General features: G+C 39.2%; 3 protein-coding genes and 1 long non-coding RNA gene across 14 annotated transcripts in view; 1 reads left to right on the top strand and 3 right to left on the bottom strand.

Moving 5' to 3' along the window:
- CDADC1 (cytidine and dCMP deaminase domain containing 1) overlaps positions 1-14131 on the bottom strand; it is a 15224-nt gene extending 1093 nt beyond the window's left edge. The window contains exons 1-9 of the mRNA XM_015630113.2: positions 14017-14131; positions 10550-10644; positions 9037-9214; positions 7605-8183; positions 5605-5654; positions 4414-4583; positions 3176-3365; positions 2470-2530; positions 1-1214 (exon numbers count right to left, since the gene is read on the bottom strand). The exon at positions 1-1214 is cut by the window's left edge and continues 1093 nt beyond it. Coding sequence (XP_015485599.1) covers positions 1141-1214; positions 2470-2530; positions 3176-3365; positions 4414-4583; positions 5605-5654; positions 7605-8183; positions 9037-9214; positions 10550-10644; positions 14017-14089 — 1470 coding nt within the window. The 5' untranslated portion in view covers positions 14090-14131 and the 3' untranslated portion in view covers positions 1-1140. The remainder of the gene's footprint in view (positions 1215-2469; positions 2531-3175; positions 3366-4413; positions 4584-5604; positions 5655-7604; positions 8184-9036; positions 9215-10549; positions 10645-14016) is intronic.
- Positions 14132-25784: 11653 nt separating this feature from the next.
- On the bottom strand, positions 25785-29004 carry MLNR (motilin receptor). 5 transcript variants are annotated; one of them, XM_033514855.1, is made up of 3 exons: positions 28207-29004; positions 27881-27990; positions 26203-26290 (listed from the first exon to the last, which is right to left on the bottom strand). In XM_033514855.1, the coding sequence occupies exons 1-2, from the start codon at positions 28979-28981 to the stop codon at positions 27884-27886; spliced, it is 882 nt and encodes a 293-aa protein (XP_033370746.1). In that variant the 5' UTR covers positions 28982-29004; the 3' UTR covers positions 26203-26290; positions 27881-27883. The 5 variants fall into 5 exon arrangements, with proteins under 5 accessions (XP_033370729.1, XP_015481237.1, XP_033370746.1 ...); XM_015625766.3 differs by having other exon boundaries at positions 26252-26363; XM_015625759.3 differs by lacking the exon at positions 26203-26290 and adding an exon at positions 26304-26415.
- Positions 29005-29156: 152 nt separating this feature from the next.
- FNDC3A (fibronectin type III domain containing 3A) lies at positions 29157-142437 on the bottom strand. 7 transcript variants are annotated; one of them, XM_019006633.2, is made up of 27 exons: positions 123857-123960; positions 109833-109917; positions 103714-103789; positions 98897-98991; positions 78458-78534; positions 73727-73964; positions 70966-71238; positions 68865-68923; positions 63092-63249; positions 61862-61921; positions 57830-57968; positions 57325-57378; positions 56585-56709; positions 53192-53366; positions 52494-52580; positions 47290-47428; positions 45616-45684; positions 44165-44283; positions 41999-42104; positions 41732-41907; positions 40552-40665; positions 38785-38934; positions 38417-38700; positions 36338-36547; positions 34828-34994; positions 34134-34261; positions 29157-31678 (listed from the first exon to the last, which is right to left on the bottom strand). In XM_019006633.2, the coding sequence occupies exons 5-27, from the start codon at positions 78515-78517 to the stop codon at positions 31364-31366; spliced, it is 3405 nt and encodes a 1134-aa protein (XP_018862178.1). In that variant the 5' UTR covers positions 78518-78534; positions 98897-98991; positions 103714-103789; positions 109833-109917; positions 123857-123960; the 3' UTR covers positions 29157-31363. The 7 variants fall into 7 exon arrangements, with proteins under 7 accessions (XP_018862178.1, XP_018862172.1, XP_033370703.1 ...); XM_033514812.1 differs by lacking the exons at positions 98897-98991; positions 109833-109917 and adding exons at positions 130959-131068; positions 142243-142302 and having other exon boundaries at positions 31358-31678; positions 123857-123985; XM_015625685.3 differs by lacking the exons at positions 98897-98991; positions 109833-109917 and adding an exon at positions 142397-142437 and having other exon boundaries at positions 31358-31678; positions 123857-123985.
- On the top strand, positions 72199-73558 carry LOC117244497. The gene is made up of 2 exons (XR_004497710.1): positions 72199-72297; positions 73370-73558. It is a non-coding gene; the product is annotated as an uncharacterized LOC117244497 (long non-coding RNA).
- Positions 142438-144179: the final 1742 nt, after the last annotated feature.

Raw genomic sequence — 144179 nt, 5'->3', positions numbered from 1 at the left:
TCCTACCAGCAAGAGCAGAAAAAGATTTAAGGTATTTGCACTGGAGAGCTCAGCAGTGGAGCTAACAGAAAATCTTGGGACATCTGCTAAAACAAACAGAGGTCAGATCCCAAGCAGGAATCCAAAGATTCTGCGTACAGCTCTTTGTTCTGGTTATATGTTACTTGCCCCCTCAAAACTAGCAACAACACTAGACTGCAGTTTCAGGAGCTGTTTCAACGTTACCCTTGTAGTGTAGTCATCTAAGAGATGGGCACCTGAAAAGATTTGGGCTATTCCACTGGCACAGATCATCCTGTCTAAGAAACAACAGGACACTGGTGATTTATTAGCTTCTGTAGTCCTAGAAGCCTGCCAGTGAAGACTAACAAAACCTCAACAGTATCAGTCTTCACAGGTATGTAGGTGCCAGTGAGATGCATACAGCCAAATGCTTTATGCCTGCCTCCAGAAGCTGAGAAAAAACAAAACTAATGTTTGTCTTTATAAATTCAGATGGACTGCATGTGAGGAAGCACACAGAGCAGCAAGACAAGCACCACAAAGCTAAAGGAGCTCTGCTGCTATGACAGGAACTGTGTATGAGAGACAAGATTGGTCTCCAAATCATTTAGCTAGCAATGATTGCTATCCCAATGGTTTTGTGTCCATTATACTGAGAAGTAGACTGACAAGCAAAAGCCACTTTCAAGAACAGAGATAGTTGCTGGTGGTTATTTACCTACCATTTCCTAGAAAATTCTCTTGACGATTGTATTTGAAGAACTATGGCTTATTTCTGCCATTTGCTAGCCCAGAACTTATAAATCCATTCCCTCAATCCATACCCCAAGTAAATAAGACACCATTTTATCATTACTCTGATCTACCACCAATGAACTTTCAGTATATTTTTTTTAATGTGTTAAAAATGATCGGCCACCCAGTTACTTTCACAGAAAATACAAGCAGCATTTTTTTGCCAGGAGCTTCTAAATTAAAAAGACCTTTAGGTAACGCTGTAAAACATTAAAGACATCATAAATAAACTTATTCTAAAATTCACTTTCCAAACAATAAATAAACCTCTCCCTTATTTGAAAGTGCAAACAGGCTGTATTATAAAAAGTATGAAGCAAGACTGCAGATGTGCTTAATTACTCAGTAATGACCAAGACACAGTTTCTTGCTTTGGTGCTGCTGGTCATCCAGCGACTTTGTTCTCTGGACCCCATCTAAAGAGAAAAACATGCATGGAGCATTAATACAACAGCAAGCATAGCCTAATACTCAACATGGACAGACACACTGGAATAACACTGGGGGTGGGGAACAGGGTGGTGATTGTCTTCTTCCCCTTACAGAGGGACATGCAATAATCATAGCTAAGAGGAATACACTAAGGAAAGGAAGGAACTTAAACAGTTCAGTATTGAAAATGCAGGCACACCACATTAAAAAAAAACTGTTAGAGAAATGAGTCCTGTTAAAAGTTGTCAAACAAAGTACTCCAGGATTAATCTTTCTCCAGCTGGGTCTGAAAACCATTAAGAGAGGGAGGGACAAACAAGCCCTAACATTTTGCAGTGATCACTAATGCTATAAACACTACTCTGAGCCCTTCCCTCTCCACCTTCCCCCAGCCCATAAGGAAGTAGCTAACAAAAAGACTTCTCCACTAATCTATCTCAGAACATGTTAGGAATTTGCTTGGAGTGGCTATTTGTGTGCCACAAAAACTACCTTCAGTCTTTTTTATGCTCCTAGCATGGTACTCAATGAATCTTTACACTGCATCTTCATGCCTGAAGCACAAAAATTATTTAGCTGCCATTTTCCAGGCTGTTTTTCCCTCTGGATAAGTGACATTTTAAGGACAGGTAGCTGACAGGAGATGCCTCTGGTGGAACTCTAGCACAAAAAAGGTTTCAGAGTAAGACCTACCTAAACTCTATTTTGAAAAGGTGACAGTTCCCTTGCCACGGGTGTGTGTGTGTACAAGGATTTTGTGACCTTTACATTATACACGTGCATATATATACACAAATACAAAAACACTGAAATGTTCTGCAGAACATATATAGATGACTTGAAGGAGTCCAGGCCAATTTCTCTGGAAAAATAATGGTACTCCTTATAGAACACAATCTAAAAAGCCTTTCTAGAACAAAATTGAAAACATGATCAAGTAGTCTGAAATGATCTATGTTCCAAACAGCATGCTGCTGACCTTCATTATAGCATTGCTAGATTTTGTAATGTGTGTCAATGCCAATCATTTTGTTACAAGATAGTTCACCTATTACAGTTAGTCTATTACAGTTAGCTCATCTACTCAAAAACCTCAGAAAACTTTTCACAGCAAAATTTAACTCACTGAAATCAAGACTAATTAAGACTAAACATACCCAGAGGGAATCAGGTAGGTTTAAAATGTGATCTTACTTATTGATTTCAGTCATAAAATGAATTAATGAAAAAAATACTTACTTTCCCTGGCTGTAGGGTCATGGAATTCAAGTGCATTAGTGTGCAATGGACTTACTTGCCACTGGTAAAAGAAGAAAATGTTTTTTTCAGAAGACAGAATAAGGAGCAAAGTGAGACAGGAAATGTACCCTACAGGCTTTCACTGAGAGGCATGACTAGGGGTGAGGTGGGGAATGAGGAACTCCCGCTTGAACACACTTGCTTTGAGGACAAATAACCATTATAAGCATGCAGACATTAACTCCCTTGAGAACGGGGAATGAAGCTGCTCCCACAGACAGTGCTGCTGTTTGTCAAGGGGAATGCCCTGACTGCAGGTGCACTTGGCCACATTCATAATCTACTGAACCTTTTTCTGGAGCTGCTGGAAGGGCCAACAAAATCACACAGTGACCTCTGAAATCAGCTGCCATGCTGTGACAGGGGAGGCTTGGAGAGAACTTTACCATGTGAAGAGACCTCCCCCAACAACAGTAAGTCACAGGGAAATCCTCCATGTAGACAGAGAAAACAGAGAGGCTTGGCCCCACCCTCTGGCACATGGCACAGAACTGCTCCCCAGAACTGTGACAGAGCAACCTCTCAATTCCACCCACCTGACTAAACAGCACAGTGCTCCTCTATGCTGGCTGTAGATGACTGCTTACCCTACTCTGCCGTCAATGCTGTCCCCAGTTTTTAGAATACAGTACATTTAGACACTTACTGTAAATTTGCTTACACCCTCCAGTTCACCAAACTTCATATAGGATATGTCTGCTTTCTTTTTTCCAGCATCAACATCTCCTGCATAGATCTGCTTGATACCAGCTCCCTTAATTAAAGGGACACATTCATCACACGGACATTTTGTTACAAATATCATGCTTCTTTCATCTGGCTTTATTTCTCGACACCTACAAGCAGTCAGAAAACAGAATTTCCGAATTTGTATCTTGTTTGTTTTGAATTGTGACAAATTTAATACCTCAAAAAGCAAGCAAAGAAGTATTATTTATTTTCAGAAGCAACTTATTCCTAATCAAGTGCACAAGCACACAATGGAACCTGGTTTGGTTTCACTATCTGTGAACAACACCCATCCCATGTTGCTACACCTATTATTGTTGGAAGCTTCATCAACTGCCACACTTCCTCATTTTGGGTTATAGCATGGTCCAGCAAGAAGCAGAGCCAGTAGCTTGTATCTGAAGGATAACTGAAGGAGCCAATATCCTTTAAAACCCCAGTTCATATAAGAAATCTGAGGAAAACCCAGGAGCTGACTGTGTCCATACACATCCAGCTTCTACATCACAAGCATAAAAAAGTGATTGCAGCCCACAGTTCATGACAGTGACATCATACATTGTCCTAGTTTGGGCTGGAATACAGTTAATTTCTTCTCAGCAGCTGGTGCAGTGCTGCCTTTTGGATTTAGTATGAGAATAATGTTGAAAACAGACTGATGTTTTTAGTTGTTGCTAAGTAATGCTTACTCTGAGTCAAGTGCTTTGATTCATATTCTAGCACTGAGGAGCTGCACAAGAAGTAGGAACTTCAGACCCAAACAATTTTCCATGCTAGAGAGTGTCACTCCCAGTATGTTAACTGGGGGAGTTACCTAGAAGGGACATTGATCAGAGTTCAGGGATGGGGTATGGCATTGGATCAGTGGCTGGTGAACAATTGTATTGTGCATTACTTGTTTTTGCCTTGGGTTTTATCTTTATTATTATCTACTATTATTAATAAATTTTAATTGGTTTCAGTTATTAAACTGTTCTTGTCTCAACCTACAAGTTTTACTTTCGATTCTTCTCCCCATTCCGCTGGGGCAGGGCGATGAGTGAGAGGCTGCCTGGTGTGTACCTTCCCCACTGGGCTTAAACCATAAGATGCATTTGTCATGGAATTGTTTCCAAACCATCTCATTCTTCTCCGTGGTAAAAATCGGCCCATTACCTGAATGTCAGGGCATTCTGCTCCGCATGGATAATGTATCTGAACTTTCTGATCTCCCGATCTTTTTGCTTATCATCCATGTGTGGAAAATCAGCATATTCAGATCCAACAGGAAAGGCATTGTAACCACAGCCTACAAAATACATTGCTCCTGTTCCATCACAGCCTCTCTGCAACAGTAAACAAGGCATCAAATTTGGAGGCATTTTAACTGAGTTCTAAGTCAAAATGCTGTGCAGTGTATACTCTTGTATGATCACACATCTCAGCTCTTGCCAACTGCTCCATGTCTGTATGAAGCTTTTCCACTGAGCCCTGTAGGAGCTGCACAGGTAAAGTGCAACACCTCAGTTACCTACACCTACAGGCTTTTGAGGCTTTCTTTTTGGCAATAATGACAGCAGGGACAAGAAGTCTGAAGGATTTAGACCTTAACAATGTACATGATTAAATACAGCTGGAGTTGATCCCTGATGTGCCAGAGATGATGTTTTGCCTGTCTTAACAGACCCAGTTACCAGAGGCTGATAAGAGGCAATTGGTGACTGAAATAAGAAAAAGAAACAAAACAGCAATGAGCAGCTGATGACTGAATTAAGACTATGTTGCAGCTGAGTGAAGAATGAGGCGTCCTGGGATTGATAACATGCATAAGCAGAGAGACACAAAGAACAAAAACTTTCTGTTTGGATGGGTAAAAGTGCTGTAATAATATTCATAGGAAAATACCATTTGATCCAAAAAGGAATGTGCTAAAGCCCATTACATACAGCATTTCAACTGCAACAAATATCCTCAGGACACTGTCAGGCTATAACTGCACTGAGACCTCTCCTAAAAAGAGCTGCAAAGAGAGGCCATGCAGGGCACATGCTGCCTGATCAGCAGCTGTGGCAAAACCTTCTAGCCAGGATACCTGGAATAACTGACAATGACTGGGGAAGCAGACACACTGAAAATCCAGGCAGAGACACTGTCGTAGTTACTAAAATCATTTATACTTCCCCTTCATCTTAAAGCATAACAATGAACCAGTTACTCAACTTAGTTTAACCAGTTACTTAACTTAGTTACTAAAGCTCTGTGTGTGTGTATGAAAAACAGAAGTGTATAAACCTTAAGGACACTAATAAGCTCAAAGCCAGTGTATGAATTGTGAGTGCAAGAAAAAGTAACTTTTTCAATACTTACTGATTTTTCCTCTGCCCAAATAATAGCTCCAACTCCCGTTTTATGATCCTCTAAAATACATAACATTTTAGGAGTAAATAACAAATAAAGCACTTCTGAGTTACCTATACATTAACATATGACATCCTAGAGTAAGGAATAACATTTATTGTTACTTTGTGAATGGGAGGAACGATATCCAGAAAGATTAAAAGCTTGGGAATCATATGAGTCCACTGTAAAAGCTGGGTGTGCTCTTACTGGAAGGCAATCATTCTAAGATTTTGCTGTGTACATTCGTTCACAAATGAACTGAAGTAACCAACACATAGATAAGAATACGTGTGCCAAGAATATGTGTGGACAGGTTCACTAATGTGAGACAGCAAACTGATAGAAACCTTGTTGTTTACTACTTAATTTTATGACTTAATTTCTGCCATTCTTTATGGTTCTGTGGTCTGAAGTCCTATCAAAATTAGTTCTATTTTATACCAAATTCAGAGACAAAATATTAACAGTTGGATTTTAGGGGTGTATTCTATCACCACCATAGAAAAACTGGCATAGAGCTTTCATTATGTGACTTGGATGATTTTTATGGCACTTGAAAATCTTCCTCAGTAGCTACAGACAAGAATCTTGACCAGCTAAAACAGAGCACATCGAGGAGAAAAACATTTCAGGCTTCCATTGATCACAGAACACACTGTTTCCATGAATAATTTCCAACCTCCTTAGTAGTATCACTACCATATGCAATCACTCATAGAGGGTCTTTCCTGCCAAAGATGTATTTTATCAAAGCTTTCTTCATTTATATTCTGCATATGTATTAGTCATTGATGAAGAGAGTATGATAATGACTGATTAAACCAGCATAGAAAATAGCCTGTATTCTTGCTCCCTTTTTTATATCCACCTACATATTATATCCACCTACATAATAGTGTAAATACGTGTGTGAGCTGCTATTTATTTTAATTTCATTACAGTGCAATAAAAGTTGTCTCAAAACCCAGACCTGAGACTAAGCTGGATACTACAGATAAACCTGAACTCTGCTGCCCCAAGCTTTGTCATTCCATCTTGTTCTGTATAATGGCAGCTGTACAAAGAAATTGTAACTGGTTCCATGAAACTTCTGAATTACATCTAAAAAATGTGATCTCCTCTCCAATCTTTTGAAGACAAAATTTACTAAGGGTACCTGACTTAATCTCTTGGGTTTGGATGGGTGTGTTGGGGGATTAGTTTTGGTTTAAGCTTTATATATGTATTATTTGTTTGTTTACAATGGTTTAAAAAAAGAAATTATCATATCTAGAGTACAAAAACACCTCTATGGAGTACCATCAAGTTTTAAGTTTTCATATTCTGTTCTCTGGAAGAACTTACCACTTTCCTGCACTGGTACCCAGAAAGAATAAAGCAGATAACAGAAATCATCTCTATCAAGGGAGAGTCAACAACTATCTCTCTAACTCAGAAGCCTGAACATAAACTTCAGCATCTGGGCAAAGAAAACCCCCATCAGACATATAAGCACTTCTACTAATAACATTAGGACTAGGAGACTTAATAAAACTCTACTTAATGTCCTACTGAAGGATATTATTTCACTGCTTTTTTCTGAGGTGTATATAACCTGCCAGAAATACTGACATTAATTTGATAACAGAAGCATCTTGTGAGACCTCAGTAAAAAGAGCCTCAGAGCAGCTTGAAGAATTTAAATGTCATTCAGTTCATTTTCAGTTGGGTGTTGGACACATTGGCAGGGCAGGGTTTGCCAGCACTGTATGTGAAATACCTGCACTGATTTCCTCATGGAAAGCTTTCACACACAATACTGTGTGCCCATGTGGAGTCTTTATTATTATGGCTGCACTAGTTTCACACATGTAGGAATGGATTTGAGAATTCTTTGCTCAAGGAAGTATTTGGAAGAAAAAGACTGAAATCAGGAACTTGCTCTAGTGATGAGACCCCATTGTTGCTGCACTCTGGTAATGACTCACCTGTCCGATACGCAAGTAGCCTGGCTTGTATCATACAGTGCCTTGCCACGTCCTGGGGCAAACACTGATCGTCTGCTTCGTTTGTTCGTTGGGATCCGCTCTTGTAAAATCCAAAGCATCCAAAGACAGGGACACTGGCAGCCACTGACGCCAAGACCAAGACAAGGTCTTTCATATTCTGCCTAAGGTTGCTGAAGTATGGATTTTCACAGAGGTTCTCCAATCCTATAGTCATCAATATTTGCTTGTGCATTTCCTCATTTGAAATTAGAAATAAACTTTCATACTCTTTTATTCTCTCTTGCCTACATGCAGTATAAAAGTCAGTGTTACAGTCAGGCTGTGATTTTGCTATTTTCTGAATAAAATCAAATTTGGTGGAAGTTTCTTCAATAAACTGCACCATGTAGCACACCAAAGGCTGAAGCAATACACACACACGAGCACGACTGTTTGACTTCAGTCTTTCCACTGCTTTGGCATCCAGCTTTGCATCCTCAGTGCTCATTGGATTGGATACCTCGTTCTGCAAGCTGATTTCAGGATCTGCAGGCCAGTAAGAAATCCTGTTCACCCCAGCTAGAAGAGAAGATAATGCAGCAGAAGGAACCATGCAAGTGCAGTGGAACACAAAGCTCATATGCAATATACTATTGCCTAACCCTGGTTTTAGTTCTTTAGGGCCCCAAGTCCTGCCTAACAGGTGTCTAGACAAGAAAAATGCTGGCAGATATGAGTATCAAGGGTTATTTAACTTGATAATCAGACTACAATTAATATTTGAGTTACAATAAAATTAAACAATAAAAATTTGAATTACTCAATTTCTCAGATCTTTGTGACTGCCTAATTTTGCATCTTAAATCCAGCAGATAAATTAGTAACACACAAAAAGAAGTTAACACTGATATACGTTACTGCTGAGAACAAAAAAGAGTATTTGCAGAAGGGCTGTACCAGCAGATCCATTTCAGGAAGTGAATGATCTGGTTTGTCTTCATCTCTCAAGGGAAAAGGAAACCCTTAAGTACTCCCTGTGATTTCTGCATAAAAACCCACTGTTCCCTGGTGTCAGTGTCAAGCAATAGGAAAGCAAGGAAAAATCCATCCATCTAGGCCTAGTCATCAGGCTCAGGGCTGCTCTGACAGAGTGCAAAAGGACCAGCAGAACCTCAGCAGTGCATCTGGGCTGAGAGACAAGCACCACCAGTAATAATGGTTGCACATTACAGAGAAACAGGGTCTTGGCAGCAAACCCCAGTCTCTTGACCATCAGCTCCAGAAAATGTACATTCACCCTTAGGGAAAACATCAATGCAGGCTACACAAATCAGGGATTGGCATTCACAACTGGGACAGTCCAAAGAGAAAAAACAGGCTTTCTGATTTCAATCACAGGTATAACATCTACTCTACTGCAGTTATTGCTTACCATTTACAATCATTTTTAAACAAGTTGAACATGGTTTTCTTGAAAAATAGAGATCACAGTTTTTAAGTCTTGATCCATGTTTAATGAGTGCAATCTGGCCAGCATGCAAGTCTGTACTGGAGCAATGAAGACCAACAATCTTCATATTTTTCACCACAACTAGACCACTCTTCTTCGCCTACAGAAAAAGACATTATTATTATTTCACTTTTTTTCAACATTGAGTCCATAAAGATGTTACAGCTCTTCCTTGGAGAACAGTAACCAACCAGCAGCAGAGCACAGAGCTCTTCAGTACAAAAGAATCATTAAACAACCTGCACTTCCCTAAGCATTTTTGTTGTTGTTTAGTTTTCACATGTGCCTGTTAATATCAGGGTGCTGTGTCTCTGTCATACTCCAAAGAGGGGCTTTTAAAAAATTCCTGACTTTTTCTGGTCATTGCTTTGCCTGTAAGAAAATCCAGAAGCAGCATAGAAAATTCTATTATAGCTGAAACCCGCTCAGAATCAGCCAGCATCTGAAAATAACTCATGCATTTAATTTCTGTCTTAAGCTTGACCATTCTGGGAGCCAATAGCTTCTCTAGTTTTAATTCTGTCTCTTCATTTATGTAATAAATCCTGGTTCCAAAGAATCTTCCATGGAAGAAGTCTGCATACCACAGATGAGAGCTACTACATCTGGATGTATTGTGAGAAAACTGGATACAAGCTAGTTTGATGAAGCTGGTGAAATCCAGCTGCTACTGAACACTGTTGCCTTAGGTCTGTAAATTATTCATCTGCTTTGTGGTTACAGGAATGAGACTTTACTAAAGCCCTACATACAAGCCAAGTATTGTGCCATTTCTAAGTGAATTACTAGATTTCAAACTGCTTTTGAAGGCTGTAGGTGTTGCTCATCTATCCCTCTTTTGGATCTAGCCTGGGACACACCCAGCTCTGAAAATGAGGCCTAATTATCACTCAGATTATTTTCCTATCTTTTCTTGCCCTGGCTGATCTCTGTGCTATGTATCTTAGCACATGGATATACTCTGCACAATGCAGTCATCATTTAAAGAACCCAGTATCAACTCTGATCACCAAAGGAAACATCCTGTTCCAGGTCAGTCTGAAAATGCACCTTGACTTTGAAGAGTAACTGGCTACTGTTTAGAAGACCCACTCTAAAGGACAGTTTCTTTTCCTTGTCACTGAAATAGTTACCTACAAATTTTTGATCAGCAAACATTTCAAGTACTTGTGTACACTTAAAATGTATAAAAGAACTCATCTACAGTCATGAACATTGTAACTCTAAAAAAGGCTCTTTACACCAACAACCACCTTGACTTTACACACAGGGTATACACCACCTCTCCTCTGTTGTGCATTTGAAAAAAGTTTATTGCATTTGGTTGGTTTTGTTTTTTTCATCTGGACTATGTGTCATCTAAAAAGCATCTGGGTTAAATTCGCTGAAGGATCTCTTCAGAAAGACCAATTAAAAATAAGCACAGACATTTTACCTGGGATTTTTTCTGCTGCTCAGCTGAGGGAAAGAGTTCCATCCAGAGACTTAATAAAGTAAAAAGATTGACCTTAGAAAGTCTTGGCATTTGACCTGTTTTGAAGAAAAGAAAGAGAAGTATTAAAGAATATTTATAAAGAAACTCCATATTGCTGAACTTTATTTTTCAAGTCTTCTACACCACAGCTGCTACAGAAGCTGGTTCATCAATGCCTTCTGCTCTTTCAAAAGATACATCCACACTATCCTTTTCAGGGACTGCCAACTCATGATGCTCACATCTAGACGCAGAGATCAGATCTGTGCAACAAGAGGAACTGGTGAAACTTTCACTGAAATTCAGAGGTGTAGAGCAGAAATCACAGACAGAACATAGATCCCACACAACTTAATGTGCTTAAATGATTCACAGATGCTTGCAGAAATCGGAGACAGTTTCTAATTCAGCTTCAGGATCACCACAGAAGAGGGCAAAAATATCCAGGCACACACATCATGATCTTACACAGATGCCCACAGCAAGAGTGGATGAGCCAGTGTGAAACCTTCCAGTTACATCAGTTTTGGAGCTGTTGCTTCTGGATTCTTACAGTCTGCTCAGATTTTGACTAGGCTTTTATAAAAAACTTAGACCTTTTGCTCTGGCTGTCACTTCTGACAAAATATCCAAGTGCAAAAATCCCTTCTTGGAGCACCACCTTGTGCTGTGTTTCTACTCAAAATCTGGAAGTTGTCCTGTAAGGACCAGCACTGGGAATTACTGAGTGTCTCACAAAGGAAAAAGGAGGAAGTACTGTGCTGCTCGGTAAAGCTTGCACTGTTCCAGATGTAAAGCTATCTTGCCTCACACTTGGCAAGAAGTTAATTAAGTCTTTGAAATATTTCCAGTCCCCATTTCAGGGGTGCTTATAGAGAGCTGTAATGAACACATATTCCTCTGCAGGTCTCACAGGTGCTGTCTGACAATAGTATTATTTCTGTTTTCATCTTTTCCCGCAAATGCTACAGTTTTTGCAAAGGAGGAAATGGCAGTGGCAAGAATGGGACAGAATAGAGAAGAACATTCTTTAAGTGGTTCCAACAGCTTGGAAGAGATATAATCAGATACTAAGATTACCTGGCTGAGGGAGAGGGTTAGTTTAATGGCATGTCTGTGAACCCAAACAACTAGGATAACAACATATGCAATCCATGATTGAAACACCATTTTCAGATGGTATTTTAGCAGTTTTTTTCACACATAAGTGTGGTTTGGGAAAACAAACTGTCAGCAGCACTATCCAATGCCACATTGTCCACTGTTCCTTAGGCTGCCTAGTTCTGCCACCCCACATGACACAAGCACTGCAAGGGGCACCTGATTAGCACAGCCAAATACATGTGCTAAAAATGTACATGGCAAGCAGCACACGCCAAGATTTGTTGTCACTTGTACTAAAAGCAAACTGTAAAAGTAAGTCTACAAGCCACATCTAAAGAAGCAGAACCTGTTTTGCTAAATGGACATTTGAGTTCATTCTCATTACAGCCCCTGTTTACTCCTGTCAGAGCACATACATGTACAGTTTCCAGGTGGCAAGTTAAAACAAACAGCGCAATTTATATCATTGCACACACACACCTTTGTGTCTTCTAAAATGGACTACAATTTGGCACACAGAGTAGACTTTAAACTGCATGCACCACAAAAAAGTTTTAATTACTCATTGTTTTCTCACACCTAACCCAAATCTGACCTGTCAAACACAGAGAAACAAACTGAAGAACATCCTGATGTGAATTTATAATGAGAAGCAGAAAAATACTATGAAGAAGACCTTTAGTTACAGTTATCATATCTGTGCGTTTGCATCTTCACTCAGCTAGTTAAACACTCCCTTAAGTTCAACAGGGTGAAGAGAAGGCTGATAAAAGTTGACTGGAAAAAGGCAGAAGACGTCTTACAGAATTAAAAGCAACTACAGAAGACTGGGGAAGTAAAGAAATCAGGCTCTCTGCTACTGAGAGCAAAGCCACATATAAAAGGAGTGCTCCTTCCAGGTGCATCAGGCCCACTTTCACACAGAGGTATGATTTTATTCCTTCTGGTTATGGATCTTGCTTCAATGAGGTGAGGCATGCTCCAGAGAAAGTGTGTTGTTAAGGCTGGTGCCAAAAGCCCTGCTGCACCTGGAAGCAAACAGGAGCAGGGCACAGCCTACCCGGACATGGCTCAGGTCCAGGATTATGTCCTGGCTATAACACAGGAGTTCCTAGGCCAGAGTCCGAAAGGCTTCTAACAAGTGTTTGACACCAAGGAGGAAGCTACCAGTGACATCACTCTGCTGCCTTGGAAAAGGAAACTAAAGCTCATTTCCAGGCTTAACCGATTTTGCTTGCTTGGAAGCAGGATTTCCATAAAACCAGGATGAAACAAAACTCATATATCCACCCAGGAGACCTGGCTGCCCTGCCCCGGTGCTCAGTCTGAGAACCATATATACATCACATCTGTATGCACACACCACTCCCCTGGGACTGCAGCAGTGGGATCTGTGGATTCTGTCAGCATCTGTTTCTCCTGGGTACCCACACCTCTGTGAGAAAGTTGCTCCCTACCAAACCCATACCATGGGCCTGCTGTGGGGTTAGTAGGAACGCCCCTCAGAAGGCGAGTGTTTTCCTGCACATTGCACTGTATACACATGAAATACAACTGGTATAGAGCTGGAGAAAGAAATCTTTCTGTAACGGGGTGGAAGAGGGGAGCAAAATACAAGCTTATGTTATCAAAAGGCCCTCATGGAGAAGGGCACTGTCAAGCAGGGCCGAGGGAAGACAGAGGCAATATATGTATTTATTTTACTATTTTTTAATTTGATGTATAGATATATGCTTAAAGATACTACACAAAGAAGTACATATATACTTTTTGTATATATACACATACTGCATATATAGCATATCTGTACACACACGGACTATATAGAGTATAAAGTGTGCATATATATATACACACAAAGTATCTATATACTTATATACTAGAGCTATGTTACATATATTTTTATATTTATATATGAAAGTATAGGTACACGTAAGTACATACATGCTTTATATATACACACACTTACATATACGCGTATATATATATATACATATGTAGATATACGCATGTATATGTACATGTACACTTTATTGCACTGTGTGTGAGGGGCAGGAGCACTCTGAAGCATCACCGGTGGCGGGGGAAGGCGCGGGCTCTCCGAACAGCCCCGGGAAGAGGAGGAAACAATCCCCTGAGGAGAGCACAAACCGGGCAGCCCCTGGAAGGACTCGGTGGGGGAGGCGAGACCCGAGAGGGGCAGCTCAGCGCACACTCGCCTCACACCGGCCCGGCCCGGCCCGGCCCACCGTCAGCGCCGCGGTTCCCTTACGGCGGGGCAGGCCCCGGCCCGCCTCCCCTCCCACCCCCGCAGCCCGGCTCACCGGTCATGCTGTCGGTCTGCGTGCTCGCTGCTTTCACCCGCGGCCCCGCCGCCGCCTCCTCCGCGCCGTGCATGAGTGCCGGTGCCGGGAGCCGCCGGTGCCCGGAGCCGCCGGTGCCCGGAGCCGCCGGTGCCCGGAGCCGCCGGTGCCCGGAGCCGCCGGTGCCCGGAGCCGCCGGTGCCCGGAGCCTCCGCCGCCAGCCCCGCACCGCCCCCAGGGCGGCCCCGCCACCATGGCCGCCCCCGGGGCGGGGTCGGTCGCACGGCAACGGCCGCTGACGGGCGGGCCTCTCGGCCAATGGGCAGCGAGAAAGGCGCGGGGGGCGGGGCGTTGGCTCCCGGCGGGATCCGCGCTCCGTAGCGGGAAGTTAACGGGAACACGGGGTCACGAGCGGAGCTGCGCTGGAAGCGGCCCACAAGGATTAACCTGCCAGCTCCTGGCTCTGCACAGGACCACCCCTAAGAGTCACACCATGCGCCTGAGAGCATTGTCCAAACGTTTCGTGAACTCTGTCAGGTTCCAGTGCCCAGACACCCTCTGGGTGAAGAACCTTTCCTTGATAACCAACCTAAACCTCCCCTGACACAGCCTCAGGCCATTCCCTTGGCTCCTGTCACTGGCCATGAGAGTGAAGAAATCAGTGCCTGCCCCTCCCCTTCCCTCATGAGGAAGCTGTAGCTGCAATGGGGTCACCCCTCAGTCTCCTCCAGGCTGAACCGAGGGACCTCGGCCGCTCCTCACACGGCGTCCCTTCAAGGCCCCTCACCACATTCATAACTCTCTTTTGGGCACTCTCTAATAGAATCACAGAAGACTATCAAAATATTCTGACTCAGAATATTCTGGACAGGATCACCAACTCCAACTCTTGCTTGAATGGGATCCCAGAAAGGTGTTTTCCGCAATAGGTGGCTCAGTGGCAAATGGTGCAGGTGAAGCAGAGTCCGGAGCCTCAGGTAATGTGCTTTATGTTCTGGTGTAAGGAGGGATTTGGGGGTTGTGCTCTGAAAGATTATTCAGCTTTCACCAGAGGTGACTAGAGGGAACAGCCTTCATTAACAAGCTCTGCTGGGCATCATGGTCTGTATAAACCAAGGCATCTGCTTGTGACCTCTGGGCTTTTTGACCAGAGCCTCTGGGGTGGAGTGTTTAATGTCCCTGCCACTTTTTCTAAATATCAGGGGATGTAAAAGCTTCTCTGTGGATACATTTTTGGAGGAATATCCGTAAACTGCTATCATGTATAAAACCCGAAATAATTATTCAGAGTCAGTGACAAAAAAATCCAGTCATGATAAGTTTCAAAAGCCCTAGACTATATAGACTAAAAATATTAAGGACTGGAAAGACTAAAAATTAGTAAAAGAAATCCTGAGGATGTGATCTAAAGCAATACAGAATTTTTTGAGACTCAAGTCAATTGAAGCCTAAAAACTGGATAAGAGCATGAATTAGGTTGTAAATAGTTTCTTGCTAATGATCCTTTTGTTTCCTGTATGGCCTAAAATTAATTTATTTGCTGTGCATGCATTGCATGACTCTCTCAGATGAATTTTTATTCTGTTTGGAAAAAATCCCTTTTAGGCATTCTCCTTATGAAAGACTACAAAAATTGTTTGTACATTTTCACTTACCAGTCTCTTGAATGTGACCAGACCATTGCTGAATTCTGTGTTAAAATAAACTGCATCAGGAAAAAGGGTGACGCCTTTCAGTATGTTTTTCCCCCAGTATCCCAAAACCACATCAAGACTTGCAAGAAGTCTCTCTGCTCTGTTATATCTTGAAGTGTTTTTTTCCCTGCCTCTCTGTGTTACAGAAACTTCTCTCACAAGCAGCTTGCTGATTCAGACACGGTATTTGACTTGTGTGCTTTAGGGTTTCCTTTCAGAGCTGGGCATGGAGATGGGATGTTTGAGGATCAGTAAGCCTGAAGTAAGTGGAAATGAAATTTACAGCAACATTCATCTGTAACTTGCAGTCACCACTTTGTGCTGGAGTTGTCTTCATAAGAGGGGAGGCAGCATGATGGATGGATGGATGGATGGATGGATGGATGGATAGATAGATAGATAGATAGATAGATAGATAGATAGATAGATAGATAGATAATGTCTCATCCTAAAATGGCTTTTAATCTAATTATGATCTTGAATTTGAAAGTTCCCACTGACTGGACTGGGACTACAGGATTTGCTGCTTCTGTTTGCCTTCCATGAAAAGCTGCAAGTAAAAGCTAGAGGGCAGCTGACAACAGCATCTCTGTGGAGCATAAAGAGGGTACTCATTCACTCCAGGACCAAGATAAATCATGTAATTCCCTAAAATTTGTTGAAAGGAAAATGGCACCAACCCTACTGCAGAAATCATCCCTGCCCAGGGACTAAGTGGGTTTCTTTTGGCAAGATCACAGTGGAGAAGAGGATGGTAGTAATGAGGAAAAGTGGGTATTAGTCTTGCTGTTCTTTCATATACAATTCAGGGCAATTCAACCTTTCCAGTTAACCAGCATGTTGCCCTCTGAGCTTCAATTTTTATAATTTACAGATTGGCAAGAATTTCTGGATGGGCCTTTTCTCCTTGAAAGAGACCTGCTGAAAAAAACCCGCTTCTCTCCCCAGCTGCAGTTTGTTCCTGCATCTGTGTCTTACAAAACCAATTCATTCAAATGATTGATTGCTTAGCACCCCTGTCCCCTCACCCCTTTTTTCTTTACTTAGCAGACTGTTTGCTTGGATGTCCCATTTGAGGTGTCCTAGAAGGCTCTCATTGCTGATATGTCGTGTTTTGATCTGACTGATGGGAGGAAGCAAAAGCTCTCTCTGCCGCAGTGTCCTCTGTTGTCATACCCCTTGTGTTCTCATACCTCTGGTATGTTTGCATTTGTGCAGGTACCTTCTGATACACAGCTGGGTGATCATCTGGGCTCATGACCTTCAGGATTTTATCCTTTGCAATAATTTAATAGCCATTTGGTATAGCAACAGTGCTCACTAATTTACTGAGATGTTCTGTGGGCTTTTATGGTGCTCCTTGTAATGCTGTTAGAACGTTTTTACCCCTCATCTTCATGGTATCAGTGGGCTGAAAATCTCATTCCCCATCACCATCTCTTTTGGGGTTGATTTGCTGAGAAAACATATTCCTGCATTGCACTTACATACTTTGCAGTATTTTTCTGTATCTGAGAACTGCGGGTTTTAGATCCTGGATCTAGGTTTCCTGCAGTACCATCAATTCTTTTAAGGTAGATGACTTCACACCTACCTCAAAATTCTAGATGGAGTATAATGATAAACAGAGAAGCTGTTGATCTGTTTCAAGACTAGGAAGAAGAACTTACAGTGCTTATTCTTGGGGGTTTGGATCTTTATTAATCTCTAGGAGTTCTACTTTGACTGTTGATTTGCTTTCTGGATTTAAAAACAAATCTTCTCCTCTTAGAAAGTTTTATCTGTGAGCTGTTAAGCATCTGTAACAGCTTGGCCCATAAGTTCATGTAGGAAATAGCTGATATTTGTTATTACCATGCAAATACAACAAGGTGCTCTTTTTATCTCTTAACACCCCTTGTATAAACGACCTTGGAACAGATGTGCTTGCTTTGTAAAGCAGCATGCTGAAGTACACGCAGTGGAAAGGGAGATAGTTGGAGTGTGAGGTGGCAGGAGTGTGATTTGTGATGGCTGCAATGCTGAGCAGGGAAACCTGCCCTGAGCAGGAGCCCCTTCAAGAGCCTCCGTCTTTATCACTCTGCCTTTTTCACTTCTTTGAAGAACAGCAAGATTAAGAGTCATGTAAAAGTCAGTTTGACAACAGTGGAGGCAGCATCTGTCAACTCTATGTCATGGAGGCAGGAAAAATGAGTAGGCCCCAGTCCCTCCTTTGTGAGGTGGAGTTCAGTGTCCTGCCATGTTGATGGTGCATGGCACCACTGATACTTTCTTTATGAGCAGCTTTTTCCTCCCTGGTCACTGACAGCAGTCAGTGATGCCTCTTTCTTCCCTCCTCCAAGCAGGGCCAGGTTCGTGCAGACAGTGATTGCTTCTGCAGGTACCTACAGATAGGTGGATCACTCTCCTGCTTTTACCTTGTTAAACAACAGCCACTAAGGCACAGTGGAGGTGTTTTGCAGGCTGGTGAGTGAATATTCTTTGGCTGCACCAGGATTCCTCCCAAACAGCACCAAGCACTGTCAGGATCCTTCCTAGCTCAGCGACCACTTTGAGTTTGCTCTGCTGGCTTCAACATGAGTGTGAGGTCCTGGTCACTCCACACCACCCTGCACTGTGGGTCTGTGACCCAAACTCATTCCAGCTTCCCTGAGCACAGGTGTGGGATTTTGCTCCCTGTCATTTGTGCAATAAAGCTTGGTTTTAAAGGTTCTGTTGTGTAAATATCCCAAAGACTGGCCAGCACAAAACCAGCACCCTGTCTGCTCTTCCAGTCTGCAAGCCCACAGAGGCATTTTCTTCTAAGGTTGTCTTTTTTGACGACCTTCTGTTGTAACGCAGTGATGTGTGCTGTCAAATGGTCTATCTCGAATATTTCTCCCTTTATGTAACAAAAATTACCTGTCAATTTTTTCTTGCTGGCATGTCTTTCATTTGACAGCCTTGTCCCATGTTTTGGTGACAAGGAGGCAAGAAGTCAGGTTTTTTTTCTGTATTTAGAAATAAATGCAGTATTCCTAGAACCCAAACTAAAATGTAATACATTTGACATTTCCACATAGAGACATATTACTCCTCACACACACTGCACTTCACAGAGCAAGAGGTGTCTGAGAAGAAGGAAACCAATTGAAAGTGAGGACTCTGGCTATTACAAGTTCCTGATGGATGAGCTGTTGTTTCTCACCAACAGCTGCAAAATGGACTCTGAAGACCAAACCAGTTAGTGAAGGGAAAATATGCAAGGAGAGAAGAATTTATGGGGAAGAAATGGATCTGGGTGGATCTCATCTGTGTGGTAGGGGGTTTCTGCTCCATGGGACCAACTTCTGCTTCTCTTCCATGTTTCCCTTTGCTCTTCCCAGGCTTGTCTCAGCCAGGGCTATTTAAAGCCATGTCCATCCTTCCCTTCTTCTTTCCCATCCCCAGGCTCTTCAGGAGGGATCTCCCTTCACAACAGATAGCATGGAAAGGAGCAAAAATTTCTTTGCTCTGAGTCTGTCCCTTCTGCATCTTTGTGGTAACTTCCCAGAGGCTGGAAAATTTGCCTTCCACTCTGTGGGAGCAGCTTCCCTTGTCTCAGCTGCCTTAGTTCACAGGCTTGCTCTAGAGGAACAGAATGCTGTGGGCAAGTGGATGAGATGGTTCCCTGGCACAGATGCGACTTGTCCAGGTCAGTCCAGCAGACTTTGCTGAAGTCTCTTGAAGTCTGGAAAGAGGTAGTGCCTACAAGCCTCAAATAAAGCCCAGGTCTGGGAATGCTGCCTGATTTGGCAGAATTGAAACTCTGGAATAAGACTATGTTCCCTATGCTGTACTCAGCTGCTGTAGGAGGGGGAATCAGCCTCTCTCCGCATTCGTCTTCTTCTGTGGATGTGGACAGCTTGTGTTTCCACAGGCTTAAAACAAAACTTGTCTTTGGGGTGTATTTCTGCAGCACAGACAAAAAGCAGACCTATATTCAAATTAGGGAACTGATTTCCTTGTTAAGATGGGGAAAATTTGTTGCACAGGAGCCACACATTTGTTGGGCATATGCTTCCCTTTATAATCAGTTTAGCTGCAAGCTGGGCAGTGCTGGTATCCTTGATTTATAGCAGATGCCAGGTAATTTTTGTTGCTTTCAAGGTTTCCTGACATTGCTTTGCAACCTCTGGAGAGCTTCAGAGTGCAGAAACATTAAGCAGAGTTACATAGAGTATTCTGAGTTGAAAGGCACCCACAAGGATCATCGAGCCTAACTCTTCAGTGAATGGCCCAAATAGGGATTGAAGCCACTTGCAGAGTCCTGCTGTGCTTGGATAACCCTGATACAACAACAGTCCTACGGAACTGTCACAGGCTCTGTGAGGTGACACCACAGCTGAGTTTCTCCAAGCACTGACACAGAACTGACTTGCTTTTGCTGTGGTGAAATGCTGCTCCTTGTCACATGGGGTGATGTTAAATTAGTTCCGGAGGGACAAAAAGGTTACTTTTATCCTTTTGCTGCCTTTTCTCTCTTATTCTGGCCAGGATAGCTGTCACCTCTGATACTGCACCAACCTCCACAGGGATTTGAGTGCCTCATGTTGTAGCAATACAGTGGTGGTGGTTTATCCATTCCAGGTAAATACAGCCTCCCATCTGGCTTGCATTCCTGTCACTTCATACTGGTCTTAGTGATCTCCAGATGATGCATCCCAGGCTGGTTCACTGTGCTGAATTTGGGCTCTTTGCTAAGGCCAGTGGTATTTGATGGAGTCTCAGGTTTAGGACACCTGACTGCAGCCCACACTAAAGGTTGACCTTGTGGATAGATCCCTGGTTGCATGCAGGGGTCATGCTGGGGTTGAGGGAAAACACTCTGAGTTTCCTCTCCTGCCCTGCCTTTTTGCCTGTAGGCCCTAGGACAGTGTCCATGAGGGGCTGTGGGGAGTAATGGAACTTGTGCAAGGGCTTTACATGGCCTTCATATCTTGGGAAAAAATTGACCCAGCCCATCTTAAGGGTTAATATTTTTTTAAAATCAGCTCACACAGAGGTGCTGTTAAAACTTCAAACAACTTTAACATGAGCTCATACAGGCTCATGGCTGATGGGGACAGGCTGTGGTTGAAGTGTCTGGCTCCCCACCAATCCCTGGAAGCCTGGTTGGGCCCCTTGGCAGAGGTATTTGTCACAGACAGCTTCTGAAAGAGAAATAAATGAATCCCTCTGGTGAGTTCTGGCTGGGAGAAGGGAAAAGGAGGGAAAGCAGACAGCATTATCTGTGCTCCACAGTGGGGGAAGAAAGGCGAAGTCCAAAAGTGGAGATAGAAAGAGCAGGGACTCACCTTGGAAAAGGGGCGGCATGCAAATGGGGTGATCTGAGGGGAAGATGAGGCAAGTGAGAGGCAGGACAGAGTTGTCAGCCCCACTGCTCTCTGTCCTCTCTCAGGGCACATGCCACCCCTATCCTGGGTATGTATCCTTGGAGTTCTGCTGTTCCAGTGGGCCTGGAAGCCTGGAAGCCCCCAGCCACTGGGAAGGAGACTGAGATGATGTGTAGGGCAGCTTTGATCCTGCCTATGGGGGACTGAGGACATGGGCTCATGGACACATGCAGCCCCTGCAGAAACAAAGCAGCACTGCTGCTTAGAGCTGCTGCAGGAAGAGATTCCAACCTCATCTCTGTTAGGTACTTCCCAACCTAGACAGTCATTTTCTGGCTTTCTTAAACACTCTGGAAACCTTAGGCTTTGGTGGCATGCTTGGAGATTCATGTGGCCCATGGAAGCACTGGATGATATCAGTCTTAACATTTTGGGTCACCAGAGGGTTCTCACAGTAGGGACACTGAGCAGAAGACAGCATTGCTTTTGCTTCCCAGTGTTTTGAGGCTCAGATTGAGGTTCCATCAGTGACATCTGGACAGGCACCAGAGATCCTTGGTCCCTTGATATTCAGCCAGATGTTGCAAGCCCTGGCCTGCTTTGTCATGAGAAGCACCAATCATGCCTCAGCAGTAAACAACAATGCAACAACTGGACTTGAGCCTGTGGAAAATGCTGTGCTTTGCCTGATGGGAAAATCTTTTAACATCAACTGGTACCAGGTGCACAAGTGGTTAAATTTTGTGTCTGCCCCCAACTCCTCAAATGCAAACCTTTTCATCACTTGCAGTATTTTCCCCCAGTTTTCTTCTGAGTTCCAGGAAATCCCCACCAAAACTCAAGTGCAGCATCGCTGGTGACCAGGAGCATATGGTAACAGTAAACCAGTTTGTAAATAGTTCCCTAAAGCAGTGAAATATACTTGTGGATACTAATTTTATCATAGAATTGGCCTATTTTCGTAATGTTAAGCCTGCTTCTAAATCAAATAGGAAGTGCATCGCTAGGGATGCTGGGGCTTGTTCCTATCAGACTGGATTGATCCAAGGCCAAGACCATGTTTGTTGGTTTAGCTATTTCAGACCACATTGGGCCACTTTATACCTATTTGGTTTTCTTCTTACTTTGTATAATCCCTTTGTTTGATTGCTGAGATGGCCTTAGGCTTTTTTTTTCCTGTGGGAGTGATGCAGCACAGTGACAAATGGAATTTTAAGGGGATGACTGCAGGGAGAAAATGTGTCCCTGCACCTTTCTGTTTGCCAAATCAGCTGCACATGGCCCTTGGAGACAGCATCACTTCAGTAAGTACAAGAGCAGCTTTGAACTTAAGAGTCTTTGTTCACCTGGGTGCACCAAACCTCTCTAAAACAACTTCCCCTTCCCCTTCCCCTTCCTTTTTCTTATTTTCTTATTTTGTCTCTCTCTCTCTTTCTTTCATTCTCTTTATCTTCCTTCCTTCCTTCCTGGTGGCCACACCCAATGCCACCTCAGCGCTAGGGGCCAAGTTGTGCCTTTCAACTATGGTCCATGGGAAGAATTTCTTCCCTCTCTGTTAAGAAAAAACCTGTTCACATGTTTAAAATTGAATGGTTTTAGGTTCCTTTCAAGCTTCAGGTGGCTAACTTTGGGTTCAGCTCTTCCTCAGTACAACCACAACCCTAGCAAGTCTCAGGGTTCTGTCAAATGACTGATTTTCTTTCCTTGTGATTTTCAACATAACTTACATGCGTGCTTTAAAAAAGAGACTATCTCACCATACTTCCCTTTTATCATCTGGTCTCTCTGCTTTTCTTTTACACCCCTGCCCCATTTTCTCTCTCTTTTTAGTCCATTTTCTCTTGTATATTATAGCTTTCATGGTATGGAAACTACTCCTGAAATACTTAGAGACAGCCTGCCTGCACATGTACTCAGTGTTCCTGGGAAGTGCTGTTTTATTTACAACATCCCTGCTTACACAATCCAGTACTGAATGCCAGAGACAGCAGTGCCAGGCCTTGTTAATTCTGAGTAAACACCCTAGACTTCATCCATAGCCAGCTGGGGTGGTGATGGAGTGCCGAGACCCCACACCTCTCAGCTGCTATAGTGAATTCAGCTTTACTTTAAAAAGGCTGAGTGAAATTCAGCTCTCAGCAATGTGGAAGAAAGAGAGATGGAGCTTCATATCTGATCTCTTTGGAGGCTTTAATTCAGCTCTCTGCCCCAAGAAATCCCCGTAGGAATGCTTACAGAAATCTGACCTTGTATCTCCTGCAGGTCAGGGTGTGTCAAAGGGAACAACCAATAAGAAACAAAGAATTAACATGAACTGAAAAGGATGTTGGACAGGTGGCTTTTTGCTTCATCACGCCTGCGAAGGTGTCCAGATAAGGTTTCTCCCCTAAGCAAAGTGGCAAACTCTATCCTAAATAGTTTCTTCCCTCCAAGGAAGGATGGGTGTATTTTTGGCTGGCTCACTGTCCCCCACAACTATCTATTTCCCAAGCCTTTGTTCTGGTGGGGAGATAGCATTAACAAGGCACTGCAAGCTCACAGCTGGGTTTTGCTGCCTGTATTATTCTACTAAGCATGCAAGGAGGATACCTTTTAACAGGGGTACAAATGACTTTCCCAGAAAACCGTACCATTTCCATGGAGTCTGCCAGTGGGAGCAGAAGCCTGCTGCTGCAGTACCTGAGGCTGGGCAGGAGCAGCCCAAGCCTGGAGCTCCCTGCAGAAACACAGTGACTGCATGAGCAGCTTGGGAGCAGCAGGCTGGAGTCCCAGCTGAGAGGAACCTGCTTTGGACATCCAGCACACAGAGCAGAGCAGTGTCAGGGCTGTCTGTGGCAGGGAGTGCACCCTAGAAAAGGGGGTTCAGGACAGCATCCCACTAGGGCATTTCCCTCCTTCCTCCACTCATCTTGTGCTTCTGGTACCTATGCAATTGCTTTTGGGAAAATTTCTGATGAGCAAGTACTTCACTCCCAGTGCAATTTAGCAGCAACTGATAAAGGAAAAGCCATTATCAGGAGACCACAGGCATGCAGAAGCAGCTCCAAGGCCACGTATCAATATGATAAAGCTTTTTTCCCCTCCTTGGTCTACATACATTTACAAAGATTACTGTTCATAATAACTTGTCTGAACCCCCCAAAACTAACAGCTGTTCCTTTATGATAACTGAACATCTTAATGACACCCCCCAGCAAAAGCAACCTTACCCAAGCCTTGCAGACAACTGCTTTTACCAGTATGAAGCTGACAGAAAAAGGAAATTTTATGTGTATGCAGTGAGATAGATTTTTTTTTTGTCTTAAGATTTTTTTAGATTTTATTCAGTGACTCAGAGTTACAGATTCTTTAATGGAGAACTGGTCATATTTTTAAAACTCAGAGAAGACTTGGATTCAACTCTGCTGCCCTGAGATCTCTGAGCTGTTGAATTGATCTGGACAGGCTGCATTGAGGGGCTGAGGACAGTTGTATGAGGCTCAATAAGGCCAAGTGCAGGGTCCTGCACTTTGGCCACAACAACCCCAGGCAGCGCTACAGGCTTGGGGCAGAGTGGCTGAAGATGGCCCAGCAGAAAAGCACCTGGGGGTTCTGGCTGACAGCAGCTGAACATGAGCCAGCTGTGCCCAAGTGGCCAAAAAGGCCAATGGCATCCTGGCCTGTGTCAGCACTAGTGTGGCCAGCAGGAGCAGGGCAGGGATTGTCCTCCTGTCCTCAGCACTGGTGAGGCCACACCTCAAATCCTGTCTTCAGTTCTGGGCCCCTCACTAAAGAAGGACACTGAGGTGCAGGAGTGTGTCCAGAGAAGAGCAACAGAACTGGGGAAGGCCCTGGAGCACAACTCAGGAGCAGCTGAGGGAGATGGGGGTGTTTAGCCTATATAAAAGGAGGCTCAGAGGGGACAGTATCACTCTCTACAACTGTCTGAAAGGAGGAGAAGTTAACAGAGAGCCAAGGGTAAGCATGGACATTCCATCAGCGATGCTCCTGTAAGCACAGTCCCACATCATTGATTTCGGTCCAGATTTACACCACTAGAGCCAATAAAGTAAAAAGTAAAATACACAGAGGCAATGATCCTCTAGAGATAACACTGCTGCAGCTTCTTCTAGCTTTTCCTCACAACTAGCGTCCTTCCTAAATTGTCCAGTTGAAGTTTCCAGTTAAAATCTTTTGGAGCAAAATTAGTGAGTTTGTTTTTGACTTGCAGTGCAGCATCATGCAGCATCAGGTCCTGGGCATAGTCCAGCACATTCAGTGACGGGTCTCGTTTGTGGCAAGGTGGGTTAACTTGGTGTGTTATTTGCACATGCAATACACAATGTGACGCGGTGGACCACTACCATTTACCAAACACTGCTCACCTATCCTAAGGAAGTGATCTGGGTTATATCAAGTTTTACAACAGGGGACTGGTTGCTAACATATAAATAAAAGACCTCATTTGATCCTGTGGGTCAGGCCACAAGGGTTAAGGCCAGAGACTGCTGTGTGCAGCAGATGCTTTCCTAAGGGAAATTAGTGAAACTGCCCAGGAAAGTCCCCTTCATGATTACAAGATCAGGTACTAAAGAGCCTCTTTTTCCAGGGCTGTTCAGGTTGGCGGGTGTTTTTTTTGCGTCCATCTCCTTGTGAGACTGTGTTTTGTAAAATCTTGTTTACAAGAAAACCATTTTAAAATGGTGAAGGCTGTCTGGAAGTTTTACCCATTACAGCTCCCAAGAAGTGCTCCTTTGCAGACTTTGGTGTTACAATTTTTAGGAAACACTAGAAATGGCACAGAACACGTGCAATGAACAATATGTAATAAAGTAAACCCATGGTTTTACTGGCAATGTACTCCAGCTTTTCCTACTGACTTACCATCTTTCACAAATTGCACATCATTCTCCCCACTTCATGGTGCCTGCCTGCTCTGTTACCGAAAATACAGTATTCCAAAATACAGATAATTATGAAATACCACACGCCCTAACAAATGTCCATCCTTTTGCGACTCTCCCGTGAGAAGGACGTTCCCTTCCTTAGGCAAGGGTGCCTGAAGAGCAGGATGCAGTCTCAGAAGCTGGTGGTGTACTCGTTCCGTGTGCTGGCGCTGGTCTCTGTGTAGCCCCCAGCGTCTTTTGTTACAGTGAAAGCCCTTTCTGCAGCTCGGCGTGGCACCAGCAGCTTGCAGGCTGCTGCCCTGTACTTCTTCGAAATGAGGTTGTAGAGGACAGGGTTGATGGATGCGCTCAGGTAGAAAAGCTGCAGGGCGAATATATTAAAGTACTGGGAGAACAGCATCGTCCTCATGTCCCGGGTGTTTATAAATATGATCCTGCCAATGTGGAAAGGCAACCAGCAAATTACAAAGGCCAGAACCACCACAGCTATAAGACAAAATAACACATGTGGCAGTTAAGGAGTGAGTTAACTTTTCAACCGTCCAGTAAACTAAATTTTATGTGATTGATTTTGCAGGTTCTTCTAACTGATACAAATGATATATAGAAATAATGGCATTAAGTTGTTGGAAAACAATTAAAAAATGGGAATAGCATCAAGGCTGACTGCTAGTCTTTGAAGTAAAAGGTAACTGGTAAGATTTTAAGCTAAACTGAGATGAGATTTGCTGAGAAAAATGTAAACTACAACAGTGGCATTACATCTGTATAGTAACATCAGGCACTACAGAAATCCCCCTGGCTATGTTTGTAATGCCACAGATGAGACAGGAAAACAAAAGTCAGAATGAGGAGTTTTTGTGGAAGCTCCACAGCAGCTCCATTTGCTGCAGAGTTGTTTAACTTGTCTGCATCACCGAAAAAGACCCGGGCTGCACCTCAATCACCCAAGCTCCCACAGAATTCACTCTATTGTGACGGGGTGATATCTAATATAAAGACTTTACAGTGTAGTTGGGCGACTGATTTTTTTCCCACTAAAGCTTTCTCATGCATCCCCAGACCATTACTGCTGGAGACACGTATTTGCCTAAACAGATCTCTAGCCCGTGTCACTTCAGCTGTTCTCCTGGTCCTGTTGTGAATTTTAGCACAATGAGAACAAATACAAACCCTCTTGCAATGGCAACACAGCAGGGGCAGATGAGGAACAATTACTTAAGTGTAGTACTGTATCCATACTTTTAATTGTTTTTGTTTATAAATATATGTAAGTAAAAAAACCAAGCATTTGTAGAGCTCCTCCGTGCTTCTCAGAGCTTAAATAAAAAGGATGCAGCCTAAAAGAAAGTTTGCATCTGAAATCTGCCACCTGGTGCTGCTGGATCATAAGATTAGGGGGCACTGGTCCCATTCAGGGGGTTCTGAGATTGTGGATATGAGTGCTTCTGTCAGAAAACCTTGTGCCTACTTCAGTGTAAGTAACTTCCTCAAGTAAGTCGGCAAAATTCTCTCAGGCTTATTAGTTTCTTTCCTTTGGGCTACGCTATTTCCATCCAGCTGATTACACTCTCGGTAAAAGAAGTCTCCCATGTGACATGTAGAAACTACACTAAAGGTAGGCAAAAGTAGTAATTGGGGCATTTTATGTTCCTTAGTCAATAGTTGGATTTATTTTTTTCTTTCCCTTTATATTGGTCACTACTTATAAACATTAAAGCCCCAAGGCAGACTAAGATCTCTAACTTTCCAGAGTCTGATGCTGGGTTACTGAATGTATGACTAAGAAAATGAACTAAAATTTATCAGCATCCTACATCTGTAGGAAGTGTTTTGGTGTTATGGGATTTGTCTCCAACAGCTCGAAGGGGTAAGTTGCCATTTCTCAGCCTCTGTGGGCAACCAGTGAATTTACTCCTTGGAGAGCTACAAAAGACCACTAAGAACTTACTTTTCAGAAGTAGAAATTTTCTTTGAAGAGGTGTTGCTGCCCGCTGGAAGAGACTGCTGATGTTACCACAGTTTTTCTGAATTTGCAGGCTATCTTGTACTTGATTCTGCCTGGTAAAATTCAGAAAACGGGTATTTCTGGGGAAGGCAGTCGTGCTGCTGTCCCTGCCGTGACAATTCACTGGTGGGCTCGGCACCGTGGCTGGGATGTTCCCCTGTGCTATTCCCTGTCCTGTAGGGGAGCCGCGGGCGCTTCAGCCCCGCCAAGACCCCCAGCCCCGGTCCTTGCCCCGGCCGTAGCCCGAGCGGGATGGTGGCGGGACTCACCCAAGATCCGGATTGTCTGGCGGTGCCCCTTCTCCCGGAGGAGCGAGCTGGGGCCCCGCAGGCGGGAGTTGCTCCGCCACAGCTCGCGGCCGATGAAGCCGTAGAGGACGCTGAGGCAGGTGACGGGCAGGACGAAGTAGCAGGTGGTGACCCAGAACATGGTGGCCAGCAGGCCGGACTGCAGCGCCTGCGGGGTGGGCTTGCACTCGCGGCTGAAGTCGGTGTGGTTGTCGGGCTGCTCCACGCCGACCAGGAAGAAGAAGGGGCTGGCGGAGAGCAAGGCAAATGCCCAAAGGACGCCGATGGTGGCTTTCACCCGGCGCTTGGTGACGACCACCTTGGCCTTGAGGGGGAAGCAGATGGCGAGGTAGCGCTCCACGGTGAGGGCGGTGATGTGGAGGATGGTGCAGTAGGTGCAGCCCTCGCTGAGGTAGTGCGAGAGGCGGCACAGCAGCTGCCCGAAGATCCAGGGTCGGGAGCGCCAGAGGCGGTAGAGGTCGAAGGGTAGCCCCACGAGGATGAGCAGGTCCGAGACGGCCATGCTGCCCAGGTAGAGGTTGGTGGTGGTCTTCATGTCGCGGTAGCTGCGGATGACCAGCACCGTGAGGACATTGCCCGCCACGCCGACCACGAAGAGCCCCAGGCAGACGGCCGTGACGGGAACGAGCACCCACACGGGCAGCGCCGGGCACAGCCGCTCGTCGCAGGGCGGCCACGGCCACGGCCACTCGGGCTCTCCCTCGCTGCCGTTCCCAGGGCCGCCGCCGCGCCGCATCCCGCCGGGGGCCGCGCCTTGCCCGGGGCAGCGCCGCTCCCGGCTCCGGGCCGGCCCCGCCCCGCCCCGCCCGCGCAGGTAGCGCGCCCCGCCCCGCGGCCCGGCCCGCAGGGAAGGAGGGAGGGGAGGGGAGGGGGGCGGCGGCGGTGCGCGCACAGGAGTGACCACCAGCAGCGAAAAAGAAGGTACTTTTTTATTGTCCACAGACTCTTAAAGGTACTTTGCTACATCGTTTTATGTATTTTCTATCAGACTATACAGGTTCGTCTTCATGGAGCCCGACGTTGTACAACCGTAAAGTGATATGTTTGGTAGTGTATCTATAGCGTTTTAAAAACTTTAGAGTTTCTCTTTTTCTTTATTTATTTTTGGAATGTACAGTATATGAGGTAAAATTAAGATTACATTAAAAACTGTCTTCAATGCAGTAATATGCACTGAGGCTCAAATGGCAAATACACTATTAAATGACTATCAAAAATAGGAGCTCATTTGAATTTTACTATGAAAAACGTAAGTCACTGCAGGCTACCTGCAGTAACAAATCTTACCGTTTTAGACATTCAAGCGTAAGAAATCTCTGGGCTGTGACACGCAACCTCATTTGCACTGCCAAACATGGCACTTTTAAGAAGGTTCTAGAAAACATCAGTTATCGCGGTATCCTGCGGGAAGGTATCAGCCTATACGTACAAATGACAAATTCAAAATAAAATGTAAACATACAGTACATTTTAAAGACAGATCGTTCTCGCCATGTGGAGGCCAAGTTCTTCGCCATTTCTTCTTTTTTTTTCTTTAAAAAAAACAAAACTCAGCAACATTATTCTACAGCACAGATCATTGGACGTATAAACAATTACAATACATGCCCGTTCTAATATAAGAGAAATTCTTCAGAGATCTTCAAAGCACAAGACAGAGGTTCCTTTTTTTTATTATTATTAAGACTGACAGAAGTGTTTAATACTATTAAAAATGCTAAACTGAACACAACTAGAAGTCATTAATGATCCACTATCTTGTAACTCAAATAAATTAAAAGTAGCTAATTACAAAGTGTGTAACAAATAACATAAGTGTGATGAGACAAGGATTTTTTTTTTAAAGATAGTTTCACTACAAGCTTTGTGTCACTGGCAATCATTGACATCTAGCAAGATGTTCAATGGGATACTTGTTAAAATTCAGTCTGGTCATTCAAGAACTCACAAATGCAAGCTCACAAAACATTGATGAGTTATGCAATTGCAAAGTGCTCTAATGCAACATTAACTACATGCAATCAACAATTTGGTACAGTATCCAAAGAGACATTACATTAAACATTAGGATCTCAAGAAAAAAGCAGCTTTAAGTTTTCTGGTGCAAATTACTACACTTCGTCTTCCGATTTGGTGCCCCAAATAAGGAAAGAACAGAAAGAAGGAAGAAAAAAAAGAGAAAAAAAGAAAGAAAGAAAGAAAACAAACAAAAAAGGCAGTGCTTATTTCTGGTGGATATGGCAAGTGAATGTTGGGCAAACAGCAAAAATTCAATAATGAATTTTACCTCAAAATTCTATTGACTAGCCAAAATCAGAGGGCACAGACATCTATATAAACTGCATCCAATCAAAGGTCAACTTTGGAAATGTGTTTTTCAATTTAAATAACAAATCTAAGAAAGTCTCTCACACTCTCCTTTCTATATTCAGAAGAAGTAAAAGAGGCATTTTTGTAAGTAAACATCAAATCCTGGGGGTAAGATAAACCACTTGTGCCATCTCCTTGTAGTCTTTCAAAAACATCTACTTGCAGTGAAGAACTCCACATTTATCAGATAAGAAGCTTCCTTCATACATACTCTTCCATCCAGTTTATTATTTGCTGCCTGAGAAAAGCCCCTTCTGTTTTTCAGCATAAATCCTGCTTCCCAAATAATTAAGACAAATGAGGAGGTAGAAATACAGCGCTAAATTGCTTTCACAGCATCAGATTAATATTGTGTACAGCACAAGGTTGTTAGTGTAAGTTTTAAATGCGATCTACACATTCTTCCCTGTTATGTTAGCAACCCTTAGAAGTGTGGGCCAGGAAATCATCTTTACACTTGCGTTTACTGGTCAAACCCTTTCTGTTAAACACTGTGTGCCTGCCCCATACCGAGTTTGTACTGCATGAAGGCATATAAAGAAAAGATTATATTTCTGTGGCTTGCATTTTAATAACATGTGTCAGCCTATACCTACGAGTAAGCATTTTAAAGTGGCTGAGAAAGTTTGCATCAGTCCCAATGCCGGTGCTAAATGCCTGGTTTTGTAAAAGCAAGAGAACAGAATTACTTTTAGATTATGAGAAAGTAAAATGTAATGGGCAGCATTATAAAATAGATCTCTTTTCTTCACTTTATGACAAAGTACTGAATGATAACAGCAATCAGAATGGAAAAGATAGCAAAAAGTGCAAGGATGACAGCAGCACACACTTGGTCGCTCTGTGACCATTGTGTCCTTGTGGTTTGCACAGTGTCCTTGTTGGTGCTTGCCGGTGGTTCAGTCCTCTGAGAGATGAATAGCGCTGGGGCGCTGTAGGGGCCCACCAGGTCCTGGTGACCCGTGGCCTCTTGGCACTGGCGAATGGCACATGCGCGGAATCGGTATTCACAGTTCAGCTGGAGGCCTGTGTATCGGAATGACCAGTCCGGGCCCTTGTAAATCTAGCAATGATGGGGGGAAAAAGGGATAGATATGTAAAAATGTACTATATATCACACATGTATCTTAGTATGGGTTTGTTTATGGTGAAGGTAACTAAAAAGGATGACAACTCACCAATGTTTTCACCCACGCAAAGAAAAATGGACAAAAAGCTCAAATATGTAATTAAATACCAGATAAAGTCTCCAGTTCTTTTGGTGAAACACAAGAACTTGTGTGGAATGATGAGTACACACCAAATAAACTCTGTCACAAGCCCCAGCGTTCAGGTGTTTAATGACCACTCACAATGGGATGCAATACATAGTATCATACAATGGGATTTTAGGCAGATAACTCTGTGTCAAGCCAATTCATTAAGTCTAATCCAATCCAATGTACTTGGTTTTAGTTATCTGTATTTAAAAATATTATGATTTATCCCAATAAACACTGTATCAGGAAAGGCACAGAGTCCTCTTTGTGATTCTTAATTTCATCATATTCCCAAGACAGAGATGACTTATGAGGGTACCCTCCAGAGATCTCTCAGTTGGCTAGTTAACATGAATTCACAATGCTTCAGCACGTAGTGCCTAATTCAGGAAAATCTAAATTCCAGTTTCTCAAATTAATTAAATTTGCAGCTTTGTAAAGGTTGTGTGAAAGCCAACAAAACCTCACAAAGGTGCAGTTACAGGCACTTCAATAGGCATGGAGGTATTAGGTGGGTAGCACAGCACAATTTGATTTCTCTCTTTAAGCTCCTTTGCCCTCCCACCTCCAAATACCTGGATTTGCTTTATTTTAACTGGTAGCACAATACAGAAATATCACATCATCAGGAGCTTTCCCGAAAGTCACCATACTGTTAGACCATATCCTGAAAAGGCAAACTAGAAATGTTTCCCTTCTGATTCTGCTGTTTGAAGAGCTCTTGGTGTGCCTGAGGCTACACTTAGAATTCTCTGACAAGCTGAGCATTACCTTGAGACTTTTCTCTCTGAGGCAGGGCAGACCATCGGAAGTGCAGCTTCCTCAAAATTCTGCTAATTTGGATCATACATTTGGGAGTGAAAAAACAAGCCACTGACACACACCCTACTCCAGCTATGCCAGCTTTATGGCAGGGGTTACCATCCTCAGCTGCTTGTCCCCAGTGCCTTGCCAGAAGTTGCCTTCCCCTCCAGTATGTTTCCTGGGGTATTTATATAGTTGCTTCCTAACCCCTTTAAGATCTTTGACTGGTGTATACAGCTCAAACAGCACAATATTATCTTATTTTGTCTGTAGATGGAGGGAGCAATTTGGATGACGGATCAGAAAGAAGGAAAAGAGTGAAGTTCTGGCAGCAAAATAGCAGAAACAGCTTAGAGCAGACATGCAGGCTTATTTTTTATGCATGTTGAATAAAACTGCCACCATCACGTCAAAGTGTCTTAAAGGCTATTTTCATACTGTTTACTTCTTGATTGTTCCAGTTTTAATTTTTGCAAATTAGTCTTTTCATTTTATTCTGCTTTACTATGCTAGACTGCTCTGCAGAAGCAAAAGTAACCACACACCTCAATCTTTTGTTGTTACCATACTCAAAGAGCAAACTTTATTTTCTTGCCCAGGTCATTTGGCAATACACACTGATAATCAAAGCATTATTTGACTCTGTGTCTAAAAGCAACACAGACTACATCTGACATACCCAATGTTGCATTTACAATGTTGAAATTACAAAAAAGAATATTCACCTGGCAAGACATCTCAGTTTATGGTTCATCTTTTACTGAAAAATTTAACAAATGGCCATAACATTGTTACACTAAAAGTTATGAAAATATTAAGGCCTGTAATCTACCAAAACACAGGCAAAACTTATTTAATACTGAACTGTAATAAAATTATAATATACTAGAATTAACTCTTTCTTTCCTGGAAGGAAAGTTCCTTGGCTTAACAACATGAAACAGTTTTCAAGCCTAATTTCCTGTCAAATTTCAGGCAGTTTATAAACTGTGAAGCCAAAAAAAATCCAAACTGGGAAGCAAAATTAGCACTGAATGCAGGATAAATTGTACCTTGGCATTTTGAACTGCTTCTTTGCTCTTAGTGCAAAGAGAACCCTTTGCGACTTTTCTCCCCAGTCTTAATTCTGTACCATTAGGTAAAAGGTTTCTTTTTGTCAGTGGTTCCATTAGTGGATGACTTCCTCACCACTTGATGTGTCAAGCTGTATTTAGTGAACATTAGTGTAAACCACAGAGGCTGTAATTTAGTGCAGACTCTCCTTCTGAGATAAAGGAGATGGGTTTAGGAGATAATAATAATACTTCTATTATTTAGTAACAAAAAGTTAACATGATGACTTAAACCATACTGGAACACAATAAGCTTTACTAAATCCAATGTCAACTAATTTTACTAAACTAGTTATCACAAACAATAATCAAAGAAAACTGCAATAACTTAAAAACATCATACCTGTTTGAATTCTGAGTCTTTTCCCACCATGACCTGAAGACAGTAGATAACTGGATCACCCTTCATGGGCTGCAGAACCTCCCAGGTGATTTCACAAGTGTGATCGTTTATTCTCTCTATCCTTGGTGCTGAAGGAAGGAACCATAAAAGTGACAGCTAGCTCTGCTTTCCCCATCACATACTGTCATATTCTAATGACCTTTAAAATTCTATATTCTACCTCCTGTTTTGTCTCAGAGAAACAAAAGATTCAAATTCGAATTTATTCTTCCTCCAGTGTTTTCTGGAGCAACAACTAAAAATTCATATAGGCCTCTTTTCCTAGTTTATGTATCATCCAAGAGAAAGCAAATAAAACTTTGTGACTGTAAGTGTGCATTATATACCAAAAATCCCCCAAACAATGCTTAATATTATTCTAAACATGATAGAAAGCATTTTCACCTTAACCTGCCACTCTCCTGGTAAGCAGGGGATTCTAAGTACAAACTTGTTATGTCAAAGAATGCATAAACCCCAAGTCTTTCATTTTTGGACTGAATATTTTAGGTAATTACATGAAAAGTGTGTTCTCCCACTATCCCTACCCTGCACTTGAAAAGGGCTTAGTATTCTCAATATCCCAAATACAACATAATACCAAAACCAACCTGCGATTCTTCCACCCCTCAAACGAAAAAAGAAGCACCCTTACCTTTCAAGGCAGCTGGAACAGATTTGGGAGTAGTGAAAATATATTCTTGAGAAAGGGGACCTTCGCCAGCTTCATTACATGCCTGAATACAAAATTTGTATGATGTTGACTCACTGAGTCTTTGAACTTTGTATGTATGACATGGTCCTCTGTATAAGGATACAAACCTGAAAATGGAATGAGTAGCTTGTTTTGAACACAGAAAAGGACTTCTGGAACAGTTAAAGTATTGTCTTGAAATCTGTTCCCATAATTTCCCAGAATCTAATGAAAAGCCCAGAAACACTTATTTCAGAATTAAACAGTGTTCTGGCTGCTATAAAACAGTAAGCTCCTTTTCCAGGGGCAAGTTTTTATTTCTCATGTCTTCGAAGTAAAAATCTCTTGCACAAAGAACACTACAAATTCTCTTACCAAATGTTCCTCAGCATTTTAAGAAACTATTTTGCATTTGGAACAATGGGAAAAGACAGCAGCTGTGTCTCTCAATGACCTGCATTTTTTTTTCCCTTGGGCATCTACTCCTCCAACATCTTTAGCTTTTCAAAATTAGGTAACTAGATTTTAGCTTTTTGCCCCTTTGCAACTCTCCCTTACTACACCTAGACAAAGTGCCATTTGCTCTTGTACATCATTGTTGCAGATGGGCTCATGCAGACCTGCACAGGAGGGAAGAGTCACACTTGTAGCACACACCAGATCTGTTTCTGAGAGTTTTGTACACTTGCCACTCTCCTTCATGTGACAATTCTTGCACAAACTGATCATGACAGTTCTTCTTTGATGTTCAGCTTTGGTGTCTCCAGGACACAGCACAAATTTCTCTGTTCCGGCAGGGGTTCTCATCTACTTTGTTTTTTTCTTGTCTTTTTAGAACAGATGGTACCGGCACATGACCTAATCTTTGGTACTAGCAATAAATTTCTTTCCAGTTAAAGAGTGTAATTTATTTTCCTCCTTACAGCACAGCACATAGTAGATCTCTTATCTTTTTGTCAAGGTAAAGCTACTCATCAGATATGGAGCACTCTAGCAGTACTGCTCAGCTTACCATTTAGGCAAGGGCTCTTGCTGTACTGCCTCAGCTGACATTCTATTTAACATGAGGCAAGGGATCCCTCAAAATAATAATTTGTATTAATTTCCACTAAAATAACTGCATATAAGGCAACAGAGAGTAAAGAATTCATCTCTTCTGATATTAAGTTCATAAAATTCACCACAGATTGAACTTGCTACTTCGACAAAATATTTAACCAAAAGTGAGAGAGAAAAGTGTGCTGGTACTGAACACTGCATTAAATTCTTCATGTTGAACTGCAAATAAAAAACAATGAAGTTTTTTATCTTGTACTTCTCAGCACAGAAAACTAGAGCCCTTCTCGCCTTGCCAGATGAGACAACCTCCTACATCTGCTGTAAATTCACCAAGAATTTTGCCCTTTGCTGCCATCTCCCAAGCATCCAATCACAGCGACACTGGGCAGATTAAAGCAATGCCAAAACCAACCTTCCATTCTTATCCTCCATTTGAAGGTGGTACTGGATGGAATCAGTTAATGCTTTCGCAGTTCCCTCTCCCCACTTCAGCTTCAGAGTCTGAGAACTGTATGCAGCACATTCCAGGCGAGGTGGATCTGGCGGGAGAGGCTTTGTTTTCAGTTTTATGGTGTGGCTGAAAGGACCTGCTCCAAGACTGTTTAGGGCTTGAATTCGTACCCTAGCATTTGGAAAAAGAGAGAATAAATTAACTTGAAATTAGATTCTAAAAATAACTGGCCATATCCACCATTCTCATTAAATAGAGAATAATGGTTCTATCTACAATGAAGACTTTTATCAGTGCTATGTTTTGATAGACTGTCAAGAATATGCAGGTGTATCACTTACATTCTAAGGAGTTGGCCAGATTAGAAATAAAAGTATTAAAAATAAATTCACATTAGTGAAAAGATAAAAAAGTTCTGTGAGTTACTTCAAGAGTGGTCCATCTTTCTGACTGTGGAGGCCTTGAACCAAAATTTTTGATAGCCACATTGGAGTGATGAGGGAAGGTAAAAAAACCCCAAACCCCAAAGAGGGGAAACCATATCTGTGACTGTTTTACCAGGTGAGTTCAAGGATGACTAACAGACATTTTTATGGACTTTTCTGAACAGAACATATTCATGTGAGAATTAAGCAATGGTGCCCAGCCACCTCTCTTGCTGTTTCCACCAGTAACACATCTCTGGGCATTTGCAAACACAAGCCCTCTTGGGTCTGCCTGCAAAGTGAGAAGGGGAAACCAAAAGTCACCCAAGATACAGAGCTGAGGAAGTTGTAGAACTTGATACTCAAGGATAAGGTAGGGTTTTGTTTTTCCTTTGATACTCCATGAGAGACAATACTGGCATTAGATTTGTAAGTAAGAATTAAAAGAGTTAGCCAAGAAATTTATTTCTGAAAAGGAAAAAGCCAACAACAGAGGCTCTTTATGTATTTCACAGGTAGCCACAGGGAGCAAAATGTGTCTAATTTAATTTTGCAGACTTAACATTTGCTTGTCCAAAATAGTATCTAGGTAACTGGAAAAAAGTAAACACATTAAATTAAATTCTGAAACAGTCAACCACACAACTGCAAAATATGGAAACACAAATTGTATGCAGGCTAAAGAATAAATATTTCTCCTTCACTATAGTAATATTTAATGTTATGCTAATTTATTACAGCCCACAACTAAGGTTAATACATGCAATTTTTTATTTGCACAAGGAGTTGACAGTGTATTCTGGAAAAAAACTTACATGGGTAGAAGTATAGACCTACCTCTGCAATGGAAGTGACTTCTTTCAGTCTACTGACACAGAGAGCAACAGCTCTTCAGATTGCCAACATTATTGTTAAATAATTATAAGGCACACAGAAACACTGTACTCTCACATAAAGCCATAAAATAGTAATTAAGGATTCAGAAAACTGCATAGACAGATAATGTACTAATTATACTGAAGTCAGAGTGGGCTAAGAGCCTGACTTCAGTGGGACTGACATGTTTTTGTAACAGGGATGTAGTGTCTTCAGGCAAAACTACTGATTTTTGCATTTATATTTTTCAATGACCCTTGGATTGAACATAAGGGATGAGTTCAGCAACTAAAATACTTCAAAAGAGACGCACAGCTGGCTGATCTTTCAAACTGATATTGTTCATGCTGACTTCCACTTTTTCTGCAGATAAGGCATTGCAAGTTGCAATGAGCTGCAATTAGATCAGACAGGACATAGTCCTTCTTGGATGGATTTTACATTTTCAAACAGAGAAGAAACCAGTCCAAAACCAGTTATGAATCTGAATATGTGATGTGACTTTAGTTAAATTGACACATTAACCAGACAGATACAACAATACTGCAATAAACTAACATAAATATTTTTGAAAGAAAATAAAAATTGCATATCTATTTATGACAATCATTACAAAACTTCTTTTTGCTCCATGACTGTGCACTAATGTGTCTGAGAATAATAATGAAGACAATAAAAAAATACAAGGAAGCAAAGCATCTGCTCTTGTGGAGGGAACAGTAGGCTGTGCATCACATACCTGTAGGTAGTATCTGGCTGTAAGCCTTCTATGAAATAGGTCAGTTCCTTCCCAACAGTTATTGGCTGCTTATCTCCAAAGTCTATGCTGTAGCCAAGGATTTCAGATCCATGGTCACAAGGCTCTTCCCAGCTTATAGCAAGGCATGTGGAAGGAGAATAGTGTGGACTTTCAATTTCATCTTCACTTAGTCCATGAAGACAGGTCACAACTGCAGGTACAGAGGCTGGAGTCATACATGCTACTACTTCACTGAAAGGGCCTGCACCTGCAACGTTCACTGCCTGCAAATCCAAAGTAAACAGTGTTTTTATGGCAGAGTCAATTCCTATTTCCAGATTTCACTAACAATAGTTTTACATCTTTACCTGAACCCTGCAATAGTATATAGTGGCAGGCAAAAGCCCTTTCACTTCACAGCTGAGCCCAGGCCCACAATAGGAGATCTGCATGCATCCTTCCACACCGCCCCACTCCAGCCGATACTCCGTGACATCAGCTCCATTACTTACTGGTACCTTTAAAATGAAAATAATTTTAATTAAATGGAAATCAAATAATTAAAAGTATTATACTGACAGGAGAAAAAAAATCAACCAAACTCACCAGATCTATATTTTGTTTTTGTTCTAGAGGAGTCTTACCCTCCCATTTCTTTGCTGATTTTTAATTTAATACAATACAAATAACAGGCAGAATCTGATGCAAACTTCAGCAAGTTCAACTAAGACAATTGCAAAGACAAAATCCTGGACTGATTCAAAAATGTACAGGCTGAGGAGCAACCTTTACCAAAAAAACCCCTGTGTGCCCTGGTAAGAAAGTTGAATAAGAATCAAGTGTGTGTCTGATGAAAGTGAATTACATATTGGTTGTATTAGCAAATGAGCAGCAAGAAGGGTAAAAGGAATAATGATTCCCCTCAGCACTTGTGAGCCTGCATCTCCAGTACCATGTCCCTGTCCTGGGATCCCCAAAAGGAGAGGGACATTGATGTAATGGAGAAGGTCCAGCAAAGGGTCACAAAGCCAGAGTGCAACACACAACAAAAAAGTAAAGTTTATTTAATAGCAAAGTGATCCAACTAAGTGAAGATCATACTGCTGCCTTAAATTACTTACTGGTAGGGTACAAACATTATGACAAAAACTTTTCTTGAAGAAGGCACAGTGCCAAGACAAGAGTCGTGACTGCATTAAAGGGTATTTTGACTAGACATAAACCAAGAAAATCCTACAGAATGAAAAATCCTACAGTTTACCCAGACAGTTTTACTAGGCTGAAATATATGCATTCTTGGAGATAAATAAAATTTCACTGGGTTAACCTATTTGAATAGAAGGTTGAACTAAATAACATCTAGAGGTCTACTTGTGCCTTAATTACTGTGTGACTCTGTAAAACAGACATCTAATATCACTCAAATTAACTCTACCAGAATTTTTTATGGTATTCTTTTAAAAAGGCTTTGCCTTGTAGATATTTAGGGAGAGCTCCTCTGATATTCCCCCAGTAGGAAGCATGAATACTACTTTCCAAGTGACACAGTTTAATTTTTTTCTGTACAGTTCTGTAACTCAGATACTTCCCCCCATCTCTAAGCCTCTAAAAAGCTGTGTTTAAAGAGTATTTCCAGATAGAAACTTTTTTTTTTACAAGCTTAATTTTTATCTATTGCATTTTTTAAAATCATGTATCTAAATACTATGGGTTTATAGGAAGTCTGTGAGGCTTTTGCTACTTTATAACTGATGTAATTATATAAAATTAAATCAGATTATAAAGCCAAGAAATGCACAATAATCTACTGTATTATGTGGATACATTGTCTCTGAGGAACTATAACTAGGTTAAAGAAAAATTTTAAGATGAGACTGCGTCACTCAGAAATGCAGAGTAGCAGCTGTGGCAAAACTTTTGAAAAAAAGGTCACAATAAGATCCAGTACCTTCAGCCTGCCAACTTAATGCTGCATCGTAATGGCATGATGAATGACTAAGGTTTTACCTATTGGATAATCAGGTATGTTTTATTTACAAGTAAAATGATTAAAATACAGTATTAGACTTTACAAGTTGAACTCAAAAATGTGGAAGACCATTATGTTAAGACAGGTGTTACCATGGCATTCTTACCTCCCATGACACCTGAGCGCAGGCAGAAGATCTGCATGCCACTTGAGGGGGCTTGCACTGATCTGGGGGTCCAGGTGCTGTAGTTATTTCACATTTTTCTGAGTATGGTCCAAACTGTTAAAAAGGGAGTTGATACGACTATATTGTAAGAATGAAATTACTGCTTTTTAAAAAACAGTTTACCATAGTAGGGACATGCAACAGCAACCTGAAACTTTGTATTATCTGTTTATAAAATCAATTTCTGTGGACTGTCGATTCAGGATTTATTTCAGTATCTGACTAATTGTCAGAACAGCTATAAATTTTTCTTCACTCCAGCAAATGCAATGTGAATAAATTTGACACTTCAAGCTCTTGGGAAAACCAGGGAAATACTATCCAAAGCCTTATTCTAAAGATACAAGATGGCTGCACTGGAATATAAAACAATTGGTACTGCCTAGTTTTTACCTATGTGAAAGTAATAAAGGATTCAAAAACTGCTGAACTATGAACCATTCTTTGCAGGGTGGAGGGAAGATAAAAGTTAGGATACTGCTTTAAAGCCTTAAGCTGCAGACCGCTCCACAGTGTCAACTCATTCTGACAGTTTTTAGTGAAGTGTACATTACTGAACAAATCAGAATTTTGGGTACATAATGAAATAAAGCTTGTTCCACAGCAATAATTGATTTAAACACCTTTAATACTCCAGATAGGGAAATTAGTCTTTTATCTGATAGCACATGTAGTCAGAAGTTAAACTAAATATAAAAATGGAGAGTCAGGAAACACTAATTATTGTGTTCTGAACACCAACAGCTATAAAAATAAAGGTCAATAAATTTAAAAACCTGTATACAGAAAGTAATTTGCTACCTTATTTCACATGAGAATAGTAAAGTTGTTAACAGTGCTTTAATAAGGTGCATAGCATTTCCTAATGATTTCCTAATATTACTGTTCAGATTAAAGACATAATGAGCTATTTTCTCTTCCCTTCACCTAAAAATCCCCTTCATTATAAACTGATGTTTAACCATCTGTTACCACAAAACAATAAGCTATGTGACTCAAATGACTCTACATTAGGAAATCCTAATTTAAAAATTACTATTAAATGTTTTTTTTGAAATAAAAAATCCTTAATAGTGATTGCAGTCTCTGGAATGAATTTCATTTCAGACTGCTTCCTTACCCCAGCCTTGTTAGCTGCTCTCAGTCTGAAGCTGTACATCCTCCCTGGAAGAAGGCTGCCCACTGTGCACTCAACATCAGAACCCTGGTAAACCTCTCTGTGTTCATCGCTTTCTGCCTGAAACATTTCCAGACCATAACAGGTAATGGGTGAACCACCATCTACCTGAGGTGGTCCTAAAAACAAGAAAGAAAGAAAAGCTTATTTAATTTTAACATGTAACACATTTGGATCCCTTACAATCTCTAACACTTGTAATGAAATTACCCCAGCGCAGCTGAATTTCTCTTGCTCTTGGTCTACCCTGTAGCCTTGGGGGCTGGCATGGACCAGGAACCACTGCTGGTGTCTGCACCACTAAGGAATCAGATACCTAAAAAAGAAAGATAGATTAATGAAGTTATCCAGGCCAAAACAAAAACTATCAGTTATACCACAAGGCTAATACCTGAGTCAAAAACAAGATCTTCCCCTTTTTAACTGACATCTTCAAATATGTGATGATGCTGAAGTGATCTGGTATGTATTTCTCAAACCATGCCAAAATAATCATACAATATGCAAAATTTGCTTTTGTATTTTGGTACACATGCAAGGAGTAGAATTAAAAACAGTGGTTAATTATCAGTACAAACATAGTACAGATGCTTGAAATGTGACTTATTCAATGTAAACTCATTCTCTTTTGCATCAGAGTGCGGTCTAATGAGTTCTAAACCCTTACTTTAAGGGTTCTATCCTTTCTGTGGTAGAACCTCTCAGAAAGCAAAAGTTGGTAGAAGTGTCAATCAGAAGAGATTTAAAAAAAAAGAAAAAAAAGATATTTCAACGTTTTCATTGCTTAGCAATACCTGATCTGCAACAAGTTTCCACCTCTGAATTCTGGGCAAAAATTACCCAAGAACATAACAATACATGCAGCAGATGGCATTGACTGTTCTGGATGCAGACAGAAGTGAGCACCAGACAGTGAGGGGTTATTAGCTTCAGTGTGATACAGAAAGGTTTACAGAAAAAATGAATCTCAGAGTCTCATTTCACAGCTGGTTTCTACGTATACTCAAAGAAGAATGGACTGGTGATCTGCTGCTTTTCAGCTCCTTTGAACATATTGTTGCATTGATCAATTGCTGCTACTTAAAAGGCAGAATGTTTCACATATGTTCATGAGAAGCTGTAGAAGAGTTAATTACATATTTCTTCACAGTTGTGTTGATTTCTGACACCTTCAGAAAGTATGTGGACTTTCTGGAAATTATTTCCTCTTCGGTACTCAATGATAATTCTCAAATCGTGGCATTGGGCTGTAGGGATGTAGATTGGCAGAGCTGAAGTCTCCAGAGACTTGTGGTCTGGTGACTGAGAAAGCACTGCAGCCAAGCCAGCATTGAAGGAGTCCAGATTTATTCTTAAAGCCAGGTGTATTCCTTAAGGCAAGAGATTTATTCTGTAGTCAAGGTTATCTTTGCAGGAGACTTCCAGCTGGAGGAAGGGTACATACATTTATTTCATTGCAATAAGGCAGGGCTGGGTAGAAACAGCAAACAACAAGAATGGAAGGCTTTGAGATTTTTGTGACAGCAGCTTGATAGTAAAGCCCTGCTGGAAATCTGCAGAGAGCCAGGGCTGGCTTTGTTACACTTGCTGCTGAGAAGGGAGAACCAATACAGTAAGACATTTTGGTACTGGCAACTGAACTACACCACAGAATTGACAGTGCACATGTGTATGTAATTTGTGTGTGTAAAGGAGCATAGTATGGCACAGCAAATTACTTGGGAATACTGAAAAGTAGGACAATGTAAATATTTTAATTGTGCATGAGAGAGCACGGGAAGCATAACCCTGTAAAGCCTGAGAGAAGACTTCCTCCCCTGCCTGCTGGGGTGGCTTGGCTACTCAGGCAAGGTACTCCACTGACTACTGGAACTATATTAAATTCACAGAATCAGAGAATCTTCTGAGTTGGAAGGTTTCTACAAGGATCATCAAAGTCCAGCTCCTGGCCCCAGGACAGCCCCCAAGAATCTATATGAGAAACCACTGTCCAAGTGCTTCCTGAACTCTGTTACGCTTGGTGTTGTGACCAATTCCATGGGGAGCCTTCTCAAGTACCCTTCTTAAAATGCTGTATTGGGTTAGGCCTTAATGAATGACATTGTATAAATGTATTACATTGGAAAAGTATCCATTTCTGTAAAAAAGACAATCATGTCAAACAAAATATAATATCAGAAAAGAATATTCACATATATTTCTTTAACAAACAAGCAGAAACTCAAACCACTGTGCAGCAATACTGGAAATTCTCTGAGGTTCTAAATTATGGCTATTTTGTTAGGCACTTCTGCACAATACTTGCTTAAATATCTACTGGACCAGATTTTCTTACAGAGAGAAATTTTATTTAATAAAAATATTAGCTGATATTACCGTGCTTTGTCCTCCTTCCCCAATGCAATATACACGTAACCGATAGGAAGAGCCTGGATTTAGTCGGTCGCACACATGTTCCCTAGCGGCTCCGCTGTATATTGTATCCCATTTGTTTCCTGAAAGGTTAGGAATAAGTGTGCAATGAACCAAAGTGCAATTTGCCACACTTCAGTACCAGCCACAGCAGATACCCTAACTTCACTAAAATAAGTGTGTCCCTGATCTTTAATAAAAAAAAAAAAAATAGAAATTGAGACTGCTTTGAATTTCCTGGAAGATCCTATAATTTCATAAAGATAGTTTCCTAGGTGTAGGTCTGCTGAAGTGAAATAGCTTCCTTATTCGGCATTTATCTTAACTAGAAGAGAACACACTGGGTCAGCAAGCAAATTCAACATCATAACCAAATAAACAGGAAAGACAGGAAAGTAAAATTTTTCACAGAAAACTAGCTTCAAATTACATTATAATTTTGAAGGCTGTAACTATAGTTTACAATTGATGAAGTTTGTTTCTGTGTTCCTAAATGGCCCAGAAGCATGTGAAATTCTGATTCCATTATTTCCTACTCTTAAACCAGAAACTCTTTAGCATTTTCTCTCTGTTTAAAAGATTAAGCAGGGAACCTGGAGACTTTTAATTAAATCTCCAACAACTCAATACACCACAGAACTTAGAGGACTGGGAATGAAATGTAATGCACAACTCACTAAATCTGCATGAAACACTTGGGTGCATCATTCCAAAAGTGACTTAATGTGACTCATGACACATGACAGAGAGAGGAAAGCAATAGACTAAACATCAAAAGAACCACAACTGAGAGCCCTGAGAGGGCTCCTGTCGTATCTGGGGACAGTGCTGTCTTCATCTGACAAGGCTTGGGAGAAGTTTAAACTTCCATTCTTTATGTGACTGTTTCTGAACTCAATCAGGCTACTTAAGAGGTCAAGATTTTAAAATATTTTAGCAAGAGAGGTTTATGTCCAGTTTAGAAATACTGTCAGTTTTGTTTCTGTATGAAAGAACAGAAAAGCAAACAGCAGAAAGTTATCCCAGCTGCATCATTGTTCTCTTTTAATAGTGATAAATGGAGTACGAGCTTTTCTTTCATCTGCCATGCAGACAACAAAGGTACATGTCCCTGTCTTCTTGCCCTAAAATGTCTGAAATATGTAATTTCATTTCTAAAACTGAATAGACCTAATTAGTAAGTTAAACAAAAAGCATCTCTTGCATCACAGAATTTTGTGGCGTCTTTCTTTTCTAAGTCAGAGAAAAAGAATTTCTTGTGTACAAGCATCAATGTGTCTCTATTTTCTTTTTGATGTCAGTCCCTGGCAATAACTTTCCCTATCATAATACACATTTTATTCTTCCCACATGCACACAGAGACAGAAAAAACCCCCCACACAAGTGAATTCCAATGTATGATCCTAATACTTACCACTTAAGCCTTCAGACATTTCCACAACATACGTATTTATTGCTGCTCCCCCATTGTCTTTCGGTGGGTCTATAAAAAATAGCAATATTCCAACTAAGCAAGGTAAGTTAAATGGCATTATAGCTTTTGGGGAGGCAAAATCAACAAACAGCTGGAGATGGGTGCTTATTTAGATGGAGAGCATCCTAGTCCAGGGCAGTGGGAAATCACTCCAAGCCCTGCTTTGTGAAAGCCAGCTCTCAGCCCTTCTGTACACTCTACACAGGAAAAGGGACAAGTAAATCCCCCCTGGGAGATGCCACTGCAAACAATTCGGTCTCAAGTGCTGTGGAAGGCTGCCTGACCATGGATTCAAGGACACAGACTCCAATGGTCCTGTAATTTGGACTGCAGACAGGAAAAAAGATCATACAGATTTGTATATAAAAATATTTTGAAATTATTTAAGGACAGAATTTCAAAAAACTAAATATTTTGAGACAGAAGAGAAATCAAGAATTCTAACCTGAAAACTTATCTCTTAACTTCTAATATATCACTAGAAATTGAGTGCACTATCCTCCCTGGTACAGTATTCATGTACAAGATACAAATCTATAGACCTTTCTTTGACATATAATCCTAATATTGATTCTTAAAGATGACTTAGAAAACAGCAAAATTAAAATAATGTAAAACAACATTTTGAACAAATATAAACATGGCATTATAATTCAACACAGAAGGGTACTCCTGCCTAAACACCACATTATGGATGGATTAAATTATGTTGGCTCTTAGGCAAGAGTTATGTATCATAAAATGCCAGCTATATAAAATGAGAATTACATGGCAGATAGCACTTCTTTGGTTGGAAGGAAATTACTCCAAATGAAAAATGGAATTGTCACATTAATTACCACATAGAAAGAGTATCACTGTTCCAAATAAAAACTATTAAAATTTTATATATAAATGGATATTTTAGGTTGCTTTTGATACACAAATCAGGTATTTTTAAAAAAACTTTATACATTATGTATTGTATATAAAAGATCAGGTATCAGGTCCTGACGTAGATGAGTACTATTTATACTCTACAAGTAAATTTCTTATTATTGATGTTGAAGAATTAAACACACTAATAAACGGAAACAGATAAGAAGTGTCGGTAAATGTAATTTTTTACTGTTTGATTTTAAGCTGAAGTACTGCATCACACAGTACTGTTTAACCTTCTATTTTACAGCATAAGGCTAAAAATTCCTGAGCTTAAAGAAAAGTTTCTCAACATCCTTAGCAGATATAAATTAATCTATCAAAACCAAATAGCTTGAAGATACAGGTTGAACTTCAATCTTCTCTTTCAATAACAACCCAGAATGTCAAGCACCTGCTTTTTGTGCCAGAGAAACAGAACTTTGTGCATCGATTAACCACACTTTTTTTAAGCATTGTAGTCCATTGCAATAACAGTCCCTATTACAATTAGCATATTACCCTTCCCTTATTATTAGCTATATTGCCACACTACGTATTTTGATTCAGTATTTTTCCATGTAAATGGATCATAATGGCTTGATTGAGTGAAGTGTTACTAAAGTAAAACCTGACCTCCTGTATAAAAAAATTATATATATGATATATATATTAAAAATAAAGAAGAAATACTCTAGAGCTGGAAAACATTCTTACCCCAGATTATTTTAAAACTTTGTGCATGAGTTTTTCCTTTCACTGTGGGTTTTGAAGGTACTCCAGGTTTGTCTGGACAAGTAATGTACTCCACTGTCTCACTTGGACTGCTTTTCCCTTCTGAGTTATAAGCAATGACCTGTAAATATATATATAATACTATGAATGCATTGGATAGTGGTATGCTATTCACTGTTTTTGGTAAGGAAAAATTAATTCATACTGCATATATAGATAGACAAATAATAAACTAGCACAAGAACTAAAGTTATTATATACATTCATTTTACATTTTAATTAGTCCCATAGTTAGACAATCACTATACTGAAAATATAAATGCATGCAAAATGCTAGAAAAAGCCAAATCCTTAAAAAAAATCCCTCCCATCCTAGTATAGGACCTTCTTTTATAGAAATACATTCAGAGATAAAAAAAGTGTTTATATGGGTAAGTTGTATTAACAACATCAAAGGGATTTTATAAACTCTTCAGTCCCAAGGATCATTATGGCAAAAGGCTGTCATGAAAGTCACATGAAGGACAAGGAATTATATTTGTCAAAGGTAAATCATGTTTAACCAACCTGAGTGCTTCCATGATCAAACAACTTGCTCAAGAAATGCAGGACAGCTGGGGACATCATCTACCCTAATTTTAGTGTCATCTCCACAACATATACATAGATAAGCTGGTTAAGATAGCACAGATGGACCACAAGATGGGTGTAGAAAACCTGACAGAATGCCAGGCTCAAAGGGTGTTGGCTAATGATTTGAAGGCATATTAGCAGCTGCTCATGAGTGGATTTTCTCAGCAGCCAATCCAAGGTCAGATTCATTATCTTCAGAAGTGACCTGGGTGACAGGAGTGACGCTCCCAGATTTGCATATAGCACCAAACTAGGAGAATATAGACATATGCTGGAGGGAAGAGCCATTATACAGACTTTGATAGGCTGAAATATTGAATGAACAAGAACTGTATGAGCTTTGGACAAAAGATAGAGTCTTGCACCTGGGATAGAATATTCCCAGCACCAGTGCAGTCTGGGGTCTCACTCTAGCCAGTTTTTCTTTTTTTAGCTCTGCTGAGAAGGGCATTGGGATTCAAGTAGGAGCAAGCCAAATAAATCAGCAAAGCATCTTGGCAGTAGCAAAACCAAATGGTTTCATGGGTTGCATCACCAAGAATTTTCCCAGCAGAACAAAGGATTTAATTATGTCACTTTACTCAGCACTTTTAAAACCGTGCTTTGAATACTGTCCAGTTTTGGTCCTCCCAGTTCAAGGGACACTGGGAAACTGGAAAGAGTTCAGAAGAGGGCCAATGATGATCAAGAGGGCATGATGATCAGAGGATTAGAGAACCTGACATTGGAAAAAAAAGCTTTCTTTTATTCTGCCTGAGTAAAAAGAAGTTTCACTGGGAAGGATCTAATTGCAGCCTTCCAATACTTAAGAGATAGTTACAGAAGAGATGACATTGCCTTCCAAAGGGTCTGTAACGACAGGATGAGAGCCAGCAGACATAGTGTGCTAGGGGAAATTCTAGCTGGATATAAGAAAAGAAATTAATTTCTATTAGAACAGACAGCCCAAAGAAGTGGTTGAATTGTCCTTGCTGGAAGTACTGAAATCTCAGCTCAACAGGGCTGGGACAGGGTTGAACTGCCTAAGCCTTCTACACAAATTTGACCCAGATGATCACTAGAAGTCTTTTCCAACCTAGACTTTTCTGTGACTCTAGGAAAACAAATTTGTGCTATTCTTTACTTTGTATTTTTTAGTTTAGTAAAAAGTAAACCACCTAGGAAAAAAGAAAAAAAGGAAAAGAGTTTTTTTCAGTTTTTAGATCTGTTTTAAGAATAAGCAGAATTGAAATGACAGCAGTGATGTTAGTACAGACTGAGAAGAGGAAATGCAAGCTAACATGTCTCTCAGACGTTAAGTCTCCCAATACAGTTTACAAGATTAATAATCATCTGGTTGTCTGTGTGTCCTTACAAATTAAGTTAAACAGGCAGTTAGCATTTACGTATTATAATATGGTTTCAAATGGTTATAAAGCTTCTTTCAAAAGCCTTAAAGAATATTACTACTAATTAAGTCTTTCCCCTGTATAATAAAAATTAAAGACCTGATTAACTTAACATTTGTTTCTCCTTTATGGTCCATGAATGGGTGAACAGAGACTTCTGTTTATTGTTTTGCTAATAAAAACAGGGTATAAACATGGGAGTTTATTTGAATGAGAAACTTAGGATGTTTAAATAACTATACATTTACTAGTAACCAGTATAATTAATGTGTAGTATTACTTTCAAAGGAAGACTATGGTCATGTCCTACAAAAGCTAGTTTCAAGACAATGACCTATTCTTTAGTTCATGTGTAGCGGTAATAATGCTAGAAATGCATTGTATATTTTAAATTATTTCAATACTAAGTTTGTGCAAAAACCCCAACAAAATCATATTCAGAAGTGCAAAATATCATCTGAAAAGGAGTACTTACATGCTGTAGTGTTAACTCAAATCAATCAACTCAAACTATTTCCTTCATATTGCAAAGAGAAGCTGTTCTTCAACAGTTCCCAATTCTTCCTTAAGAAATAGTATTTTAGGTGTATGTGTGACAACAGCTATCAACATTTCTCACTTGCAGGAAAAAGGCAAGATGAGGTTATTCTGATTGTACCTCAAGTTGCACCAGGGGAAGTTTAAATTGAAAATAAGGAAAAATTCCTTCACAGAAAGAACAGTCAAGCATTGGCAAGACTGCCTGGGGAAGTGGTATAGTAACCACCCCTGGAGGTATTTCAAAGATGTGAAGATATGTTGCTTAGGGATGTGGTTTAATGCTGGGTTAAGAGTTGATCTTACAGGTCTTTTCCAACCTAAATTATTCTGTGATTCATACTGTGGGACACATCTTTAGCTTTGTTCCAAAACTCAAGTAACTATTCAAGAGTGACACAGAACATAGAATAGCTCAGGCTGGAAGGGGCCTGAAAGATCACCTGGTCCAACCCTTCAGGGCAATGTGAGCCTAGATGAGATTATCTAACACCTTCTCCAGTCATATCTTGAAATCATCCAGTGATGGGGACTCCACCACATTTCTGGGGAGGTCGCTCCAGTGATTACTTGATCTCACTGTGGAAAATTTCTTTCCTATACCAAGATGAAACCCCTTCTAGTGCACCTTGCAACTCTTGCCCCTTGTCATCTCCAGGTGGTTTCTTGTGAAGGGAGAACCTCCCTCTCTGTAGTCAAGTTTTAAGTGCTAGCAAACTGTGATGACATCCCTTTGAGCCTTCTCCAATGAGGTAATATGTAATTCCTTTAGACTTTGATTATAAGGCAGGTTCTCCAGCCCTTTTATAATTTTTCTTTGGCCCAACTCTCCACAAGAGACCTTTGGACCAACTCCCACTCTGCCTGTCTTTTGTGAATTGTGTGGATCAGAACTGGACACAGCTATCCAAGTGTCATTTGACACAAGCTGAATACAAGGACGATTTCTTATCTCTGCTAGCAATGCCACCGCTAAATCAGCCCAGGATCCAGTTTGCCTGAATGTCCCTTTCAGCAGGCTGCTCCTAGCCTATAGTGGGCTCCTTGGTTATTGCAGCCCAGGTGCAGGGCTTTGTACTTGTCTTTGTTAATCTTCATACTGTTTTTGCTACCTCACTCTTCTAGTCTGTCCAGGTGTTTCTGTAAGATAGTTTTGCCTTCTGATGTGTTCATCTGACCACTCCATGTGATGTCATCAGCAAACTTGGTGAGGGTGCTTTCAATTCCACTGTCAAGATCAGCTGTGAAAACGAGCAGCACGGGGCCTCTTATCCCTAGGAGTTCCTAATACTGACATGCTGTCAGCCTAACTAGAAGCCATTGATCACTACCCTCTGAGTGGGGACTGTTGGCCAGTTTCCTACTCATCTAACCCTTTGTGTTTTGCCAATTTGGCCAGGGAAAAGACTGTGGGAAACTGTTGAATGGTGCTGAAGTTCAGGTAAAAAACACAGGTCTCCTTGGACCAACTGGAAGTGTTACCTTGATGTAGGATATGATCAGGCTTGTCAGCCATCATTTACTTTTGGTGTAGGCTATTCCCAACTGCCTGCTTGTAATATTTCCTAGGAAGACTTTTCCATTTCTTTTCCAGTGACTGAAGTAAGATTAATGGGCCTGTAGTTCTCTGGGTCCTCTTTTGGACCCCTCTTGTAGGTGGGGGGTATTCCATTCCTCTTCCAGGTATTCCATATCCTCTTCAGGAATATCCGTTGACGTGTATCACTTTTCAAATGTTACACATAGGGGTCTTGTGGCAATGTCAGCCACTTCCCTCTACATCCATAAGTGGACTGAGCCCTTCCAACAGACCAAACCCCAGCTTTGTCACTGCTATCTTATCCTGTGATCTGGGGTCCAGTTATGCTGGTAAAGCAGAAACAAAGAAGGTATTAAGAATCTCTGCTTCATTTGCATTATTAGTAACTTGCCTCTTTGCCCTGTTTAGGAATGGCCTCTATGTCTTCCCTGTGCTTCTACTTCTCACACATCTGAAGAAACATTTTATGTCATTCTTGTTATCTTTGGTCAATTTCAGTTCTAGTTGATCCTAAGCCTTCCTGACTTCAACTCTGCCTGTCCTGGAAAAGTTCTTGTAGTCCTTAATGGCTATTTGATCACCTTCCCATGGGCAGTATCCTTCTTTCCACCTTTTAACCACACCCAAAAGCTCATAGTTAGGCCAGACTTCTTCCTGAACTAATAGTTCAGCCCTCATGCTTAACAGAACATGCCATGGTAATATGGATGACTTATAATAATTTTTTTTTTTTTTTAATCAAGGCGGCTCCTTATCCTAACACTTTTATTGTGTTTACTATCAAAGAACCCATAGCTATACAAAGTATTATCACCCATGTATACGAAACAAACCAGCCAAATAAAAAACCCCAGCTGCTAAGAGCATGTGACTTGGAGTTTCAAGATATCTGCAACTGTGTTATACCCTTGCAGAGGTTCTTATTGCTTCTGCAGAAACAATAATGCATGTGTTCAGCTGACAGTTTTAGGAGATTCAAATAGTAAGAAACTGGCATAAAATTCAGTTTTCCTTAAAAAAGGGCCCTCCCCACTTCTAAGTCAATCTCAAACTAGTCTGGTGCCCAAACATATGAAAAAATATCTTACCCTAAATTTATATTTTGTACTACGCCTCAAATTCTTCACCGTGTAGGTAAGATCATCACCATCATATTTTGGCTTGAAACCATATCCCTGCAGAATTAAATAGGATTATTTGAACATTAGCTTTGCAGACCAGAGGATCTAACATACTTCATACAAATAAATTACTGTTTCAGACTGTAATTATTATTGGTCCCTGACAAAGTAATAAGTGCACCTTCATTGTGTAAACAGAAGTTGTTTTGTTTTCTTTATAAGAGTTGTGAATTCATTAACCATTTTCCAACCAAAAGAGGAGAAAATATCAGTAAGAAAGACATATACAGTCACTGGAAATTTTACCTAACGCTTTCAAAAGGTAGAACACTACTGATTTTGAAACAAATGTTGTTAGTCTGAAATCACATCTAGAGGGACCACACTTCATGATGCAATTGCTTTGATCAGCTCTTATAAGGCTTAAGTTGCACACACAAATTCACAAATTTATAAGCAATTTAAAAGTCTTTTCAGAAATGGGGCTTAATAATACTAAACACAATTAAAAGAAGAAAGCTAGGTGGCCTGGTCACAGCAATGACAAGTCATTAGCTTAATTTCAGAAAATACAATTCCTCGTAGAATAGTCTAGCAAAAATAATCATTGCTATACTAATACAATAATGTATCAAACATATTGAGAATAATTATTCTAAACTTACTGAGTTCTCATCCTCCATCTCTAATATATATGAGATTCCTTCATCTGATGGTGTTCCTGAGGGTTTAGTCCACTGAAGGGATAACCAAGTAACTCCAGCATTAATCAGCAAAGGACTTGCTGGTGTGGTTGGGGCAGTGCCTGAGGTATGATACAGGACTTCTTCACTAAAATCACTGTTTAAAACAGACAATATGTAAACTAACTAGACACAATAATTAATAGCTAAAAACCAAAATTCGTACTAAACACAGCTATGATAGTTTCTTGGAGATATGCACAATGGGAAATTGTAAGCTGTTATATGCAAACAACTTAACTTGCCCATGAGTATGTCAGTAACAAAATATCTGAACAAGGTTACCATGTTCATAATTGAAAGATTTCTTTGTATGATATAATTACAATGTTTTACTAACCAAAATGTTTTGCTTCTTCATATTAACTCAGTATTCTAAAACACAAAAGCTCTACATGCAATAATATACGACAGCGTCCTTCCTTTTCAAAGTGAAAACATGAAGGCATAAAAACATCTATGGCAAGACCTCAAAACAAACTTTGCTTATGTGTTCTGAGCTTACTTTGAAGTACTGGTTTCCCTAGAGATTCAGAAAATAATAGAATATTCTCCTTCAATGGTGAGCTACCTTAAGAGTTGATAAAATCAGAGTCTTACTGCAGAAAAAGAAGTAGAGTTTATACCACTGAATCTCCTAATGCAACTGTTATCTTTATTTGATTTAGATTAGATATACTGTGTGGTGAAAATACAAACAAATTACATAAAAAGAGCTACTGTGAAACAGAGGGATGCAAAAGTCAGTGAACAGGTTGTACAGATAGTCTGACATGCATCCAGCTAGACTAAAAAGCCCCACCTGCTCTCAGCTGGCTTTGCTGCTTTACATCAGATCTGAAGAATCATTTACAAGCCTAAAGCTAGTCTAGTATTTTTAACCATATGAAACTAATGTCAAAGATGTAATTTTAATCTAAAAGCTAAGGACTATCTAAGTGAGCACCAGGAAGCCCTGAAAATCCTCTCTATCGCTTAAACAAAGGTACCAGTTAAGTGTCTCATGTGTTTAGAACCTGACTTGCCAGAAAAATATCAATTAAAAGATAACTCAATTTCACTTTCTCTCTTACTCAACCTATATTATAGCAAAGCACATTTTGTATATTTTGGTCTGTACTGAAGTATTTTTGGCATTTAAAGGAAAAAAATCTTACAGACACCACATTATCAAGAGTGTTGATAGCACAGAAAACAGACATATTGCCTGTGAGGACTGTAAAAGAGATGTGAAGCAAGAAGGGCAAAAGTTAAAAACAAGAGAAAACTTCCAAATTCGTGGGAATAGTAATTTTTTTCTTGTAAGAAGTCAAAAGCAAGAAAATTTCTGGAATGGAAATTGATACCTACAATATATTTACTAAAAAAAGATCGGCATTTTATAGGCAGTCTGAAGAAAGCATTAAGAGAGGTTAGATACAAGTAGCATGTCTAACACTTTTCAAAACGAACTATTGAAGGAGTCAACTTACAAGTGGATATAAGGTAAAAAAAAACACATCTTAAAAAGATTCAATCTCTAAACTTGCTTGAACCACTTCAAAATACACTGAAATAAACTAAGAGTTCCAACCATAGTCATATTTGAATGCATATTAAACAATTCCCTCAGAAGTACAGTACTATTTATTTTTGGAAATAGATTTTATTTTTTCCAGTTTTCTTTAACCACTGTTTCATGTAGGTTAGAATTAAATTTAAAAATTAGTAACTCAGAGATAAAATATCTATTCTTGTTGGTAAAATGATTTAGACAAAATTTTGTCTCCAGATGCCTTATGTTCTCAACATTCTTCATAAGGGATAAACAGGCACTCTGCACTAATAAATATTATTTCAAGAGACTTCTTAATTAAATAATACCATAAAGACAAAAAAGCTCATCTTCACAAGGCTATGAAATATTGATTTAAAAATCTATTTAGTGTGATTAGTTTAAGAAGGGTACTTAACTGAGCAGTGTCTTCAGAGCTTATGCTGGAGGAATCTTTAATATGTGCAGTTATTTCTAGGTATTTACAGTCAGATGCAAAAGGGGAACAGGAAGAGAGTCCAAGCATTGGACCCTGCTTAACTGCCAGCTCCCTCCCTCTGCCTTTGTTTTTAACAGCTCCAACTGAATCTCATCAAGACAAAGTCCAGGAGCAAATCAAGAGAATAATTAATTCCAGGAGCATCATCCAGAAAGCAGTACTATAATAAAGACTATTGGAGCACACCAAAGTCATTCTAGTCTACTGTCATAGGACACTGTAGTGGCAGAAAGCAGGTGCTTAAGGAAAGACATAGGAACAAGTACTTTGTGCAATGCATTCCCTGAGTACTCTCCAAAGCCTCCCAACACATGCCTCAGATCTCCTGAGCCAGCTGTATTTTCCACATACTTAATGGTCTGCAGAAGATTCCTTCTGCCCAGCATGAACCTGTGTCTGGCTCCCTACTCTTTACATTGTTCTTCAACACTGGCCAAGCAGGCACTTTTTCTCAAGCACCTCCTTCTTCCAGATAAAGGACACACAACACACATCCTCTATTTCATGCTATAGAAACACCACTTTAGTGAGCTTCAGCAGAATGTTCATAATATCTGAATTATAAAACAAACACAAAAATCAATTTTATGCTGATGGTGAAGGAAACTATTTTTATGCCCCACAGGACTTCAAAGTCCAAGTATGACTAGGTAGCCTGGACACCACGAGTCTGCTATAGAGGAGATGAGCTCTGGTAGTGTGATTGCTAGCCAGTTGCATCTGCTTTGCCTGATGATGAACAAGCACAGTCAGGAACTAATGCACTCATTAACACAAGCATAACTTCACAAAACATTTTTTTTTCCCAAGTTCTTACTTATATTCTCCACCAAAGTTACATGTCATTCATTCAAAAATTCAAAACAAAGTTTAGTGCTCTGTAACATCCAAAAAGTAGTAATTAAAAGCACAAACCACATATCCTAAGCATTTATAATAAGCTCTAGAACTTTCTAAGAATTTATTGATAGGGCAATGTCATATTCTGTCTATTTCTCAGAGTAAGAGGAGACTAACAGACACATTAGATGAAGGGACAATATCACAGCACACAGGCTATCTGCAAAAAGAATAATCCAGTCACATACTGTGAGTTAACTAAGAAGTTTGACTAGATGATCACTGTAGGTCCCTTCCAGCTGAAAGATTATGTACTCTATATCCTACTTCAGACCATTTGGACAAAATAAATTTTTCTTTAAATGCCAACACATGTTTTTCCTAAAGCAGCACATACATACATGCATATGCATTACATATTTATGTATGTAATAGTATTTACCTCATTCCCATGTCATTTTTGGCTGCTAGCCTAAAGGTGTACCCCATTGCTGGTGATAGTTTAGTGATCCTGTACTGCTTCTGTTGACCGCAATAACACTGGCAAAACTCTCCATTTCCTTTTCCCTAAAAAGTAATAAGTTTATCATATTATTCACCTTATTACATATGCATCCATTAATTAAAGTACATACAAACATGATGTAAAACCCTTTTTTGAAATTAAATATAACTGAAGAATCTCCATATGGCGAGGCAGTGGCATACGAAACTTTGTATTAAATTAGCAGCTTTTTTTCTTCCTTTCCATTTCCCAGTTCCTTGGGGCTGAAAGAATAAGTGCCATGAAGATCCTGCAGCTCTGCCATCTCAGGACAGCTGCCCAGGTAGAGACTGCAAGATTGTTGCAGGGCCATAGTTGATCCACCCACTTATTAAAAAAGAAAGACTGTTGTAGAAAAATGACCCTTCCGTGCCAGCTCTTGAACACAGTATTGGACTACAAGTGAAAAAGCCATTATTAAGAGCGGCAGAATCATGCAATTAAGATATTTTTATTTTATATCCCCTGAGAAAAAAAACTGAGCACTAACTGCATTTTAATAATTGCTTCAGGAATTACATATTTGTCACACACCTGTAAGCAGAAATCTTAATTTTCACACAACTTGATGTGCACAGTCACATACAGCTACTTAAAAAATATAGAAGACTGAAAATACAATAGAATAGCTTGCTTACCTCATCCCATTCTAAAAGGTAACTGTGGATTTTGGAACCATTATCACACGATGCCTGTAACAGGAAAACAAAAAAATTAGAATTCTAACTGGATACAAGTCCACTTAAAAAAATGCATGTGTGGGCCAAACCATGAGAAGAACAGTGGAAGATGAATAATGCTGCCCTTATACGATTGTTTCACTTGCCAAGACAGTCCTAGTTCAGTCGTCATACAGTGAATGCTTATTTCATGTTGGTTTTTTTCTCACTTAGTCCTTGAAATGCATTGGGTACTGAAGTCAGTAATTTTACCTTGAAAGACTCCTTGCTTTTCTGTGAATCATTCTCTTTTTACTCAAGTCCACATTTAACCCAGTAAATATTTCCAGTCAGGGAACTGTGACTGAAATTAGTAGGTCTGACAAAAACTTTCAGTTTCAATGAACTGGTATTTTATTGAAAAATCCACAACAATTCTAAGAGTTTAAAATATTTATTTTAAAGGCTGTGAAGCAATCCTTACCTTCCACTGAAGAGTAAGAGAATTTTTGGTCCGATTAGTTATCCTGGGCAGATTTGGAGTATCAGGTTCACAACTTGCTGTGGTAAAACTCTCTGCTTCTGAAGGGCACCCCTTTACACAGTTGCATTCTACTTGGACTCTAAAGTGGAAGAGAGTCAATAACATTTTGCTTCAAAATCTGTAGTTTCCAAAGAAAACTGAGCATTTGGAATTAAGTTGCTGCCTTGCTGCTTCATTATTAAAATATCACTGTTAGAAATAAATAGCTGGGGGAAACATCTCCGTCAATTGAAGCAATAAGGAAGAAAAGAGTCATTTACTTCAGATGTACATCATTACCATCAGTCGGCCTTAGTCTCACAATTATACTTAAAATATGTCTGTTATTAGCTGTACTTTGGTTGGAAAATAATGGTAGCATTTTGCAGGCTCATTATCTGTTGTAGAGATATGAACTTATATTATGAATAATTCTTTTGCAAGTGCTTTCGTCAGATGAGCACAATGAAGCTGTTGATGTATTTTCAGAGTATCCTCTGCACTCAAATGAGTGTCCTGCTGAGTGTGTTCACCTTGTCCTTTCATTTTAGTAAGGCTATGAATTAGCTCTCCACATACTTCAAAAGAGTGAATTTTGTTTCTGTCTCAAAGAGAAATGGCTTGTTTTTCAAAAGGCTTGTTTCCAAAAGGAAATACATGATAATCATCTGGCCTCCCCCTTGCCCCCTAAGCTGTGCAGCTATGCCTTGCCTCATCTTTGGGTCAATGGCACATTACTTTCTTCTGATTCATCTGTTCCTGTGAAAAAAATCCCAAAACCAAAACTCTCTAAAAAACCCTCTCCTCTGCTCACCAATATAAGATCTGGGTTTCCAACTTAAGAAGGTACAAAAATCCTGACATATTTTTGATGCATGAACAGCAAATCACAGGAAATTTGGTTTTACAGATTTTACAAACAGAGAGAAGACATTCAAACGGTGACAAAAGTTGAACACAAAATTGTTTGTGCTTTCATACAGTTGCAAATATGTAATATGTCAGTTATCTTGGTGGTTGAGCTGTTCCAGTCTTTGCTAATTTTGTGCAGCCTTCATATTGGCAGAATTCTGTTTAGGAAGAGCTTGGATGGCCAAGCCACTGATTCCCATGTATTGCCTACAACCACCAGAATTAAACAAGAAAAAATATGAATGTAGGCTGATAGAAGAGGACTTAGACCGAAAAGAAAATTTCTAGGTACTGACCCTCATGCTCCATGAATTTTCCATTTCAACCTTGTTGGATAAAATATATAAATGCTACTAAAAATAGGAACAAAATCACAGGTAAACACTTTCATATGAAATAGCTTAGAGCCAATTTACCATTCATCCATCTCCTGACCTTGTGATCCAGGCAATATGGGGGCTCAGATTAAATGAGGGTTGTAATAAGAACAGATCAACCCTCTTTTGCTTTCAGTTTGACAACCAGGACAATACTCTGGAAAACAGATCTGGGAGATGTAGACTCCTTCACACCAAGGACTGGGAACCTAGCTCTCCTACTTGAGCAAATGTCAAAAAGGCTACTGCACAAGGCAAGTCCTATCCTCAATCTGATGTGGAAGGAGGTAGAACATTGTTAACTGGGACCCATACTCTGACATACTTCTGCCCTCTCTTCTTCCTACCAGCTGTCTCTAAATTGCTTCCCTTGGTCAGTACACAGGCATCTTGGGGTTTTCCAGAGAGTCAAGAGAAGCAGGCCATTCAGTCATGTCTAAGAAGGTAGTCCACACTTGCCATTACCTCCTGAAAAGGCACTTCTTTTAAGGAGGCCTCCATTTCTGCCTTCACAGTGTTATTTATTTGTAAACTGATATATCCACACTCTTTTTTTTAAAAAACAAGAATCACAGAGTAGTTTGAATTGGAACAGACCTTTAAAGGTCAGCTTGTCCAAACACCCCTGCAAAATAAACCAGAGACATCTTCAACTAGATCAGGGTGCTTAGAGCCCTGACCAACCTCTCCCTGAATTGTTTCCAGGGATGGGGCATCCACCATCTCTCTGGGCAAGATGTTCCAGTGTTCCACCATCCTCAGTGCAAAAAATTTCTTCCATATATCTAGTCTAAATCTACCCTCTTTTAGTTCAAAACCATTATCTCTTGTCCTATCACAACAGGCCCTACTAAAAAGTTTGTCTCCATCTTTCTTACAGGCGCCCTTTAAGTACTGAGTTTTCTTCAGGCTGAACAACTTCTGTGACCCTCCTCTAGAGCTACTCTAACAAGTCACCATTGTTCTCATGATGGGGATCCCAGAGCTAGACACAGCACTCCAGTCAGGGTTTCACCAGAGTGGAACAGAAGGGCAGAACCACCTCCCTCATCCTGCTGGCCGTGCTGCTTTTGATGCTGCCCAGGACACAGTTGGCTTTTTGGACTGCAAGTACATGTTGTCAGGTAATGCCCAGCTCTCCATCCACCAGGACCACCACATTCTTCTCAGCGGGCCTGCTCTTAATCCCTTCATCCTGCAGCCTTTGTTGATACTAGGGCTGCACCTTGCACTTGGACTTGTTGAACCTCATGAGGTTCCCACAGCCTCACTGCTCAAGCTTGTCCAGGTCCCTCTGGATGACATCCTGTCCTTCAGGTGTGCTGCAACTGTTTGGTGTTTTCTGCTGGAAGCTCACTTTGAACCCACTGTCCATGTCACTGATGAAGATATTTGACAGTACTGGTCCAAGACAGGCCCCTGAAAGACACCACTTGTCACTAATCTCCATCTGGACATTGGGCCATTGACCACTATTCTGTGAATGTGACCATCCAACCAATTCCTTCCACCAAGAAGGGTACTGTTGCGGACTGTCTCAAAGATCTTACAGAAGTCCAGACAGCTAACATCTGCAGTCCCTCCCCTCAGGCAGGACTTGTCCTTAGTGAAGCTGTGCTGGCTGTCCTGAATCACCTCCTTGTCCTTCATGTGCTTTAGCATGGCTTTTAGAAGAATCTGTTCAATGATCTTCCCAGGTACCGAAGTGAGGCTGACAGGTTGGTAGTTCCCACAGTCTTCCTTCCTACCTTTTAACAAAATGGGTGCAATTTTTCCAGTCACACAGGACTTCACCGTGTTGCTGTGACTTTTCAAATATGATGGAGAGTGGTTTGGCACTACATTAGTTAATTCCCTCAGGACTGAATCTCAATAGATGTAGACTTATGTACAGGTTCCTCAGGTGGTCTCAAAGCTGTTCTTCTCTCACTGTGGGAGGGACCTTCCACCCTCAGTCCCTATCCTGCTCTCCATCCACTGGTGAGGTGTGAGAAGGGAGATTGCCAGTAAGACTAAGGCAAAAAGGTTGTCAAGTACCTCATCCTCTTCCTCATCCATAGTTACCAGTTTTCCAGTTGTGTTTGTTTGGGAGGATATGCTTTCTCTGACCTTTGTTTCTGGCTGACAAATATATAGAAGCCCTTAGTCTTTGCATTTTCTGCCAACTTCAGCTCCAGATGACCCTCCAACATTTAAAAGATGGAAGAACAACACCTAATCACATCTTCCTAATCCTATGCTATTTCTTCTGAGCTACTGAAGTAGTCAATTCTTCTAGAAGGGCAGAATCACACTGAGCTGGGGGCACATTTTATCATGCATATAGGGTCAGGTTCACTGATCTACTGGATCAAAGCAAAAGTAGCATAATATGACCTTCAGGTGGCCAAGCAGGGAGCATCTTCCAGGGCAAGGTACTTTCCTCTGCTGATTGTGGAAAATTGAATAGCAGCAGCTGTGCCTGGCTCCAAGGACAGAAAAAGGTCACTGCGCTGGTATAAAGGAAAGAGCATGAAAGTAGGATGAATGTACACCAATCCTGTCTTATGTTGTCCAAAATGGACAGTTAAGTCAAAAATGTTGATTTGTGACTCAAAAGAGGGTAAGAAGTGCTTAAGACCATCTCTGAAGTCTTAGGTAAATACACAATGAAACTTTTAAAACATTTCTACTGAATTTAATGAAGAAAAAGTAAGATACTCACTTTGCATGGTAATCAGTTGCTGGCCTAAGATCATTTACAGTAACTTTATTTTCTTCTCCACTAGAAAGAGATACAAGTTTATTTAAAAGACTGTTTCAGAATTCCATACATTTATAAAAAAGACATGTATCATCTAACTTAACACAACTTCTATGAAAGGTATTTGACAAGAGTTTGTATTTTGCTAAATAGAACAATGTGTCAATGCATTAATCTCTGAATTTTAGAGGCTTCTTGTGTTATTCCTGGTTTTTTTTTGCCCTGGTGGTTTTGGAGCACTTTTTTGTTTCTTGCTTTCTAAAGAGTACCAATTATTTTCTTCTTCATGTAGTAAGACAAGCTGTATGTGTATGCATGTATGTTATTACTCAAAAAAAACCACTGAAGTACTGGAGCCTACAGCAGCTCAGTCCAGCCTTGGAAAAACAATTATCTAAAGCTGTACCTGATTGCACAAACCTACTTGTTAGAGCCTAGGAAACAGAAAAGGCACCAAAATAACAGCTATTAGTCTGCTTTTGCTGACATCAGCTTATCTTAGCAAAAATAATTTCTCTGCCTCTAGTTGGACAGGGATACTCAACTTGTAATTTCATGAAATCCATGGAAGGTCTCTAAGATAAACTAGCTAGATACAAAGGTCCGTAACTATTAGAGAACTCTATACCCTTAATTCTGTATTTTACTGTCATATTTCTTCAAACTGCAAAAAACTGACAAAACCATTGTGTTAGAAATGAAACAAATGAAGAGTTTTGTTTGCTTTGCTGCTGCTATGAGTTGTGCTCTATGTGAATTTTCTTATTTTTTTTCATATCAAAGGACTATCTCTTACCAAGATCAATTTCAATGAAGGAGGGATAACCTTACTGTGAGGAGGAGCATGTGCTGACATAGGAAGTAATAAATACAATTTATTTTTCTCACTACTTGTATGTCTCACTGTTGGAGAACTCATAGTGTCTAATGCAGCTGGCTAAAATACAGCAAAAGTGGTATTAAATTATGCCTCCAACATGCAAGAACAAAATCTTTACATTCCAGTTGATGACAGAGACTTCAGTAATAAAATGAAATGAATTCTACTGAAAAAAGGTAGCTAATTTCAAAGCAGAAGTTATACAAAACTGCTAATTATTTAACTTTCTGGACAAAAAGCAGATTTTTAATGAGGTTTTAAGCCACATATTTCAATGCAGCAGTGACTAAATAAAAATAGCCAACACCTACATGTACACAGTTTTGTACTTTCCATCTTTTCCAGTACTTGAAATCATCACTTCATAAGTATAAACCTCTGGTATGTCATTCTTGCCTGTGTCTTCTCCAGTATCACTGGATGGAGGGGACCACATCAGCAGGGCTGTTCTTGCCTGAATATCCGAAACCTGTAGAAATATAAAGTTTTGAGATCTCTGCCATTTAAATGCTATTGCATATAAATGTTAATTTGGACAAAGGATCAAAGAAGAGAAAGAAAAATCATATACCATTAGCAAATCAGAGTATTTATACTGATATGCTAGTTGCTGACTAGTTTTTACAGAGGAAATCAGGTTGGAAATTTAAAGAATGCCGTGAGAAAAATGCAGTGCTGGGTAGGGAGCTGAGGGCAGAGACACCTGTTGGTACCGAACGCCACCCAGTGGGCTGCAGAAACACAGTCCGGAGCATCGGCCAGGCACAGCGATGGCAAAGCACATCCTGCGATATCGGGCACTTAATTAAACCATGCTTCTGGCACCTTTTTCTTGGAAGGAACTGATACTAGGACTTTTTTAACACCTTCTTGTTTCTTATGAAATGTAGAGAGATTAAGGCATATTCACAAGGTCCATGTACATACACATAGAGACAACATCCTGAAGAATTTCTGTGGTGGTGGTTACCTGAGCACCCCACCCATTGCAAAAAGGTCTGGATAAGAAAAGTTGGTGTGATTGAAATAGGAGTATAACCAGTGTGTGTGACCTCCAACTATCCAAAAAGTGGCCCCAACAGCTTCAGGGGGATTAAATGGAAACGGAGAATCACAAGGAGACTCCTGAGACTCACAGGTCATCAGCTTTAGAAGTGTAGAGGTAGCATGAACATTTGTAACAGTTGGCAGGTAAGAGATGATGGAATGGAACACAGCAATGACCAAAACCTGGCCTGACAATGTGAAAAACTGCCCTACCGACCACTGCTGCCTCCATCCAGGCCTGATGGACACCGTGAGTAGCTGCACCCCAGCTGGTGCAACAGCATTTTGGGGTGCAACAGGTATGGATTTGCAGCCCAGGTGAGTGCAAGTGACCTCGTGGAGAGCTCTCCCAATGGCCTGTGGTTTAGCAGATTGTAGGGAACAACAGATTCTAGGGAACAATGCAGTCACACATAAAGCTACTGAAGCAGCCACATCTTCCAAAGAAGATGTGCGACTAGGGACACCCAAACTCCCAAAACCTGAAAACTGCTGCCTGAAACTCACATGTGCTGCAAGGGGCTAAGGATGCTCATGTGTTTGTAGGTGAGTTCACAGGTGCATGCATGCATGAGTACAAATTTTTAGGATTTGTTATAGAAGAATGCCTAGAAATTTGTGGCTGCTCATAAGTATTGCACATCTGCTATTGAGGTTTACATGTTGCACCCACACACTGTTTCAAATCATTTATAAGAGAACTCAAAACACATTTCATTATATGAAATTACAAGTTTTACAATATGACCGCAGTGTATGTCTATTTTGGGAATAATTGCTTTTGAAAATCTATTACCAGAGTATCAGAATAAAAAAGCTATCTTCACAACTGGTGCTCTCAAATTGCTATGATCTACTGATCTAAAAAACTGAATAGGTCAGCTTCAATAATGAAGCAGGGAGAACATGGCTTATTGATAACAAACAGAAAGGAAGAAAAATCACACTATGTGAGCCTCAATGTCTTGGAAACAGCATCACTAAACTCTTATGCACTAACAGGGCTGTACATCATATCCTAAAAGGGATCAAATATTGGTAGAAATAAACATTGAAGTTTCACTTTAAAATCTGGTAAGAAAAATTCCACTACTATTTTGATGCAATCACAAACTAGGCTAACACTATCCATAACCATCACAGTAAAATTCTAACATTTCTGGAAGTCTCTAGAGTTGTGGGAATCATCTGATAAAGTTTCCTCCTGGACAATCTTTACCCCATCCCCTCCTGAGCTGCAGCAAGTGGCAGAAGATCCTGAGGGCAAGAAATGCAGGTTCCCCAAGGACTTGTACTTCAGGACTAGAAGATGCATTTTAAGATGATCTGTTCCTAGGTTTGCTACTTTAACAGTTGAATTTTTTTCCCCTAGTGTCTAGGCAGTATCCTTCTTACTACCAGCTAAGCCTACTAGTCCTAGCCACCATGGAGCTGAACATTAGATCTTCCCTTCCTTTGGCAGTTGTTTCTCATGCATTTGAAGACTGTTAGCATTTGAGTTTCCTCTCACCTATAAAATCTGGTAATTCTCGCTGTTCTTATCTCCTACTGATTCATTTTCTTTAGTGCTCTGCCCAGAACACCCCATCCAACATTGCTAATGCTGAACTGCCACCTGACAGATTACATTTCCTTCATACATAGGATATTTTTTTTAAAAAAACCCTGTGACATAAGGAAAAATAAGTCTTTTTGAAGAGCCAAGATTTAAGATCAGAAGAATCAACTACTATTATGTGTTCTGAGACACTGAGGCTTTTTCAAAAAATTTGGCATTACTTGTTACTTACAAGTAACTTGCTATGCTTATGCAAGCAGCTTTAATTGATTCAGGTTGCAACTCTGAGCCCTATGTGCTTCTGCAAAGCAGAGTATAATACTTGAGTCTTTAGCTGTGTGGAAATAAGAGGTGGGCACATCTTCATTAGCAATCCAGCTTGCCAAAGTGAGTCTCCTCATTAAATATGTTACACATGCCATTTGGGTCAAACAAAAGAGCAGTTTTAGCATGTGCAGTCTGGATTGCATTCACAGCAACCCAAGATACTTAACTGTGAGTGAGGTGCATCACATGCCAGAAGTCCACAAACATACACAGAACCAGAAAGTACCACATTCTTTGAAGAGATTTACATGCTATATAACCAACCCTCAAATTCTGAGCACTTACTGCCTCTTAAAAAATACTCAGCCTTCTGCATCATTCTTTATTCGGCTTTTGCCTTTTCAGGTCTTTTTTTCTGCTTGTTTTGTTATTTGGTTAACAGACATGACAGCTGGTGAAGACTTTGCTCAAACACTGAGGTGCAATTTGCAGAACCACTCCAATTTACATCTGGGTATAAATCATTCAAGACCCCTAAGTAGAATAGTCATCTGGTGTCAGTATCATGTTATCAACTTGACTTAATACTGCCATGTATGAAAGAACAGGGGATCCATATGGGGAAAAGCTCATGGAAATCAGAATTCAACAGGAGTTTGGAGGTAGAAAAATTGATGCATCCCATACTGCATAGAATTGAAAGTTACTTGTGAATGAAAGAACATGATAAAGACCACCACCTGATTTAGGTGTGCATGCCCTGGACCTGGGCATTGAGACATGAGACAGCCCTGAAAGGTCACAGCCTTCAGCACTATTCCATGCTCTCTGGAGTAGGATATGGTGCAATGGACCCTGTACTGTACAGCACCCTGTATGATCATCTGATTGTATTGCCACCACCACAGCCAGTACTACCTGTGCCAGCATGGTTCACCCAGGGAACAAAGTACTGGTGATCCATCAGAAACCACAATCCTCACAGTAAGTGCTACAACCAAAACAATAATAAAAAAACTGCAGAAATATTTTTGATGAGAACCACAAAGAGAATGTGTGAAAAAACGAATTTCTGGTTCATTTGAGGGAAAGCGAGGAAAACATTTCCTTGATGAAACTGGGAGGGTGGCTTGAAATCCTGCAAGGCCCAAGTAGGTAACAGACTTCTATCACATCACACCATACTCCCCCAAGCTGCAACATAAGCTAGACTTCCACCCCCTCACAGCCCTGACAGTCCCTTGCCTTCATAAAGCATAAGCCTCTTCGACTGCTGAAAGCTGGGATTTTTGCCTTGTGTACGCTCTGTATCTGTAGCAGACCACCACTGCCTGTGCCTGTGATGCCTTCTGAGGCCTGCAGAGATCACTTGTTGCACACAGCTACATGCAGTGATGTTCAAGCAAGAACATGCTGGGGAGAGGAACTAGGGCGCTTGTCTAAAAGGCACGGATGGTTGAGTCTTGAGGGAAGAAGGAAGTGAAAGAAATCATGATAGTACTGGCACTGCATTGCTTTTCTCCAGGTCATTAGCAACACAGCACAAGAGCTGGCCTGTTGATTTATTCCTCTCACAGTCTCATTCAGAGAGTTCAGAGCTCCCCTTGGCAACACAGCCACTAACACCCTAATTTCAAGCAGCTCCCACCTCCATGCTGCTTAGCCACCAATGACACAGGGGCACTGAAGACATGTCAACCCATCCTGATGCTTGGACAGAGCAGGACACCAAGTGTTCAGAACTTCCTCTGTACAATCCCTGCTCAACACTTGGCGAACCACAGAATCACAGAATGGCTGAAGTCAGAAGGGACCCCTGGAGGTCACCTGATCCAACTGCCTTGTTGCAGCAGGGCCATTTAAAGCCAGCTGCCCAGAATGATGTCCAGACAGCTTTTCAGTATCTCCAAAGAGGGAGTCTCCACAAACTCTCTGGCCAAGTTGTGCCAGAGCTGATATCCTCACAGTACAAAAGTGTTTCCTGATTTTCAGAGGGAACCTCCTGTGTCTCAGGTTAGGCCCAGTGTCTCTGGTTCTGATGCTGGGCACACTGAAAACAGCCTGGCTCCATTCTCTGTGCACTTGCCTTGCAGATATCTATATACATTGATAAGATTCCCTCTGAGCCTTCACTTCTCCAGGCTAAACAGCCCCAGCTCTCTTGGCCTCTCCTCATCAGGCTGTAAAGAAACATATGAAAGAAGAATCAAGACTAGGGCACTAAACTGGGGCGAGGCTGCCTGGAAAGTGAAGGGAAGAAGGTACGTAGCTGATTACTGGAGGAAGGAGCTGACTTGACTGGACAAACCAAGCTCTTCCTGGAGTTTCAGTTGTATGGACTATGCTACAATGGGGAACACAGCCTGTTTTTACTCAGGCAAGATGGTGTACTCAGGATTGTGGTGAAGATTTTTGGAAAAGATATACAAATCTTTACAGAAAGGCTGGGACCAGGGAAGGTTCAGACAACAAAAGGAAAAAACACCAGCCTGCTCTAAAATGCAAAAAATTACTGAACTTGGCAACAATGCTTTAAAGAGTATCAACACAAAAATATGCTTTAGTTTTACAAAGTGAAAATATATTGGTAAATTTTCAAGCAGGTAGGCCAGAAGTCCACTGCTGACAGTCACCTTCTGTAAAGAATTTTATTATTCTCTTCCCTGAAGCTGCCAAAAACTCTTAAAAAAGAAACTGGTCATATTTTTTCTCTAGTTTGCAAATAAGGTTTTACAGAACCTCATTTTTGGTGATGTTTCCAAAATCTTGCCAGGTACCTCTCATGCCTAGAGATATGCAGTGTGTAAAATTGTTTCCTGAGCAGTTAAGACTAAACAAAGTTGCAGGAAATTGAGAACAGATTCTGCAGTATAATGTTATATTAAGTATCATATTCCATTAAGCAGCATCATTATACTACTGGCAATGTTACAATCTCTCTCTATGTTTTTTAAGTAATTTCATTAATACTGAGATTCTCAGAATAGCCAGGAAGAATTCTGCAGACTAAGTATCAAGACAGTTTTAGTTTCATAAATGTTAATACACTAAAAATTGCTTTAGTTATTCACAGTACAGTAACTGGAAGTTAAGTGAATTTGCCTTAGTATGGAAAATTAAAGACCCTTTAAACTAAAGAGAGAGAAATGTAGGTGTGACTGTGTAAAATAGCAACAGATATAGTCTGATTTTATGGAAAATTTGTTACTTACCACTGGCTTGGCTATATTAGAAAGAAGTGCTTCCAGTGCTTTTGTTTCTTCATCCTTTTCTTAAAAAACAAAATCAAAGCAAAAGAGAAGTACCCATGAATATTGTGCAGTCATTTTACAATGAAATAGCTCTTCAAATTCAACAATTGCACAAAGAAGGAAGCATTTATAAAGCAGAACATCTTGCTAACTTGTATTCAGCTAGGACAACATAAAACCAAAAAAGCTTCTGAAGAAGTTGTTAATATAAAACTATTTCTAAAGCCTTTCTATGCTTTATGGAATACAGAAAGCCTGGTTATCTTTTATTAATGTATAACTTTAAACCAATTGCTGCTCTATAGAACTTAAGGTCTTGGATATTTTCCACAGATTTCTTTTTGGATGTAGATGCAGTCAAGTTTCAGTAGTTTAAACATGTTATTGCACATCAACTGGAAGCCTACTGGTGACACTGCTGGCCTTCCTCAATTGCAAGGAAAACAGTCTAAGGTGTTTTGTGTCAGCTGAAGGTACAGCTGAGCTTTATAAAGGATTTATAACTTACAGAAAGCATTTTATCTCCTTTTCTCGTGTAATATTTAAATTTTATTATCTCAATAGTGTAAGTGAACAGACTACTCAGTTTTGAAGGTGTGGCCAAGCATTTTTAATTCATTAACCTGCCTTAAAACATAAAAGAAAAACAAAGCCTGACAAAACTCTTTAAAAAAACATAGATCAAACCTATTTACAACTTTGTTTCTAAGATGGTTTATGCTGTTGAAACAAATCAAATGCTTTTCTGACTTGTATGACAACTCAAAGTCACTGCCTTCTGTTTGACAAGTCTAAGTCTCAGTACATAAGTTTCCCCAATGTCTCCTGAAATAATGTTGAAAAGTGGATTTTCCAATTTTTCATATAAAATACCTCTAAGGAAACATCATTATAGTTTTTCTAACATATGTAAAGAATGGTGTATTTCATCGCTTGTGCCTTGTTAAAGTTAGCTCATGGATAAACACCAACCAAGAAAGTAAACTGAAGACAAACAGAAAGTGAACTGCCACTCTGGAACTATAGTGAAAAATATTCAAGTTTGGAGCAACAATTCCCAAATTCTGATTTTAGGTTGTATCTCAAATGTGACCTTTGGTACCAAGCTTTCACAGGGTATCATCTATACTTGTTCTTAAATAGCTCTCATAGGCTGAGATTTCCTGGTTTTGATTAGATGTACCTTCTTCACAGTTCTTTTGGTTTACAGCTATCTAACATACATTGGCACAAAATTATTACCTCAAAGCAAACTTCAGAGAATTGAGAAAAATCATGGTTTATTTGCATTAGCATCACCAATTACAGTTCCTTATTCTGAAAACTGCTCCTGGCTGATGACAAGTCTTGCATGTTACGTTCACAATCAAAAGGACTATGGCAGAGACCTCCAAGTTGCATAGTGACACATCATCAGATTTGACAATGATTGTATGACTAAGTGAATTCAGTCCATCTATGAGATAACAAGCTTTCCAGTGAAATAAAGGTATTAATAATAAGCACACTCCCTATGGTAGTGTCTTAGAAAACATGATCTCACAGGGACTAATGTGAGGATCTGCCTTTTTCTACATGGGCCTTTCAACCGTGAGTGGGTAGGGATAGATCAATTTTACGTAAAAGCAGTATCTCTTTTACAAAATATTCTTTATCAAGATGGATGTATGTTTTCTGATTCAGACACTTGATTCTCCCCATGTTTTCTACAATATCAAGCAGGCCATCAATATTCAGTGATTCCTTAAAATACAAGCACTCCAAACAAAGCAGAGATTTTTCTTTAAACAGTGTCATCAAGTGTGACTCAGTATTTTCTCAAATTTACATGGAGACTTCCATACCAGTAATTTTTATTCTCTTAGGCCCACATTGCCATGTGATGAGCAGGTTGATCACCCTTAACTCCACTCTGTGTAAGTCAGGGCACTTACAGGCTGCTACTGAACTTCAAGATTGTCAAAGTGTGGTGTTCTATTTACAAATGTTATGTTCAGCCAGATACTGAACTTGCATCATATATTAATATGTGTGTATATATAGTAATTTTGCTAACACCTACCTTCCACTTCTGTGTCTGTCTGAGAATTGCCTTTTCCTTTACCCAAAGACTTGCATTTGGTAGAACCTGCGCTTACACCAGCTGAATCTTGTCCTTTTGTAAGTCCATTAGGTTCACTTGTAGGAGAAGGACATTTCTGAGGAGATGATGGAGGACTGTTTAACTTATCCTTCTGAGTTCCATGTCGATCTTTTAACTTTTTTTGTAACCTTTCATATGTTTTACTCGACCTTTCATCTCTAAAGTTGGATCTTCCATGAGCAGGCAGAGTATCTAAATGAATGAAGGAAAAACCAATCATTAACAACAGAATCTAATTTTAAAATCTACCTAAAATGTTATATGAATTAAATGTGCACCTGTGTGTAAAATTGTATCTCTACTCCTATTTGAAAACTGATACACACTAAATGGACATTAACAATATGTTAGGGAAGAGAGTATAATCCTTCCCTCCCCCATATTTTCTCCACTTAAAAATTATTCTTGAAATGTTTCTATAATCTTCCTTGAGCTGTGAGGTACAGGATAAAGTCTATATAGAAAAAAATGTGCCACTTTATATCAAACCTCCTCCAGGGTAATAATGTCAAATAAAAAAATCCATTAAGTTTTGGAATGCAGCAAGAGCGCTAATATTTTAATGATGCTTCAGCAGGAATCAGCAGGGAAAACACCCATAAAAGTATAGAAACATAGAACCTGTGATCTACGGGGCAATGGAAAGACACTAGAACACTGACAACAGTATGGGCAGGCCTTGTAAGTGCACTACACCTGCACATGGCAACCCCAGGCATTGCTGCAGCAGCACCAAGGTCTCATCTGTAAATTAGAATTGGCTTTGGAAAAAAGTCAGTACAACTACCAAAGCATTAAACTGTAAACTGGTAAACTCTTCTGTCCAGTTCTAACATTTATATGCATTTCACCTTTACGCTCAAAAGCACTTTACTGACTCAAGACCTTATATATACACTTTCTTGAGTGTAACCCTGCCTATGATAAATGCTGAAAACTTAAAAAAAAAATAAATACATCCTTCAAAATCACCATAGAATTTGCTCATTTTCAGGTAAGTTGGATCAGTCAGGCCTAAGAATGCATTATTTGTTATTCCTTATGAGACAGGAAGTACTGAAAATAAGAACAAATAAGAACTTCTATGCAAGGATAAAAATAAAAGAAGTTAGAGAACTTCTCCATTTCTGTTTTTTTTTTTTTTTTTTTTTTTTTTTTTTTAAGTCAGCTTAATTCACAGGTTTGACAGAGGACTTCTAGATCACTACCTTTAGAGAGTTCAGTGCTCCTGTCAGGGAACTACTGTGTTCTGTGAGTATCTGGTTGATTTTTGTTGTTGTTTTCTTTTTGTTTGCTTGTTGTTTTGGTTTTTTTCTCTTAAATTTAGATTCCTGAAATAGGGGCCTAACTGTGGGTTTTGACTTTTGAAAGCTACAGCCAAAGTCAGAGATCTGGAATTAAATATGAAATCTGTAGCAAACAAATAAAAAATTACAGTATTAATCCTTTACTTTCCTAAACCCAGAGGCATTTTACATATATATTGAAAACAAAGCAAACAAAGAATCCCACTTGATCATTTTTTTTACATTAGCAGTTTAGCAAATCATCACTGAATTCATATTTAAAGTGATATAACCTAGCAGCAGAAATCTGAAAAAATATTATTCCATTAAGAAGCGTAATTTATCTTTTATGCATTTAATTATCACACTCAAATTTCTTAATTTAGCAAACTAAAAGCAAACAACTGCCATCTAGAAAAAAATCAAGAAATTAGTAAAACCACGAAAAAGCACCCAAAGAACATCTAGTAATGTACTGTTACCACAGTAGAGCAAGGAGAAATATAGTACAAGATAACAGTACAGAAACACTAAGAATTCCAGGAAGATCAAGACATTGGTATGTTCTTATCTGACCACTTTGTTCATCCTGACTATTTAAGCTCAGTAAATAGATGAAGGCCATTTTTAGATTATTTTAGTAGTATCATAGAATGTTGAGAAGTTGTGTTTAACCTCCCTCTCCATAGCTTCTAGCTTTCTCTAAAAACAGCAACCTAGAATTTCTCTCTGAAAGTCTTTCAAGGTTGGCACCTGCCTTATCTAAAGAAAAGCAAGTCTACCAGAAATATAAATATTAATCTAAGAACCCAGCCCCTGAGCTGGGACAAATATACTTTGCCACCAAACCATAGTAAAGGCAGATGTCAACAGCACTAGCAAAGATGCCTTTGACCATTTAATTAAATTTAGGTTGGTGGCACCTCATCACTCCAACTGGACTTCAAAGGGACATTCAATTAAATGCATATAGTTTTATGAAAAATGGAGCACTTTTTTCCTTAATACTAAGAATTCCTATTTCATGTTTCAAACAGGATGTTTGCAAGACACGAGATCTCAGAACAGTGCTCAGGCGTGGATTTAAAATGCTGAATCACTACAAACACTTTCTGCATCGCTTTCCTGAAAAAATTTGTAACCTATACATGTAAGAAACAATCTTTATGTTTAGTGGATCATTGAATAGACAATCAAATCAATTAAAACAACTTCTGGAATAATAAGCTTCAGCCAAATCAAGGCTGGTATCCACGTAAAATTTTTTGTGTATGATTCCCATTCAAGCTATAAGTCTTGCTTGACAAAGCCCACACAACAATGTAACAGATGCTGGAAATGAGCAGAACATTATTCCCTTAGACAAAACTTGCAATATGTGATGAGCTACTTACCCACATCCCCATAGACTTGCGAAGTGTGATACTGTGGAATGTACTGCGTAGCCATATCACCGGCTCCAGTCACGGGTGAGTATATGTGACGGGGTGGAGGGGGTATCATGGCTGGAAGAGGAAGGAAGCCGGGCAGTGGGGGATGTGGAGGCCTGTGTATCACTGTGTGACCACCAGGATGAAATTCTGGAGCCTGGGGAACCACCACAACCCTTCGAACACCGTTATCCTCAATAACCTGTACAGTGAGAGACACCACACACCAAAAGAGAAATGACAGTCTGAAAAATGTTTCTTTCTGTAGATCCTTAAACAAAATCAGGAATAGTAAACCACTTAAATCTGATGAAAGGAAAATGGAAAATAGCAAAGGAAAAAAAAACCAGGGATATTAAAGGTCTGTCTATGTTAAGTGTATAAAATGGTGAACTGACAGACCTCTCTCAGTATCAATAGTGTGAGAAAAGTAGTGTCTTGTTTTTGCTCTGTCCCCAACTCAGCCCACCAACAGTAACCCAGAAGACACCTGCCATACTGGCCCTGCAGCAGCTATCATCTGCATCAAACTGTTAGCAAACAAACTACCAGGATGGTAGTCAGCCCTCTCAAAACTCCTTCACAAGTCAAGTAGTTCTAAATATTTATTTTTTTTTTTTCCTTTCCTTCTCCTCCCCCTATTCCTCTACCTGGTAAGAGGTCTTGAACCCTGAAGGAAGCCACATGCTACTCAGAAAATGGGTGCCTTTGTGGCAGCCTCTGGCAGACTGTAGTGCAAGGGCTTGTGAAAAACCAGCAAATGGGAGATGTGACAGCAGCCTTTGTGCAAGGTACCTGAGTGTGGCCCTTAGCAATGCTGCCAGAAGTTCCAAGCAATGGCAGTAGCATATGCAACTCCATGGCAAGAATCTGTAAGATGCATGGAGCTGAGGTGTGCTGAGCACGGGACTTGTAGCATGTCTGGGCTGTACAGCACGTGGGGCTCTGGCGGAGAGCAGGCACATGGGCACAAACTGTATGAAGTACTGAAGCAGAAAATGCTCTTCAGTAAATGAGGGTGGGTCATCAACTAGACCAGGAACAAGGGTCTGCCCCTGAAGCACCTCACAACATGACCCTCTCTAAATGTTTGTAAATTCACATAAAAACATGACTGTTGGTGACTCCTAGAAATGATCTTGGCGTATTTTGACTTGTGTGTATCGTGGTGTCAGTAACTTCAGTGTAGGGGATGACAACAAATAAACTGTTTTTCATTTCCTAGTAGAATGCTGTAGCATAAAGTCACAGCAGAAACTGCAATGTAAGGTTTTAGATTAAACATCTATCCAGAAAAGGGAGAGAAGAATGAACTATCATGACTACATTCAATAACAAGAGACAAAGCAACCGTATGACATAAGTTTTCACTGACATTTGAAATGAGATGGGGACATGTACACAAACACCAATAAACATCCTGGTGCAACAGGAAGAGATCAATAGATCAAAACACTTAGTGCCAAGCTGCTTTCAGCTACACTGTTTAAGGTTAATGGAATCATGCTTGGCTAGATTTAGCCCTGTGCCCTAGAGTGAACGCTTCCATCAAGTCCATGACAGAAAGCTGCTTGGAGGATCATTGGTTTTACCATGTCCCCATTAGGGGTTGGTGTGCATCTGGTACATCTGGAACAGAGCTTCTGATTTTGTTTTCTCTGACAGCAATCTAATTTGTACAGCCCCAAACTACCCTGCTAGCTGAGCCAATGCAAGGTAAGTGAGATTGGTACAGGAAATTGTTTCAAAACTTCACCACTGTACTGAGAGAAACAGTGCTGTAGATAGAGCTGCATGTTTCTGGTACTGTAGGATATGCATATATGTTGTACATGCAACAACATTCAGAAGACACAGAAATATGTACACAATGGAGCTGACCACACTTTACTTAACAGACAGTTGGAAATTAATGTTACTTAAGTGAACACAGCTTTAAAAAACATGCATACCACATGACTTTAAGAAATTTCTTTTTTCAGTACACAAAAATTGTTCCTTATTGGGAAAGAGTAATTAAAGACAATACTATTCAAATCTGTTTAACCATAGCTGTGTTGAATCCTAAAGGCAAAATATATTAGCAGTAAATACAACGAGAACTTCTGCTTGTCCAATGAAATTCTCTAAACACTGAAATGTAGTTTTAATTATTTAAGTCTCTTTTGGTTACAAACCCCCCAAATACTGCAATTTATTATGATTTTACGAGTAGACTCAGATTATGTAGTAAGCAGATGCCATTAAAAAACAAATGAGCTGCTTAGTTTCTAACTTGTTTCCTCAGGTCTGCTACCAGCCTAAGTAACTTAGAAATAGTCACCCAATTTGTAACAGCAGGAACCTTATGTTTAACAAGTCTGTAACTGTTTCCAGATCTAACATCTGCTCAATGGTAGGCCTCTAGCAGGCAACTATACAGATAAAAATGCTCCAAAAAGCTGTCAGAGCATCATGCTAAGTCTATAATTTTAAGCTGAAAAAGTAAACAAGCTCTCTATTATCCCATTTGTGCTAGAAAAATGTGGTTCTGGCATAAGCCTCTTTGGTTGAGTGAACCAACCAAACATCACAGGAAAACTCACCACACAGAGAACATACATGGTTTAAGAGAGGATGAATAAAGAAGTGCTTTCTTTCAGTTTTACAACTACAGTTCCAAAAGAAGAGGAAGGGAAAAGGAAATCAGCTGATGAACTGCGTTTAGTTTTGTGATATAAGAAAAGTAAATCTTTTATTCAGTGGTTATCCCCAACTTCTAACAGAGGACAGTACACTGTATCACTGTCAAACAGGAACTGAAGCAAGCAGTATAATAGAACTAAATGAAAATGGAGAGACAAAAGATGGTTACGTTGTTCCACAGTTCTTGCAGGCTGACAGCCTAGGACATTTAGCTGGTTTCCTATCCAACTCAAAATATAGCTGCAGCTGCTGACCTTTAAAAATATACTATACCTGAAGAAACCATAGAAGTTTGCTAGGACTGCAGTAAGTCTGGGAAAACTCTTAGCTCAATAATGTTAGACTTTCCCGTTTTGCAAGACTACTCTCAAATCTTCTGGCTTGTGAGAGGCTCTCCCATCATAAACCTCAAAATCTGGTATGTTTTGTCAGTAATAAACACTTTAGAGGGCTTATAAACTACAGGTTCTCCTGGACTACGGTACTTCTACTCAAATGAAAACAGCAGATGAGCTCATTCCACCTGCACTCTCAGCTGGATAGATGTGAGGCACCGTCAGTTCGAAGGTCAGAGCGCTCTGCTATAAAACAACAGCTGCTTGGACTAACAAACTCCAGTGAAAGGCTAATGAATGGGTCTCAGCAAGGCCCAGCCCTTCAGCATCTTTGATTCAAGTTGTCCTCAAAGGAAGGATAAACTAATTAAAAAAACATTTTTCAGATTGGCACATGTTACACAACTTCTACAATATGTACTTCATCAACTGGAAACAAATAAGAAATATGGTAAAATTCCAATTTTCATTTAGCTCTACACTTCTTTCAGTTCTTTAATAATGAATTCTTATAGGAATCAGGACTTTTTACTATGACCTGAAGATATATGGACTTTAAGTGATTATTTATATGTAATTTTTCTTCTGCCTGTTTGAGAACTCAACTACAAAGGGTGCACAGAATCAACTTATTAGCCAATTTCCAAGAGACAAAAGAAAAAAATCAGAGTAGCAGTCTGTCTCCTCTAACAGCCTTTTCTTTTGCTAGAGGACTTTTTTTTAATGTTATTTGGATAATTTGTCCAACATCTGCTGACACTGTGGGCTTTTTTGTTGAATTTTACATGTTGTAGTCCCTTCTCAGTGTATACCACTGGAAGCACTCTAGGTCAGAGATGGACTGGTCATGACAACAGAATGTCTTGAGAGAGACTTACATCATGGGGAGTGGCATTCAACTGCTCTAAGTTCCAGATCTGACCTACTAAGCCCTAGACTTGCTCTACAGTCGAGGGAAAGAAAGAGGAACCATCTAAAAGGCCACACATCTCATTATAATTCACATGTCAGAAACAGCCAAGAGAAATCATCCTTCTAATCTATTTTAAAGGATGCCCAGGTTATCTAGTTCACATTTAATTTCCAGTCATCTAAATTAGGAATCACACAGCAGTGAAAAAACGAGAGCCCCATTTTAAGATAAGTGGTGGAAACACTTATCATATAATAACTTAGTCCCAATGGACAGCTGACACTTTTTCCATGTTGTTTGCTGTACTTTTTCAACTGACCTGTTTTTCTCCTTATCTGCAGGGAACTTCCCAGACACGAACTATGTACACGTATAAATTATATATATATATAAATATATTGCTGCCAAGAGAAAATATCCACTAACACAGGAATCAGTACAGGTCCTGCACAAGCAGATATCTGGGTCATGATTGCATTTTCTATTCAGAAGGCATCTAATACATTAGGATTCTGAACTCAGCAAGGAACTGTGCTTGCTACTGTCATGTACATAGCTAATATATAACTGAACAGGCACAGACACAGCATGAGAAGTCTCCCATCTCAGACATACTCAGAGACATTCTTTCTTTCTTGTATTTCCTTACATGATGACAGTGACTGAAACATAAGAAATTATTTTACTGAATTAGCAATTATGGTTCCAATTCCAAACTTTGCATGAAAATAAATAAAATAATATGCAAATGAAGTGACATACCTGTGGGGCATATCCAGGAGGCACATAAATAGTAGGCACTGAACCATTTGGGGACATCATTGGAACCTGAGCAGGACCTAAATGGGTTACAGAAATATTCAGTACAGCACCATTTAATAACTTGAGAAAGCTGAAGCAACATACTGAACTGCAATGTCTCTGTGAAAAATTTACTAGATAACATGGATAAACAAAGGCAATGAACTGTACAGATAAAATTATAGCAAAGGGCACTCCGAAATCTAAAAACCAGTTGAACAAAACCAGAAACAAGCTAAAAAAAAAGTCCCCAGCAGACATTTCTCCCATCTCTGTCAGTAAGCTCACAGAAGAGCTCATGTCAAAACTGAACAGATGACAAATCAAAAGAAATGCCCCAAGATGAAAAGACAACAGAAGAAACTATAAAACAGAAACAAACAAAACTTTTTTAAACAAACTGCTGAAACCAGATAGTATTCAGTTGAGTTACAAAGAAAATTACTTACAAAATGGCTGCTTTTCACTATGGTCTTATCAACTAAAGTAGTCTCAGTACCACAGCAGGGGGAGGTGGCAAACGAGACACGAACTTAAGGTTCCAGGGAAAAGTCAGTGTATTATCAACTAGTAAGTCTGCTCCAGCTAATGGGAAAAGTCAGGACACCATGGTGATCCTTGTACCATGCAAACCATAAAGAAAGGAGCACACACATACACAGATAAATATGACACAAAGAGAATGTGTTAAGGTGGCATTTGTAGATAAAGTGTTGCCTAGAAAATCAGGTACCTTCAAAGAGCACAGAGATGCTGTCAAATACTTGGATTTTCAAAAAGCTTTTGACAATGTCTCTCAAAGACTCTTAAAGAAGTAATGCTGCCTTTGGTAATAAAGGGAAAAGGTCTGATTTGACTGATTGGAGAACAGGAAACTAAGAGAAGTAATTTACAAGCTTTAGAAGTTCTTCGAGTGACCAAAAAAAAAGTCCCACAGGCACCCAAAGAACCTGTTAAGTGTATTAAACAAAGCTTCCAGAAAAGAAAATGAACAGCAAGGTGATAAATTGTTGCTATGTTCTCAGCTAAAAAGGATTGCACAGTACTCGCTGATCAGATGACAAAAGCCCAGAAGGAATAATGTTGGTAAGTGCAAAGTGATGCATCTGGATAAAACCAGAAGTGCTTCTTAACAGAGATAAACCATAAATCAGACGTAAACAAGCATACAATGCAGCTACTACATGGATTTCTAAAGAAATACCAGGCAAGTGTTGTTTTGTGGCATTCGCAGAAAGAAAGAGAACATTAAAAAATCATTACTAACGGAACAGGGAACAAGCAGAAAACATCATTACGCTGTGGTATAAATTCACTCTGTACCTCAAATCCTTGAGCGATGTGTTTGACTCTACCTATCAAAAAAACCACACAGGACCAGAGAAGGGCAAAAAAAAAAAATAAAATTACAGTGGCTTTCCATATGTTTATCAGGAAAGATTCAAGAGACCAGGATTTTTCCACCAAAAGATGGCTAAAAGGGCTGGCAGCAGAAAAACAGTACAAGACCTATTTTAAAAATATCTAAAAATGGAAAGGAAGATAATTTATAGTTTCACATTTGCAAGAACCAGAGACAGTAAACTAATTCACCAGGTAAGTTTTAAAATAGATAAGGGAATTTCTCATAAAATGCACAGCTAAATTGTGTGACTCCTTACTTTAAGAAAAGTGTAGAAACTAATGATTAGGTTCGGTTTGGGAGAAATAATCCATTAAGAGCTGTAAAAAATATAAGTACTACTTCTGTTTTATGAACAAGGAAGTTTCTTCTGTGTGCCTGCCCTATCCTTATGCTGTCCCCTTTAGTATTTGATGCTGGCCTCTACCAGAGCAAGCACATTGGTACAGGCTCAAGAGGAATATCATTACGTTACTGTGTTTTAAATACACAAGGGAACAAACACTGAAGTTTAATAATGAAAGAAATACTGAAACACAATTTGAACAAGTTCTGTGACAAGACAGAAGACTGGGATTCAGATACTCCAGGCTGCATTCTGCAAATTTCCAATTTAGTATATTGAAGCTACCAAAAGTACCAATCCAACTTGGTGGAGTTTCAGCAATACTTCTGAAAGGGCATTCGTAGCTCCACCTTAATGTTTTTAAAACTCTGTTAGGATTTGCAAAGGGAAAGTACTAAGTAAATGCAAAGTACAGTAAATAAGATTAGCATTCCTCATTCTGATACATATGGACTTGACAGAAAAATAAAGGTACCTTTGTCTGAAAGCCAAGAGCAGAGAAAAGGAATGAAAAGCACTCCTTAGAAAAGCAGTGAGCAATCCAACTTGATTGCACATATTATAGGAACTTTTTTAGAGTACGACACAGAAATTTGCAAACATGTTACATAAAAAGAATCACTTTATTATCAACAAAATGCTAACCCACAACAGGGGAGGGGGTGAAGAAACTTTCTAAGAACAAGGTCTTTAATGAATTATTCACTGAACTATGCAACAGCAAAGAATATAAAGACTACAGCAAGTTATAAATGGAGAACTGATCATTCTTCCGGTGTTTTTGCTCATCTGAAACTCAAAAATGTTTTAGCAAAAGTTTCTCCTGAAGATGAAAAAAAGAAATTAAAAGAAATTTCTAAAAAAGAAATTAAAATGAAAGTCAGGAAAAGTTAGGAAGAGAAACTTCAAATAGTACATTACCTCACTACAATAAGTTCAAAAAGGTCAAAAATAATGGAAGCATATTTAAGTTGCCATTGAAATAAAGAATGGTTTCAATTCTTGCATAAGAAGGTGAATTTTATACAACTTGTATCTTTCATCATTTACCTGCAGTTTTTCTACAATGAGTACAAAATACTGACACTTTCATTAAACACACAACTTTAACTATGTAAGTTTCACATAAATGGAAAATTAAGACCACATTTACTTGAACTTCTTACAGAACACGATGTCCTTGGGGCATGATGAAACTCACATGAGCAAGCAGTTTCTTTGAAAACTAGTGATTATCTGTGTTTGGCTTTTTTGTTTTGTTTTGCTTTAAGCATCTAGAGAATATTGTTTAACAACCTTTTTAAGGCTTACTTATTTAGCACTCTAATCTCTCTAACAAACACAGAGCAGTTATCTCCCATCCAGTACAAAGGTTGATCCACAAAGCCATTTTCAGTATGCCATAGTCTAGCAGTCACAAAAATAAAGGCATAAACTGAATGTATGAACCTGAAAAAGTATTGCAGTGTTAGAATAGAGTCAAATCAGTAGTTTCAAAATTTGCATCCCATATTTTGCACTTTAAAGTACCAGAATTATTGAAATAATATTTTAATATTCAAGAACTCTAATTTACTTCTGATTAGATTTCCAAGTGGCTGTGAAATGAAATTTCTAGACAGACATCCAAGAACATGATAAGCACGGGACAAAAAGTCAGCAGGCTTCACAAGAATTTTTAATGAACACCGTGTTTTACAGCATGATTACTGATTTCTTGATAGGAAGCATATTACAGCCTGCAAAATTTTATCTGAAAATAAAATGCTAATATGCTATAAAAACATGTATTTTTTTCCTCGCTAATATGAAGATCTAAGCTCTCCTGTGGTGTAATACACTGTAAGAGGAATTTTCATGTTTTTAAGCATTGGCTGGACTGCTGCGTGACAAAACCAGTGTGCTTTATCATGAGGTGAGAATTATTATAAAGTAACAGCAAACAAAAGCATCAGGAATTCATGTTAAGAAAACATCAAATTTTCTGTATTGTGCATAAATAGAATTTATTTCAATTTCAAATCGCTGTATAATGAATGTTGAGGACTTGATTATTGGTAAGGGGAGGTCTCAAATCTTTGATATATTTTCAGGTATACAAATTCTCTTCCACAGTAGTGGAAAAGAAACATTGTGGGAGTGGAAAAAAAAAAAACCAACCCACATAGCTGTTACTTTGTTACTGAAAAATGTCTCATCAAACTCACTAAGGGTTGACTTAATGGAATTGAACCCAAGAAACAGATGTTTCACCACACTCTCAATTTTTTATTGTCCTAAAATCCCACCAACAGGAGGAATACCTCCCTCCCCTAGCAATAGCTGGTGAATGTGTCTATTTGAGCAGACTATAAAAACCTCATTGTGCTCATTTACAGCCACCATAAACATGCAGCAAAATTACCACCGCTGCATCATCGCTAGCTGATCTAAACATAGTAACACCTGAAAACCTGAGGATACCGCCACCGCTCGCCTACCAGATACACCATTTCTTTTTATTCCAACCATGAAGCATCACTGCATTATAAGCGGCTCATAAAAGCCCCGGCAAAGGTGCACACACCGGATTCCCAGCGCCGGGGCAGGGAATGCTCTTCCGGGGCACTCAGCGCCCGGCCCTGCGCTTCAGCACCCGGGCTCCTACGGCCTCGCAGAGCTGGGCGTCCTGCTCCCCTCACGGCTCCGGGGCTACCGAGGCCCCCGGGACCGCCGCCACCCCTCTCCGAGAGCGCACCACCGACAGACAGGCCTGGCAGCGCTCCGACTCCTGCCCCACAGATTTTTATTTTTTTTTTCCCCCCGGCCACTGCAGATCTCCCCCATCCGCCACTGCCGCACAGCCGCGGAGGCCGCCGGCCCGCAGGTGTCGTGTTTCACCGCGGCGGCCGGACCAGGCAGGCGGGAGTCCTTACCGCTCATTTCGGGCCGGGCCGGGCCGGGCCGGGCCGTGCCGGGCGGGCGAGCGGCTGCTCCCGGCGCGCCGCGGCAGCGGGCGGGGCGGGGCGGGGCGGGGCGGCTCCCTCAGGTGCGCGGCCGGGCCCGCTCCGCTCCGCTCCGCCCCGCGGCCTCTCCGCGCCCTGCGCTCCGCCCTGCCCGCGTCGCCGCTTCAAGGGGCAGAACCCCCGCGGGGAGCGACGCCCTCGGCCTCATCCCGCAGGGCTCCCCGCTCCGCTTAGTACTCTAATCTACCCGCTGTCATTGCCTGGTGTGATCCGAGTCATTTAGCTGAAAGCTTTTACGTTAATTAGCATAATTAAGTGTTAAAGAATTACTTAGGCCCAGTCCTTCCAAAGGATTTTCCTTGAGCTGACCTGCTAATCAGTTTAGACCTAAGAAAGGGGGTGCACAAACAGATCTGGTTGCAAACAAACACCTTCCGGCCCAGCGTTTGGAGAGCTGCAATGACTTTGATACTAATCTAAGTGAATACTGCGGCTCATGAACACTGCTATACTTAGCATTAGTCTAATGTGAACGGTGATGAATCACTGCTATCCCCAGGAGGAAATAGCATTCAGGATTTACTGCAGCACATTAGGTTAACTATGGCTCTATAACCGAACACCCACACTTTGACATCACACAGGCGATGATATGCATCACTGACGCAAGCACTGACAGGATCAAACACAAAGGCCACAGCAGCTGAAACAATAGAGCGCCAGCTGACGTAGCAGCACACCCCTCTAACAGTGATGGGCTGCAGTAAATCAATAGTCCCAGATGCCACAAACAGTTGCACCACTTTGTCTTTTACATAAGGGCTAAGACTTCAAAGTTTAATTTTGGGTTTCCAACAGCTACAACTAATTGAAAAAACCCAGTAACAACAACCACCACCAACTGGTCTACATTTGTCTTGTAAGCCATGCCTGGAAAATACTTCCCAATTAATACTTTAAGTTAACCACAACGTCTTTACACATATTAGGTGCAACATAATAAAAAACAAGTAATAAGAAAAAAGGAAAGCAAGCACAGAACTTACTGTTTGGCCTAAGGTGGAGAAGAAGCACAAGAAGGAACTGGGATCGCTGCAAGGACACGTGTGGATCAGAAGATTTCAGCTGGCATTGCTGTCAATTTAACGTATCCCTTATGCTCTAAATTCATCCTGACAAAACAATCCCTTCCCTTCCCCCACCCATCTGTCTACTTTTGCCATCAAGGCTGGGGAACAGCAGCTGACAAAGCTACAACATCAATTGAAATGTATTAACTGACTAGGAAAAAAAAAAGGAAACCTATCAGTAGACAGCAGGCTGGCAAACAAAAGGAAAAACTGAAGGTAAAACATTATCATAGTTCCTTTCAAAAGTGGGGGGAGGGGGGAGCATCAGTTTCTCTTACAAAGACTTTGGAATAATGGATAAAAGAGAAGAAAGCCATGAAGCCTAACTAGAGTATTTCTAAAGATTACATCCTAATGAGATCCTGATCTTTCCCATGAAACCACACATACATATTCACAAGAAAATCCCTTCTCAGGCAAAGTGCAGGGATGACAGGTTCCTGTAGCACTTTATCACTAATGCAGCTATCGTTTTTCTTTCATAATGGCCTGATATACTTTCAAAGGAAAAAGGTGACAATGGTTTCTATGTTCAAATGTTAAAAGTACTTTTATTTCACCTGTTTCTAAACAATGACCATGGTGCAATTTTTTAATTAAAAAAAGACTACAAGTCCATGCCTTTGAATGGCACAAACTTCATAACATGAAGTTATACATGGGAATTTGCAGAAGAATGATTGTAGTTGTTTGAGATACTACAATAATAGGACTCTATACCTACTTTCTGAGGCAACTGTGCGCCACAGTGATGAATTCTACTTCACTAAAAAATGAAACAATGATTCAAAGATGTTAATGTAGAAATACAACACACACTTTGTGCTGTGCAGCCCAAACTATTAAATTACTCTGTTTAGTTTGCCAGCTTAGGGCAATGATTTAGTAATTGTGTGGAAGAGTTACGTCAAAAAGTTGTTCACTCCCTCACAGAGTTCCAATTTAAATATTGGATGAACCATAAATTGCTGCATTTCAAAGGGAGTCAAATGTGATATACCACACAGAGAGGCTTTGATAAAAATGTTATTATTCTTAGAAGAAAACTAATCTGCACTTATTCTAATCTAACTGCACTGCATATTTGCGTAGCTTTTTCTTCAAGGAGAGCTTAATTTCCTAGCACTGATGCTAAGCAATACAGATCTGCAACTTTTTCAAACTAAAAATTATTATTTTAAATACTTATTTGAATTTAATATTTAAATATTTATTGTGCATGCTGCCTAATCATGTTGCGCGTGATTCACAACATTCAGAATAATCTACAATTTAATCATGTAACAGTTGTTACCACTAGAATTGGTGTTTTTCTAATCAGGTGGGCTTGGGGTTTTTTCCCCATATAGCACTGCAGACCAGAAAGTTAAAAAGTTAAGCACTGCTGCTGACAGCTGCTTGTGGTTAAGAATGAAAAGCACTAGTCAGTCTCAACAGCTGGCAGTTCGTGATGTGTAGACAGCATCTTCTACAAAAGAATGTGTTGATCCAGAGAAGACAGATCTTGGAAGGAACAAGCATTAACTTCAACTTCCTCCCCCTGCCTGCCTGAGTGCTAAGAATAGTATTACATAGTATAATTACTTGTAAAAGCCTTTTCATCATCCTGATATTCAACTTATTATACTAATAAATGGTTTTTTGTTGGTTTTTTTTTTACTTACCTGGATACATTGGCTTGAAACTAGAATGCAGAATTATCTATCACATTCCACTGTCTCAAAGCACGTGGCATTCAAAGAAGCCTCCTTTCCTTTGTGCAAATTTCTTAACAGTACCCCTTCGCAAATTATTATGTGCACACACACATGCATATATGTGTATACATATACACACACACACACACATAAAATATCTATAAAATGACTTGAATATGATTTACTGAATATTACTTATACAGATTTAATGTGTTGATTAAGAAAATCAATAGCATTCATATAAATGCTGGAACAATTTTACCAGATTCTAAGGTAAGGTATTTCAAAATTATGGACAAGAGAGAAGAGTCCAGGGTTATATTGAAAAAAAAATCTGTTTGAGTAAACTGGAATTAATACATCATATACAGTGTCAGAAAACACAGCAAAAAGTCATATCAGAAAATGCTGCCAAGAAGAAATTCAGTGTCCAACTCAAGTTTTTATTTCTATCCAAGGCAGATATCTATAAAGACGTACTATTCTGAGTCTCTGGACTCTACTAATAACAAGTACTTTCATTTGAAAACCTTTGAGTTTTCTAGGTTTCAATCTAATTAAATAAATGAATACAGTGCAGATTCATATTTCCCATTTAAAATAAAACCACAGCAAACCAAAATTATTATTATTATAATAAATAGCTGAAATCGTCATATTATGTAAAATAAATACAAAACACATCTTTCTTTAAAGGGACCAGTTTGGGAGTGATCATACCTAACTAGAAGATATAAAACTAAGTCAGTAGGATGTGAGGTATTTCAGCTTTCCAGAAATCCCATAATCCAGGATTCTATATGACTTTGCAGAAGAGGGAAAGTAGGTAAATCTATGAAGACACTGGTTCCACAACTAGAGTTCTAGGGTGCAAAACCAGGGCTAAATTTTTTTCTCAATATAAGGGAAAAAGTTAACATCAACTGATTTTTAAAAACCCTCCCACCCAACAGCTCTGTCTTACTGAAATTTTACTCTCTTAGATGTGGTTCTTGTATTAGGTGAGTCTGGTGTTCTGATCAGATAAAAAGATTATTTATAACAATACTAAGCAATGGAAAGACTTTGGTCCTACAGGCTCTACCTCTCTTCACACTCACTGCATACAATCATTTTTATGTCTCCATAGAGTTGTGAGATGTTCACTTAAGTTCACATAAGTCCACCAACGAAGTTTCTAGCAACACTACAGTTCCACCAACAAATGTTCAAATGTAGGTTTCTTAATCATTAAATAGATTTTGAAGTAACACTTATTTATACCATTTTGTTTCAAGTCATGAGTGGAGAAAATGACCCCTGAAGCTGACAATTCAAAAGGTGACATTAGTGATGAGAAATCATTCTGTCGTGCCACAAACTGTAGGGAACAAGACCCAGGCAAATTATACAGAAGCATATGACAAAAGAGAGACTTAGGAAGACCAAATTGAAAACATCTGATGTCATACACCTCACACTTTGCAGCATCTGAAGCAAACACTTGGCTTCAGCAGAGTGATTCACTGGCTGCCTCCAGAGGACAGGTCTCTGCTTCTGCACATTCACCACAACTTGCTCCTATTTAGGAGAGAGCTATGAGCACCAAACTAAGAAACAGCCTGGGTCACTTCTGCTGGAGATGAACCACTAGAAACTGGAATGGAACACACTTAACTCCTTGAATCCAGGAGCTTCTAAGTGGAAAACTCAGAACCAGCCTTTAAAACAGGAAGCAGAACCCAGGACTTCACTTAAATCATAGAGAAATCCTCATCACATCAACAGAAAAAGACAGCTTGCTTTCCCATGTATTTTCCCTCTAGAATCTGCTTTGGAGGTAAAGACGCCCATCTCCAAAGGACCAACTCAGAATTTCCCAGAGCCTCATGGCTAAGGGACACTGCTGGAATCAGGGAGCTACAGGTTTAGATTCTGTGGTACTTGCAGAGCTCAGATTTTTTTTGGTTGTGGATAAGTGCTTTAAACAATTTCCTGCTGATGATACTGTTTGCATTTCAGAATAAATTTAATACAGCCCAAGTAGACAAGCAGCCTTTCTTTTTGGAGAGACAGAAAGGCATCATTTATATACTGTCTCTGTCTTTGATGTCTGTCTCCTGACTGTCCCCTGCAGCCTTGTGTTTTGTAGCATTAGAGGCATGTAAGGAATTCCACAGTCGAAACAGGAGAAGCAATGGATTCAGCATGCTTTGTAGGATTAGCTCATTATTTAGTGGGTGACCTGGGCTGCATCTGAGACTTCTGCAGCTAAATCTAAGTTACAACTAAGGTGGAATCCAAGCATCTTAAACATGATCCCTTGGTATCACAGTTCTTCCCACAGACATTTTTCTCTGTCTTTTCACTAATAACAAGCCTATGAATGCAGCTACAATAGGGGATGCTCTGAAGACAGTGGAAATAAAACTGTGACTGAAAAACTACTGATCTTGAACTCGTTATTATTGCAACTGACACGATAAATACCTAAACATTTAGATTAAGGTTTCTGGTTCTGCCAATGACTTAAAGTCCACACACAAGAATTTTCATCTCCAAAAAGCTGTGCAGAAATTTGATCCCAAATTAATTAACCCCAAACCATGATACACATAAAAAAGCACTGATATTGTCAGTCAGACTTAGCAACACAGAAGGGTGCAATGCTTGCTACAAACATCTGCAGCCTCTTCTACAGTGAAATGCTTCTACTATAGCACAAATCCCTTAACACTATCAGCCAATTTGCACTGCAAACCTCACATTTTACTGCTGAAAGTGATGTGAAAGTGGTTTTCAGGGTCTGCAATCCAACTAATAATCAGGACTTTAAAACTGTATGTTTAAAACATGTTTTGGAATTTGAAGTCCAAAATTTGGTCTTTTAGATGTTTTTTGTGACTAAGACTTCTTGATTCTCCACAATGAATTCTTTACAGATCAGTTCAACAAGGCATTATTTTCTAGAAATCTCAAGCAAGTTACCAGATATGGGAAATAAGAGCATCTATGACAGAGGCTTCTCATGATAAAAAGCTTTCAGCAATGTTAATAAACATTACCAGAAAGAAAGTATCTGGAAAAGCAGTAAGCTGGGACCAGAAAAAAAGATAAGCCTATACCACTGCTGTCTTCTTTTCAAATTCAATTTGCTTTGTAACCAAATACGTTTTGGAAAGTAACACACCCACTGCTTTGGCATCCAAAATGAACCTGAAGCCAGAAAGAACTATGCAAAGAATCTACTTACCTGTGCCAAACAAGAAGCCAGGGATGAAACAACTAACTTGGCTTAGACATATAATGGTTGTCATTCCAAACCAGAAGAAAGGAAAAAAGATACATGCATATGATGGGTTCCTTACCATTATGTTCAGATCAATATATCCCTCCATGAAGGAGCCAAGACAAGAAAATTGCTTAGTAGCTGTAAAGTAAACGTGCCCTTCGTGTAGAAATCTTTTTATTGCTTCATTATTGTGAGGATGCAGGAGATGTAAATTTTCTGTTGTTAAACCATGAGGGCTTGAGGCCTTCATGAAAAACACCTCATGAATCAAGCCTATTCACCTGCAATTGCAATTTCATTCCTTTCTCCCATTATCATACACCAAGATCCACCAGAAATGGATTCCATACAGAAGCCTGAAGACCAATACCAAAGCAGTACTTTTATCCATATGCCTCCCCACTGGACTGCTCTTCTAGAGCACCACTCTCCTATGTAATTATACATTTTTTTATTTCTTGTAATTACATAAAAGTATTTCACATTATTATACAAAAGTATTTCACAGCCATTTGATAGCAAACTGGACTCTAGACTAGCTCTGGCTTTATTATTTTTTTTTTTAAATCTCTGTTGTTTTCTACCAAGAGTAATTTTTAGCCAAGCAAATCAAGCTCTTCTATTTTCTTTTTATATTTTCTCCTGAATATCCTAGCAGATTTTTTTTGTAACACCTGGAGTCAGCTTCAATTCATTTTTTGTAAACATGAGTTATCAAATTACAGTTGAAATCTCAGCAGAATCCTGTAAAATGCTACTAAACATCCCAAGCTATACTGACAACAACTGTCCTGATGTCTTTTATAATCACACTAAGCTTTAAAGATACATTATACTGGAGATAATGTTTATCTTATGAGTCAAATAGATAGCCTGTCTGCTTCTTCCTCCTCCTTATCAAGTTTCAAGTGAAGAGATCCCCATCTATAAATTATTAATCTAATGCATGACCTTGCATTGTATATAACTGCATTTAATCCAGTTCAGTGGTACCATTCAAACAACACTCCTTCAGACTACTACTGCATGTTCTTGTTGATCCTTTACCAGCTCTGGAATATGGATTTACTGAGCTATTAGAGTAGTCTGAATGATCAGCTTTGCTGAAATACCAAGTATTTCAAGAATGTCTCGTTAGCTGAAAGACACCAGAGTACATTGATTACTGAGCGAATAAGGAGGAATATATTTACATCCTAGGCTAGCTGTGCATCATGCTTTAGCATTCAATCCTTTCCCATTTCGTGCACAATTTAGAATCTTTGAAAAAAAAAAAGGTTATATTGTGTCTGCCGAAGTTTTTTGGAAAAAGTCATCAAAACCATTCTGTTTTATGCTTTCAAGGAAACAGGCAACATGTAGGTATCTGGCCTCAAGACTCCTCAAGACTGCACACCTGCAATTCTTTACATCTGCATTTTCTAATCCTATCTGTTTCCCACTGGCCCTCGCATCTGCCAAAACTATATCCTAAATACATGTAACCTTACACTACATTAAACCTCTTTTTCTCTGTGGGATGCTCCCAGGCAGACACTTCAGATAGTTTTTTCAGCTCTCTAAAGCTGCACAGAAACATCTACTGTACTACTTGCCCAGACCCAGAGCACAGTAGCATCATACAAGAATATGATCCAGCAACGTACATTTATGCAGTTCTGAAAAGAACTCCAAACCCAATACCCTTCTGTTTAACTACTGTCACCAACATGAGACTAGATTCTTTCCCATCAAAAATAATGGATCTGTTTTTCAGTTGAGAGGACAAGACTCAGTAACTAAAAAAAAAAAAAGACAACGCACTGAAATTCTATGAACATAATGCACAATTGGAAGCTATTGTGGAGAAATCAGAGCTCTGTATTTGAAAGACATGACAGTGGATGAACAGAGAAAGCTGTGTGGGCACATTAATAATCTACTACGTGTCATATCTTTGCTGGAAAGTGATGCAAGGAAACTTTGATGTGTATATAGCTGCAACTAAAATAAAAGGGTATTTCCAAGGTACATTTTCTTCCTGGTCATGCAATTTTCCTTTTCATAAGCATTAGAAGGATGTGGTAAGCATAAAACCATATCTTTTACAAATATTTTATTGAAAATGCTACATAGATATCATGTCAGATTTACAATCTGTGTAGAAATGAACTGCTCTAACACACATGGGCCAGAAGTGAAAAAGTGATCAAACCATCAATAATCAATCTCAAAAGCCTCATGCCCGACAGTCCTCTTGTATCCATTCATAGCACAAATCAAGGAAATGAATGGAAGTTAGTCTCACACCAGCCAGTCCTCTGCACCTCTGTGTGGTGGTTTTAAAGCACTAGCTAAAAATCACTAGAAAATTACTTAATTTTTGTGGTGAGATATGGACTAGAAGAAGGGAAAAACAGGCTCAAAACTTAAAAGGAATAAAGAAAGTTTATTAGCAGAACTACAAGAATAAGAAACCAGAATAAAACTTCGAGAAACTTTTTTTTCTCTACTGCCTAATTATTTTTTGTCTGACAACACAGAGACAAAACTTAGTGGTTAAAACAGTATTAACTATACAATAATCTTTTCATCAGTCTTTGTAGAGAAAGGAGTTTTCTTTTGTCATTTCATGGAGAGTTCTTACAAGAAAAATAGTTTTCTCATGGCTTTTTATTCTCATGAGGGCAGCCACCCAGAAGAAAACTCTCTGCCATCATCTGCTCTCCTCCCATTTTCACACCACTCTGAGGTGTGTTCATGGGCCATGAACTTAAGGGGTGTTATTTTAAGGATGAGTTATTCAAAAGCAAAGGTTTTCTTCATTTGTCTCTGTGATGATCTCTGGGAACAGAGGTTTTCTTCTTTTCTTCTTGAGGGCCAAGTGTCTCTATCAACTCCCACTTCTCTGTTCCACATCTCATGGGATCACAACCACTCTATCATTTACTCAGCTTCATTAATGGATACCTTTCCTCAGACTTACACTTTGAAATACTTCATTCCCCCCCGCAAATACTCAAACTCCCAGCAGCCTCCAGCAGCCTCTCTTAAAGCCCTTCCATATGTGTTCCTTTTCTGAAATACCAATCTATCACATTCTGATCAATATTTCAGCTCTCTTAGCAGGTGATTTTTAAAACTCATTCATGTTGGAAGAACTTTAACTGGTTCCAGTTGTTTAGACTGCTCTTGTAACTTACTAAATATTTTCACTTATTAATGCATTGCATAGCCATCAGATGCTCCCCTAAACTGCATTGTTAGCAGTGTCAAACTCAAATGAGATACAGTCACTCTGCTTCTGACCCCAATTCAGACAAAAATTCTCTTTTGGAAAAAAACACAGTTTAGCTTCTCAAAGTCTCAAACTCACCTTGGGCTTTAGGCACCCCAAGGATCTGCGTACAAGGTAGCTTTACTGTTTTATTTGTATGTTCTATTACTTGAAATATAAAACTTCAGGTAAGAGTTCAGATTTAACTGAATTTTAAATCTAGGTAAGAGTCAAAGTACCTTTTTTTTTTTGGTAAATCTAATAGAATCCGATCCAAAATGTTTGCCTGATCACAAAAGAAGAAACAAAATACAAAGCATATGGAAAGCATAACAGAAAGAATAAATGCAAACTTAAGTACGTTTCATATAATTTTCCAAATCTACCTGCTGCTTAAGAGCTTTACAGAGACGTCTCTTTGCTGCATAAACCAAAAGACTTAACTCTGTCCACAGAGTGGTGCCTCTCAAAGCACAAACTCTTCAAGTCTAAAGCAGCTGAGGATGTAACATAATAGCACTTCACTTAAATGCTATCTTTTAAGAGACTATCTTACAGGCAACTCGTTAGAAAAACAGAAGAGAGAGGCTGACCACTGTCTGTATATTAACTCCTTTTAAGAATTATTAATGAGCAATAATATTTACTACTGGTTTGGCACTTATATTTTTTACTGCAGCTCTTTCTTCAGTTGCCTTGAAAGGCACATCCATCCAACCTCTGAACTGTGAAGATCATCCAAGGGAAACATATTATACACAGTATTTATGAAAATGGCCCATATATAGAGCATCAAAGTGAAAGGATAAGATAACTTTTGAGGAATGGGCTACAAACTGAGAACAAGCAAAGGAGATAAAGCAGATCCTTACTGAACAGCTGATTAATCAAAAGGGAAGGAAGGTGGCATCATCTTCTCCAGAAGCTCTAGTATCATTAATCTGAGACCCCATCTACAAATTACTGGATGCTACACAGTCACTTGAAAAAATCTGAAGTTCTTTGAATGATATCCTAGAGCACCTGCCCTACACAACTGAATTTTCTAGGACAACTGGAAAGCTCTTTGTAGCGTGAGAAAGAGCTTCTCTCTGGCATAAAAACAAAAGAAGTGTGGATACAAGAAGAGCAGTGTGGATAGCTGTATTCACTTCCAATGAATTTGGCCCTTGCAACTTTGAAATCCCTTATGAATACACTGTTTCTTAATGGCTTTAAATGGCTGAACTTACTTGTAATCAGTCTTTAATTCACATTACACTGGAGCTGTTAATATTTGTGCACAGCTAGCCTATATGTAATGATCTTGGTTATCTTCTGTCTCTTCTTCCTTTCCCTCATTTGGATAATAAGCTGCTTTATGAGTAAAACAGATTGCTGCTTGTCTGCAAAAGGAAGAAGGGGAAGTTATATTATCACGATTTTAAATAAAGTTGAAAAGTGACATGAACATGTAAGTCATGCAAGCTGACAAAACCTCAGTCATTTCACAGACAGTCAAAAAAGACAGCTATTAATTTACTATTAATAACACATGCACAGCCACATCTACCAAGCCATGTGCCATGTGCTGCTGAATCATCTATTACTACCAAAAGAAAAAAAAAAAAAGAAAACAAAAGAAAAAGAAAAAAAAACCAGCTAAACTAAGAACAGAGTTAAAAATCTCTGGATTCTAAGTTGCAGCATTTAGTTTAGTTCTCGCAAGAACAGACAACACACTAGCCTTGCACAGGGGAAAATGAAGGAAAGGGAGACTAATCTCCTCGGTACCCAACAACTTTTGCCATCAGAGAAGGCGCGGAGGCAGAGCAACGTCAGCTTGTAAATTTGCTGTCATGGTTGTGACAACCTGAGCATGTTTGAGGAACTGGCTCTGTTCTGAGGAATTCTGGAAAAGAATGGCCACGAGAGCTTCTACACAACTATGAAGACTGTTTTCCTTCCCAGGGCGTATACAACCCTTCACAACTATCAAGGGCCTGGCAGTGGCACAATAAGGCAGCCATGACTACAAATGGGACAAGAGTAAACCAAAATCAATTCAGAGCTATTTCTTACTAACAGTGATTGTGGCATAGAAGTCTGAACAGTTTGACAGCTACAACTATACTTCAAGAATGCAGCAATACAATTTGAATTGCACTATAGGGAGCTCTCCTGAGGTCTCATCTATCAACACAGTATTTTCCAACAGATGACACACCAGCCTGTATTCATGCTGTACATAGTTGTGAAAGAGGATCCAGCAAAAGTTCTTTATGCACAAAGTTCTAGCCTTTCCATTTTCATGACACTCAGTACAAAGCCCATTTAAAAACATTGTTTTAGTTTCTACAAAATAAAAGCACCATTTGTTTTTAAATAATCAGATAATGAAATTAAGGAACTTCTTCCACTCTTTAATGTTAGTAATCCTCATGAACCTTTATTACTTCAGTTAAACAGTTGAGGTTTGTACATTAAGTGAAAATATTAAAAATGCCCATAGATCTAATTTTTTTTATTTAATTCATACTGCTTACATTAGACAAACTTTTTACTGAGAGAAAACTACTATTTCTACTTACTAGAAACCAAGAAGAGATCCTACCAATTTTTTCCCTTCTTTCCCCCCCATGAAGCAAGTAATATAGGGCTATTTCTTTCCCATCAACAGCATAGTCAGGGAAGAAATCAGATTAACTGATTGCAGTGCCATGAGACTATTACAATATTGCCAGACACAAACCTGTCAAGCCTTACATGCTTCATACAGGGCTCATCCAACTGATTCCACACTGAGGCAAAAATAGCACTTGAATCCCAGCAGCTTGAGTTAATACTTCCCAGCCTTGGGGGCTAGACATGTCTGACTAGAGTAACGGAAACCAGCTTTTAGGGGCACTCTCCAGCTGCAACCTAGGGCTGTAAATTCATTCCCAACATGCACCTCTAAGAACCAGTAGCATTCTTGTAAAATGCAATGTTAGAACAAAGAGTTCAGTTGCTTGAGGACAAATACATTCACTGAGGGTACAACTGTGAATCAACACACCTAAATGAGGCACTTTCAGGATGTAGCCTTATTTATTTCAGCTTATAATAGTCAGGCTTTTGTTCCAAAATGAAGACATCTCATTTAGGTATCTAAAATTATATGTCTGCGTGCAAGTTAGGACTTTAAACTCCCATTATAGCAAGTGGAGACCTAGTTGGTACAGACAGTGGAGCCTAGAGAGCCATTGAGTGCAAACTGATGTCAGCTGAAAAGCACTGAGTGTACTACCTAGTGACTAAATCTTCACTAGTTTCAATGGGAGCTTAGATCCAAGGCCACATATAGAAGCACACATTTAGACACCTAAAATTAGATGACTTCAGTATGCAGCTGAAGCACTGATATTTCAAACGAATGTCTCCAGAACCTTCCTACCATCAGGATGAGTTTGCAGTGTGGAGATTGCAGTGTAGTGAAAAGAAGGAACAAAGGAGAAGATTAAAGAAGGTACAAGGGAGGATTAACTGATCTGAATATACAGGAAAATCAAACAGGAAAAGGAGAACCTGAATGAACACCTTACAATGAATACAGTACTTTATGAACTCATATATCTGAATGCATGAAATAAGATAGAACAAAAGTTAAAAAAATATCTATTAGAAGAATGACAAATAAGCAAGGCAAAAAATGTTACAGACATATTTTGTCCATATAAAGATTTTAACTCTATTTAACACATTTTAAACATAAATCAATGGCAGAAAACTATGTTTTTCCTAAAACACACTACAGTGAACATCACGAGAGATACGAATTAATGCATTTCCTATTTTTCTTTAATTTGCTACTGCAGAAGAAGATAAAACAAGTCTAGTCTGCTTTTTAACTTTAATCAAATTAAATTTGTTCTAGGAATAGAATGTTTTAGAAGTCTAGTATTTATAACACTAACAAAGTAGGCACAACAGTAATACGAGCTGCTCTGGCAGAAAAGCAGCATGATAAAGTAAGTTTTTCCAATAACAGCTTCTTTTGTCATCCCTGCCTGCTTCTCTAATGGCTTGATGAGGCTGGGACCACAAAGACCTGGTCAGTCATCAGAATTAGTGGAGGACGAGGTCAGGCAGTTCCCAGACAAAGCTGAGGGAGCTCTGTTCTGAGGTTAATTCTCATAGCCACTCTCAGAACAAAGAGAGGCCAGTCTAAAGAACAGAATTCTGGATTGCTGTTTTGTTCTTGTCAGGAGGAAAACCTTGTTTTGCACTACTTTGCAATTTTTATTGAGTTAGCCCAGCAAATTTGAAAGATGGTCATGACTCTTGAAGACTGCCTCTACCCTACTGCAAGAGGGCCTGCAGAATCAAAGAGATATGTCTGAACCTAGCTTTAATTCAGCAGTTGTACTTGAAGAGCCGCAGCAGCAGGGCTTACAGGCAAGTTTTACCTGCCAATAGTACTTGACTTAAGAACTGGACTTGTCCTATGTGTCAAAGCCAACACATGAGCATTCTACATGCACTGCAGTGAGGGCTTAAATCCATCATTATTTCTTTACCTTACCAGAAGGTTATTTGCCATATCTCAAATCCAATTTTGAGGCTAACCTACCAGTAAAATGTAGAAGGGTTGTCTTCAACAGTATTTGCAAGGGCATTCATGAACCCTGTTTATCAGTCTAAGCTATAAAAAGTGCAGCTCCTACTTAAAATTATTTTGGAATGAGAAAGCTCCAAATCAAGCTGTTACAACCACGCTTTGTGACCACTTTCCCTCATCATCTTGTTTCAATACAGAATGAAATTATGTCTCCTCTGCAGTCATACTCCCACATAGCTGGCCAATACTAATATTGGATGCAGACACCTAGAAATAAAAAAACCTTTAATTTTAAAAAAAATGGTGTATATTGAAGGTCACTCCCAAACAGAGGTGCTTTAGAGTTAAGCTACTCCTATAGACTCAGCTCTGACCCTCTGCATGGATACCCTTAACCAAGAGTTAATTAGCTGCAAATCATTCTAGCTCACTCTGACCCCATAATTTCAGTTGATTTGTCTTAGCTTCCCTCAATGCCTTTTACAGCCCTCTAAATATTTCCAGTGGTGTTCCTAAAATTAATACGTCGAAAAGGATGTTAATCTAAGTATCAATATCTTTAGTCTTCTACACAGAAGGAATGGAGATGACAACTGAAATAATTTACCATTTAGGGTGAGGTTGTTTTGAGGGGTTTTTTAGAATTTTTTTTAATGAACTGATACACAAAACCTTACATCTGTGTTTTCAGAAGGCTACTGTGGAGAGAAGCTGCAAAGCATCATTGAAGATGAAAAGGAAAGCAAATAACACACGTTGTCATGCAGCATTTCAGTATTTAGAAATGAGAAACAGGTAAATGGAAACAAGGATGAAAAAACAGTTTCTTCTCAGGATACAGGAAGAAAAAGAACACCCGGAGCAGCTTCTCTGGCTGGCTTCAGTAAGCTGTTCTTAATGGAAGCAGGAAAATCAAAGTGCCAGACCTCCGTAATACACATCTGGGTTTATTGTAAGGGGTTCATTATTCAGGCTATTAAGCTACCTAGAAGACTAGATATGCTCTAGGAGAGAACTCTTGTTAACAGTGTTTTATTGCTTTTGCTAGTTTGTTTCATTACTAGACAGCTGCATATTTAAATAAACATTCTTTTATTCCTAAACTTTGCCCAATGCTAATGTGGATACCGAGTAATTTAACAAACAAGATACAGTATTTCTAGAGGTGATGGCAACCTTTAAGTCTATAAATGCAACCACTACTGCAGTGCTAGGTATCTTTGTACATTCTAAAATCACCACAGAATGATAGCACACACTTCCTCCACTTACCACAGTGGTTTAGGATTTGATAATAAGCTGTGGTGGTCTTGTAAGGGAATCATCTCCCAATGACCATTAGCAACTAACAAAGTCCCTTCTCAGGGGTCTGTGGCAACATGTACAGAATTTATGATAGGTCTTTAACCACCTCCACTATTAATAAATTGTTTTAAAATAAAACTCAACACTAAAGAACAAGATGATACTTGAACAAGATAAATCTAGGGTGTTTGGCTTCAAAAGTACTTAACTAGTAGTTACTTTCAGATTTCAGGACGCTCAGTTTGGCTACTCAAACACTATCTGTAAACAATCAAAACCACAAGCCTGACAGCAGAAAAAGTAGAAAATAGATTAAAAGCTGCCCTGCAGAAAACTTGGGGATACTGCTGGATGAGAAACTACACACAAGCTGTCAATGTGTACTTGCAGCCCAGACAGCCAACTGTATCTTGGGCTGCATCAAAAGCAGCATGTCCAACAGGGTGAGGGAGGTGATTCTGTCTCCCACCTGGAGTCCTGGGCTCCTCAGCACAAGACAGACATGGACTCGAAGAGGGTCCAGAGGAGGGCCAAAAAAATAGTCAGAAGGTTGGAGCATTTCTCCTGTGAAGACAGGATGAGAAAGTTGGGGTTGTTCAGTTGAAAGAAGAGAAAGTGCTGGGGATACCTTATTGCAGCCTTTAATTATATACAGGGTTTTATAAAATAGATGGAGAAATACTTTTTGGCAAGGCCTATTGTTACAGGCCAAGAGGCAACATTTTAAACTGAAAGAGAGTAGGTTTAGATTTGATATAAGAAAGAAATTTTCAAGAGGGTGGTGAGGCATTGCCACAGGTCGCCCAGAGAAGTTGTGGATGCCCATTCCTGGATGGATGGATGGATGGATGGACACTGGATGTGGCTCTGAGCAGCCTGGTCTAGTGGAAGGTGTCCCTGCCCATGGCAAAGGGGTTGGAAATAGATGACCTTTGAAGGTCTCTTCCAACCCAAACAATTCTGTGATTCTGTAACAGTTTTATTCACAAAATATTCTGGGTAATGGGCAGGTTTGGTTTTGCAAAGCTCAATGATCTTAGAAGGAACTGAAGTTTGTGTTTCACTACTGTAGTCTCAGAATTGATGTATCTTTTTTTCCTCTTGACTTCCTTGAAAACACTTTTCAGAAGAATTTATTTCTTATTTCAAAGAGAAAAAACTAGGTTAAGCTTGCTTAACTTTTATCCCAGAGCCTAACCTTAATACTGATACTTCATTTAATTTCAAAGCATGAAGCATTTATGACTCATTCTAATTTACATAAGTCTTCTTATTCTATTATGAAAATGGCAATTTTCCTTTGCAGAGACATATAGAACATGGTCTCTCTTATTGTGTCAAGTAACATTTAATAGCCTTTAGCTGTAACTTGGGACTGGTACAAAATGTCCTCAAGATGAGTCATCTTCATTCACTTATTCTGTAATAGGAAAATTCATGAATGAGTGATCTGCAGTAATTCACTTCTACAAAGAGAACCCATTCATACATTTCAAACCTGGTTTTCTGAATCACTTTAACGTAGCTGATTATTTCATATTAACAGAAGAAAATTTTGGCTTAAGGAAAGTTTCCACAGAAGTCTGTGCATTCCTAGTATATGAGAAAATTTTCATAGATTTAAAAGACTCTTTAGAAACAAACATTTTGGTCTAACACATGGTTACACAGACAGATACGTTCCTATCTATCTAGCAAGAAATGTATGGTGTTTTCGTAAAGTTAGAGACTGACAAATTGTTTAAATTGAAGCTGCGTCAAGGGGGAGCACGAGTTGTCACCGTCAGACAAATCACTAGGCAGGCAAAGAAAATATTTTATAATATCTGAAAAATATGGCCATGAGCACACAGAAGTGCTCAATCAAAGCTGTATTTAAGTCAAAATACAGACAACAGAAACCCAACTATGATCTAAGACTGCTAACTATAGAAATATAAAGTAACCATGCCTCTTATTCTACAGAAATAAAGAATAAAACATGTTTTTATTCATTAACAGGTCACTAAAATAAAGGAATGGAATTCACCAAGCATAAAGGGTCCCTTAACTATCACTGGTCTTTTGCCATCCTTATGAGATTTCAAACCAGGAATTATTCATAGGAGTCTTTTCATTCAATATTCTACTGCCATGGAAGAGGACCGCATTAAGAAGATGCTTCTCACTTAATGTAGTTCCAAACCAGCCAAAGCTTTAGAGACCACCTGTGAGAACAGGCATGGTAAGTCAGTACAAAGACCTGTGTGTAAATGCAGCATTTTCTTCAGAAGCGTAGTTCACAGAAAATGCATTGCGTGCTTCTCCATTAATTAGTGCTTTAAGTTTTCATTACTTCATTGACTCAAGGACAGTTCTAAACTTCAGTTTATTCACTCCTCTCCTTTCTCCTGAAGACACTCTCATCATTTTCAGGTTGAGAAATTTCACCCTATGTACAGAGCTGCCAAAGTAAGGACAATTCTCGATAAAAATAGAATAGATGACAAGAACAGCATGAAGATTGACAGAGCATCTCCATGTTTCCAACAGGCAAATATTTGATTCAAGAAAACACAACATTATGGTTAGATTTATTAACAATCCACATTGACTTCAGCAGACAGCCAAATCTCAAGGTGAACTGACCAGCAATAAAGCACATGAGAGATTTAGAATTATCCAAGGAAGTGTGACTTACTGAATCATTCAAACTAATGTATCCGGCTATCTGCACTGCTATCTGGGATCCATAAGCAGCTTGCAGCTTCTTAACTTCCACTCATTCATTTTAGTACTACATTTACATAATTTCAATTTTTTTTATTACACATCACTGAAAAAAACTGCATATGTGTTCTTTGCAGAGACTTCTAAGTCAGAGAAGAGTATATAAAAATGGGTAAATATTTATAGGTAAAACTAAGACTGAAAAAAAAATATTAAGAAACATTATAATGACTAAATTAACTTCCCACTGATTGCATTTCCACTAAATTTCAGCCATCTTGTCCTTCTTCATACCTTTCTAAAAATATACATCTTTTTACATTTATCCAAACCATTCTCATTATATATTTCCGCATCTTTGACTATTATTTCACCTAACAACTGAGTGCATACAGTGAAGAAAAAACCAAGGAACTGATGTGAGCTTGCTTGCTTTCTTACATTCAAGACAATGCAATAGACTCCTGAAGCTGTAACCCATTTTGCAGACTGTAATCCATTTTGTAGCGAAGTCAAGGGCAAACTATGTTTGAGAAGTTATGGCAGAACAAAAAGGACCAATACCAAATTACTCTCCATAGTTTACAACATCTAAGATAGTTTATTTTATACAAATCTCTACACAGAAAACCAAACAGTAGACATTTCTCATGAGCTGCAATACATATAATGAAAAAGGAACAGCATAAATTACTAAGATAATTTCTTCTTTAAGGTAGACAGACCCAACAACCCAAAAGGTAGAAAGATCCATTGGCATAGCACTCAAAACCACAGAAACGCCTCAGAAGTGGCAAGAATGGACCAGAAAAGCAACATTCAAAAGATCAGGTGCAACTTGGGTTCTGTATGAAGATTACTGAATTCACAGATACAAAAATATCTTTATGTCCCTGATTTTTACTACCAACTATAATCCACAATTTCATCTCCAGGAAAGGGGAAGGACAAAAATAATATCTATGTGACAGGAGGTTTGCAAACGCTGTGGTACTGATTTGAGATGTAGTTTTCCAGACTGCAATGCCATTTTTCAGGGACATTGTAAAGACTGTACCTCAGCTTACACTTAGTGAGTCCCAGAAACAATTGTCTAGTAACTTGCTCACTTTCATATTTAAAGGATGAAGAAATCCATAGCTGAATCAAATCACAATAGCAAGCTGCCTACTCCAAAAGCAAGAGGCACCAGGCAAGGATAAAAGCTGTACCATGGAAGGTTAGAACCATATCTGTAAAGGATATGATCTTAACACTTTTGCAGTTCACTAAACACTTCCTGCTTTGAAGATAATCGTGCCAGGGAAGTGTCAATTTATTCTCCACCAGTAAGACCACTTGGTAAATCAAAAATGAGAACCAAACATGCAATGCATGCCCCTCCCCTCAGTATTTTATGCAATAGAAGCAAAATATATCTTATCTGTCCTTTAACTTGAATTGCAAGACAAAAATAATTATATTTCCCTCATGTACTGTCAGGTTTATTACATATTATTAATATCATGTTTATTACTATGATTATTACATATCATGTTTCAAATAAGCTCTATAGAACGGTGAGCTGCAACACTGATTCATTTGGGCTCAAAAGATGCAACAATATCACACAATCAGCACAAAGTTTTGAAATATGGTACTAACAGACATGTAAACTTTAAGAACTGTCAGTATAAACTTAATTACCAGCTAAGGCCTCCTTTGAATCAGTTATTTTGTAGCCAAAGGACCTGCATATGACACTGGAAACTAGACCTTTCAAATCTTCTCAGACTGGAGAGAAGCAGGAAAGGAACTGGAAAATATTTGCTTCAAATTCCCAGAAGAGTATCTGTTAGAGCTGGGCCAACATCCAGACAAAAAATATAAGGTAGGATTCATCGGCCAGGATGATGACGAACAAAAATGTAACCTCAAAGCTGAATCTGTGGATACTCTCTTACAACACAGTAAAATGATGTTCTATGTAGCAGCAATAGCTGATTGCTCATTTCTCACAGTACCTTCTAGACATGCTTAACTGGTAACTATGGTCATTCAGAATAGAAAACAACATCCAAAGTGACCGTCGCATAAGGGGATGCTATGCTTAGATGAAACATTTGTATTTTGAAGCTGCACTTGCTAGAACTCAGAAACAGTGCAATTTGGCCCGCAGAGATAATGAGAAACTAGGTGGGATAACTGTCAGGGAAACAATGATAACAAAGAATAATAAAAACCCCTAAATTCAAGCCATATTAACAGTTGTAGTTTTTAATTTGAGGTCTGTGAAAGAAATGAGCTTAGTCAAAAGTTGCTACAACAGCCTCTCTGTATTTGCTTTGCAATCTGAAGGTGTTCTTCCCTTCTCCTCTTGAAGGAATTTAATTTCATCTAATATAATGTAAGAAAAAGTACTTGGTTTATCGCAGCAAAATCAAAATCCCAATGATCCTTAGAACATAACCTTCTGGGTCTTTAAGCAGCTCTTGTATTTAAAATAAATGATGTCATTCTTTTACTTTCACCACAAATTCCCTTTTATTAATCCTGATTCAGACTCAGAAAATATTAAAATAAATTTATCAACTTTACCTGTAATGCACTGAAACTGTCCATCTTCTCTTCTTATTGTAAATGCTTCCCCTGGATTAACTTGCACAAGAATAACCTTAAAAATAAAAGAGTGTTTACAACCATTACACAGGAATATGTTACAGAAGTCTGGCATGTACAAAAAAAGAAGTTTTACTGTGAGAAAAACAATTTTTTTTTTTCTGGTTAGTAAATACATTATTTTTCACTTCACACTTCTTGCTGTCTTCATCCCACAGAGAAAGATATAAGAGTAAGAACAAGCACAGATATTTTTAAACCAACATTTTTCGAAGAATGAAGGATGGAATAACAACTAAGCAAAACAGTACCTATACAAATTTTATTTTCTCAACTGCTTGGTATAATTAAAAAGCTATTTGTACAGCTTAAATTATTTCAATAAATTGCATTAACTTCAACATTAATCAAACCATTACCTAAACTTTTAGAAGGAAGCCTAGGATTCCCAGTGTTTGACATCAACCACCTGACAAACAGTTTTCAATACAAGGAAAATACTGGGTCACATCCCCCTTTACATGACCCAAGCATATTTTTACATTCATTAATGATAAAAAAATACTAGAAGTCATGACAAAGTAAGTGCACTAGATGCCCAGCATGAAACAATATGTATAATTTTATTTGTGGAAAGCTGGTTATCCTAATTTTGTAAATCTAAGCAATGCAGAAATGATAGCAAAGCACACAGCAGCCAAAATAAACACAGAAAGTATGTACCAAAGCAGAAGCCTGTTACAATTTCAGATTTCTGTATTTTTATTTGAAACCTGCCTTTCTGTGGGGAAAAGAAGTTTGTAAACATGAAAAACCTAGCTAAAATTATGAACAAAGGAGAAAAAAACCTTAAAAAGCTAAAAAAGCAGGTGCATTTTATAATTTCCTTTCTGGACAGAACTTTCTTCAGTCTTTCTTGCACATGTATACATAGAGCCTATGTCCTCCTCCCTCTACAAATTAGAAGGAAAGAAATCTTTATAAACACAGTTCTTGAGCATTGTTTCCAAAAATTTACTTTGTTAAGTTGCTAAAAGAAAATAAAATCTTCCATGTTCACAAACACAAAACCAGAATTGGAAGCTTAAGTATTACTCATTTTAGGAATACCAGAGACAAAGGAAAAGATAAGAAAATGGCAGAAATCATAGGAATTTCTCATTTTCTGGTGAAGTAATTTCACAAATTATAAAGAAGGCAAGTTCTAACTTCTAACACTGACATATTGATGAAATATGACAGATATTCACATTTTCAAGATTGAGCTGTGTGATTCAACACTGATTAACTCATGTTTGAGCAAGCACTCTAAAAATATTATCTTGTTTCACATGTTTTTTCTAGAAGCTTTAGGCTGTTTGAGAAAAAATAATGAAATATATCAATATTTACGTTTTATCAAGCTAATAAATCTTCCAGATCTTCTGAAGCATGGCTCAATATAAAATTCACTAAGAGTCAGTATTCATAATATAAGCTAAACAAGATGATTTTAGTAATGAATTTCAAAGAAGACTTAAAGGTCTTCAGAAAATAGTGTATTGGCAGAGTTTATTTTGAAGTGTTTGAAGGTAGTATTTTAACAACTGGCTATTATCACCTTCAGAATGTGATGAAGGAGCAAAATATGAATAGGTGAGTTCATACAATTTCTTTTTTGGACAACCCAAGCAGACATAACGTTTTGAAGACATATTTCATTGATACACTCTTCCGTCTCCTAGAATTGAAAATTTTAGCTTGAAGTTCAGACTGGAATAAAAGTACCTAAAAGCTTCATGGTACATGAGAATGTCTCTCCATCTGTTATGTGTGGGCTGGATAGCTACATTTGCCCACCTCTTTTGGCTGATTTAGGTGCCCAAACTCCTGGGAGGAGCCATTCTGGCTATAGTTGATGTGTCAATCTGAACCATTCTCAACTCAAGATTCTTGGTCACCATCATATGAACTGTGAGAAGCAGAAAAGCTTTAGGGTGATGGCTGGCCCTTGATTCCTGCTTTTAAAGTAATAAGGAATGTGAGTTGACTGCTATTCCCAGTTGTTCCTATTTATTCTGTGTGAATGCCTGATGTTGGTAATCTGGATAATAATGTTGTCTTGGGAACCTGCTGGCTTTCCTCTCCCAGACCTCTTGCTGCAGGCCATCCAAACCTGAGGCTCCAGCTGGCAGAGCAGATTTGAGCATGGGAATACACATGCTGGCCCAACTGCAGCAAGTGGGCCCTCTGCCTCCTGGTTTTGTGTTAAATCAGCTTCTCCCATGTGAGCACCTTTGTTGCTCACTTCAGAGCAACTCTGAGAAGCTAAAGCCTCAGCACAGCAGCCATGGTGCAACAGTGAGACAGGCACTGTTTAGAAGCACCAGGTCAACTGATGGAATCCAGCACCATTCCAAAACTCAGGACTGCCATCAGATTTTCACATCTCTGATGACATCTGACTGCCAATCCAAAGGGTGGGGAGATGAACCAACTTAACACAGTTTAATTAGATCTCAGTTCTCAGAAAGAGGAGAGTGGTTTTTGTCAATGGACAATTAGCCCACTCAAGGCCTGATTGTATTTCATTGACTCCCAGCTTCAGCCTTGCTTTTATATAGAGCATTCACATTTTTATTTAACAATATTACAAGGTAGGCTGTGTATGCTGCCAAGTGTGTCAAAAGAGATTCTGAATCAGGGCTGAAGAAATTTCAGAAGTTTCATGAACTCTGGCTTCAACAGTCTTTGTGTTGAGGAGGTATACGACCAAAAGTGATTTCTGGACCAATCATTGAGTTGAACCCCATGGAGTGATCACAGCTTTGAGAAGAGCATTTCTGATACTCTGCACCTCAGTAGATATGATTTGAATTAAGAAAAATTAAAGCTATGCAGAGAAAGATTTGTACCTTTCTGGTTAGAAGAGACAGTACAAAAGTTCTATTTTTTAAAAGAGACTGTCACTCACAGGAACTCCCCTTATCTAATAAAGTCTGCAGCACATAATGAAGGATGCAAGATAATTTCTCTGAAGGAAAATGTAACATGGATTTTACACAGCATCATGTTCTAGGTAAAAAAAAAAATAAAAAAATCTATGGGTTGCTTATTTATAGCTCTTTCATCTTAATTGAGGTGCCTTTGTGCAGCCTTGCACACCCCATCAGCCAACAATTTACTTCACACACTCTGACATCAGTACTTCTGAAAACCAGGGCCTATGTCTTTCACACTGAATATTCTAGATCTCAACCTCCTTCCTCTTCTGGGGTAAACATTCCAATTGGCTTGAACTAAGAGAAAAACTTTGGAAAAATCTGATGGTTCAGCCTCTCTTCCTCTGCCTCAATCTTTTTTGGTGACAAATTCTGTTGCTTTAATCAGAGCACCTAAAGTTCTGCTACCCAAAGGCTGACGTGCATTCTATCCTGTGCCTGCTCCTCTAAGATAACTATGATACTCAGGAAAAAACCTCATTTGTGATGACTGTCCCAGTGGGAACCACCTTTAGAATGGGCACCTTTCAAGGGCTATTTCTCTTACTAAATCAAACACTAATCGAGAACTTCATAATCTTAACAAAATAATTTGAACTTAGGATACTGAAGCCTTGATATAAGTTCTAGAATCATACAAGCACTTTTAAAGCACAACCAACTATAACAGAACCTAATAAAATTTTAAAGTGCAATTTCTGAATACTATCAAAATTTTCACTCAATGTATTTTTGTCTCAAAACATGTTAAGACATTGCCCTTAAGAAATAGGAGTATTAGGTCAACTAGTTCTATGTCACTTCCACTGTGACTATAAATTGCTTCCTTTAAGCAGTTGTTTAATGATGATCCACATGACCTCAATACAGTTCTCGATGAAAACCAATAAAAAATCTCCTTCCAGAGATTAGCATACAAGTTGACAATATGAGAGTGCAGACATGCACTTATGTTAAAAGCAGTTCTTGCAAAAATAAAAAAGTGGCCACTGAATGGCTGAAGTTTGAAATACCTGAACCATCAGTTGTCAAAACTATCAATTTTAGAAGTGAAATTTCACACTTTTCAATGGTACTTTATTTATTCTGTATAGGCAACTTTAGAAGATAAATCCAAACCAAATGAGTAACATACTAAGCTTTGTAGTAGTTTAATTTAATTATCCGGATTGACAAAGACCTCCTAACAAAAAGCCTTCTAACAAAACTAATAATGGCATGTATTAGAAAGCTCAGTGTGCATTTCATGAAACTGCTATTTGAACTCAGGCAGAAACTGGAGCCAAGCAAGAACACAGGAAATGACCTGATGGTCTGGGTCAGCAGCCCATCTAGCCCTTTGACTCTAACATATCATATGCTGTTTAAGGAGTGTATGTGAACCAGGTCACTTCCTGCAGTCCATCTCTCTTACTGTCCATATGTTTGCTAAAATCTTTGAATTCACTTACAATTTGAATTGCCTCCACAACCTCCTATGGCAGGCAGTAAGTTCCTGAAATTTTATTTTTAGACATTTTAAAACCATCTCCTACTACTTATATGCTCCCTAGATTTTGTGCTGTGGGGTATGCTGAAAAACAGTTCTGAATTAATTTCCGCCACCTTCTTCAGTATTTTTTTTAATAATCCCATCTCTTTGTACCCAATCTGCAAACCAAGGGGTTTTAATATTTCTGATCTCTCCTGGGAGAACTGCTACATTGCCTTGACCACATCAGTGATACCTAAAGCCACGTCTACATTAGCAAAGTAAACAGTATTTGGGAACATTCCCAAATGGTGGATGGAACAGTCACCTGCAATAATGAATATGCTATAGCAGTCCTGAGCATAACACAGGTCCATAAAGAACTGAAAACTGTTCCTGAGATCACTCTTACCAGCAGTTTACAAGAAGAGATTTACTAAAACTGACTTGCTTCATGACACTTGGCCTCAGTCTCCACGAACATTCAGAGCACATTTAATTTACTAATATGTAAACAATTACTGACAGTATCCTGAAGAAGCACTACAGTATTTTTTCCTTTTTGAAGGATTAAATAAGGAACACACTCCTGAGTGGTTTTGAAAATCTATTCTTCACCTTAAATCACAATTTGAGCTGGTCAGATGTGACAAATACATTTTTCAAATACAACAATTCTTATATAAAACTACTCTGTAATAATTCTCTCCCTAAAGAATTCCAAATTGAATATAATTTTATTGTAACTCAAGTAGTATATTCACATTCTATAGAGATATGTAACACTTTCACATACTATCATTAACAGATACAATTATTTTAAAATTATTATATCTTAAGATCTCATATAAGATTTACTACTACATCAGTGTGAGCAGGATGGAAAGTATTCAGATCTTGCATCTAAAGAATCAATAGAAATACAAATGTTCAAAGATGAGAATGCTCAATGTTACTCATTTTTATTCAGTAAAACTCTTCTCTATCTGCAAGAGAAAATGCAGGATGTTTCTGCAGACTGAACCAGAAAAGGAGTTTAATGTTTTTTTTCAAGTCTTCAGCTTGTTTCTAACACGAAAGAAATTAACTTGATAAAAATGGCTGGAGTCTTAAGGAAACCCCCATAAGAATGTAAGTAACAAAAGGTAGAAGGGAAATCTGTGCAAGGCAGAGCTGCAGTCACCTTGGCTCAGCAGGCTCCTCCAAAGGAAGGAAAAATTTAAGGCCAAATGTTAACACTTATCTCCATAAAGGTCTAGAAGTAATTTTTATCAGCAAGAAGCAGAGGCTCCAAAAGCCAAAATAAGATCCTTAAAGGTATTTCACTCTGCCAATATGGTCACAGCAGTGTCTTTCAAAAGCAAAACAGCAACAATACAAAATATATCTGATTTGTATCTTACTAATCTGTCATTAGGTATACAGAATACTTTAATAAGCAACCTAAGATTTTGCTCATGCCAGATGAATACACAGTTAACTTCTTTCTTCATTGGAGCACAGTGGGGGCAGAATGGAATTTAAAATATAGGGTTAGGTAATCTTGTTTTGGATATGTTTGTTTGCACACTAATTAAGGCCAAAAAGCCCATTAACTCCACTGAAATAACAATTAAAACCAACCCTTCATTCTGCAAAATACGCACTTCTATAAGCTTCTCTACTTGAACATCCATCCTCCTAACAGAAGTAGTCATGTACCAGGAGAGGTTTCAAAATAATTTCAGCTACCTGACAGAAAAGAAAGACAGCATTAGACTTGTGGCACCATGACAGATGAGTATTTACATTGCAACATGAAGGAAAAGCTTCCCTGGTACTTTCAGGGGTAAAAAAAGTGACAAACTATAAATAGACATAGACTTGCACAATTAATAACTGGTCTCCATCAGGTGGTTAGTAAGAAAGATGGAAACATAAAACTGTGGACATCATTGTGAAATACTAATACCAAAACTGGATTCATCCTGAAAAGGACCCTAGATGAGGTGAAAGACTTGTAGAGCAGTAGAGCAGAAAACAAAAACAGATTAGGACTAATCCCTAAGCATTAACATCTTCACTGTTTTAAGGCAACATCTCTCCATAGCAGAAACTGTAAATGCAATTAGAAGTCCAAACTATTCTGTCCTGGTGGAAGAAGAAGAAAAAAAAAAAGCTGATAAGTAAACAATGAAAAAAATCAAAGAGCTCTAAAAGCTAACTGCAAAAGATCTCACAGCAAGTTTGATGCATTTCTCTTTTGCTCAGCATTATACATATGCAAAAGCAAGTCTCAAATAAAATTTGAAAGGCTAAAGAGTAAAGCTTCCCCCTCAAATAAACACACACCATACAACCAGTCAAAAACAAGTGCCTCAAAATTATTTTGCCATTTCTATCAATTACATACATGCAATGGACCTATAAGGCAAAAGAGATTTTATTTAATAAAAAACCTACATATTCAAAATATTAATAATACTCTTAATTTATTGTTTAGGTTCTACAAAATTTAAATTTGGTCCAAAGTGAAAAACAAAAACCCCAAACCACCCAAACCCAAAAAAGCAACACAATAGAACAACAACACCCAAACAACAAATTATTGTGTTTAGAAGTATACTAGATAGTCTTTCAGACAGACACAAAACAAAATTAAGATATTGGTTAACCTTCTCCTTCACACTACTCTAGAAAGTTATGAGGATCTTCCTAATTTGAGAATTTTTTGCAGACCAAATTTGAATAAGGTTTATGTTAGAGTTTAACTTACCCTTATCACATCATAATGGTCTTAAATATCACACGTTTTAGAGCCACTGTTCAAATAATAGCTGTATTTCTAACAGGACAGGACTGCCTGAAACAGTTTCTAATTCTTTTAAGCCAGCACAAACATCAAGAGAATCAAGTCAGATACAATAAAACTTTGTTTACAAGTTTAGTATTTACAGCCAAATTTTCAAATCTTTTCTAGCATGTAACAAACTGTGTTGTCCAAATAAATGCTTTTATACTTAAAATCTTTTCTGTCTGTAGAAGAAGTTAATAGCCACTGAATGTAAAACATCATTAAAAAAAAATAACTTTCCTAATACTTATAGGCTTATTCCAAAGCAGCTGTTAGCTGAAAAACTGAAACTATAATTTTAAAGTTACTGGGCTATGGGAGAAAGATTTTTGTCTTTGCAACAAAGAAAAATAAATCATCAAGCTTGTTCTGTCTCCAGAATATCCTGGCTCGCAAACCCATCCTTCAGTACCAAGGACTATCAGTCTCCTGAAGGGAAAAAGAAAAAGGTTAAATTATTTAATCCTGACTGAGACTAAAGAAACCAAATCATACTAAACATTTGTGTCATATGTGAAATTGTGGGAAAGCCCACATGAGAACTGGGACTCTGTTCTCTCCATAGGTTAGCACTGTCTACAGCCACAAAGGCAAGAAAACCAAAGGAACTAGACTGAATTTCAGTGTAAAGGGGCATTTTGAATCCTGCTCTCTCCCCAGCCATCCACTGCCTCACTCTATAGGGGAAAGGAACTGAAAGGGTTACTTTGTATCTTCTTCTAAAATAAGTTAGTTATGCTTTGTGAATTTACATATTTTTTCAGAATGAATGAAATCTGGAACGAATTTTCCAACCAAGCTAAAACCCTCTGAACATAAATAACAAGAATGCTATGGATCTACCACTAAATATATCATAATAAACAAACAAACAAAGCAATCCATTAGCAACAAAGCTGATTCCTAGCTTGGCATACACATTAAAATACCAAAAAATGCAGGGACATAAGATGTGAAGGACAAACTGGAGGGGGAGAGAAGCTAGAACATGGTACAATAATTTTAGTCATTGCTATTATTAAATATATAACATGAAGAAACAAGAGTATGCTACATTACAATCTGTGGTTAAAGCACACTTAATTGTAACTATATAGTAAGAGACCATTCCTGTACAACAAGGAAGATTACAAGCTGAAGCAAAACAGTATTACTAAAAAGCAGAGTTCTGTTTTTCCCTCATTCTGGAGTCATTTAGGGGAATGTGTGTGTTTTTTTGGGTTATGGGGAGTTTTGAGTTTTTTCCTACAAACAAACTTCCTAAAAAGCAAGAGGGTAAGGTGTTCTAAAATGTTTGCTCTGATCTTTAAAACCATAATTTAAAGATAATAGAATCAAACCATAGCTATACTAGCAGAATCAATACTATTTTCTGAAATGTTTTACTAGGAAAGAGAAGAGTGTTTCAGGCTTGGGTTGGTTTTTTTTTTTTTGGTTTTTGTTTGTTTTTTTTTTATTTTTATTATTAATCTTAAAACATCTATATTTAGCATTATATCATTATAGGTGCTGAGTCAGTAGCAAAGGATTGCCAGCAATCACAAATAATGGACAGACTTCACCAAAATCGTATTTCTAAATGCACTGCTAATAGAAATCAACATCAAAATTAAAAAAGACAGCAGTGGTTTGTCTGTAACTACTGCAACTGAAATTAGCTCAGCAGTACTCATGAGATTTTTACCCAAAAAAACAAAGGTAGATTAATTTCTGAATATTTTTCAAATTTAGGAAAACATCGTAGTTAATACTCATGGTCATTCTGGCTTCAAAGAATTTTAAGACACTGAATCTGTCAGGAGGGTGGCACAGACAAGCTCTTTGTAAGATGTATACTGTATCTTTAACAGTCTGTCTGCAACAAGATTACAAAAAGGTGTATTTCTAGAAAAGGGTGAATATAATAAAACAACTTCCAGGCAGAGCCACATTTATGCTCTGTCATTAGGGCACGTATTCAGAACAATTACATTTTTCTCCACTAATAGTTCCAATCAAGATGTTAATTAGTGACATGCTTTATCTCATAACCCATTTCAAAAACCTTAGCACTTTGACTTACTGTTGCTCGCATCCTTTTATTTCTCTCATTCAACTGGTGCTACCACAGTGACAAAGGATGAAGGAAGATTCAACAGGCACCACTCCGGCTGCTCCAATCTGTTCCATTCACTTAATACTGAGGTAATCTTCGGGGATGTGTTGAACACTGCCCCCCCTCCTGCGAACAGGGCACCTCAACCTGAGCGCCACGCAGGAGGATCTCCCTTCACCTTCCTCTATAGCTGTGCATCCACGAAGCATGTGGAGGCAGGATGTGAAAGGTAGGATCAATTAACAATACAGTCAGCAATACCTACCTCAAGCCTTCCTTCCTATCAAATTAGCCAACGTACAGTGAGCTTCCTGCTGTACATGAATGTATCATGTCACCATAGCAACTAAATCAACAAATAGCTGCTGCAGCATCTGCTTCTGGATCATCTAACGTCAGTCAACAGAAGGTTCGGGTTTAAGAGAACAAAGCTTCCAAATATATGCCGTTTTATAACTGCATTTTTAATTTAGCCTCTTGATTCCCAGACAGGATATACTAACTCAGAATGAACCAACTTCTGACTTTATAATCTGCAATACAGTTTATGATTTCATTTCTCAAGTAAGCCAGAAAGAAGGGAGGGAAATACTTTGTAAAAGAAAAAGAAAAGAAATAATCAATTGGATTCTAAAGCAATCTCTCAAACACTGTACTACTTTATACCATGCATTTACTAAGAGACATGAATGTATGTTTCTGAACTTTGCTTTATAATTTACATATGTCTGCCCTAAATAATACTATAGGCAGAAATACCTTTTATTAAATATTAATATTAGAGACATTTCAGAAAGCTGAAAAAGATGGTTTCCCTCTATTAGTCTCTTCAGATCTAAACTGAAAACATCCAGTATTGTTTTCTGGCAACCTCACAGCTGTGGTTTTTAATCCCAACAAGAGCAAGGGACCACTGGCACACCCTCACCTGAAGAAAAATACAGGGCAAAACACACATCCTTCTCTTCTTGTGAGAAATTACTTCAAATACCACTTATGCACCACTTATTTAAGTCCTAACCCATAGGCAGACTAGATACAGAGCACTGTTTGAAATTGTCTTGGTATTTGTAACGCAACAACATGAGATGACAGATTAAATGTGATCTAAAGTATAAAAAATTCTAACATTACTAACATCTAATGTTTTCAAATGTAGTAAGTGTACAAAGACACTTTTATGTAAAAGGACTCAAAGCTACAGCCTACTTACAATAAAAAAAGTAACTTTCCTTCCTTTTAACTTCAAGTTGTATTCCTAACATTTGATCAGCATTAAATTATTTACAAGTAAAAGCTTCCTAGGCAAAAAGCATCAGTTATTCATACCCAGTATAATTTTATTATTAAAAACATCTACTTTTAGTTTTCAAAGCAGATGTTTTCCACCCATCTTTTGTTATAAGGGAAATCATTACATCTAGGTTGACTCCACAGAGTGTGGCCCAGTGAGCAAGGAAAACTAGACACAGACTCAAGATACTAACACTGCTGTGGCTCCCATACCAACTTACTATGATTTGTGGGTTTGTCACCTCACCTATGCCGGAGTTCCCATTTGTAGGGCTAGTCCAACAGCATTAGTAAGTTCCTACATGCTACTGATCAAAGAATACTGCAAGACTTGAGTGTTGTTATTCATTAGTAGCACAGAAATTGCCAGATGGAATCACATCTGTGGTCGAGCTAAGGTGATGTCAGTTACAAACACAGCACAAGTTGTTTTTCCATTGACTGTATGTTCAAAATCTGCTGCTTATATCATAACAAGGCTAATGAGGCTATGAACTACTCTTCTCCATAATCAAGCCCACTATCACTTAAAAAACATATTAAATGGAAAAATACAAAAGATCTATCTAACATGTATTACAGAGAGTATATGATTATTAAATAGGAGCACCTGACATCAGAAAAAGCTAAATTAAAACAGTACCTTAAATTATTTTAAATTGCCAAAGGCTTACAAATTTCATGGTTGTGAAGTGTTACTTCCAAGTACATCTTTCTTAAAGTCACCTTTTAAAATATCTTACTGTCTCTCATCTTCATTTAAACTTAATAAAAGCTTCCTCTCTCCACATGTACATTGGCTACTAACCAATAAAGTTTTGAAAACTTTAGATTAAGCTTTGTACCACACTAATTCAGCAGACTCAGCACACATAATCTCTGTGTTATACAGAAGATATATTAGAATTTTCTTTTTTTTTCCTTGAATTATCTTCTGGTTTCAGTATCAATGACAGACAAAAACGGGCTTCTCACCATTATTTATAGAAATGTCCTACAGACTTCAATATTTGTCCAAGTAATGTGATGCAACACTCTAAAACACCACAGTTCTAATTCTTCTATTTCCCAGTATATTTATTTGAGCAAATTCCAATTTGCAGGTTTCCCATGACTACACAATTCTCTACCCTAGCATCTGCTAGTACTGTCTATAAGGATCTAACTGCTCTAGATACGGAGTTTAAAACTTTCTTCATGAAAAATAGTAAAGGTCTAGGTAAAAGTAAAATCCATTAACAAATCTTGGGTTTCAGAACCAGGGAGGAAACCCGTACAGAATTAATTGTTACATAATATGCTGCAATAGCAATTTACATGCTTGTGATTTTATAAAAAACAAATACAATCTGAAGTATTTCAGCTTACACAGACAGCAGCTGCATGTTTGGAAAAAGTGAGTGCAAGAAGTTATGTTTTCAGTGACATGCTTCTAAGGCCTGTATTTTGAGAGGACAGACCAAGCAACTCTGCATCATTTTTCTAAAAGGCAGCTGACAGATAATAAAATCAGTAAACATTTAATCTTTAACCATTGCTGCAAGATACTGTCAGCACCACTGACTGTGCTGACAGAATATCCCTAGAAGCAACTGGAAACAGGGAGATTGGGGAAGATGGTGAGACCGTTCATTGGCACTGGCATTCAAAACCTACAGATCTCAATAAACTTCCATTGCTTTTTGTAGAAAGGCAGGCTGGAAAGATCCAAGAACTGTTTGGGTTTTTTTTTCCTAGAAAACAAATTTACTTATGAAAAGTTTTTAAAATTCTTACTGTACTTGTGTTTCTTCCCCTTCTTTTCATGTTGAAAATGATCAGCTGAAAAAGCTGACCATTGAGAAGGGCAGGCAAAGATGATTTTTAGCTATGTTTTATAAAAATACAAAGTTCTCTGTGAAGAACCACTAAAAGACAAATTTTAAATTTTGCATCGAATGTCAATGATGAATGTTCAAGACTTGTTAGTGCCCACATCTGTCAGTGGCAGTGTACATTCCACAAGTGTGTCTCATTCCTTACTATTAAGAAATAATTACAATTTTGATCTACTTGCTGCTTCTTTGTCTCTTCTATTTTGCATTCTCAATTCTCACAGCTTGCCTAAGCAAAGTTTTATTTGCCTCATTTACAGCAAATCTAATCTGTCTCATCAGCATTGACACAGTCTTTGGTTAGCAGATAGTGCACAGAAAATTTGCTACTTAAAATAATACCACTATTGTATCTATAAATAAGCAAAAGTATAAGCATAAGGATAAGAGAAGTGTTTCAAGGAATCTGGATAATGCAACAGACAAACATTTGGGCTTCAAAGTTTTAAGCTAATCCATGTTTACAGGAAATTAGAAGGATGCCGTGCTAGGGGCAGTCACTGAACTCTGGAACTTTCTGAGGCATCCGGTCATGGCCAGTGGTTAAACACATCAACCTCTAAAAATAAAAACTTTAAGACTTCAATCAGATAATTCTCATTTCATGATTTGTTTTTTGAAGTCCCTAGGAATTCAGTTTCACAATGCTAAGCGGAAGTGATGGGAAACAGAGCTCACACTGCACAGCAAACAGGTAGCAAGGGCTAACTGAGGTTTCAGCTAATACTGCACAGCGGCTAGTCGCCTCAACAGGCATCTTCCCTGATCAATCTGCCTGTTTGCAACAGTCCAAATGTATTATGGACTAGAACAGAATTTCCTATTTCCCAACATGGTTTCTGACAGCTCAGATTCCTGTTTGCTGATATAGCAAGTTAAAAGCCCATAATATTTAAGAATGATGGATGTGTTTGACCTTTTTACCCCAAGTATAGTATAAAAGGAAGTGCCAAAGGAAGAACATTGTTTAGTTATTAAAAATAGCATTTAATTAAAAAAAAATCAAATGTTATGAATTTCAATATCACTCCTGAAGTTTTTTACCCTGAAAAGATACACTATATACCCAGTTTTGTGTAAATATAGGCATCAATGTGTATCAATACACTGTGACAATACAAACTTGAGCTGGAAGAGAAATTAAAAGATATATCTCAATTAGATCAGATTGGAAAGACTTAGTAATGGACCAAGGGCTTGGTGGAAGATAGATCTACAACCCAAATCCTTTCCCATGTATTTTATCCTCTATTTTAAAAATAAAGGGACAGAAAATAAAGCCAACTGCTATTTTTTGATATAGTGTGTAAACTATAGTCTCTTTCTAGAGAATGTCATTCTGGCTGCTCTATAAAATGTATAATTCTGTAACATTCTGAGGGCTCATGGGTTTTACTCAGTTATGGCAAAAGCTCAATCTGTAGGCAACAGAATATGACAAGACTATTTTAGTTGGAGGGGACCTATGATGATCACCTAGTCCAACTGCCTGACTGACTGGGGGCTGACCAAGTTGTGGCTAAGGGCATTATCCAGATACCTCTTAAGGTACTGTCAGGTTTGGGACTTTGGCCACAACTCTAGAAAGCCTGTTCCAGCATTTGACCACCATTTGAGTAAAGAAATGCTTCCTAGGGAAAAACAGGTTTCAGCTAGCAGAGGATGTACCTCAGATAACTTATTTGCCAAGTGTGTAATTCTCATGTATTTTTAGAGTGGAGTTTCTATAACTGAAAGTATGACTTTGCAAAGTAGTGTCACAACTTGCAGAGGGATTGGAAGAGCTGTCTTTTGAGGAAACATAGGTAAGCACTTGGGGTGACTTTGTAGGTCTTGGAATCTGGCATTCAGGTCATAGCTTACTCAGCATTAAGTGTCCCACGGCACAGAGAAGGGGAGAGATGAGGACATGCCTGAGTCCCAGACACTGTTCAGGCATAACTACCCTTCCAAACCTTATTGAACAGACAAGCACACAGATTCAGCAACCAGACCCATTTGCAACAGATTGCTCAGAAAAACCAAGCTACCTCAACGCTTATAGCTCCAGGCAATTTGCACCTTCTCACCTCATAAAAAAAAAAAAAGAGGAAAAAAAAGTACAGATCTTTAGTCACCTTCGTACACCATGAAAGGGTTCATCTTCTGGACATGCTTATTTCTCCCCATTGACTGTATTAGTAACCTACAGTGACTAACTGACTTGAAATTCAATTTTCATGTGTCATCCAATTCTCCCAAATGTCAGTTTCTGAGCAGATTAATTCAACAGGGGCTGAACGCCTCAAGTATCTTGGGAGGAATCTACTGTATCAGAAACCAAAATTAATCTAAGATTCATATCATGCACATGAAAACACACATTTTAAAGAGAAAGGACAATTACTGAAATGTTTTATGAGGATGCTTCATTCCATGAATTTTCACACCAAACAGAAGCAGAAAAGGCTATGAACTACACAGCCTTCACTCTTGTTTCTATATTTATTTTCAAACAGAAAATATTAAAATAAACATATCTGACTGGTAGTATAAATTGTGCAATAAATGTGATGCTGCTTTCTTCTCAACAAAAGCAGCATATTCCTACATTACAATACATGAAAGAATTCTGAATCCTTACTTTCTGCTGAGGATGATGACTTCTTCTAGGAAATTTAAAACAAGCTTTCAATGCATCTGCAATCAAGGATACAATTTAAACAAATTGGAAAGAATCTGATCTCTAAGGCAAAAAAAAAAACTACACTTAACTAAGAAAAAACTTCACCCTTCCTAACAAAAAACCATTATTAAGTTGGATATAGGAAGGATCTACTAACCCTAAGTCATCAAAACTCACATAATTTTAGCTTTTCTTTGTGATGTTATTTAAAAAAAAAAAAATCATAGCAAACAACCAGTTAAAAACTTCCATGGAAAAGATTTGTCTGTATATGGAACGCCTCATATAAGTTTGATTATGTATTTTGCAGCGATGGTTGCTACACAAAAGTATTAATCAATCCTGGGGAAAAATAGAGCTTGATAATGAGCTTCCATAAGCTGGCACTGAAGCATTGCATGCCTGAGAGCTCCAATGGTTCCACTGAACACACTTCTGCTGCGCTTCAGTGCTATGAAGGCACTGAAGAATGGAAGAATAATTGTCAACTACAACAAATTTCAATGAACTTCCAAAATGAGAATTTAGACATATACGGTAATTCAATAGAGCCAAAGGGGAAGTACAAAAAAACCCAAAACCCCCAAACAAAAAAAAGGCAAAAAAACTCAGCCAAAAAGAACAGAAGCAGCCATGCACATACTCTGTGTTCTGTGAAATCAAAGCACAGATAAAAGAAAGGAAAACAGCACAATATGGAAAGTGATGGAAAGTGAGAACAGTTATAACACTACGTGTTGTTAAACAACTTTTAACACAATTTTTTTTTTTTTTTTTTGTTGAGGAAAGGATCATGAAACATATTGCAGTTCTAGGGTTGATTTTCAGCAGCAAGGCAAAACCAAAGCAAGCTGGAACTCGATAATGTACCATATGGTTTTCAGAAGCAGAAGTGCCAGAACAAAAAACTAGGAAACTCATTTAGCAATCTAGTCTAGATTTATATTTTACAATATATTCCAGTATTTATCATCTTCACCATTATTTTTGCTGTAATGTCACATATTTAAACCATCTGAAAGCCAAAAAAGGGGACTTTGTTTTATAGCCATCTATTACTCTGCTGACTGAAGATATCCTATGATAGCAGGTTAATAATAACAACTTTGATATCAGAGGTTTTAAATATTTAAAGAAGAAATAGGTTTTAGGAACACTAACTTGTAGATTTCATGTTAAATATCTACTTAAACCCACACAGAATACACACACACACTACAGAGATATACACACAGAGTGGGATTTTTGGAAAACCCACCAAACATCTAAACTGCTCAATAAAATTGGGAGGATAAGCAACCAGCCTCCCGAGCTAGAAGTGCTAGTTTATACCTTGCCAAGAAAAAGTCAACTACTATGTGTTCTCCCATTCCCCAGAGAAAAGGAAATGGTTAATAGGTACTGGGCTACTTTGAGAGTGTTATCTATATTTTCTGGTAGTAAAGGACACATAGGTGATATAGGAATGTCTCACTTTGCAACTGCTAGCTTTAGTGGGAAGGTACTGTGAGGGTCCAGAACTCCAGGGCTGCTGCATATTTGTGTCAGCAATTTACTGATTTGTTTTGGAATAGCACTAGGAGCTGTAGCAACTTTCCAAAACAATTTAACATCAGTGTGTTAAAGTAGCTTGAACTCTTGCCTCTTCTTTTCCTCTCTTTCCACCAAATCAGGATTCATATAATCAAGCACATCCTTCCTGTCCAGCCTCAGCAGTAATCACTAAAACATCACTACACTAGTTACCATTATATGAAAAACCCTCAAACACTTCCATGCTTATACCATGTTTTCCCAGTTTCACTCGGTTTCTGTCAACTGCTATCGATCTGCTCCGCTCTCCATCTACAACATTACTCACCATCAAGACATAAGAAGCAAAATTATCCCCTCATGCTGAACACAGTGATAGGAAGGTATAAAAGCAAGCAGTACTTCTGTGCTTAACAGATGAGGAGGAGCCAGTGAACTTGGTCCTTGCTTTTTCTTTTCACTGGTTTTATCCTATGAAACTAGCAGTAGTCCCCTGTTCCGTGGGCCAGAGAACCAGGTAATCTCCCACAACAGCACAGAGTAACATACAAATATCCACACAGTTTAAGTTCCCCAAGTTTTCTCACTGAATACTAACACATTCCTCTAACTTTGTGGATTGTTTTGTTTTAAAACATGGTGGAAAGTTACAGCTTTAACCTGATCAGACACTTCCCCTATTTGAAGCGTATGACCTTTCATCTTAACATGTTCAAATATTTGTACTGCTATTTCACATTTACACTGCTAGCCGAACTTCAAGTATTTGAAATAGATTATCTTGAAGATATGAACTGTTCCAGAAAAGTATGGAATGGTCTGTATCCATCTGGTAACTCAGTTATGCAGTATAAACAATCTAAGTCACCATAATTACAAGAGTTAATTCTGGTAAAATGTAAGAAGGGGCAAATTGTTTTAAAAATTCCTCAGATGTTTTAAAGCTGAACAAAAACTTGCAACTTTAGTATACAGTTAGCTAGTCTAACATAGAAAATACCAATATAGAAGCAAAATAGTTAAATAAAGAATTTTCTATTGGTTTTCAGAAGCAAAATACCTAAATAACAAATTTTCTACTGGTTTTCAAATACCTTTTCAGTCAGGACTGACTAAAACTAATTAGTTCAGCTACAGACCAACTTATACACTATGAATATAGACAAAGATATCCATTTCTTTACATGGACCAAGCAGCTCTGCAGTTTGATTGCAGGAACACAAATTTTATCAGCTCAGGTTAAGTTATAGTTTATGCAATCCAACACCAATGCTGTTACAAAAGGAACTGGAGAAGTACTTTTCATACATCAAGGAAGTAATCACTACAAAATGTGTTCACTGTAGCCAAGTAAAAAGACTTACAGAAAAATTAGTAACTCCATCATCAAGACAGAAGTCTTCTCCCTTCTTATAGTTACTAAGTTCAAGGGAAAACAAAGAAATACAACAAAATAATATTAAAGTTTAAAATAATTTTTAAAAAAATATGAAAAAGGCTCAACACTACAGTGCTTTGTACTTGAATACATCATACTTTCAAATGCAGTATATACCTCTTTCATGAGTATCACATACAACAAACATAAATGATTTCAAGACTGTCATAAATAAATAAGCAATTGCCTGATCTTTCTGCAGCCTAAGTCTTAACTGGGCAACCTTGACAGAGAACACAGTCCCTGCAATTCTAGACTTCCCATATTTCAGATAAACAAATTATTTTCTACCTACTGATGGCTCTTATCACTAGATGCAAAAATGGTTTCCATTGAAGTTTCTCACCACTGAACAAATGCACTTGCTGACTCTTCATGAATTTTGTATCAGATGTGAAGGAAGGACAAAGAACGAAAGTCACAACTTTCATTCAAAATTGTGAAACATGGAACAGGAGACCACATTGTGGTGTATAACTGCCAGTTGCCATGAAATGGGAAAAGAAAAGAAAATTACTTTCCTTATTGATGACCAATGCCCAATGGCAATTCTCTTTTTTAAAATACACGTGATTACTACCAGTCCCACTTTAGACAGCAGTCGTAATGAGCTGCCTTTTGTTTTAAATGAAAAAGGACAACACCCGCATATATGTTGTTTTTTCCATCAGAAGATTAACAAAAATGCCCAATAATTCATTTCTTTGAACAAATACTTTGCTTGTTTTCCAGTTTTAATCTTACTTGGCAGGAGAAAGACATTTTAAATAAAATGTATATCCAAAAGAACATTTAAACTCACATATGACTCAAAATCTTGCATGATTACAGTGTAAGCTTGACAGTACAGCCTGACAGTCTTACTTTCATGGAGGGCAGAGCAAGTAACTCAGTCTCAACTATGTTTGAAAGGTCATGGTGAACAGGGGAAGTTCCCAAGGACTAGAAGAAAGCAAATGTCAGTGCAATCTTCAAAAAAGGGCAAGGAGGAGGATCCAGGGTGCTAGAAGACCTTTAGCTCTGGGAAGAAGAGTGAACAAAGATTCCTAGAAGCCATTTTCAAATGCATTAAAGACAAAAAGGTGATTTGGGATAGTCACTATGGATTCACGACAGGTAAATCATACCACACAAACCTGGATGGCCTTCTACAGTGGCATTTCCAGCTTGGTGAATGAGGGGAAAGCATAGCTAATGTTTATCATGGCTTCAGCAAGGCTTTTGACACTCTTGAAACTGATGAAGCACACACAGAGCATAGGCACCAAGGTAGACTGAAAACTGGACCAAATGCCAGACTTGAAATGTTGTGATCAGCAGTGCAAAGTCTAGCAGGCAGCCATCCACTGGCCACCTACTGCAATGGCTGACACTAGGACAGACAAGGACTACAATCTTCCTTAGAGATCTGGATGATGGGACAAAGCACATCATGAACAAGTGACACAAATCTGAGTGGGGCAGCTGATGCACCAGATGGTTGCACTGCCACCGAGAAATACAAGTTCAAGAAGTTAGAAGGCACTAACATGCAAAACCAAGTCCCACCACTCAAGCTATCCAGTTGTAAGCAAGTATCAGTCTGGAGATTGTAGTTATTAGCACATGCTGTGCCTCAGCTACTATGTTCTACCATAGGAAAATAGGTTTTTTTCCTTAATAAGTTCATGCAGTAATATAGATATATAACTTCCAAACTAAGACACAACTTGGCAGCTATTTGGTCTCATTTTTCCATGAAGAAGTTCTTCCACAACGCAGGTTTTCATACTTCTTACAAATCTCATCTCATCTCTGCATCAGTTCTGCTTTTACCTCAATCTCTAACACACGTGTATGCCTAAAGCTAAACAAATATATTCCAGATGAAGGATTACTATCTTCTACAATGTCAACATGTCAGTGGGAAGGAAAAAAAATGTACTTAAGTTTCCTTACCTGTTGTGCTCCATCCCCACTAACAATAGGGGAAGTCAGAAGAGGGATTTCACTACTTATAATTGAAGTGGTATCCAGTAACGGTGGATGTTCTGCCATCATTGATGGTACACTAATTCACAAGATCACCTGCAAAGAAAAGTTACTCAGATGGTTAAACTATATAGATATTTCTGAATAATTAATTTTAAAACCTGCCTCACTTTAGAAATAACAACAACAACGAAAGAAGATTATGAAATTAGACACTTTAAGAAAGTATGTTTCCACAACAACCAGCAATCACACAAGCCTGAAGGTGTGTTCTTGTCAGCTAGTACAAGCCTTAGTTATATAGAGAGGGTGGTTTACACCCCCTCTAGCGGCTGAACCTCAGAAGAAGATAGATCACTACCCAGGAGCTAGCAAACCTGAATCTTTTAACTTTGTAACAAACCAAGGTTTCATCTGACTGGCACCGCTGAAAAAATGCCGACTGAGGTAAAAAGAACAGAATAAAGCAGTTGCTTTAGAACCTACATACATAGTGCTCTTGTTTATGTGAAACTGGTAAAAAACCACAATATACTAACAGGGCCACTTCTTTTTCTCTTTTAATAATCAACCCACTTTTCCAATTATTATAAGGGATAAATATTTACTTTAGGAACAACTTGTTACTAGGAAATGTTCTAGTGAGGAACAAATAAATGAATAATAATAAAAAAATCTTCTTCACAATCTGACATTTCATCATTTAAAAATTTATTAGACACAGAAATAAAGCCATGTCCCTTTGATAACCAGGGTCCCTTTATTCAGCAGCTAAAACTTGAGGAGGAAAGGAAGAGATAATGCCCACACATAATTGTAATCCTCATAACCATACTACAAAAAAGTTCTCACTAGCTCACATTGTAAAGTTACAAGAAACTTAGTAACAAGAAAAAAAGCCACAGAGGGAAGAGGCCTATAAAGCAGTGATACACTTTAACTCTGAGAAGTATCACATAACGTTACAGAAAGCAGGATTCAGCCCAGCATTCCTTTCAATAATATTAACAAGTCATAAGTACATATATGATGACATTTTGCATCTTAGTGATATATGAAGACTGGAAGGAAGAATTAAGACCTAAAACATTGAAGATTAACATTTTTCCATGCTGGAAATAAGTACTGCAAGTCTAAGAACCGGCTTTTGAAATTGTATTTAATTTTGTTTAAAAAAAATATCTGTAAATTACATTGGTTTACTGTACTGGTCTTAACTCAATCCCAGCTCGACCTAGTATACTTAGCTTTTGAAATGAAAAAATAATTAGATCAACAAGAATTGAGAAACTGATATTTCTTCACAAAACAGAAAGACAGATGGAAAGAATTCACTAGGGGTGAATGGCACATTCAGAATTCCCACAAGTTAATCACATTTTGCTTCTGAAAACAGTGCTTTACATCAAACATAGACATAAAGATTAGGCTGAGAAGAAGCTTGTACAGTATTTCCAAAGCAGAACTGCCTCTCTTAGCCAGTACTTACAGTAGCCCGATGAAAAAAAGTAAATACAATTTTAGAGTTACAAAGCCTGACAGCCAGAAGTGCTACAGGCTTTTACAAGTTTTGCCTTGATATCATCTGTCTGCTGAAACTCCCTACAAAGACTTCCAAACTTCTAGTTCAAATATACTGTCTACTCATAAACAGAGGTATTTACTAGTTAGAGCATTAACTTCAAATGGAAAAATACCTGATAAAATAGAAGAAGTGATAAAGTCAGCTTAATGACACTAACTTCAATAACAAGCTCTAGAGATATTTGTCTAGCTGGTACAGCTTTCTACTCAGAGGCATCGTCTAAAACTTCATCCCACCCAATGGACTGCTTTTACTTGCTTGCCCCTCTAGGGTGGATGCTGTAGCTCTGCTGTGGGTTGAAATCTGTATTACAGTGCTCTCAGTACAAGAGGGCTCATGCATTAACAAAGCACTACAGCACTTGTACAGCTACACATATACAGGACAACTCAACTATTCACATTCTGATGGTTGTCCTACTGTAAAACTAGGAACTTCAAGAAAAATGCATTCTAACATTATTTAGGTGATTCATTTCCTTACACAGTATAGTGTGCAAAGATTTAAATTGGGGAGAAAGAAAAATCTCTCTAGGTTAAAACACTGAAACCTATCTGTGATTACTTAAGAATTCATCAATGCCTATGCCAAGCTATTTATACCTGCTTAGCCAGACTAATTGGTTTCTCAAGCAATAAGGACAGGGTTTTTTATTCCTACCTTACTTTAAAAGCTTTCCTCGTCAACAAACAAATCCTTCAGTCTACAGTCAGTCTCTGCCACATCTGCAGGTGGGCAGAGGGCTGATGAAAGTTATTTGGATTACCTTTCAAGCCAGCAAGTTTGATGGTAAGCTTCCCAGGATATTATCCAATGACTGTTTAATGTCATGAATGCACATGCCTGCACAGCCTGAAAGCAAGATTAGAATCAAGGCATCCCTCCTCCAACAACAGCTACAACCAGGCTTGATGTCACACCATTTCTTGGTCTTACAGCTCCAAATATTTTGTGCTACTATCTAAATTGTCACAGAGAGAAAAGTAATTCCAACCCCTCAAGCAATAATGCAACATACTCCTGACCTAAGCTGGTTTGAATTTCCCCATGTTTAAGGTAAATGGAGCTCATTATTTCCAAGCCATCATGATAATCACTGGTCTCTTGTATCAGAAAGCACTAATTGCCTTTATCAGACACTTTTGACTGAATTCGTAACTTATGATACACTCAGTGTGATCACCATTTATTAGGCATAAATCAAAACATGCCTATCAAATTGAACACCAGTCAGAATTAAACATAACCTAAACTGAGTCAAATACATATGTCATTACAACCTGTTCAGGCCTTCCAAGACAGGAGTAGCTCTGAACATGTCTAACATCTGGTGTCAGGTTCATTAATTCCTATAATTATTTAGGTTGAGAAAGACCTTTAAGATTATCAAGTCCAACCATTAACCCAGCACTAAATCATGTCCCTAAGCACCATGTCTACATATCTCTTAAATACCTTCAGGAAGGGTGACTCCACCATTTCCTTGGACAGCTTGTGCCAATGTTTAACAACCCTTTTGGTGAAGAATTTTTTCCTACTATCCAACCTAAAAATTTTCCTGGTGCAACTTGGTATTTCCTCTTGTCCTATCACTTGTTACCTAGGAGAAGAGACTAACCCCTACCTGGCTACACCCTCCTTTCAGGCAGTTGTAGAGTGACAAGGTCTACCATGAACCTCCTTTTCTCCAGGCTAAACACCCCCAGCTCCATCAAGCAGCTGCTTGTCATCAGACTTGTGCTCCAGACCCTTCCCAGCTCCACTGCCCTTCTCTGGACACACTCCAGTACCTCAGAGTCCTTGTAGTGAGGGACCAAGAACTGGACATAGGATTGCAGTGTGGCCTCACCAGTGCTGGGGGACAATCTCCTGCTCTTGTTGGCCACACTATTGCTGACACAGGCCAGGATGCCATTGGCCTTCTTGGCTACCTGGGCACAGCTGGCTCATGTTCAGTTGATGCTGACCAGCACCCCCAGGTTCTCTTCCACTCCTCTTCCACCAGGCAGCTTTCCATTCACTTGCATAGGTGTTTAATGATTTGATTTGTATGAAAATCAGGTTCCCACATGCACCCAAGGGTTTAAGTTGGTAGTCCACCTTTGGTACCCAGTCTTTAGTGCCTTAACTGGGACACAGCTAAATTCCATGTTTGGATTCAAGCATTTGATTTACTCTGGAGACAGAGCACACTGCTCATCGATAAACCCTGACAGGAGGTACTATGTAGAATGTTATTCCTGACACCCTCTACAACAATAATAAAAGTGCTACCTGTCAGACTGTGTAATCAATCTAGGAAAAAAAATAAATGTTTTCTTGACAATACAATATTAGATTTCTCTGCAATGTCACTGAACTAGTCCTGAAGACTAAAGGTTTAAACTCCACACCAGTGTGGGTCTATACTACACGTTCATCAAAAGCCTTTTCCCCATCAGTAGTTGGGAGGCAGCAATCCATACAAGTCAGTGCACGTAATATGGTCACACAGTAAGATGTGGTAGATGTGGTATGTTACCATTGGAGGTGCTTTTTTTTTTTTTTTTTGCTATGAGGACAAAGAAAGATACCAATTTGAAAAGAGAGAGTGTGTGGAAAGAAAAGTCAGCTAAAATGTACAAAAGGTTGGCATCAAGACAAGCAGTACACAATAAACATATCTTGGAAATAAATTATATCACATTCAATGCAAGGCTCACAAATGTGCACAGAGCCTTTAGATTAGCAGATCCCAGTAGCTTGCATTCAAGACCTCTTGAAGATATTTATCTAGACCTTTGAAAGACTTGAAAATAACTTGGGTCCTAAGAAAGTCTCAGAGGTCTGGAAGAAAACTACAAGTTTTGCATTCAATACTGTGTTGTAAAAGGGACAACCTAGTTCTGCTAGCAAACAATAATCTGAGGCCAATACTGCAAAGTTATTTGTGAAGAACTAAAACACAATTAAGATTGAAAAAACCTTGTCCAATTAGCTTCATACAAACCTTCTGGTGATTGATATTGCTGAAAAAGGTAGTAATAAGTGGACTGGAAAAAGAAGCTTAAAATCTTACTTGGCATTAGAGAACATTTCTCTTGACCAGAAAAACAGAACAGATTGATTAAAACTGAATGGACAGTCCTTAAATATTAACAGTAAATAAAGAGTTGTTGAGCCATGTAAGTTTCCAATAGGAAGGGAAGGTATGAGTTCTTGGCTTCTCATTACAGAACATGTTTTTAACTTGCCTCAGAAAAAATGAAAAAAAGGAAGTCAAAAGGAAGTCTGGAAATGACAAGCCATGACAGTGATAAGAGACTGAGTCATTTCAGTCAACTAAAATGGCATGAATAGCTTAAAAAGTTAGAACAAATAGTATTAATGCATAAAGGTAAAGCTCCTATTTCTAAAACTAAAAATAATGAACTCAGTCCCATGAAGGGCTGATTCTGACAAGGACAGAATAATAAAATGGACAGTCAAACACAGGCTTGCCAAAAGGCTTTATCAGTTATATCAACAGGTCTATCTCCCTTAGCAACAAGGATGGAGGATGTTTCTCCTGCCTCTGGCTGCAAATGCCTACCATCTCTGCTGGAATAACTTCCCAAGCTTTGCCTCCAATTTCTGACTTAAAACTGCTGCTAACTGTTCCAAGTGTTAAAACAACTTCTTGAACATTGTTCCATATTGAAAATACTGAAAGCAAAGTATGTGCATACCATAATTTCATCCTTAATCCTCATAAAGCTTCTCTGGATGATGTAACTGTCCTCCAATTCCATCTAGTTTCTGGATATATTCAGGACTTAATGAGGTATTGAAATGGGTATAAGAAAAACAACTTGCATTTGGACAACAGGTAAGGTTCAGCCTGCAGAACCACTACAAACAATTCACTAGCCTATTATCATGTTTTCTGCATCATTGAAAACTTTGATGCAGCAGCCTTCAGAAGGGGTAAAATAGCATGTGGGATGAACAAAAGGATTTATTTAAGGCCTACTCACTGCACTATTCTTATGGACATATTAAAAGGGACCAGACAAGGAAGAGGACACATTAGATGAATAGATAATTCTCAGTTGCTAAGCACAGAAGCAACTGAGAAGTAATTTGCTACTGGTGGAGCATTAAATGCAGTCATTTAGAAATCTACACTGTTTCATGCACAGCAACAACTGCTGCATGAACAACTATTTCATCTCTAGTCTTGCTACTGAATATACTGAACTAGTAGCAGATATTCAGTCAATTCAGGACAGCAAACTCAGCCTACACTGAATCTGCCCTGAACCTGTTCTACAGTGCAAGAACAGGGTTTCTTGACTTTACAGCCAAATTGTGTAGGTTAATGCTTTGTACGAGACTTGCATTGTAACCTACCTATTGCCCACTATGCCCACCTGAACTGCTATTAATTTTCCCTATTATCATATGAATTTGAAAATAACTTGAAAGACTTTTCTGAAGCCTATCAAAGCTGAAACAGAGTGAGGGTATCTAAATTTACTGGATGTGATTTGTTTAGACTCCAGGGCTTATGCCTGAGGAACCTTTAAGGAATGAATTACACTAACAAGGCAAAAGGCTAAATGATGTTAAAGCTCAAGAACTGTGTTCCACTCCATAGTTCCATAAGCAAGTTTGCCTTCCTGAGCTGTAATGACAATTTAACTCAATCCTTAAATGCCTTCAGATTTGGTCCTTAACTGTTCCTGTGGCATTACCCTCAAGTTGTAAAGCACAACACAACACTGCTTTTTACGGTGTCAGTTGTTCACTAAGGGTTAAGGGTGTTGCAAGGCTGAGATCACTGGGCAGTGCATTCAGTGCATTTCCTCTGCACATGCAAAGGATCAGCATTTCCATCTCCAAGAGACTAGCAGCTGATCTTAAGGGTAGTCTCTGAAAAACACATCAGCATTATATCAGCTGGATCACCAAGGTAAAACAACATGAGTCAGCAGCACGTGTCCTGTAGCAATGAAGGCATATGAGGCTGTATTATCAGAGAAGTACAGCCAATGGGCTGAGGGAGGCGATTATCCCCTGCTATTCAGTGGTAATAAGCTGGAATCTGGAATACTGTGTTCAGTTTTCTCAGACACCTCCTCCTCCTCCCAGTGTAAGAGAGATGCCACAAAGACTTCCTAGGCTTAGGCCCATGGAAGACAAGGAGAAGCTAAGAGCACTAGAGTAGCCAGGGGTCACATGCTACCTGAATGATGCTGGTTGAGAGCTTTAAATCAAACTCTTCCTGAAGGTGTGTTGCAAAAGCACAAGAGTTTGGACAATGCTCTCAGACACAAAGTGTGACTCCTGGGGTGTCCTGAGCAGTGCCAGGAGTTGGGATCTATGACCATGACAAGTCTCTTCCAACTCAGCATATGCTATGATTCTGTGATGGGCATGCATTGCACCACTGGAAATTCTGTCTGCCCACAAAGATAAAAACAAGGGTATCTTGACAATGAGAGTGGTGTAGCACTGACATACCTTGCCCCGAGAGGCTGCAAAATTCTTAATCCTGTAGTCTCCAAAAGGGGTAAACACAGGCTCCAGCACAAGTCAAACTCTTGGCATGTGAGAAGAAAATATTTTTTTCACTGAAAAGAATTTAAATACTGGTTTTTATCTCCATCTTGCTTTCCTTTTTTTTTTTTTTATATATGCTTTATAGTATACATATATCAATAGAACAGCATATGCATATCATTAAAAATATTACATATATGGGAAGTGCATGCTTAAAACATTCTTTACTTATGGGGTACATGACCAAAAAATTTGGAGACCAGTGCTGTTGAAAATCAAAACCTGACCATGCAAGGTCCTACCAAAGGGCTGAAGAAGGCAATCTCCAAAGACTCTGTGAAGCAGAATTCTCCTATGAATTCCAGAACATTAGTCAAACAAAATACAACACATAATGCCAAAGTTGAATAGTTTACAGTAGATCAGAAACCAGAGAGAAGATGACTGCTTGCCTCCAAGCTCTTAAAAGCTGTCAGATTCTCAATTCAAATTTCAAAGCAACAGTGACAATGCTAATCAAAACTCAAACTTGGACATCTAAGGCTCAAACTTTGGAAGACATACCAATAACTCTGCCCATAACAGAACTGCTTTATAATCTGGCCTTTCTCCTAAAATAGGAAGGCTGCATTAGAGGGTAGTTACAAATTAAAAAGTTACACTTTCACATGAACATCCTACACAAACAGGCTTTCCAGTTCAGGTGGGATGTAGGCACTACTATGATAAATGTAGTGAAAGCTAGTAACACAGCTAGTGCTGTGTACAAGAAAAACATATGGACCACTCTTTTCCTAGAGATTCACTGCTTCTAGTTATCAAATTTGATACAAAATATAATTATTTGATTCATTTACAACTAGAGGACTTATAAGGCCGTACTCCACAGTGGTATTGCTGAAGCTCACTGAAGGAGAAACTTGCATTGCTGTTTTTTTCCTCAGTTTTTATGATTTACAGAGTACTGCTCCTCTACCTATGTATCATCACAATGCTTACAGCAACTTAATACTCTTTCACATCCTAATTCTGTCAAATCTAGTGAACAACATACACAAACTTTTATTATTCCAGCAAGCTGTTCAGAAGAGACGTGAATTCTACACCACACAAGGACAGAAGTTTAAGCGGGGATAAGACAAAAGAACCTAACACAGAAGTGTGCAGTGTAAGAAACTTGTTTAATGAAATCAATACTAAATGTTTCCAAACTGCATATTGCTCTTACACAAGAAGTAACAAACCTATGGGCTTTTTCATTATTTCTTTGTAAGTACTGCAGTTTCATACATGCTTCAAGCAGTACCATATTACAGCTGCCAATTCCAGGTTGCCATAAAGTATGTTTTCCCAGTAGGTTCAGCACTGCAGAGTAGGTGTGCATTCCTCCTTCACCTGGGTCTTCATGCAGCTACACTTCCCCAGGAGCCACAGGCAAGGCCCATCCTCCAGCCCAGAAAACTTCCAGCAAGAAATAAAAGCTTCTCTGAACAGGAGACAACACTCGAGTTTTGGCAAAGACCAAGAAATGAATTTACAGAACCTAAAAGACCGTAAAACCATCACCCAATAGTAATGTATTAAATGCTTCTGTTCTGCCTTCTCCAATATGGAGACAGCAGATACACCTGAAAAACAAATACCTTTCAAACAGATGAAGCAAAAAAGCCCTATTTTATATAGATTAGAGCCTCACATCTGACTCTTCAAAAAGATGTAAGCTACTATTTAAACTTTACCTGTGATTGAGACATTTATAAGTAAATACTCACCAATGTCTGTTCTTTAGTGTGTACTGTGAGATAAATGTATTCTTTTTTATTTTCTACAGCCCTCAAAATGTACTTCCTTGCCTGACAACTTCAGACTTGTAATAATTTTCTAAGAATTTATGAGAAAAGAGTGGACAAACAGAAGTGCCCAAGATGTACAAATATGCTAAAATGAGCAAAAATTCTAGACTATTCAAATGCAGCCCTAGGGTGAAGAGGAAAGAACAAAGAATATACAACAGATGTTAGTAATATCACTTAATGCACTACTGGAAAAAGCTCAGATAGAGTGATGCAGCTGGTGTAGAAATGTATTAGAATATAATTACCCAGAGATCCATAAGGTGTAGCTGAGCTATTAAAGTTATGAAGCATGCTGAAGAGTTTTGTATTTGTTTTTAAGAATCAGAACTGAGCAGAAGGATTTTAATTTCTCTCCCTCCCTGTACATTTACCACATTTTCCAGTCAAAGAGTTTCAGATGTGGCAATTACAGTACACTTGCTTTCCTTTTTCAGTTCTGAACTAATTTTTTCTATTAATATGTTATTTATTTAAAACATACACTTTGTTCCTCATAAAGTACTTTTCCCGTTTTAGAAATGTTTTCCTGGGACATTTGATAAAATACTTTCCAACAGAACAGATAAGGACTATTTTTTGTTGGAAGAAGGGTGTTCTGGGGAACATTTCTCTTTCACTAATTTGTCAATCTCCTTTTAAGTACAGTGAAAATGAAATGGCTATTCCCTTCAGTGCTGGTCATAATACTAAAGTCTCAGATAGGCAATACAGGAAAATTATAAAAATAGTATCATTTCATAAAGTAAATCAACAAAGTCTGACAGTCACTTAAGAGTGAAGATACACTAGAGGTTTTAATAAGCACTGGATGTTCCTATTAAAAAAAAATAAAAAATCGACAACATCTACCATCAATATGGAAATACTTCAAGTGTTGTCACAGACACTCATTCAACATAATTCTCCAAGTCTGAGAAACATGATCCACAACTCTGCTCATACTATGTTACCACTGGAAGGTGAACATTAAAAAGTGTAAAATTAATGCAGTACTCTTATGAAGGAAGCACTGACTGCTGAGCAAGTGCAAGTTGCATGTCAACAGCCAAACAGTTACCGGATCTGACTCGTGCCCAAGAGTCACCTCCTGATCTACTTGGAGCAAGAACTGCCAATCCCACAACAGCAAACCTTAGCATTGTAGGGTTTAGTGTGCTATAGTAAATTAATACTTATTTCAGGTTACCTTCATACTCCAGACTGTAAACAGCAATGATTTAGGAGCAGTTTCAAATGCAGTTCATGCATTCATGCCATGGGTACTATAACCTATATAAGAATGCGTAGTAGATAATTGAAAATACCCCAGCTGTTCAAGTTTAATGCATTTGTATTTATGAGCCAACAGTTTTTGAATCTGAGCCAAAGAGGCTAAGTTTTTAATAGTAGCTGATGCAGGAAACTAAACTTTTGAAGGTGAAGACTACATAGAGGAAAAACTAGACAGTTATAAACCACTCATCCATAAAGGCACAATATGTTCATGGACACTTACTAGCTCAGCTTGCCCAGCAGAAGTGCTGAACGCTTGACTGTACACAGCAAGACCAGTACAATAGAAACTACTTCAAAACACCACATTCTGGTTTTAAATGTTGTTATTACTGTATTATTAAAAAAAATTTTATAATCCTTATCTGGATGAAGTACATGCAACTTGGAGCTGTTGCCTATAAATAATTCAGTACTTCCCCCCCTATTTGCCTGTCCCTCTTATAGCTTCAAAGAAGTCTAAGCTTTTAGCAAGGGCTAAGTGCAAACCTAACAGAAATTGGAATTAATCTGCTAATTTTATTTGGAACTAATTTGACAGTGTGTATTTTACAATCAAAGAGCAAAGTGTCAGCAGCTAGGTGCAAACCTCTACCTAGTCTTTAGCAAGTACATTAATCCAATGCACTGATGCACACACAGGGTGCAATACTGTGACCTCCTTTGTTTTGGAGAACCTTTTACATTTAGATACTCATGGGAATCATCCCCAAAAAGAAATGAGTACAATGAACTGCACATTGTATTTTTTGCAACACTTGTAAAAGATCTGCAATGTAATTCCACTTTATTTATGCTACAGTGATCTAAACTATGTTTTGTTTTACACTCTTGTAAATCTCAAGAATTTCCTTAAACCCTCATGGTTTTACTTTTATATCAGCAAAATTAGATTCTTCTAAGCTTCTGCCAGGACTGGATTTCCTTCACTTTGTTTTCTGAAAATCACATGGCTTCAAAACCAACTTGGCCTTTCCCACTTAACTGTTACTATTGACTTCATTTCTGTTTAATAACATGCTTAGTTTCTGAGAAAACAAGCAAATTCAATGCCAAGAATCAAGCTACTTCCTCATTTGTCATTGACTCCCTTTTCTCAGAGGCTGTGAGTAGCAATGAGAAATTTCCAAAATAATTTTTCATACGATACCTTGAAGGCAAACTAAAAATATGGATATATTTTTATTAATGCCTGCAACTGGACAGTGAGATAAATTTATTGCAGATACAGCTGCTGGTATTGGAGCTACAAAGAGTGCATGACTCAAGCAGAATGAGCAGCTTTTAAAGAACTCTTATGAAACGGCTTTTTCCTGCTCATTCTGAAAAATGAAAACTGCACTATCCAAATGTAAGGTGATGTAGGATCAATGAGGCCACAAGTCTAAAAGACTTTAAAATTTCTCTCCACTGATTCTTTTGGAAAAGCTGTAGATCTCTGCTTCCATAAGGAATAAGACAAATCAAGACAGGCGTTTGAAAACTACTTCCCAAGAGTAAAAATTCACCAAAAAAGAAGGTCTTTTGAGGCCTAACAAACACATTTGAAGGGCATTCTATTATCAAGAATTTAAACTTCCTCTAAGTCAGTTCAGCTAAATCGTTCTAGCAGATCCCACTTGCACCACTGCAAGCAACTGTCAACAAAGTGAATTAAACTGTAGGTCAGAGGCAGTTTAAAATTAATCATATAAGAATTGGTCTGTTTTAACACAGAAGTTTCCTGATTGACTCTACACAAAAATGTGCAAATACACAAATGAATACTAAATGTAGGAATAAACAGAGGAACTACGTCAAGAGGAACTGTTTCTGCCAGTGTAAATGCATCACATTCATGAAGCTACAGAGCATGATAGTAAAAAAGGTCAAGAGGCACCCTGCTAGGTGCTTCACTTTCCTAATATTAAACTCAGTCACAGTGGCACTGAAGCAGTTACTTGTACCCCATAGAAAAAAACCTGAAACCAAAAACAAGCAGAACAGTCAATCAGCATCTCAACCTGAATGCAACTCATGAATGTCTGAATGTGCTATTCATTCAAGAGTTCTCCAGTGGAGGAGTGTCTGCAACTACTGAAGGGGAAGATGAGCAAAACAAGAGCAGGCTTCTCAGATGATATTAGCAATCCCTTCTCCCAAGTTCCACACCAACCTCCTAGAAAAGTTTTAGTTAATCAAAACACCATGGGACCAACTAGTTTGATTGTCCAATCAAGTCAGGAGGACAAAGTTGCTCTTAGCTTCCTCTTTTACATATGAAGTTGCAACACTGAACAGTTATCAATTTGTTAACAACAAGAGTCACAAAATCAGAAACTGATTTGTTTTGAGCTATGTTGCCATGATGTACATACTTAAATGCACTGGGGTACTTTTAAGATCTATTACTTGATTTATGGTAACTTATCCTCACCATTGAAATGCCAACACTGAGTGGAATGTGCATATAAACTAATATTTTTAAATGGGGGCAGTCAAGTTATTAGCAAGCCTGAGCAAATTAAAACAAAAGACATTTCAGCTGCATCTAAGACTAATCATTGCCAACAGTAACTGCTGACTTCCACAGCTTCTTTTAGTCCTAACTTCTTAGTACTTCATTTCAACATCTTCAATCCACTTTCATACTAGACTAAATGGGTAATACGTGTCTTATAGTGTCATCCTCCCCATTAAAATTTTTAATAGACTCTACAGGATTTGAAAAGGCATAGTAAGTCCTGTGTTTTATGACATTTATTCAGAAAGTCCCCTAACAGTCCATCAATATGTATTGTGAAATACTACTGCATAGTTATAGTCACAGCTCTCTCTCATTGCCAAGACATTGCAAGTCACAAAAGTTTGTGCTGAACCTTCTTATCCATTCAGTTTCTGCTTACAGATTAGTTTTCAGCTACCTGCACACTTGTTGCAGATCATTACTACTTGATTTGCTATCCTTACCTAAAATGTGTTCTTCTGCCACAGAGTAAAATTACTCCACTTGCTATTCTGTTGTATCCATTTCCCTCTGTGAAGTTATCTAGTAGATACAGTTCTTCCAGTTAAAAGGACAACAAACAACAAAAACCAAAACCTTGCAGTTTAAAAACTGCAAGTTAGAGAAGAAAAATTTATTTTATAATCAAAGGAGTAAGATCTGGTATGGAGTACGCTATGTTAGTGAGGGGAAATGAGACAACAGCTGGGCAGCAGCCCACACTTGTAGGATCCTCTATACCACTAATATTTGGTCTATACACTGGGGAAACTCAGCCCCATTTACAAGGGAGTATTAACACTTGTGAACTACAAAGTTTTTTTACTTTTTACTGCCAGTAACAGTAAAGCTCAAGGTTTGCCACATTCATTTTCACTTCAAGTTGTTCAAAATCAAAAGCAAACAAGAACTGAACTTCACAGATTAAAATTCTACCAAAAAACAAAACAAAAAAAAAAAAACCAAAGCAGATTCAAAAAGAACGGTTATGCAGAAGGCAAAGTTAACATTTGTGCCCAGCATATTCCTTTTCACTTCCAGTTACAGAATAAAGTTACTACCTATCCATACCTGTCACAGGATAAATCCTTTTGGACCTTGTTGAAGACATTTATTACATCTTAGAAAGTGCTGTTCTCCTCTTATTAATGGCTAATAAAAATTACTTCTACAGGTCAAGCTGAGATTGCAAACTTGTAGAGAATTTAATTTTTGACAACTTATGTCCCAAGTAATTAAATATATAATAAGATACAATATTTTCTACTCTCTATAAATGCAGAATTTTGCAGAGTTATCTTTTCATCTGTCCTAAATGCTTTGGAACAACTCTGGCAGCAATATTGTGGGGAGGTACACCATAGGTGTGTTCAATGCTCCTGTTTAACTTCAGTGAGTTTCTGTTGGGTGGTGTTTGATGCTCAACGTACTAAAATGAAAGAGAGGATACCAATGTTAACCTAAGTGATGTTCTGACTACAGAACAGCATGACCAGAAGGTCCACATATCCTGAAAAAAATAAAAACTTAAAGGGAGACAAAAATATTAATTCTGTTAAAAGAACTGGTAGATATATTGGTAGGTCTGGTGAGACTGAGGTAAACAAATGTGCTTGCCTGACATAAACAGTGAAAATTTACTGAAGCCATGAACAAAGAGGGCTAAGTATGTCCAGTCTAACTCAGCTTGAAATGCGCTGTGAAGACATCACTGATGAGCATGGTGCTAAAGTTTTAATAAATAAATATTTAGAAAATAAAAGGATATTCCATTCCTGAGATACTGCAATTCTGAATACAAAAGTTTTCAAAATCAATACATCCAAGAAGAGTAATAAAACAGTCCTCTACACAACTGTGCCATCAAAGTGAAGACCAACAGTTTCTGCAGCATGTGTTGTAACCAAAACAGATTATCAATACAACCAAGAAAAGGTGCATAACCTAAAAAGTGAGTACATCAAGAGTCCACCATGAAAGGAACACCTAAAAATTCTATTTCATTATTGACAAAAGAGCATTGGAAATGCTATTTTAATTTACATTTCATCATAGTCATCTATGACAAGTTAGCAAAAAGTCTGCAGATTTTCAGTGGTTACAGGCTCAAGAGTGTGTCAGCAGCTGGAATAGGACCAGATTCCTGGGGGGCAAAGAAAGTTACTTCCAAATATTTGTTCCATCTGAAACCAAATGTAAATTAATTGGAACAATTAAAGATGACAATCTGTAAGAAACATGCAATAGTATTAAGTGTTACAGACATTTCCTAAACATCCTTCTACCTCATCAGCCCTACAAAATACAGACCTGAGGATGACAATCTGAAATACTACTGGACTTAAACACAACCATTACACTTCATGAATAGCCAAGATTAAGGAAAAGGCTGATAGTGTTTTTCTATTGACATCAGGTGAACATCAGCATTATGGAAGCTCAAAGTTTACTGTATATGGTGAAGAACAAGCAAAAAACCAGTCATTTCTGTAGCTCAGGAAACACTGGCCCCATGAGCAAAATAAACATTGCTCATGTTTGCTGAACAGAAAAAGCTGCAGTGTACTCATTCCAAACTATTATTGCTTTCCTGAGATACAGACAGTATCTTTTAGTTAAACTAAAGACTTGACAGTCCAAGTCAAATCCATTTTTACTGAGATCTGGTCCTACAGGAAAAACATCAGCTCTCAATTCAACTCATGCACTCTAAATTGCAGTGAAGTAGAAATTTACTACAAATTGCCTGGGAATTTCCCCAAGCCAACAGTCTTAAAGAAATCAATGATAAAATAAAGAAGTGTTATTGACACCTATAACAGAGATAATCCAATTCATATTCTAGATAACAGAAATGCACTGATGGAACATGACATTATCTGTAGACATTTTTGCAGAAATTGAACTAGAAATCCCACAACAATTAGACAATGGAGGTCAAAAAAGATACAAAGTTGCTAGAGGAAGGTACAAATTCCTGAGGTTCCAGAAGGCACTGACAAGGAACATCAGTGGATTCTGACAACACTGTCTAGGAAGTAGGCCTGCATCCTCACAAAAACTGTCTTCTCTGATACCTGTCTGTCTGAGAATGAACAAGACCACATGTTTGCCATTTCAACCCAAAAAGTAGGATGGGGCTGGGTTATAGGATTTGCTACTGACAGAAGCATCAATAGACAATCAGAACACCAGCACATTAACACCTTCCCAGAGTTCAGTATTTCTAGAGACCAACACATGTACAACAGCATACACTATTGCAGAAGCGACCCACCAGCAAGGGAAATTGTGGCATCATCTAAAAGCATTTAGATGTTAAAACCATCTATAGGAAAGTACTGACAAGGATGAAAAATTGAACCTTTCCTAAAGTCAGGCTTTAAGAGTTTTTGTCAAGTCCTAAGATAGAACACTGCAGACACATATTCAGTTAAGCAGTTAAAGCTGCAATAACAATTCTAAAGGATCTCTTTGAGATCTTCAGACAAAATTATCATCAGCATAACACTGAGTTAGCCGATGGAGGTCCAAATTCAAGTAAAATTAAATGGCCACAAGGCAAAGGTTAACAAAGAAAAGTATCCCAACATCCACCGAACTCACAGCCCAAAGCAAATGAGTTTTTAGTCCAAATCATAATTCAAGTTTCTGCAGCTCCATTACATCACTGCCCATAAAAATCTAAAGCTTTTGAGTTTTAAGTTCACAAACTAGTAGAAATTCCAACTTGAAAAAGGTAGAAATGCCATTAATGAACTGAAATCAGGTAACTTTAATGTTTTAATGTAACTCATACATCTTGAGCTTGTCCTACAGCAAAAAGCCTCAGAAGAGCTCTATTTGACCTGAAAGAATCACCTGAGACACTCACCTAATTCTGTTTTAATATTATCATCTACAGTAGTCAGCCTGTGACTTTGCTCAAAGCCGATTGCTCACCCCCTGACCAAGTGATCTAAGCAACAGATCACTGAGTCCTGGCCTTTCTGAGGACAAGGATCTCTCTCTTAATCAGGGCTTCATCTGCTAAAAATCAGATGTGAAAATTGGAACTGATACAGCACATCAGTTTCCTCCCCCAGAGTCACCAGAAAAATCATTCTGGTGTAGTTTGCACAAACAACTTGCAGATTCAAGATGACTTGTATACACAAAGTGAATCTAGACTAGATGCCATGCTTTCAAAATTGACCAGAACCCTTCCTACTCCCTCATGCTTAGTAGAAACACCAGCTGTCAAGAACTCTATCCAATTTGCCAACATTGAGTGCTGGAGATACACAACTACTTCTGACTTTCACATGTGTGTACAGCTTTCTCCCTACCTGACACCTTGCTACTTCCCCAATCATCATGTGAATGAATTTCATAATTATTTGATACCATTTCTTTAAAAAACAAAAAAGAGGCAAAAAAAATTGTAACTGATCATCCTCTCTGAATTTTAAGGACCACTGATTTGCTGTGACTCATACTATTTCACAACACAGAAAATAAACACATCTACGGATGCAGATTCACATCAGTAAAATTTCTACACTGTCTAAAGCAGAAAGTTTCCCATTGCCATAACAACAAAATAGCTTCTTTTATGCAGAAAGCCTAGCAGGACTGGGTACTACAGCTTCTAAGACAGAAGCTGCCAAATACTCAGCAGCAAAAAATTTAGAGATTTTAAATCTCCTTAAAAATTTAAGGCATTTCTAATCAGGTATGCATTTGATCAAATGCAGACTTAAATTCTAAAAGCAAGGAACATTTCACAGAAATTACTTCATAACGCAAAATATTCTAGAATAACGCTTGACATGCAAGGTGGCTAATAAACTGCCTTTGGCAAGGTTAAACAAATGACTAACACATCTTCAGGTGCCATTTATAACATTTCTCCTACCAAATGTATTTTCTCTTGTTTCTGCTGCTTATTTTCTTTACTTCGCAACAATAAAAATGAGCTGAAAAGTTTCATTTTTGCTTTTAGTTGGTTTCACTTTCTAAGTTGCCTGGAAGCAATGAAAAGTTTCTGTTTAGGTTGGGCGATACTCAGGGAGGGGGGAATCGGGAGTACATCTGGCTGAAAGAATCATGCCTCTGCTAGGAGTCGGCAAGATGATTACCGTGTGTTTCGGGAAGACTGTTTTACCTACATAGAGAAGCTCAATCCCCTTAGCTGGGCGTTATGAGGGAACCTTTACGGCTTCGCGGAGAGCAACAACGATAACAACAACAACAACAACAACGAGAAAGAGGTGTCGAACACCACCACTGCCTTCTCCTCCCCGCCTGTCAGAGCCGGCTCAGCTGTTCTGGTCGCGCTCCGCATCTGCTTCTTTCTCCGGCTCAACCACCGCCTCCTCCCGCGGCCGCCGCGCCGCAGCCCGGCAGAGGCTGACAGCGGGCGGATCCCCGCGCCCCGGCCGGCAGAGGCACCTCCGAGCGACGGAGGGGAAGCAGACAGAAAGTTTCTTTCGCGCGGCTCCGTCGGAGGCGCCGGCTCCCGGTCCTCCCCGGCGGGGAGCGCCGCTCCTCAGGCACCGGGGGCAGGCAGCGGCGCCGCCCCCGTCCCCTCGCATCCCTCTCGCCGCCCCGCGGAGGGGAAGGCGGCGGTTCGCCATCAGTGCCTACTCACCGCCATGGCCCCGCGGCTCTCCCGGCTAACGGTCCGCGCTCCGCCGCCAGCGGGCAGCGGCGCCGAGGCGGGGAGCGCCAGGGGGAGTTCCCGATGGCGCAGCTCGGGCAGGGGCGGCGCTTCCCCCACCCTTTTGCCCGCCCACTCGAGGTACCTGCGCTCCGGCCGCCGCCGCTCCGCCGCCTCTTCCTGCCCACCCCGCACCTGTCACTGCCCCCCGCCGCCGCCGCCGCCCCCGCCCCGCCGCCTCAGCACTGATCGCCGCCTGGACCGGCAGCGCGCGGCCGCCATCTTTGGGGAGGGCTAGGGGGACCGCGAGGGGGCAGTTGGCTGTAGTGCGCAGTGCGCCTGCGCGGAGTGCTCCCGTGCGGGAGGGGGGGGGCGTCGGCCGAGGGAGGGGCGGGGCCATGGTGTGTGGGCGTGGCTTGTGTGGTGTGGGGCGTGGCCTGCCGGGAGGGCGTGGTCGGCGGGGGGCGGGAAGGGGTCAGTGGGGTCAGAGCGGTCAGTGTGTCTGGGCTCGGCCGTATCGGGGCCTTGACCTTAGCCTGTACTGGTGCCTGGCGTCAGGGCTTACTTTTGTAAGCCCTGCTTAGAAATAAAACATCTCGGCATTATCAGCCTTGTCTTCAGCACATACCCAAAACGTAGCCCCATACCAGCCACTGTGAAGAAATTTAACTCTACCCCAGCCACACCCAGCACATATTCTACCCCGTATTCCATGCTATTTACACCACGGCCAGGCCTCACACTATTCTATGCAACTTCACTAACCACCACCTTTCTTCCCATAATTTCATATAATGTACAGATGTTCTGTTAGTCGATGGACCATCTTGCAAAACATCTATAAACATCCACAAAATGTCCTTTGAGTTCATGTAGTCCATGACTGTGGGTTCTGTCAATTATGGTGATCAGCTGGGACGGCAGAGGTGTGCTTTGTGGAGATACTGGGCATCAAAGCCACCTCACTGATGCGCTTGCACTGCTTCTTGTGAAGCTTCTTCTCAATTGTTTTGTGTGGTTTCTGCAGTAGGAATTCCTGTAACACACAACTCAAATCATGGGGGTGGGCTGGCCCAGTCTGGGCTCCTGCTGCGTGAAGTGAAGGGTAGGAAGGGTAGCCTCTTCCTTATACAGCCACTATCACAGTGAAAGTCAAAGGGTAGAGGCTGAGCAGAGCAGGACTGTGTGCACCTGAGGTGTCCCCTGCCTGCCGCCCAAGCACGTAGTGTCCAACATCACAGAGGAAAGGGGAAGAAAAGTGCTTTTCCAGGCACTTGTGCAGAGAGGAACTATCTTCCCTCAACACCTGCAATGTTCAGCTGGTGTCCTGAATGCTAATTTGTGATTATCCTTTGCTTAATGTTTGTCCTTTCAGCTGCTATGGATCAAAATTATTTTACTACAGTGTTTGGCTTAATGACCTTCTGCAGCAATGGACCAAACTGAATGAGACATTTTATGAAGTGTTTTTGTTAATTTGCCTTAAAGCTCTCTGTTATTAGCTTACTAAGTTCCTATTTTTCTTGCATTTCAGCAGTGTTCATATAATTTTGATAGCTTCCCAGCAGGCAGAAGGTAGCTCCTATCAACAAAGGATGCACCAACCAATGTTTGGTCATCACCTGGCTTCTCACTATAGGCCCCCTTTCCCAAACGCAGAATTTTAATGGTGAATAGCATACTACACTGTGATATCTCAGATCTCAAAAACTAGAGAGGCTTGGGACTGATCAATATTTGGATGAGCTACCTCGTTAGATACTGCGGAAAATGCTGCTGGTGATTCATTCAGAGGCATTCTTCTGTCTATGAGTCAGGGCTGAACAAATGCCACTGCACAGCATTAGTGGGTCGTACCATTCAGGGGCATAAACTGGAGATTTTTGCCAGTTGCAGCTGTTGGAAGATCACTGCTTTTCCTGCCTTAT

Source organism: Parus major, chromosome 1 (genome assembly GCF_001522545.3).
Source record: "Parus major isolate Abel chromosome 1, Parus_major1.1, whole genome shotgun sequence".
In the NCBI taxonomy this organism is placed as follows: Eukaryota; Metazoa; Chordata; class Aves; order Passeriformes; family Paridae; genus Parus; species Parus major.
This window is presented reverse-complemented; position numbering and strand designations above follow the sequence as displayed.

Bases quoted from the DNA above. Each gene is read 5' to 3' on its own strand.
- MLNR (XM_033514838.1), bottom strand. From the start codon at position 28,981: ATGCGGCGCGGCGGCGGCCCTGGGAACGGCAGCGAGGGAGAGCCCGAG. The intron at 26,291-28,206 runs GTGAGTCCCGCC...TTCGCCCTGCAG, and splicing joins CCAGACAATCCGGATCTTGG to CTTTTCTACCTGAGCGCATC.
- FNDC3A (XM_015625685.3), bottom strand. From the start codon at position 123,958: ATGATGGCAGAACATCCACCGTTACTGGATACCACTTCAATTATAAGT. The intron at 68,924-70,965 runs GTAGGTGTTAGC...TTGTTTTTTAAG, and splicing joins GACAGACACAGAAGTGGAAG to AAAAGGATGAAGAAACAAAA. The intron at 47,429-52,493 runs GTAAGATATTTT...ATATATTTACAG, and splicing joins GTACAAAATATAAATTTAGG to GTCATTGCTTATAACTCAGA.